The 121,896-nt window shown below is 35.7% G+C and overlaps 2 protein-coding genes and 1 pseudogene across 3 annotated transcripts; 2 read left to right on the forward strand and 1 right to left on the reverse strand.

Annotated features, from left to right (window-relative positions):
* Positions 1 to 37,561: 37,561 nt before the first annotated feature.
* ANGPTL5 (angiopoietin like 5) lies at positions 37,562 to 53,949 on the reverse strand. Its single transcript, XM_033121533.1, has 8 exons — positions 53,763 to 53,949; positions 51,631 to 51,775; positions 49,868 to 49,971; positions 48,862 to 48,955; positions 46,174 to 46,274; positions 44,387 to 44,507; positions 41,403 to 41,588; positions 37,562 to 38,499 (listed from the first exon to the last, which is right to left on the reverse strand). Exons 1-8 carry the CDS (start codon positions 53,856 to 53,858, stop codon positions 38,180 to 38,182), a joined length of 1,167 nt encoding a protein of 388 aa, XP_032977424.1. The 5' UTR covers positions 53,859 to 53,949; the 3' UTR covers positions 37,562 to 38,179.
* A 9,273-nt stretch (positions 53,950 to 63,222) lies between these two features.
* On the forward strand, positions 63,223 to 118,908 carry CEP126 (centrosomal protein 126). Of its 2 annotated transcripts, XM_033121530.1 has the most exons (11): positions 63,223 to 63,599; positions 67,848 to 67,967; positions 74,449 to 74,594; positions 79,316 to 79,427; positions 85,620 to 85,818; positions 89,481 to 91,614; positions 102,977 to 103,089; positions 105,600 to 105,675; positions 107,302 to 107,511; positions 113,634 to 113,698; positions 118,226 to 118,907. In XM_033121530.1, the coding sequence occupies exons 1-11, from the start codon at positions 63,472 to 63,474 to the stop codon at positions 118,286 to 118,288; spliced, it is 3,366 nt and encodes a 1,121-aa protein (XP_032977421.1). In that variant the 5' UTR covers positions 63,223 to 63,471; the 3' UTR covers positions 118,289 to 118,907. The 2 variants fall into 2 exon arrangements, with proteins under 2 accessions (XP_032977421.1, XP_032977422.1); XM_033121531.1 differs by lacking the exons at positions 63,223 to 63,599; positions 67,848 to 67,967 and adding an exon at positions 83,265 to 84,403 and having other exon boundaries at positions 74,559 to 74,594; positions 118,226 to 118,908.
* Positions 68,586 to 68,892, forward strand: LOC117031161 (10 kDa heat shock protein, mitochondrial-like; annotated as a pseudogene).
* Positions 118,909 to 121,896: the final 2,988 nt, after the last annotated feature.

The following is a 121,896-nucleotide window of genomic DNA, read 5'->3' on the forward strand; positions in this document are numbered from 1 at the left end:
AAAATGTCTTCCTTTCAATATTTCCTTTATCTTTGGGTAAAGAAAGACGTCATTGGGAGCCAGATCAGGTGAGTAGGGAGGATGTTCCAAAACAGTTATTTGTTTACTAACTAAAAACTCCCTCAGAGACAGTGCTTTGTGAGCTGGTGCATTGTCATGATGCAAGAGCCATGAATTGTTGGTGAAAAGAAATATGAAGAAAATTAAACCAAGTCACATAATAATCCTGAGAGGGGTGTTTATAGCTTGAAATGCTTGTGTTATAGAGAGGAAAGTTCAAAATCAATAACCTAAGCTTCTACCCTAAGAAGTTAAAACTACCAAACCCAAAGCAAGTAAGAGCAAAAAAACAAAGAGTGAAAGTAAATAAAATAGATACCAGAGAAAATTGATAAAGATAAAAGTTGGTCTTTGGAAAAGATGATATATATATATATATATATATATATATATATATATATATATAGTCATGCAGGGTGTCATGCTGGGTCTCTGGTCCTGCTCCCCACATAAGAACACAGGACATGGTGAGGCCAAAAAGGAACACCCACAGAGCCATAGATAGGGGAGTCATACCACTGTAGTCTCACTGGCGGCTGGATTGGAGACACAGGAAGCAGGAGCCACACTATCCGCAACCCACTGTCCACTTGTCTCTGCCAACCAACCTCACTTGCGAACTGCAATCCGCTCTTGCTAGCTCAGCCACCATCCTCTTGCTAGCCCCCATTTTCCTGCTAGTGTACCCACAGCAGTTATATTAGTGAAATTCCTGGAGAAATTAGGCATCTGCTTCCCAAAGGACCCGATAGATGCAGGGGCTTTCCAGTTTTTCATTAGTGTAATAATGGACACAACTTATACTTTCAAAGTACATGTTTGAATAATTCTGTCTCCTGTTGTTCGCCTCTTTGCATTAGGTATTTTATTACACAGTACGTTTTTCACCGTATATTTGAAATGTGCTTGAGTACCCACCCAAATCATTCTCAAAAATATATTTAAATGTGTCAACAATAAGAACTTAGTATAACAATGCTACAGAGCAGTTATGTTATAAATTTAGTAGTTCAATGTGCCTCCATTCTATGACGTATACAGGTAGTACAGAGAGATGTGTCAAGTGGTTAAAAAATATGCAGTAATTGCAGAGTACATTGTAGAAGCTTTAAATGCAGCTTCAATGTAGTTTGAATATATTTATAAATCTTTGGTTATATGTGCCTAGCATAGTAGGTTTCAATAAATATTTGTTGAATAAATGTGTGAATAAAATAATTGGTATACAAGTTTTGGCCAAATAATTATTTAGAAATGTTAGTGTAGAATTGGATTTAGAAATTATTTTACTGAAATTATGCAGTAATTATAAATTGTTATAAAAAACAAGGCAATTCTCAGCATAAGTCTCTCAGCAGCCCTTTTCACACAAATCTGTCTCTGGTTCCAATTACCTCTTCTCCACACTTTGAGGCCCAGTGGGGGTTATGACTTGATTTTAGATTCAGGGTACTGAATTATCCTTTATTGATTTTCTAATAACCAACCTAACCTTTATAAATAGCCTTTATTTTTTCTTTTCCCCAATTACCAAGTATGAGTGTGCCATTTATTTCCTGCTAATTTGACCTGACTTACTAACTGAATGAAAGCAGAGGAGCCAGAAGTTTCCCCTGTGCATCAGAAAAGATAAAAAGGCGTGCATCAGCTTGGAGGAAGTCCAGCTGCAAGGACTGTTCACGTGCTGCCACGGTAAGGTAGGTGGAATGTATCCAAGGCAAACATTTTAAGGAACACACACAACTCAACAACAAAAATACCAAACAATCCAATTAAAAAATGGGCACAGGACCTGAATAGACATTTGTCCAAAGAAGACATACAAATGGACAATAGACATATGAAAAAATGTTCACATCACTAATTATCAGAGAAATGCAAATAAAAACCACAATGAGATATCACCTCACACCAGTCAGAATCAACAAGACAAATAGTAACAAGTGTTGGAGAGCTGTGGAGAAAAAGGAACCCTCTTACACTGTTGGTGGGAATGCAGACTGGTGCAGCCACTATGGAAGGCAGTGTGGAGGTTCCTCAAAAAATTAAGAATAGAATTACCATATGACCCAACAATCCCTCTCCTGCATATCTATCAAAAAAATCTGAAAATATTTATCCGTAAAGATATATGTGCTCCAACGTTCATTGCAGCTTTATTTATGGTGGCCAAGACATGGAAACAACCAAAGTGTCCTTCGACACTTCAGATAAAAATGTTGTGGTATGTATACACAATGGAATACTATTCGGCAGTAAGAAAAGATGAAATAGGACCATTTGTGACAACATGGATGAATCTTGAGAGTATAATGCTAAGCGAAATAAGTCAGACAGAAAAAGCAGAGAACCGAATGATTTCACTGAGACGTGGTATATAAAACTGAAAACAACAAAAGAACAAGACAAATAAATGAAGAAACAAAAACTCACAGACACAGACAATAGTTTAGTGGTTACCAGAGGATAAGGGGTTGGGGGGTGGGAGATGAGGGTAAGGGGGATCAAATATATGGTGATGCAAGGAGAACTGACTCTGGGTGGTGAACACACAATGTAATATATAGATGATGTATTACAGATTTGTACACCTGAAATCTATGTAACGTTACAAACAATTGTCACCCCAATAAACTTTAATTTTAAAAAAAAAGATTACACAGTCTTTTAATTCTTTTCCTTTCAGGCTTCTGGCCAACCAGCCAGACCATCCACCACTGTCCAAGACTATGTATGTACGTATGCATGCATATATGCATATACACACACATATTCCTATTCACACTTTAGGCCACTTGTTCTACAGAAAGGTAATAATCAGCTTTAATACTGATCAGCTTTTAATACTCAGTTTTCCCTGCCACCATCTTTCAAGTCCACCCTTAAATGTGGCTATAGTGTACCATACCAGCTATTCATCTTTGGATTCCACCAATCCAACTGATCCGTAAACCACAGTTGGGCTCCTTTAATTAGTTGTCAACGACTCCTCACATGGCCATAGGTGCAAGCTGAAGAATGATGCTAACACCAACCTTGAAAGTGACATGGGGTCTGGGCTACTGTTGGTTCACGAACTGCCCCTCCATATATGAAGGGCAAGGAGAGACCAAAGAAAGAGGCACACCACTCCAGATTGGTTGGTGTCAGCTTTTCTAAGCAAGAGAACTTACATATGAGGTTTGCTTGGGTGCCACAAGACAAGTAGATCTCCGCACCCACCTGCCAGAATCTTAAAAGTTTATATAAAAGCCTTTGCTGGGTTTAATCATGTGTTCAATCCAGATGGTCTCAAGGACAACTAATTCCCTCAAGGCTACACCCTTGAATGGCTGCTAGCATGGGAATAGTAGGTGGAAGGTACATTCTAAGGACAGGGGAGGGGAGTATGGAGCCTCCGATTGCCCAGGTTCCTTGTGCGGAAGCATTTCTTGCCTGGGCATTACTCAAATCTGGAAGCCTTCTGAATATGGCCTAGAATACAACTCCTAGATTTGGGATGTGTTGCCCTTGAAGCCCAAAGAGACCTAAGAGATCCTATATGTCTTCTTTGTGGTAGAGGATGCAAGACATAGCAAATTATCTTTCACTTCTTTGGAGTAAATGTTCCAGAATGACACTGACCACTGGACCCCTGAAAGAGTCCCTTGAGTAGGAGGTTACTGATCTTTGAAAGGTTTATTTCCCATGTTCTAGAATGCAAGTTTCTTACCGTGGTCTCCAGCATGCTAGCCACAACTTGTTCATCTGATTTAATCAATGTGTTGGATCAATGGGATGTTCATTCAGATAGTCCAGCTCTCTTCTGGCTCTATTACGACAGAGAGCTCTAGGGCAAAACTGTCATGTATATTTTTGCCCATTCCACACGAATGCAAATAGTTTTTGATACTTTTGTCTGATTGGCATAGAAAAGAACACATTTACTAAATCAATGTCTGCATACCATATGCCCACGACCTTATTACCATGCTACAGCAAGCATGGCAGTTACCACACCCAGCACAGCAGCTGCAACAGGGGCTAATACTTAGTTGAGCTTGTAGCAATATATAATCTCTTTTGAGAATCCATCCAACTTCGGCAGGAGAGACACAGGTGAATTAGACAGATGATGGGGACCACCGCCCTGATTCGTATGATCCTTAAGGGTGGGGCTAATCTCTGCTATCTCTCTCGAAATGTGAGATGTAATCTTGTTTTTTATTTACTATCTTAGCCGAAGGTGGAGAGTGGCAAGGAATAAATGCAGTTTTATAGGTGCTCGGTTGGCCTTCCCCGCTACAGTCCAAGGCTCAGGATGGTAGCTTCTAAAACTGCTATGTATATCAATCCCACTTTCCCGATCCAAGGAATGGTCATCAGACTCCTCAGTCTAGGACTCAGTAAACCCATTGTAAGTTGAAACTTGGTCACTACTCCATTTATTACCCAATAGGGAGCCACAGTAATACTTTTGTTCTCTGGGTATCAATGTCAACTTAAATCCTTTGTCCAATATTCCTCAGAACATCTAGTGCACTGTCACCAAAGTCAATTCCCATAGGTTTCTTTGGGAAAACAATCTGAAGAATCATCACAATGTATATTTATTGTGGTATTGCAGGATCCTTTCTCCAGGGGTAGTGCTGTCAGATTTAGCAAACAAAAACACAGGACACTCAGTTAAATTCAAATTTCATGTCAACAACTAATAATTTCTTAGCATAAGTATTTTCCAATTACTGCATGAGACATACTTATACTAAAACATTATTTGTTGTTTATTTGATATTCACATTTAACTGGTGTCCAGCACTTTAGCTGGCAATCCCACCCTGGCTACCTCTTCAGTTAACAGGTTCGGGGTCTGATAAATGGATTGGGTCAGGTGCTGAGCAAGATATTATGATTTGGGGGTAGGATGACTGACTTCAGTCTCCTGCCCATGTATTCTTGCCTTCGTCTGCTTTTAGCATGTAGGAAAAACCTATTTTGCCCTTGGGGACATCGTGGAGTTTGTTTTGTTTTTTTGTTTTTGTTTTTGCTTTTTATTAGTTTCGTGTGTACAAAACACTGTAATAGTTAGACATTTATCATTCATATCCCTCACAAATTGATAATACCCTTCCCCCAATCTACTACCCCTCTGACATCGCACACAACCATTACATTTCAACTGTCTCTATTCCTTATGGTGTACTATACTTCTTGTGACTATATATATATATATATATATATATATATATATATATATCAAATTATAGTTGACATTCATTATTATTCAGCTTCAGCTTCAGGTGTACCGTGCAGTGATCAGGCATCTACATCATCCTTGAAGTGGTCTCCCTAATAAGACAAGTGTCCATCGGATACCCTACAAAATCTTTACAACATTATTGATTATATTCCCCAAATTGACTTTCGTATCCCCATGGCAATCTTGTGGTTACCGACTGTGCTTTCTAATCTCCTCACCTTCCCCCTTATCCCCACCCGCTCTCCTATCTAGCAACCCTTAGTTTCTCCTCTATGTCTCTAAGACTGTTTCTGGTTAGTTCCTTAATTTATTCTATTCTTTAGATTCCACATATAAGTGAGATCAAATGGTATTTGTCTTTCTCCATCTGACTTATTTCACTTAACATAATGTTCTCTAGGTCCATCCATATCGTTGTAAATGGTAAGATTTCATTCTTCTTTATGGCTACATAATACTCCAGTGTATAAATGTACCACTGTTTCTTAATCCAGTTGTGGGGACAGAACCCCAGAGAGTAGTTTCCAGGCTCTCGGCCTCACATAGGAAGGTGCTGGCTCAGGTAGTAGATGGTCATCAGCTGTGACTAGTTGGCCATCGGTTGTTACCGGTTAGCCATTAGCCACTGATATAACTGCCGCGGCTAAGCTAGCAAGGTGTTGTAGGTGCGGTGTAGTTGTGGCGTGGTGGAGTGTGGATTACGGATTTCAGAGAGGCGGATTGCAGCTAGTAAGTGAGGTTGATTGGCAGAGACAAGTGGACGGCGTGTTGCGGATCATGTGGCTCCTGCTTCCTGTGTCTCCAACCCAGCCGCCAGTGAGACTATAGTGGTATGATTCCCCATCTATGGCTCTGTGGGTGTTCCTTTCTGGCCTCACCATATCCTGCGTTCTTTTGTGGGGAGTGGGACTAGAGACCCTGCACGGCACCCCACGTGACACCAGTCATCTACCAAAGGGCATTTCGGTTGTTTCCATGTCTTGGCTATTGTGAATAGCACTGCAATAAATATAGGGGTGCATAGATTTTTTCGAATTAGCATTTTGGAATTCTCTGGATAGATACCTAAGAGTGGAATTGCTGGGTCATCAGGTAATTCCATTCTCAATTTTTTGAGATACCTCCATACCGTTTTCCATAGTGGCTGCACCAATCTGCAATCCCACAAATAGTGCACAAGGGTTCCCCTCTCTCCACATCCTCACCAGCACTTGTTTGTTGATTTATTGATGATAGCCATTCTGAGCAGAGTGAGGTGGTATCTCATTGTGGTTTTTATTTGCATTTCTCTAATGATTAGTGAGGTTGAGCGTTTTTCCATATGTCTGTTTGCCATCTGTATGTCCTCTTTAGAAAAATGTCTCTTCATTTCCTCTGCCCGTTTTTTAATTGGATTGTTTGTTTTTTTGGTGTTGAGTTAACTGAGTTTTTTATATCATTGACAAATATTTTTATATCATTGACAAATATTTTCTCCCATTCAGTAGGATCCCTTTTTGTTTTAGTGATGGTTTCCTTAGCTGTGCAAAAACATTTTAGTTTGACGTAATCCCATATGTTTATTTTTTCTCTTACTTCCCTTGTCTGAGGGGATATATCAGTAAAAATCTTACTCCGGGTAATGTCTGTAAACTTTTTTCCTATATTTTCTTCTAGGAGTTTTATGGTTTCAGGTCTTACATTTAAGTCTTTAATCCATTTTGAATTTATTCTTGTACATGCTGTAAGGAGGTGGTCCAGCTTCATTTTTTTGCATGTGTCTGTCCAGGTTTCCATTTATTCCAACACCATTTATTGAATTGACTGTCTTTACCCCAACATAAATTCTTGCTTCCATTGTTGTAGATTAAATGACCATATAGGCATGGATTTATTTCTGGGTTCTCTATTCTGTTCCATTGATGTATGTGTCTGTTTTTATGCCATTACCATGCTGTTTTGATTACTATAGCCTTGTGGTATAATTTGATGTCAGGGATCGTGATATCTCCAACTTTGTTATTATTTCTCAAGATTGCTGTGGCTATCCGGGGTCTTTAATAGTTCCATATAAATTTTAGGATTATATGTTCTATTTCTGTGAAAAATGGGACATCATGTTCTTTAACCATCTCCACAATTCCCTCAAGATCAAGCTATTTTGATGATTGCCTTTCCAATCTATCTGACCCTCACAGTAATTGTGGCCACCTGGCTTCCTGAAGCACAACCAACCTCTACTGTTTATGCCCCATCATCTGCATTGCAATTAACAAGCCCACCTCTATGACTACTTTTCCTACTGTCAACCTTGGCAGGGAGAGAAAAGTCATCACTTGTAAGTGATACTGGTTTCCTTTTTACAGGTGTGTTCCTTATGGTGAAGTCATCCCTTGGGCCCTCGAGTGAAATAATATAATTCCATTTTGGGTCCTCCGGCCTCACATAACATATCCATTTCAGCATGCGTCCTTTCCTGCACATTTTAATACTTTCCTGCAGATTGTCAATTACAAAATTTGATATGATGTACTCTACCACAAAATTGTGTGAGCAGATGCGTATATTTGCACTCCAAAGCTACTTAGAGTGTGTTATGAGTGGTTGGCATTGAGTGATGAGATTATAGGAGACTTTTTTTTTTTTTGATTCATGCTTTTACACATTTCTCTAAGATCTTTGTTCAGAATAGGAAAAATAATTTTGAAAAATGAAAGTGATGACAAATTAAGCAAATTGAAAAGGATACACAATTTACTTGAGTAGCATAATGCATTTCCTCCCATTGTTAGTTTCCGTGACTATATAGAGCTTCAGGCACTATACAGACTGAAGCACTTTGATGGGCATAAGTACAATAGATGTGAGAAAAAAATACCATTTGTGGCCTTGTTGTACGGAAGCTAAAAAAATAAAAAGCCCACAAAATTAAAGTAGTATTTCTTAAATTAAAGCCAGACTATAATTCTCAGAAAAGTAAATCAGGTTTCATTTTTATCTGGAATTATACTTGTATCATGCCTTCTCCCACTTTAATAGGACTAAATTGATTTGGACTGTGCAAGTAGAAAGTAGGTAGAGCTTTTTTCAATTTTATGCAATATGAACAATTCCCTATTATTGATTTATCTTTCAAACCGCAGCTCTAATTTTATGATTTGAAAATGTGCTGGTAGGTACAAGTATTGACTAAGTTTTTCTTAAAATGCTGCATTTAATAGGTTTAGAAAAATGGAGGAGTCATGAGCGATGACCATTTTCCACCCCAAATATCAGAAGAAACTCTTTTTTCTAGCCACTCACTTTTATTTTATAATGTGTTCAAGTTACCAGAAAATTGCAGTAAGAAAACCAGAAAAAAAAATGATAGGACCTGGGCCAGAATCATATAAATCCACTAAATTCTCTGTGTTTCTCCAGGGTCGTTTCTCCCAGCAATTTTTAACGAAGTTCTCAAGCAGCCAGACCATATCACATCAGCCTTCACCACATAAAGGCATTTATTATCACAGTTGACACCAAAAGACAAATAATCATGGTGATGCTACAATAATATTATTTGCTTCTGCCTCATCCTGGTTTTCAGAAACCTGAATCAGTAATCCCAGTGAGTCAATTCTCCCCAAAATAAGTGTCTCCAGAACCTGCCATCTTTATTTCCTCACCATCATTACTATTATACTACAGTGTAAGATTTTGGAGTTGGGCAGTCTTGGGTTCAAGTTCTAGTTCTCATGTGCAACTTTTGACAAGTTACGTAACCTCTTTAAGGCTAGATTTTATCATCTATAAAATGACAATACTATGTGGCATATTTATAAAGATAATGTATAGTAAATACTTAGCATTATAAATGTTATAAAGTAGCTGCTCAATAAAATGGTGCTTAACTTATATTTCATACCTTATATTTCAATGGTGGTTAACTTATATTTCATACCTTAATGTGTAATCTAACCTTGATTATATGACATCCTTCTAATGGGACTCTGTGCCCCCTGTCACTTCCCTCTTACGTCCATCCTCCCTGTTTTTGCCAAAGCTCCTGTATTTAAAACAAACAAACAAACAAACAAAAATCCCAAAAAACTAATCACATAATTTCCACTATTGAAAAATTATATCACAATACTTAGAAAATCAACTCTTAAATCCTTATCTCACCATAAAGTGCCTATATGGCTTGACTCATTTCTTTCCACTCTTCTCGTTCATTTAGCCAAAGACAACATTTGAATATCCATTGTATGCCAGGTATAGCAGATATGGTAGTAAGCACGACTCACGTCACCCATATTCATGCAGCATATGTAACAAACAGCAGTCACTATCAAATATTACCTCTTTCCTGCACAGAATGTTTAATTTATCCCATTTCTTTACCTCATTTATGGAAGCATAAATATTCATGTCTTCAAGAATCAAGTAGGGACTGCAGTAGCGACAAAGATGAAGACAGGGATCCAATCTTATTGAGGGAGCTTTCAAAAGAAAGGAGGACAATGCTAAAATAGTATATTTAGCCCCTAGTTTTAGTTTTAACATTAGCAAGGAGGAAAAGGTGCTGTAGGAGCCAGTGGAGGTATGTACAGCTGGAGGGGAATTCAAATCCTTTAGAGGTGATCATCAAAGAGACTTCCTAAACAAACTGTCATTAGTTCAGGGTCTTAAAGGTGGAGAGAATTTCCACAACTAGAAGAGTAGAAGGACATTCCAACCAGTGGGAAGAGGATCAAACCAGGCCAATTTCCTTGCCAACTAAGTTTAAAGTTACTACCAGAGAAACAAATTACTCAAATGGTAATCTTTAGAATTACTCAGCTACAGGAATTCTGATTGTCTTTAAAAAAAAACAGTCTCAAATTTTGGTGTAAGTCAGCATTACCTGAAGAGCTCATAATACATACTGTGTCCCAGGCACATTGATGTTTGAGCCTGTTTTTACCAATATTCCCAAGTAATTCTGATACACACAAAATATTAAGAACCATTGCCTGAAAAGAGATAAGCCAATTGTTTTCAAAGGGTGGTCCAGGACCAGCAGCAACATTGCCTGGGAGCTGGTTACAAACGCAGAAAATTAGATCCCACCCCAGATCTACTGAATGAAAATCTGTGTATTAATAAAATCCTCATGTGATTCATATAGATATTTCACTTTAAGAAAAACTGATTTAAACCAGTGACGCTTAACTCTAGCTTCATATTGGAATCACGTTAGGAACTTTAAATATTACTGGTACTTGCACCTCAACCTCTGATTCTTATTTAATTTGTGTGGGTGTGGCCTGGATGAAGGAGTTTTAAAAGCATTCTAAAAGTGATTTTTAGAGTTTTAAAAGTGATTCTAATAGGCAGTGAAGTTTGTGAGTCACTGCTCTAAGCAATTTCCAGGTCTTCTTGAGTCTTTGTAAGCACAGTAAAGGAATATGGGCTCCTTGAGAATTTTTAATTAGACCCAAAAATGATTTTAAAATCTAACTGAAGAAATTTGAGTTAAATTATAGAATCTTAAAATAATTTTTTTACTAATTTACTTCATTTTACATATATGTGTACATGCTTAGTTTATAATATATATTATGGAAGGAAGCAATACATTTTTACAATGAATCATATATGCAAGCTCTCTAAGTTACAGAAGAGCCCAGATCTAAAATTTAGCAGCTGGTTGCAAAAGTTTCTGCTGCTTAAATGGTTGGGGAAAGCATCTGATTTTAGAAGGATTCCCCTAATCAGTAAGTTCCTGATATTTAAAAGAGGGCATTTACAAGAGGGCATTTGAATCATAGAAATCAATACTTGCATATTGACCATGCCTGAATTATAAATTCAGAAATAGCATATAAAATTTAGTTTGATTTCGTAGTCTAATGATGTATTCTAATGATACTATATATATATTTTTAAAGTCTTAAAATTAATGACTTTTTATATCTTTTAAATAGACATAAAAAGAAAAGGCATTAAAAAGTGTTGGTATAGAAAAATCACGTGGGTGAAACTGTGTTGAGTCCATAGGTTTAATATTCTATTTCCATTTTCTGTAAATCATGTAATCTCCTATTACCAGTAATATTTAAGATTACATTGCCATCTGCTGGTCAATGTTTTAAGATTATCATATAATGATGTGATGCTTATTTTGTTTTAAATTAAACAACTTTTTGTTATTGTTTTCAATTAAAGTATGTTTAAAACTAGAGAAAAAAATTGAACGATCATATAAATCTGAAACATAATTAGGGCATGTTACAAAATATGTTTTGGGAAAATACACAAACTGAGGATTTATGAGTACTAATTTCCAGCATTTGGCCTCCTGTCATCCTCAGTATTAAGATTACAGGATACTTAGCCTTGTCACTAAAGCTAAGTAAGGTTGTCAGCAACCAGGGATAGAGATGTATTCTTTGGCAAAGGTATTTATAGAGAAAAAGCAGACAAGTCCAGGATTCTTGGGAATCATGAAAGTGCAATGTTCACAAAAAAACAACTAGTGGCAGAACAGAAAGAAAGAAACGCACAGAGAAAGAGAAAGTCTCTCTCTCTCTCTCTCTCTCTCTCTCTCTCTAGCTCTCTCTCTCTCTCTCTCTCACACACACACACACACACACACGTTAGGACTTGTATAGAAAATGTAGATCAGTATACTCCCCTGGGTGTGGTTGGACTCCTATTCCTCAGGAAATAATTAAGTGGAGCCCATAGATGAGACCAATACGTATTCCAGCTTTCAAAAAGTGGGACCACTCTCTTAGACCTCTGACAAGGCACTTACAGCATTGCTACTGATACAATGACATTTATACAGACTATATCACATATTGAATGTCACCAGTATAAGTTTATGAATAATTTATTATCCTTAGAAATAAGGCATGGGCAGCTGCTTCTGTTTATGGCCAGTTTTAGGTATATGTTCAATGATGAAGTTCACAAATGTTAATTGATATAAATAGGAGTAGCTAATATTCATAAGTATTGATGTAAGTTAGATGAAGACAAAGCCTAAATAAACTTTGAGCTGAGAATTCTTTTATTCTATATATTATGCGTTAGGATTTGTTTTTATGTTCGTAGCAACCGTTGTTATCCCATGGAGGGAACCTGTATGTGTGATTAGGCTACAGTGGCCAAGCCTGTATATCCTGCCCTATTCAGTCACTGGGTGTGAGTTTCACCAACAAGGGGTGACCTTGGTGACAGCTGAGGCAGACCCTATAGGAGATGGCAGCCAGAAGCAGTCTGTGTCTGTGCACTGCTCTCCCCATGATGCAGTGGGGGCGGGGGAGAGGACCGAGGGGGTGCACATCTCTACATCTACCCCATGGTGGCAGGAGAGGAAGAACTGGGTGGAGATGATAAACGAAAACTCATCTGTCATAACAATTGTAGGAGAGACGGCCAGATGGCTCAGTTGGTTAGAGCGCGAGCTCTGAACAGCAGGGTTGCGGGTTGGATTCCCACATGAGCCAGTGAGCTGTGCCCCCCACAACTAGACTGAAGACAACCAGCTGCCACTGAGGTGCCCGAGGGGTTGTCTTGGAACTGATGGGCCCTGGAGAAACACACTGTTCCCCAATATTCCCCAATAAAATTTAAAAACAAGCAAACAAAAACAATTGCAGGGTATTTCTACCTTAAGTTGGCAAAACACAGGAAACTTGTATGAGATTGCACTAGAAAATGTGAAACTGCTAGACCAAGCAAGTACTAATTTTTATCTCAGGTTTTATATAGTGATATGGGTATTACTACCAGATAATAGATTCAACTATAAAAGCTAAAGCAGCTAGGCATTGCTTTCTTGCTTCTCATCTAATTGATAGAAATTTGAACTCAAAGGTGGCTTCAATATTGTAAATGAGAATTTCTGTCAATTAAGGACTTCACAATATAAAAATCCTGAGTGGATTTATAACATAAGAATTAGACAATAATTATCTACCCTAAATTATATTCTATTAAAAGTTGCAGACATTTCACTCTCTCCATACAGAAGGAACATGCCAACATTTTTAGGTATTAGAGTAATGATTCTCTGTAGATCAGATATGCTGATGGAAGATGCTGAAAATTAAATGCCCTTCAGATCCCATGTTGGAGTAGGAGTTTCCTCCATAGGCCTCTATGCTTGGCCATAGTTTGAGAAACTGCCTCTTTGTAGAGCTTCAGGCCTGGAAAGGATCAGAGCAGCAAGGCATCTGGCAGCTCAAGAAAATGATAACTGACTGTTGACCCACCTGCCCAGGATAAGCCAGTCATCTCCTGAGAACATGAGGCAGACATGACACAGGGTCATAAATGAATTCTCCTTCCAGCCCAAAGGGAGCTGAGGCCAAGGTGTCTTAAACATACAGGAAAAGAGTACTTATATACTCATAGAACCACTGTAATGGAAACTCAGGAAGAATAATAAAGAAGGACGGAAAGGAAGAGGAACCTGAAATGGCCTAGGAATAAGTGGGGATCAGAACTATTTCCTCCACCCCATCCCCACTAGAGTAGCAGAATACTACTTCAATACAATAAAGTGCGGGCTCCAGAGCTCATAAATGTAAAAATGCCTTATTTTTAAAAAAGAATGGATTAAGGGAATGAGACACATGCCATCCATCAGGAAGAAGCAGGCATTCTGACTTCAATTAAATAAGGCTTAGAGGTTCCAGGAAAGGTTTTGAAATCAAGGATTAATGGCTAAGAACAGTTGTTATCAAAAAAAAAAAAAAAAAAAAAAAAAAAAAAAAAAAAAAAAGATAACAAATGCTGGAGAGAATGTGGAGAAAGGGGTACACTTTTGTTGGTGGGAATGTAAATTGGCACAACCACCGTGGAAAATAGTATGGAAGTTCCTCAAAAAATTAAAAATAGAATTATCATATGATCCAGCAAATCTCACTTCTGGGTATAGAACTGAAGGGAATGAAATCACTATCTCAAAGAGATATCTGCACTTCCATGTTCATCGCAGCAACCTAAGTGTTCATCAACAGACGAGTAGATAAAGACAATGTGGTATAAGTATACAATGGAATATTATTTAGCCATAAAATAGAAGAAAATCCTGGCATTTACAACAACATTGATGAATCTTGAGAGCATTATACTGAGTGAAATGAGTCAGAGAAAGACCAATACTGCATGATCTCACTTACATGTGAAATATAAACAAAGGCCAAACTCATAGAAAAAGATTGTAGATTGGTGGTTGTCAGGGGCTGAAAGGTGGGGAAAATGGGGAGATATTGGTCAAAGGGTCCAAACTTGTAATTATAAGAGGAATAAGTTCTGGGGAATATAATATATAGCATGGTGACTACAATTAACAATACTATATTATATACTGGAAACTTGCTAATAGACCTTAAATGTTCTCACCACCATATAAACAAAATAAAAAGGAAATTATGTGAGGTGAAAGATATATTAACTAGCCTTATATTGGTAATTAATTCACAACATATAAATGTATCATCATATTGTACTTTAATTTATACAATGTTATAGGTGAATTTTTTTCTCAATAAAGCCATGGGGAAAAGAATTAATTGTTAGAGTGAAATCAGCAAAATGGTGGAGTAATAAGCCAAAAAATGAGATAAAAATTAATTTAAAAATGGCTCAATTCAAAAAAAGGAGGTAGAAAGAACAAAGAACATATGAGACAAATAGAAACAAAAAGTAAGATAATTAGACTTTAACCAAACTGTGTCAATAATTGCATTAAATGTATATAGTTAAAAATTCCAAATTTAAAGAAGTTTTAAGACTGGATAAGATAATAAAATTAAACTTTACGCTGCCTACAATAAACACAATTTAAATATAAAGACACAAATGCATATGTAAGTATGGTTTATCTTTTCCCATTCCAACACTAGTCATACAAAAGATGAAGTGGCTACTATAATATCTGACAAACTACCCTTCAGAGAAAAGAATATTTTCAAAAATAAAGAAGGTAATTTCCTACATCAGAAACATGGCAGCATGATGAGACACCTTAATCTCTTCCATGAAGTTACAACAAGCTGAACAGATATAATTCAACAAGGATTCCCTGTGCTACACACAACACACAAAGCACATTGAAACACCAGAGGGTGGGCAAGTTGGGGCGAACAGGGGAGGAGGGAAAGGAGAAGAACAGAGACAGGCCACGGATGCAGCCTCGAGCTCATTACTGTGGATGCAGCTCTGAGGACTGCAGTCCTGGGAGAGGGGAGGATACAGTCTGCAAGTATCCACACTGTGGCCTCAAGTATTCCTGCTTGAATGATCAGCATGTAATATGGCTGAACCTAGCAATTGGGACAGAGATGTCGCTGTAGAGACCAAACACAGAAGTATGACAGCTGTGGTCTAGCAACTCTCTCTGCCAGGCAGAAAAAGCCATGGAGCCTGGCCACCTCCCCAAATCCTCCCAGGGCTCACAGTGGACCCCAGAAGAAACTGTAGCAGTGTCAGGTTAAAAAGTGGAATATCTATAGACCTGAGAAGTGGAGAGACAGTTCCTTAGCAGAAGATTCACCCTGAAGCTAATCCCAGTGACAAGGGTGGAGATATAGAGGTGAGAGAGATGTGCTGTAGCAGTCACCATTACTCAAAGGAGAACAAAGCCACAAATACACCAGCGGCCTCTCCCAGCCTTTCATAGCTGATCCCACTGGGGGCACTCAGGGTCGCTAAAGCAGCACAGCTCTGCATCTGGCTGCAGGGGCAGCACTGGAATTTCAGGTTCTCAGAACCCCATCACCCACCACATTCTCCCAAGAGAGTGTTGCCCTGAGACCAAGGTGACCTGATCACAAAAGAGACGCTCTCCTCTCCAGGTAATCTTCCACTGCAAGAAGCCAGAACAGAGCAAGAAGAAATAAAATGTTCCAGATCTATCTACTAGAAAACAAAAGAAAGACGTCTTCATATTAATCTGTGTCAGAATTCATTGCCATAGACACCTAGGAAGAGAAATAATCTGTCAATTACCGTGAACAACCAAGGTAACAGGGCAGCTCAGAAAGAAAATGAAAAATTTCTAGAAAATACACTTAAAGACATGGAAATATATGACTTAAATGACACAGAATTCAAGATTGCTGTTCTGAAAAAAACTCAACAAAATGCAAGAAAACACAGATAGGCAGTTTAATGAACTCAGAAACACAATCAAAGAAAAAAATAATATTTTACCAAAGAGATTGAAACTTTAGAAAAGAACCAAAGAGAAATTCTGGAGCTGAAGAACTAAATAAAAGAAATGAAGAATAAAACAGCAAGCTTAGAAAATAGAACTGACCAGATGCAGGAGAGAACTAATGATATCAAAGATAGAAATTTGGAAATGACACAGATGGAAGAAGAGAGAGACTTGAGAGTTAAAAGAAATGAAGGAACTGCACAAGAACTGTCTGACTCCATCATAAAGAGCAATATAAGAAAAATGGGTATACCAGAGGGAGAAGGGCACAAAGAGCAAATTCAAACTAACATTTGATGAGAACGTCCCAAACCTATGGCCAGAACTGGATCCTCAAATCCAAGAAGCAAACAGAGCACCTAATTATCTAATGCTAAAGGCCTTCTCCAAGGCACATTATATTAAAATTGTAAGAGCATAAAGACTAAGAGAATTCTCAAGGCAGCGAGGGAAAAACAGATGGCAACCTACAAAGGAAAGTCCATTAGATTATCATCAGATTTTTCAGCAGAAATTCTACAAGCCAAGAAGGACAGGAATCAAATATTCAAACTATTGAAAGAAAGAAATTACCAGCCAAGAATAATATACCCAGCAAAGTTATCCTTTAGATATGAAAGAGTAATAAAACCCATTCCAGATACACAGAAGCTAAGGAACTTTTCCACCACAAGACCTACATTACAGGAAATACTGAAGGAGGTTATTCTACCTGAAACAAAAAGACAAAGGTATGCAAAACTATCTTACTAATCTTACTAACACAGAGACAGAAGAAGGAAATGGCAACCCCTACACAGAATAGGGCACTATACACTTAAATATAGCATAAAGTGTAAAGGAGGTAAAAACATAAAAAAAGAAAAGAGAAGAAGTCCATTTGCTACTCCAACTCAGAAATGAACTCACAGCATAAGTAGAGGTAATTTGTGACAAGAAAAACATAAAACAGAAGGGGGTAAAGATCTGAATTTGCAGAGGGGAATGGATATAAGGTGCATGCGAACAAAAAGGACTACTATGTAAATGAAACTTTCTTTTACATAAACTTAATGGTAACCACTAAAAAAAGAAAAGAAAAAAAATCCACAACTGAGACACATAACATAAAAAAGAGGAAACAGAAGGAAAAAATAATGGAATTCCACCAAACTAAAATAACAAACAGAAACACTAAGGCAAAAAAACAATGGAGACATCAAATTACCAAAAGACAAAAGATAAAATGGCTATAGGAAATCCTCACGTATCAATAATCACCCTAAATGTAAATAAACTGACCTCAAGAATAAAGAGACACAAAGTAGCATATTGTATCAAAAAACAAAACCCAACCATAGGCTGCCTTCAAGAGACACATTTCAGTTGCAAGGACAAATAAAGACTCAAAGTGCAAGGGTGGAAATCAGTACTCCAAGCAAATGGAATTCAGAGAAAATCAGGTGTATCCTGATCCATAGTTATATCTGATGAGATAGACTTCAAGATAAAAAAAAGGTAATAAGAGAAAAAGATGGACATTTCATAATGATGAAGGGGCTAATACAATAAGAAAACATAACATTTATCAATATAGTATAGGCTCCTAATCAGGTTGCCCCAAAATATCTAGAGCAACTACTAACAGCACTAAGGAGAGAAATTGACAAAAACAGAATTACAGTAGGGGATCTAAATACTCCATTGACAGCTATGGATAGATCATTCAAACAGAAAATCAATAAAGAAATATCAGCCTTAAATGACCCATTAGATCAAATGGACATACTTGACATTTACAGAACCCTTCATCCCAGAACACCAGACTATACATTCTTTTGTAGTGAACATGGAACATTCTCGAGTATAGACCATATGTTGGGACATAAAACTAGCCTCAGCAAATTTAAGAAGATTGAAATCATACCAAGCATATTTTATGAACACAATGCTTTGAAACTGGAGATCAACTGCAAAAAGAAAGCGGGAAAAAACACAAATACATGGAGATTAAACAACATGCTACTAAAGGATGACTGGGTCAAAGAAGAAATAATAGTAGAGATAAAAAAAATACATAGAAACAAATGAGAATGGAAATACATTGTATCAAAATTATTGCAATACTGCAAAAGTTGTAATAACAGGGAAATTTATATCACTGCAGGCCTATCAAAAAGCAAGAAACAAGAAAAATCCCAAATATACAACTTAACATATCTTAAAGAACTAGAAAAATAGAACAAATGAAACCCAAAGTCAGAAGAAGAAAATAATAAAAATTTTTATTATTAAAATGAAATATTTTATTATTAAAATGAAATAGAGAACAAAAAGACAATAGAAAAAATAATGCAACAAAGAGGTGGTTTTTTGAAAAGATTAATAAAATTAACAAACCCCTGACTAGACTCACTAAAATAAAAAGAGAAAAAACACAAATAAACAAAATCAGAAATGAAAGAGAAGAAGTTGTGATGGATACCACAGAAATACAAAGGATCATTCAAGAATACTATGAAGGATTATATGCCACAAAATTCAATAACCCAAAAGAAATGGACAAGTTCTTAGAAATATTTAACCTTCCTACACTGAATCACGAAGAAATGGGAAAATCTAAACAGATCAATCAATAGTAAGGAAATTGAAACAATCATCCAAAACCTCCCCAAAAGCAAAAGTCCAACACCAGATGATTTCACCAGTGAATTCTACCAAAGATTCAAATATGATTTAATACCTGTCTCCCTTAAACTTTTCCAAAAAATTGAAGAGGCAATACTTCCTAACTCATTTTTTGAGGCCAGCATTATCCTGATACCAAAAACTCATAAGGATAACACACACACACACACAAAAAAAACCCTACGGGAAATCTAAGATTGTGAGTAAATAAACACTGTGCCTTCCATGAACACATTAAAATTACAATTAAGTTATAGAACAATCAACCTGAATAACCATCTGAAGCCTGGCTGAACAGAAGTTTTATAACCAAGGATATAAAACAGAAGCCACATCAAGACTGGTAGAAAGGGTGGAGATGTGAAACAGTTTGGCCCCAAACCTCTGTGTGTTGGTTGAGAACCGGGAGGGATATCTCAGTCATAGAGGTTTCCCCCAAGGAGCGAAAGACCCCAACCCCACACCAATTCCCCACCCCAGAGTACCAGTGCTGGGAAGAGGAGCCCCAACAACACGTGGCTGTAAAAACCTGTAGGGATTCCAACCATCTGGGTGGGATGAAAGGTGATGGGGAAACCAGATGTCCTCTTAAAAGGCCCCTGTCGAAGCTTTCTCACTCACAGTCACTCACGTTGGGCTCTGGTGGAGGGACAGTAATTCAGGGGGCATCAGAGCAAAAGCTGCAGGATGGTCGCCATTTTCTCCATGTGGGGTCCTTCTCCAGTGCAGCTGGCAGGAGGCACAATCTTTCCTATGTTAAGCCCTCCCACACAGGCCAAGTCTAAATCTCATTGGCCTGGTGAGCTCAGCTGCTGCACCCTGCTTGCTCACTGGGACCCTGCAGCACCCAACTCCCCCAATGCTGCAAACATTTTCTCCAAGAGCAGCCAGCCCCACCCACAGTGCAGTCTCTTGAAAAAATATCAGAGTCAGAAGGAACCAGGCAGGTGGCAGCTGGCCTCAGTATGCTCCGATACTTTGGCTGAGTAGCAATATAAGATTTAATGCAATCCCCATCAAAATCCCAATGGCATTTTTTCAAGAAATAGAACGAAAAAATATGAGATTTGTATGCAGCCACAAAAGACCATGAATAGCCTAAACAATCCTGAGGAAAAAAATAAGGCCAAAGGTATCACACTCCCTGACTTCAATTTATACTGCAAAGTGATAATAATCAGTACAGCATGGTATTGGCAGAAAAACAGACACACAGACAATGGAATAGAATTGAGAGCCCAGAAAAAACCCAAATATATATGAGCAGATAATTTTTGACAATGGAGCCAGAAACATACAATGGAGAAAAAAAGCCTCTTCAATAAACGGTGCTGGGATAATTGAAAAACCACGTGCAAAAGAATGAAACTAGACTGGTATCTGTCATCACATACCAAAATTAACTCAAAATGGATCAAAGATCTAAACATAAGACCTGAAACAATAAATTGCATGGAAGAAAGCATAGGCACTAAACTTATAGACCTTGGGTTTAGAGAGGGTTTTATGAACTTGGCCTCAAAGGCAAGGGAAGTAAAAAAGCAAAAATAAGTGAATGGGACTATATCAAACTAAAAAGCTTCTGCACAGCAAAAATAAATAAATAAATAAAAATCAACAAAACAAAGAGGCGACCAGCTAAATGGTAAAAGATATTTGCAAATAACACCACCAGTAAGGGGCTGATATCCAAAATATATAAAGAACTCATACAACTCAACAACAAAAAAACAAACATTCCAATTAAAACATGGGCAGAAGGCCTGAACAGACATATCTCCCAAGAAGGCATACAAATGGGCAACAGATATATGAAAAAAATGCTCAACCTCACTAGCTATTAGGGAAATGCAAATCAAAACCACAATAAGACACCACCTCACACCTGTTAGAATGGCTATTACCAACAAGACAAGTAATAACAAGAGTTGGAGAGGTTGTGGAGAAAAAGAAACCCTCACACACTACTGGTAGGAATGCAAATTGATACAGCCACTCTGGAAAACAGTATAGAGGTTCCTCAAAATTAATAGAATTACCACATAATCCAGCAATTCTTTTTCTGGGTATCTACCAAAAAAATCTGAAAACATTTATCTGTAAAGATATATATACCCCGATGTTCATTTCAGCATTATTCACAGTGAACAAGACATGGAAATAACCAGTGTCCTTTGATAAATGATTGGATAAAGAAGTTGTGGTACATATATACAATGGAATATTACTCAGCCATGAAAAAGATAAAATACTGTCATCTGCAACAACATGGATGAATCTTGAATTCGCATGTTAAGCGACGAAAGTCGACAGACAAAGTCAAGAACAGTATGATTTTACGTGGAATATAAAACTGAAAGCAACCAACAAACAAGATAAACAAACAAGCTAAAACTCATAGACACAGGCAACAGTTTAGTGGTTACCAGAGCGTAAGGGGGGAGGGTGGTGGAAGAGGATAAAGGAAGTCAAATATATGGTGATGGAAGGAAAACTGACTTTGAATGGTGAACACACAATGCAATATATATAGATGATGTATTATAGAAATGTACACTTGAAACTTATATAATTTTACTAACCAATGTCACTCCAATAAATTTAATTTTTAAAAAAATTTTAAAGAAGGTAATTTTCTTATAATAAACTGATTAATTCATCAAAAGGACATAAACCTAAATCTTTGTGTACCTAATAATCTAGTTCATAAAACATCTCAGCAAAATAGGAATAGACAAAATTTTTCAACCTTATAAAGGGCATCCACAAAATCCTATAGCAAACATCATACTTAATTGTGAAAGACTGAATGCTCCCTCTAAGACTGAATGTTCCTATGATCAGGAACAAGATAAGGGTGTCTACCTTCCCCACTTCTATTCAACATCACAGTAGAATTTCTTGCCAGTACAGTAAGGCAAGAAGAAAAAATAAAAGACTCCAAATTGAGAAGGAATAAAACTCTTTATTCATAGACAATGAGATGATTTATGTAGGAAATCTAATCTATTTTAAAAGCTACTGGAACTAATAAGCGAATTTGTCAAAATTACGAGATATAAAATCAGCACGTAAAAAAATCAATTTTAGAATGGTAAAAGAAATGATGATAGATCCAACCATGGAATACTACTCAGCAAGAAATAGTGAGAAACTGATGCAACAATTAGGATGAAACTCAAGGAAAGTATGCTGAGTTATAAAAGACAACCTCAGGGGCCGGCCCGGTGGCTCAGGTGGTTGGAGCTCCGTGCTTCTAACTCCGAAGGCTGCTGGTTCAATTCCCACATGCGCCAGTGGGCTCTCAACCACAAGGTTGCTAGTTCAATTCCTCGAGTCCCACAAGGGATGATGGGCTCCGCCCCCTGCAACTAAGATTGAACACAGCACCTTGAGCTGAGCTGAGCTGCCGCTGAGCTCCCGGATGGCTCCGTTGGTTGGAGCGTGTCCTCTCAACCACAAGGTTGCCGGTTTGACACAAGGTTGCGGGTTTGACTCTGGGAAGGGATGGTGGGCTGCGCCCCCTGCAACTAGCGGTGGCAACTGGACCTGGAGCTGAGCTGCGCCTTCCACATCTAAGACAGAAAGGACAACACCTTGAAGCTGACCTGTACCCTCCAAAACTAAGATTGAAAGGACAACAACTTGACTTGGGGAAAAAAAAAGTCCTGGAAGTACACTGTTCCCCAATAAAGTCCTGTTCCCCTTCTCCAATAAAATCTTTAAAGAAAAAGAAAAAAGACAACCTCAAAAGAATGCAGTACATTATTTAATTTATATAACATTTATTAAATAACATAATTATAGATATGGAGAGCAGACAAGTGGTTGAGAGAAAAGAGAGAAAGGGAGAAAGGGGGAGAGAGAGAGAAAGAAAGATACTGCAGAAAGGAATACAGCCAATAAGCCAACAGCTTTCACTGCCGGTGGATCCCTTGGTGTTTGATTTAACGCTACACTCTTCCTGGGCATCTCCAGCCAGTAACTGATCATGGGGGGTGACAGGGAGGGATAATAGGGCCTGGCCATTTCTTTGCAACATCAGACACCTCTAACGGAGAATCTTTGCTCTGGAGCAATGTGGTGGGCTAGCCAAGTCTTTCTCAAATATGTACCACAATCTGAGGCTCTCCTTATCTAATCCTCCTCCTTTTCCTTTCATGGGTATCAGACTTGTATTCTACTCGTATTTCTATTCCTGCTCTGCGCCCACTCCATTTACCTTTCACAAGTATGGCCCCAATTAACCTATTACAGAGGACCACTTTTGTAGATGACAAGTGGGAACTCTTTCCCATCAAATGGCAAAAAAACAACACAAAACAAAACTTTGTTCACTAACAGAGACACAGATTACTGTATAACTATAAACTTATGTGATGACTTATAGAGAAAAGTGTCCAGATATGATAGATCAGTGGCAAGCCCAATTGTCATTGTATCATGTGCCCTAATGCCCATAGACCATGTTTTTATGCATGCAAGGCAACAACTGAGGTAAAGAATACTAAGCAAACAAATCAACATCACTTGAGGTGACTTGGTTGTCTTAAATACCTACTACTCAGAGCCCATCTACCCAGAGCACCTAGTGAAGCTCTTGGAATACTCAAACTATATTTTGGGTCTCTGCTACCCCTACGGCACTATTCTTGAACTCAACATTTTGGGATCCAAATATATAGTCAAAACTACCCAAGCAATCGCTACTCTATGGCAATAATACATTAGGCAAATAAATCAACATTGGTCAAAATACCCTATGAGAGCCCTGGATGAAAAAGGCAAAGGTCTAGGAGTCCTAGGACAAGCCAAATTTGTTTTTAAAGAATAGAAACATACTGAGAAAAGAAAGCTTTTTGCCCATGTTGGATGCTCAGCAGAGGTGTTATTTGAGCAGGAAGGGAAAGAGTAACAAGCAGCCTGGAGTGAGTGTGCAGCCTTGAAGTGAATAAAAGACTCAAGAGATTGACTACTAAGGGTCACACTGACCTGAGATGGACCAGTAAACATGTTCCTCCAGAACATGTTTAAGGAAATAGTTTTTTAAAAATGGCCTGGGATTTTGGCAGTGGAATTACATGGAATAAACTACATGGAATAAATTTATAGGTTTGTGGTCCCCCTAGCCTATGGAGAATGTAATTTGCATAGACCCTGTCTAACTGCCAAGGCACCATGCAAAAACAAAAACTAGGTATGTCCAATTTTACCGTTCCTGTGAATAGGAAGCCTATTTAACTTGACTAATATTTTAACATTTAGGAAAAGATGACCATTACATAAAGATAAAATCCACTGAGGTCTCATGTCAGTAAAACCATTAGTATGAAGCATAGCCTATGTCTATGCTCACAAGATTTATAATCCAGAATTAAATAAGACTTGGCTCTTGATTTGTTCTCCAGTCCATGACAATATTTATTACATGGGCAAGGGCCTCTTTTAGTAAGAAAATACTAGTGTAATTATCATGAATTAATTTTGTAATTATTTTATTCTAACCATAATGTAACCACTTTCTATTTGATGTAATTAGAAAGATTAATTTGATTTTTAACAAAGCTTATAATACTACTAATATCAGTAATGTACTGAGAGATTCAGTTAAAGACATCTACAAGATGTTATTCCACTTGAACCTGATTCTTCCAAATCAGGTTCATCTCTATAATCCCCCCAAAATCTATGAAAGCGGTGAGAGCACTGACAAGAATTGTCAGAATCTGCTGTTAGAGGGCTCTAGAAATTAACCAAAGGCTTACAACAATTTGGGAATAATGAATTCAAGAAAAACTGCTGATTCTTGGTAAAGAGAGTGAGCTTTGTGGCTTTATAATTTCATTTATTCCTGCCTCTCCTCCCCAGCCATAGCTTTGAAAACTAATAACCTGCAATCTCAGTGAAAATGAGCTGCCTGGAATACACTGAAAAGAGTAGCATGGGGTCAACGCTTCTGCAAAGCACACTCACAGAGAATTGTCATTATTTTATCTGCCTGGTTGTTGCCTGGAAGAGCTCGTTCCATAGCTATCTTCATTATACCTTACTTGGAGCTTTTCCTTGCTAAGAAGCCTTTTCTGGGGGCATTTGTTGGAAACAGTTAGGGCCTTTATGTAACACTGCAGCTTCCTAAAGCAAAGATAAGAGTTGGAACAAAAAATAGACTAACCAAAAAGCTTAAAAGGAATATTTGGCAATTAAGATATTCATAGGGACCTTAAAAAGCTATATAACCTTTAGTATGAAGCATAGGAATATTCCGAGGGTTCTTCTAGATTCCTGGGTATCTAGTAAGCCATTTGCATGTGTAGATCGGGTTGTGCTCAGGGCTATGCACATGCTCAAGAAAGACCTAAGAAGGCCCTAAACTCTCACCCCTGGCTGACCTTGAGGTTCTGCACAAGGAGAAAGTGCAGGCTAAGGCAGAGTTGTCAACAGCCTGGCTGAGTGTTAAAGGCATGTCCCAAACACCTACACGGAGCCACATAACAGAATTTGGAGACTTACTGATTCCAGGCATTTAAGGAAATCTCTATTCTATCATTAACTGACCACTAAGCTAACCAATCAGACACTTCAGTGGCCACACGTGAAAAAGAATAAGGACTTTAAAACTGAAAACTCACTAAACAAGCAACCAACAACAAAAGCAGCAAAACAAGAAGCCCTGAGGAGTGGTGAAAAATCTAAATTCCAGAGTTGCCACATTACAGCATTTTAAATGTTCAATTTTCAACTAAAAATTATGACATTAAAACACACACACACACACACACACACACACACACACACAAGAAAGTATGGCTAATACACAGGACAAGCAACAACAAAAGTCAATAGAAACTGTCCCTGAGGAAGCGCAGATATTGGACTTAGTAGACAAAGACTTTAAGTCCACTGTTTGAATACAGCAAAATACCTAAAGAAAGCTATATCTAAACACTTACAGGAAAGTATGAGAATGATGTCTGTTGTGCAGGGGATCCTGCCGACTACGCCAAGTGTCTCTGGTCCCACTTCCCACATAAGAACGCAGGACATGGTGAGGCCAAAAAGGAACACCCACGGAGCCATAGGTAGGGGAGTCATACCACTGTATTCTCGCTGGCAACTGGGTTGGAGACACAGGAACCAGGAGCAACACAATTCTCAACCCTCACTGTGCCGCTTGCAAACTCAGCCACCATCTTCTTGCTAGCTCCCCCTTTTTTCACTAGCCTAGCCACGGCAGTTATATTAGTAGCTAATGGCTCACTGGTTACAGCTGACGGCCAACTAGCCACAGCTGATGGCCATTTGATCACAGTCGATGTCCATTTACTACCTGAGCCAGCACCTTTCTATGTGAGGCCGAGAGCCTGGAAACTGCTTTTTGGGGCTCTGTCCCCACACTCCACCCCTACAGGGTCTTGCCTCACAATCTACGCGACAAGCGTCTTCCGCGAGGGGCCCTGTGCGAGGAGCCTGGAGGTGAATGCAATATCCTGGACACAGCCAGTCTCTCTGGTCACAGCCAGGGTTTCTCAGGGCACCACCAGTACTTCTGGGCACAGCCAGACTTCCTGGACTTCTTAGGGTACCACTAGTCTCCCTGGGCACAGCCAGGGTTTCTCAGGGCACCACCAGTACTTTTGGGCACAGCCAGACTTCCTGGACTTCTTAGGGTACCACTAGTCTACCCGGGCACACGAGGGCCTCTCAGGGCACTGCCACTCTCTCTGGACACAGCCAGACTTCTCAGGGCACTGCCACTCTCTCTGGACACAGCCAGACTTCCTGGACTCAGCCAGGGCTCTCAGGGCACTGCCACTCTCTCTGGGCTCAGCCAGACTTCCTGGACTCAGCCAGGGCTCTCAGGGCACTGCCACTCTCTCTGGGCACAGCCAGACTTCCTGGACACAGCCAGGGCTCTCAGGGCACTGCCACTCTCTCTGGGCCTCTCAGGGTACCGTGCTGGAACAATAGCGACTCACAGTCAAGGTGCTTACATATTCTCAATGGTGGCCAGTCAAGACACAATAGCAAACATCTGCCAGTTCCACTACATAGTGGTATGTTCCCAAACAAATAGTCAAGCTGTCCATTAAATTAGGGGTGGAAGGCAATTCCCCATAGTCCATAGTCATTCGCCAGGGCTGTCCTGGGGGTGAGGGATGACCTTGACCTCACCCTCAGCTCCCACTCAGCAAGCCTTTCCTCCTGGGACTACAAGTCCTGCATCCGGGCTGCCTCAGCAAGCACTTCCCAGCCCACAGGGCTGCAAGGACCTTCGCTTTCTCCGGCCTCTGCTGGTTGGGGAACCGTCCACGTCTTCCCACCCCTCCATGGGGTTCCAGCTCTCAGGCAGCTGCTCCTCCTGGTCTTCCTGCAACTGAGTGTTCATACGCACAAACTGCTCCACCGTCCTTTGGAGAACTTTGGCCGGCACCGAACCCTGCTCGCTGCGCCATGTGTTGTGCAGGGGATCCTGCCGACTACGCCAAGTGTCATGCGGGGTGCCAGGCAGGGTCTCTGGTCCCACTCCCCACATAAGAACGCAGGACATGGTGAGGCCAAAAAGGAACACCCACGGAGCCATAGGTAGGGGAGTCATACCACTGTATTCTCGCTGGCGGCTGGGTTGGAGACACAGGAATCAGGAGCAACACAATTCTCAACCCTCACTGTGCCGCTTGCAGACTCAGCCACCATCTTCTTGCTAGCTCCCCCTTTTTCTTTTTTTTGCTAGCCTAGCCACGGCAGTTATATTAGTGGCCAATGGCTCACTGGTTACAGCTGACGGCCAACTAGCCACAGCTGATGGACATTTGATCACAGTCGATGGCCATTTACTACCTGAGCCAGCACCTTTCTATGTGAGGCCGAGAGCCTGGAAACTGCTTTTTGGGGCTCTGTCCCCACAATGTCTCATTCAATAGAGAATATAAACAAAGAGATACAAATTATATGAGGTATGACAATTAAGTCCACAAACTTGCCACCATGTACTTACATTGGTAGCACTGTATAAACAGCTCAGTAAGGTTTCATAACCTTGGTATATCAGTGTCTCACAACTGTGTTCCTGTCGACGTGTGGCAGTGACATGCTGAGTGGCATTCATTATTGTTGCTGCGTGTTTTTGTGTGCTGTCATGAGAATGTCTGAGCTTGAATTAGAGCAATGAACAAACATTAAATTTCTTGTTAATCTTGGCAAAAGCAGAATAGACATGAGGAACATATTAGTCCAAGTTTATGGGGATAATGCCATGAAGAAAATGGCAGTATACAAATGGATTAAATATTTTTCTGAGGGGAGAGAATGTGTCACTGATGAAGAGAGGCCAGGGCAGCCAGCAATGAGCAGAACTGATGAAACATTACAAAAATTTGTCGAATTGTGCATCAAAATCATCAGCTGACTATGAGAAACATAGAAGACCAAGTAAATATCGATAGAGAAACAGTTAGGAAAATCTTAACTGAAAATCTTGGCATGAGAAAGGTGTGTGCAAAAATGGTCCCAAAAGAGTTCACCAATGAACAGAAGCAAAGGAGAGTCGAAGTGTGCCACGACCTTTTGGAGAGGTAAGATGATGTTTTGTGCCATGTTATCACCGGTGATGAAACATGGGTGTACAAATATGACCCTGAAACAAAGCATCAAAGTGCACAATGGAAGTCAGTCAGTTCTCCACGACCAAAAAAGTTCCATCAGTCCAAATCAAGAGTCACAACAATGTTGCTAATGTTTTTGATATCAGAGGGATTATTCATTATGAATTTGTACCAACTGGACAAACAGTTAACCCAGTTTACTATCTGGAAGTGCTGAAAAGGCTGCATGAAAAAGTTAGACGAAGATGACCCGAACTTTTCGCCAATAATTCATGGCTCTTGCATCATGACAATGCACCAGCTCACATGGCATTATCTGTGAGGGAGTTTTTAGCCAGTAAACAAATCACTGTATTGGAACACCCTCCAAACTCACCTGATCTGATCCCCAATGACTTCTTTATTGACCCAAAGATAAAGGAAATATTGAAAGGAAGACATTTTGATGACATTCAGGACATCAAGGGTAATATGACGACAGCTCTGATGGCCATTCCAGAAAGAGTTCCAAAATTGCTTTGAAAGGTGGACTAGGTGCTGGCATTGATGCATAGCTTCCCAAGAGGAGTACTTCGAAGATTACAGTAGTGATAGTCAACGCTAAGGTTGCATATTGTTTTTCTAGGATGAGTTTATGAATTTAATTGTCAGACCTCATTAAAAAAGAACCAAATATACATTCTGGAGTTGAAAAGTACAATAACTAAAGTAAAAATTTTACTTCAGGAGCTCAACAGCAGATTTGAGCAGGCAGAAGAATCAGCAAACTTGAATATAGGACAACTGAGATTACTAAGTCTGAGAATAGAAAGAACAAACAATAAAGAAAAATGAATAAAGCCTCAGAGACCTGTGGGACACCAACAACTGAATCAACATGTGCATGATGGGAGTCCAAGAAGGAGAAGAGAGAGAGAAAGGAGTGTTAAAAAAAAATCTGAAGAAATAATGACCAAACACTTCCCAAATTTGATAAAAAATTGTTAACCTACATATCCAAGAAGCTCAAGAAACTCCAAATAAGATACACTCAAAGATGGGATAAAAATATTCTAAAATCAGTTGTGGTGATGGTTGCCCATCTCTGAATATACTAAAGGCCGTTGAATTGTACTCTTTAAGAGTGTGAACTGTATAGTATGTAACTTATATCTCAATAAAGCTGTTTTTTAAAAAGAAGGGAATGAGGTACTGATACATGCTACAGTATGGATGAAACCTGAAGACGTTATGCTAACGGCAAGAAGCCAATCACGAAAAGTAATATATTATACAAGTCTATTCATACGAAATATTCATAATAGGCAATTCCGCAGAGACAGGAAGTAGATTGCGGTTGCAGGGCCTGGAGGGAAAGGTAAACAGGGAATGGCTGTTAATGGGTATGGGATTTCTTTGGGGGCTGAAAATTTTCTGCAATTACATAGTAGTAATGGTAATACAATCTTGTGGCTATACTAAAAATCACTGAACTGTATACTTTTAAAGGTTGGATTTTATGGTTTGTAAATTATATTTCAATTCTTATAAAAGCAATCCCCTCACCCCAACCCCAAATTTTCAGTAGTGGAAGGAGGTAAAACTATTATTAAGCCTGTACATGTTTAAGAGCATGCTTGTACTGGAAATTTGGTAAATTGAAAATTTTAAAACAATACCTATTTAAAACAATACTCAATGTTCTTTTTTTTCTATTCTATAAATAGCCAAAGTTACAGGTGAAAGAATAGTATGCAATATATAGTTTAAAAGATGTGACCAAGTGTCAGAGGGTAGATGGCATAGGATAGTTATCTAACAGATGGACCGGGATAACTGTATGTTTATCTCTGGGAATGTGTGGGATCCTGGCACTGTCTCTTAACCAAGATAAGAGCAGTGAGCTAATGATTTACGACGTGCTGTTTAAAGTTCAAACTCTCCTGATGTCAGCCAGGACCAGTTTGTTAATTGATAGCTTATACCCAGTGTAACTAGCTGGACAGCCTGTATTGGCTACATGACCAAGAGAGACGTAAAAGACCCTGACGAAAACTTTTAAATGCCTCTCCCAAGACAAAGATCTATCATCACACAATTCTTGGCTATTCAATCTGGAGACAAAGTACATCCTTGTGCAAATAAGAAACACACTGGGGAGCTACACTGGGAAGTGTCTTGGGCTTCAAATGCTTGCTTGCACTCTATTTCTCCTGTGCTATATCCTTTGCCCTTATCGACCATGCTCTATGAGGCCTCGTAAGTCTTTTTTTTTTCTTTGTAAGTCTTTTAATTATCCAACCAAAAGCATTCTTTGTACTAGTAATGCGTTCCATACCGCCAACCTTTTCTTATAAAAGGTACAGGAGGAGCAGCCTCAGAAATTCTATTCCAATGAGGCTCTCAAAACCCTGTGAAAAATATAAGCAAAGACAGTCTCACCTCCGGGCAGTGCCAACATATTCAGCAGTAGTACATGAAAATAGATACCGAAGAGAATGTTGCCCTTCCCAAGCCTAGAAACTCAAACCTTGTTGCCCAATTCAAACAACCAAAGTTGGTGCATTCCACAGACAAAGGGTACAAGAGTTGTAGTTGTGGAAAAGAAGCTTATGCTCCTCAAGAACTTTCTCAGTAAGTCCAAGAATTGAGGGTCACGCAACCAACCCCTGTATCTAAGAATCTCCTTTCAAGTACCAGTTCACCTCACATCATCTAGCATCCAGGCCATCGTCTAAGTCAGAGACTTGCATAATCTTCTTTGACACTTCAGCAAATTTATTACAAACATCCTCGGATCATGTCTGGATAGAGAACGGTTTGGGGTTGGAATTTACCAGAACAATCATGGAGCCTGAAATTCCAGTTCAGGAAAATAAGATCCCTCCAAAACCCTTCCCCCACAACTTACAGTCAGGTCCTATAGAACCACCGGAGCCTTCCTCAAATACTCATATAATCTTGTCTCTCTGGGACAGACATTCAAATTTCTCCAACTCCCACCGCTGGTCAGTATCAGGGGCACATGGATCCATATCCTGACAACTCTGGAGCAGGTCTTAGATGCTTCCATCTGTTTATCCTGAGCTCATACTATCAAGAAAGTACCCAGGGAAACGCACGACTTCCTGAATCTAATTACCAAACCCAGTTTTCTGGTTGCTATTTAATCACTTTCATTTATTCTACCATGGCCACCTGACTGCCATCCTTTCCACTCAAAGTGTAACCAGTAGATAGCCTGGCTTGCCATCACCCTAGAGGATTTCAGCAATATCCTCGTCCTTAGGATACTGGTTTGTATTTGTCACTCACTCCCACAGCCACATCCTAGACTTCACTACCTGGCACTGTGTCACTCTAAGATCCACATATGTGAATAGTACCCTGGCCCCAGCTGCCAGATCTTCCCACTTGCTTGCATGACAGAAGGGACAGCATGGCCTTGCTAGAGCCCTAGTGCAGGGATTTCTTCCAGGGAATACTCAAAGCCCGTGCAAACCCCATTTGAGCCAAGGATCACTTTCCCTCTTTAAACTATCTTGAGATATTTCTTTGAAAGCTGACAGCAACGGGGGAGGGAATAGATTCTCTTAACTTCTGTTTTTGTTTATTCATTTTTGGGTGGGAGGGAATCCAGTTGACTTTTCCTTCAGGACTACCTATTTCCTAGGGAAAAAGTGAAAGCTGAGGAACAATTCTCCAAAAACTTTCCCCCAGGAAAAGGTCCTGGTCTTAGTCCAGGTCCCCAGGAGGATGACTCTACCTACCTCAGCAAATAGAAATACAGTGTTTAAAACACACACACACACACACACACACACACACACACACACACACAATAAATACAGCTGACTTTATTCTTCCTCACACCTTCGTTTAGGGCAGAAATAAATCCTTTTTCTAGCCAAACTTCTCCCATTTTAAGTTGTATTGGCTCTGTCAGGCCAGTGCATCTCCACCTAAGCACCTAAGAGGAACAAGCAGTCTAAACTGTAAGGTGTCATCTGGCTACTCTTGGAGATGTCTGTCCCCAGTGCCCAGAACATTTTTGAACACCCAGGGGACACCGGCACCTAGAAGGGACTGGTTGGATTGAGAACATGTGAACTGAGACAAGACAATAGTTTGCATATACAACAATTGCATTGTAAAGAAAGTGTATCTGTTTATATGCATATTCATTTAGAATTAAAGGTTTAATTCAAGCACTGTTGTCCAGATGGTAGAAGACTGAAGAAAGTACTTAATTCTTAGATTATCAGCTGCTTTGATATTTTCAACTTATGTTACTAAATCTGTTTACTTCCTGTATATCTGGCAGGTTTTCAGAGTGTTATTTTGAGATGTTTAAGGAGTTTTACCCAAAACTTACAGCCAAGTGTGAAATTACAGTATTGTTAAAGATGGAAATTAAATGTGTTTCTATTAAATTTGTATAACTTACAAGAAATCAAAAGTTCTCGTTAATAGTATTTGTTTCAGCTTCAGAAGACTAGCCTTGCTGAAATATAAAATGTTTCAGGCATTAGTGGAAAATGAAATACCTCAAGTCTTATTCCCAGATGTTTAATACATTAAATTCTTAAGTGCCAAATAACAAGTATTTGACTTCTTAAACTCTGCTTTTATAGAAAACAAAAAGTACAAATATATTAAATGTATAATACTAGGAACGATGAAATAAAAAATGGCCTTTTATATGCTTCAATATTTTCAATTTTTCTTATTTCTATTTCTCGAAGCTTGTCTATTAATAGTTATGCTTGCTTCTATGAACTAAAAGTACAGGTCCTAAATACTCTGAAATCATTTTTTGGATAGTAAGCAACCACTATGAGTTTGATGGCAATCTTGGTTTGGGCCAATTTCCATAGACAATAAAGTTTCGTTTTTTGTTTTCTCTTACCTCCCTTTGTATCTCCTATTACATCAACATGTGGCTTTCCAAACTCTTTTTTATAACATCACTGAAAAGCTCTTTCAGACTAGCGTAACGATTGACTTGTCCTTACTTATAAGAATATTCACTGCACAAAGGGGACAAGAAGTAGATTGGAGGCAGGCTCCAGTCATACATTAGCCTCCATATGGTACACCACACCAAGCTGTTTCAGCACGTTGGAGAGGTTTTAGGACATCTGTGTTCAAATTTAGTTCACCAACATAGAAGTGATAGAGCTGTGGATATATATTGGATTCAACTGTCTTCACAGTGAAGTAAGAATAATACCTAACTTATAGGATTTTTCTAAGGACTAAATCAGATCCAGGAGTCAATATTAAATGTTAGCTATGATTGAATATTCATAAGTATGTAATTATTGACCGCTTATATGCTGTCCATGTTATTTGTCCATGTTATTCTACAAGGATGTTCTCTTCTTATACTTTAGGATGCATTATATATAAGGGTTAGAATTTGTCATTCGTGAAAATACATTTTCTAATTTTTCACTTGTCTCTAATTTTGCTGATGGTGTTTCAGGTATATAGAAGCTTCAAATACTCAAGTCATCAAATGAAATCTTTCTACTTTTAAAATAAAATAAAATAAAAAAGATTTACTGGTATGTTTGTCTAATACTAAATGATTTGGAGTTTTTTCATGAATTTAATCAATCTGGAATTAATTTTTGTACAATAAGATGTTCCTTTTTATTTTCAAATTGTTAGCCATTATTCCTCATTATCCTTTATCAATCTGTTTCTTCCTCTAATGATATAAAATTACTTTTCTCATATACTACATTGTATATTTTCTTATCATTATAGAATTTCTATTCTACTCACTTTTCTATTTGTCTTTGTAATTGGTTTAATTTTGCCACTTTATTGAGGTAGGCAGAATTCTAAGATGGCCCCCAAAATTCCCAACCTCTTTTACTTTCTCTTTACTTTTCTCTTTTTACTTTCTCCCTGTTATTCAATTAAACACTAATCCATGTACTGCTTTGAAAAGGTTTTTCAGGTGTAATTAAGATCCCCAATCAGTTAACCTTAAGATAGGGATTATTAAGTTGGGCCTGACCTAATCACATGAGCTCTTTAAAAACAGTATGTTTTCTCTGGCTAGTCTGGCTGGCCACAGAGGAGGAAGTTAGACAAATGTGTTTAGATTAGCCTGAAAGAAAGCAAATGTCCATTTTATAAACTGTTCACATAGCAAGGAACAGCAGGCAGGGAATAGGAGCTGAAAGCTGCCCGAGCTCACAGTTAGATAGACAATCCTACAACCACAGGAAGTGAATTCTGCCAACAATAAATGACCTTGGAAGAGGTCCCCAAAACCAGATAAGAGCTCAGCATGGATAACGTATTTTTTTAAAATTTAAGTATAGTTGGTATACAATGTTACAGTCGTTATATTAGTTTCAGGTGTACAATAGTGATTCAACATTTTTATAGTTTGATTTAAGCCTCATAATACCCTATGCAGAAAATCTACTCACACCTTGCCAGACATCTGACCTACAGAACTGTGAGCTATTAAATGAGTATGTTTTAAAACCACTAAGTTTGTGGTAATTTATCACACAGTAATAAAAATTCACAATTATAATACATTTTCATAATCAATACAACAGGGCCCCATCTTGTTTTTTTTCAAACATATTAGCTGTTCTCATTTATCACACTTCCAGAAGCACTTCAATTTGTTTCAAAATTCAAAAAACAAAAAAATCCTATTGACCGTTCATGGTGTCCTTATTTTAAAGTTATGGATTACTTTAGAGGCAAATCTGTGTAGCCTGGAGGCTTTATCTCCTGCCTTTGGGTCACTTACTAAATAGCAGGCTCAGTGGGTCTGCACTGGCTTAATGGAAAGGGAAGGCAGGTACCAGCCACTGACTGAGTTTCAGTGGGCTCCCCCTTTCAAACAAGGCCACTTTCTCAACCCTGAAGCTTATACTCTTACAAAATTGCCCTCCCAGATCACACTGTTCGTTAAGATAAGTAGGCTCTCCTATCTACCAGCCTGCACATTATTTTCTCAATAAAACCTATGTCCTACTGTGTTTCCCTGAAAATAAGACCAGGTTTTATATTAAGTTTTGCTCCAAAAGACACATTAGGGCTTATGTTCAGGGGATGTCATACTGAAAAATCATGTTAGGGCTTATTTTCCGGTTAGGTCTTATTTTCGGGGAAACACGGTATCTACCAGGGAGGCAGTGTCAGTGACCCCTTCGGCACAACCAGTCCTCCTTACACATTGTTCCTGCAACTCAAAATTTTTCTTGGCTCTCCCTTGCACTACTCAACTTCATACATCTGGGGCCCTTTGCATCAAGTCTTCTAATCAAAGATCATGAGTGTGTTGCTATTTAGAGTTGTTTATGTTTCTTAGCAATAATTATTTTTAAATGGATTACTACTTGCTTTTAGACTACTTTTAAGAACCATAGTTCTCAAAGCTATTATGCTAACTTTTCTATTTATAATTCAGCTATGATGGTATAGAGAAAAGTTTTCTGATCTGTATACTTTTTATTTTTAACTGGATACAATTTCAATGTTTACTGAAAATTAAGTTGTAAGTTGAAGAAAGAATAAAGTGTTTGTATTTTTAAATGGGACCATTTATCTAGGGAAGTCCTCAGATCCTGAAAAAATAAATTGAAAATGATGTAATTCAGATCATAGACAACTGACGGAGACCTTTTTTGCCTCCTTCTAAGACATGTGTGCATGCTGTTGAAGTAGTAGATAGCAAAAAGGCACCCGTTATCCTGATTTCTTAACTTCTAAAGGTCAGGTCACTTCATTTTGGGGAGTCTGAGATGCAGGATTATTACCCAAGATACACCTTCTCTTTTGCAATGGAGTTTGAGGCCTCAATACTTTCACAGCTTCTCACAAGGCATCCTGGGGGCTATTGTCCCTTAGCAATTCAAAATCAAACATATCTTCCCGCTCCTAAACCTACAGAAATTAAAATTTCTTGCACTCTCTGGGTCTGTCTTTCCCTTAACATCCTAACACTTATTCCCATTCTGCTTCTACCCTCAAAGTTTCAATTCTTGCCCTAACCTTTATGGTGAGATAAAAATGTGAAGCCCCTAAACCTTGCAATACAATAAAGAGGATTGCCCCTCAGTGCAAACTCAGCGAGAATTTCAAAGTCCAGAATCCACACATTAGATATGGCTTTCTAAGTAGCAAAATGATCTCCCTAATTTGTAGATAAATTTTTCTGGTGTTACCATCACTGTAGGTAAAAAACGCACAGTTCTGTTCTCCTCCAACCTGAACTTCAGCTGTGCTTCTATGAGATGCACAGGAGGCCATGGAGAAGCACGTTCATGTTCCTGCAACCTTATCTCATGAGTGTTCTGTGCATGATTTATTCACTGCATGGAGAGGAGATCAAAGTGAAAGCAATGCTGAATAGTGACCGCGTCATTTTTGCCCATCCCTAACGCAAATCAGATTCTGTGTTTTGATCTATATTAGCCTTATTCTGGGCTCAGATATCTCACCCTGGTATCTTTATCTTCATTTGTATTTTTAACTTTGTCCTCTTTTTCAGCTACTTCTACCCTCCTCTGTACATTGTATAACCTTAACTCTGGACAAAATACTTTTCTGTTTGACACTAATTCTTTGTTGTTTCCTTCATCTTACTTATCAATAACTTACACTTGGCCCAGCTGTATTTTCCCGTGGAATCCTTACAACTCCAGCTCCTTCAAACTTAGTGCAACTAGTGGAGGGGACCTGCTTCCCAGAGCCACCTGTAGTCTTACGCTTCCTCAACCGCCCTTCACTTAAAGTTCATTTCCATTGGCTTAAAAAGAGTTAAGATGTAAATGCATTTTAGAATGCAACTGATCAGGATATAAATGTACAGTACATTTATTACAAACAAGAATAAAATTATTAACTACAATAAAATGTGAAAAGAAGAAAGACTTGTTTTTGCAGCAAACTCTTATTACCTATAAAATACTATGGAATTACCTGGAAATAGTAAGATTTTTAAATCATGCGAAATTTATATACTAAAAGCACAAAGTTAGTCCTTATAATTGTCTTCAATAGAAATTATCTGTAGATTATATAGGTAACCATTTAGAATGAACATATAAATGAACATAATGTTCTCTTCAATTTTCCTAAGAATCTAGTATGGTTTAATGCTTTAAAGAAAAAGGAAAATCCTTTAAAGGGACAACAGACTCCAGGAAAACAAGTTGCAATTCACTTAAAACTAATTTTATTAGCTATTGTTAAAATAGTTAGTAGTAAAAGCATATATTGAGCCTTGTTTCTTTTATAAAACTTTACAACATTAAAGATTTCTAATTATACTTTTAACCCCTTAGATGTCATCCATAGTTAAATGTTGGCTTAAATGTTTGAAATACTCAATAAAAAGAGAAGCTATGTGAAATCTTTCACATATTATCCAAAATAACTGTGGAACATGCATTATAATTTAAAGTGAGATTACTTAAAATATGGATTGTAAGTTCTTCTAATTTTCATTGAAACAGATTTAATCTTGACAGGTGAGCTATTTTTGGTCCATGTGCCCCATTGCATTCCAGTTGCAAGCAATTTTCCAGGGAAGTGATGAATGCCATTCAGATTTGCTAGACCACATTGGTTGAACCACCAGCCAGTGTTGTTATTGAGGTGACTGCAGCTCTTCACTGACTGACCACTCACCAGGCATGCAGGGCGACATCCATCATTATCAACATCTGATGTGCTGAATGGCATTGCATTTTGATTATCGTCTGTTCTGAAGCCCCGGAATGCATCACCTGGGTAAAACAGAATTTTTTTAATGACTAAATTGAAAAACACTTTTTGTAATTTTAATTGACTTTTACCAGCCTATTATGCAAAAGCACTGCATCCAGAAGTAAGACTTAAATTATTTCCTACAGGATACCATAATACAAACTCTCCTCTAGATTGTAATATTCCAAAATCTGATGATGAATCCCTCAACAGAATAGTGTTTTTTAAGTGGACATTTGATATAAAATCACAATCAAAAATGGAAGTTTGTCAGTATAGACATAATCAAATAATATAGACCAAAGATGATGGTGTATAGACCTGTCATTCTTCAGGGAAGAGTAATGTAATGATTGGTAATTTAGGAAATGAAAATAATTTCCACATAATAAATTTTCACACCATTTTGCAACACTTTAGATAGAGAGGTATAAATGAATGTGAAACTTCAACCTTTAAAAAACTTAGTTGGTAACTGCAAAAGTTGTTTGGTTTTATTTATAAGCCAAGTTTATATAAAATGCCTATAATGCCCTCAAGAAAAAATTAGATACACTACTGAGATGTACCTTTTCTTCAAGGCTCTCCACATGATATATGAATTAATTCGACAGAAATTAAAGCAATACAATTTTTAAAGGGTTTCCATTGGACACCATATGTATGATATCCCTCATACTCACAATAATCTTCAAAGATTAAACATCTTGGCTAAAGCAACCCATTTAACTAACTGGCGGGGGCAGGAGTCATGTTTTGTTTTATAAAATTTATATAACTAAGATTCTAATTAGTCCCATTGTACCTAGATTTCACCTATAGGTGAACTTTGCTAATGTGTTTGAACTAAAAGTGAAGCTATGTAAAATCTTTAAAGAATTCAAAGGCCACATTTGTTTTATTATGCTTCCAAATGTTTGGCATCTTTTGAGATATCTTTGAGGAGCGCTTCATTAGCAATGGTGGCTTATCCTATAACTTATACCCAGAGCCTCTGACTTGGTTCTTCATGGGAAACAAAATGTCCACATTGCAAGTATTTGCAGAGAGAATACGGTTTCAATACCCACACAGTACAATACCTTTCAGAAGTTCAGATGAGAGATATACAGTACTTGTGGAGCACTGCCTAAATTATACAATCCCTTCACAGATACACTCCCTGAACAAAGTTCAACTGTCAGAAGGATCATACATCAGGTTGGGTCCTCTCTGGATTATATTTAATAAATTATTGCAAAAATATAATGCCTACGTCTATTATTTAAGAAATATCCAACTAAAACTCACCACCATGCTTTCTGTGAGAGTATAATTGGAGAACATGGCACTTTGTTCTCCTTGAGAACCCAGAAAAATTTATTTAGAGTTTTAGAATCAGGAATATATGTCTTTTTCATGAAACAAATGCATTGCTCGAATGTTCAACTTTCATATTTCAATTTTTTCTCTGAGCTAAAAGTCAAATTTGAGGCCACCTCTACTACACACATGATCACACTTAACCCCTTGTTTTTATCTACGTTTCTATCTTTACATTCTATTGACAACTTCTTTTATTTATTCCGATTATATTATGTGATCAACAATTGAAAGTCACTTAACAACAATATTGGAAAAATGTAGAGTAAGGCATGTCAAAATTTTAGAATTCTGTAATGAAGAAACTTTTTTGCCATTATAAAATTTATTCTCCACTTAGATCCTAATCATATTTTAGAGAAACTCCACATAAACATTTCCTAATATAGTATTTCCATATCTTAATTCTTTATACTTTTAGAGATGAAGTGTTAAAAATTATATATTGTAACTCTTTAAAATTTTCCCCCTGCGTCAATATTTGAAAGATTTCAGACTTTCACCTAATATCACAAGGCTAAACTCCCTCAGATGTCAGAGCTTCCAACCATACCAGACAACTCTTCAGACCCGTTATTTTCCTCCTTCTGTGCCTTGACTCAAGCTGCTCTCTTTGCCAACATTCATTTGCCAAAAGTCTATGCATTAATATAAGGATGCCAACATTGTGGATGCAAATACCTGGGCCCAAATTTACTGAGTGAGATTCTGCAGGACTTTCAAAAGCTTCCCAGGTTGAATCTAATATAAACCCATTGTTGGAAACCAGCTTTCCATGATGATTTTCCATATACAATCAATTGGAATCACTTTTGCCCTCCTTTTAACTTCCAGAGCTCCATCAGTATTCTGTGTTCAGTTTTATTTATCTACCCCATCTATACTGTGATCACTTAAAGATCTAGGAATATATCATTTTTGGATTTCTAACACTAAAAAATAAACAATGAACAAGTACCATGATGAGCAACAAGAGAATTGAATTTAGCGTTTCTTAACTCAAATTTAAAATTTTAGCATCAAAATGTAAATTTAATATCAAGTATTTTGAAGTTCTAACAAGTTAAATTTATTTGGAAATGAGTAGATGCACCAAGGTACTAAGCTAGCTGTTCTATCAACCTGGGTTCTTGCCCTGCTCAGATGTGGTGAGCTGCGAATCTCGGGCAAGTCACATAATCTTTCAGATTTCTTCACCTGTAAAGTGAGAAGAGTGAAGATCAGCTCTAACATTTTATGATTTCTAAATGCCAACATCTCTGAACTTGAAAATATCAATAATACTTTCCCAGCCTAACCCACAAGGACTCTGTCTAAAGAATCAACTGAGATTACCTGTGGCAAATTGTTTCAAAGAGTATAAAGCACTTCAAAATCATGATGCAGTGCCACAATCATAGCACTGTTTCAAAACTCAAAACATGACCAGTTTTCTCATTCCTAATCTTTTCTGTTATCTTTCATGCCATATACCAAGAGAAATGCATTACCTTTATCTTCACCTAATATTGACTCAGTTATATTTAAATCTTCTGGATAATTTTAGGAATAAAAAACTTACCAGCATTTCCTGAATATCGTCCTAAGTGCATTTTAAAAAACCTTGTTTCATCTTCTAGCCAAAAGTTATCATATGATGCATAAGCCAATGTGTCATCTTCAGATTCCAATGCCACGTACAGCATAAAACTGGCATTTTTCTGATTTACTATATAAAAAATCTTTTTGAGTCCTAACCAAAATTCGCCTGTAAAAATAAAATAAGCTTTTTTTAATATATTATAATACAAATGAGAATAACTATTATTGACTGTTTGGTGGTGTTTAATGTTTCATAATTCTGAAATGGCTCACATAAATCATTGGAGGGACTGGATGGCCCTCAGTAAAATTATCAGTTTGCTTAATGTACCAAAAAAAAAAAAAATCTTCCCACTTCTAATTCACTAGACTGGGGATAACTAGACTCTGTTTCATTTTTATTTCCCCCAATTAAATTCAAAAATTCATTTAAAGGTTAATTAAGTAAAAAGTCAAGTTTTACCTTAAAACATATCAACAAAAAGCCAGGTGAAACATTATGACAGGTAAAAAAATGATGGGTATTGGTGAATATGAGGTTTAAACTCCAAATCAGCACCTCCTAAAGACACATTTCCTGATAATACTCAGTTAAAATTACTTTTTCTGTCTTTGAGAAAAATGCGTTGTGAATAAATATTTCTTTGTTATAATGCAGCTTGTGAATTACCTATGAATGGAAACGCAATATAGCAACACTGGATGGAGATTCCCAGGTTTAGGGTCGATATTTCCAAGACTGTAGATCCAATATGAATCATTAAACGCCCCCCCCCCCCCCGGCCCCTAATTCAGGCTGCATACTCCTTGCATGTTCTCGCCAACATCATGGCATAGCCTAAACGTGTATGCTCCCATTCTGACATACAAGATCTGACAATTAAGTTCACAAGCTTGTTGCAACAATGTTGTAAACTTTTTTTGGTATCAGAGGGATTATTCATTATGAATTTGTACCAACTGTACAAACAGTTAACCAAGTTTACTATTTGGAAGTGCTGAAAAGGATGCGTGAAAAAGTTACCAGGAGTGCCCAAACTGCGGCCGCAGGCCAACTGCGGCCCGCAATCCATTTTTAATTGGCCTGCAGCAAATTCCAAAACTATATTTAGTTTACTTAAATAAACCAGGTGAGGCAATACGTACTTCACCTCAAGTAAGTGGCCCGGCTGTTTGTGTATTTTACCACATATGGCCCTTGGTAAAAAACATTGAAAAAAGTTTGGACACCCCTGAGTTAGATGAACTGAACATTTCACCAATTCATGCCTCTTGCCTCACGACAATGCACCACCTTACACTGCACTGTCTGTGAGGGAGTTTTTAGCCAGTAAATAAATAACTGTGTTGAAACACCCTCCATACTCACCTGATCTGGCCCCCAATGAGTTCTTTTTTTACCCAAAGATAAAGGAAATTTTGAAAGGAAGACATTTTGATGACACTCAGGACATCAAGGGTAATACGATGACACCTCTGGTGGCCATTCCAGAAAAAGAGTTCCCAAATTGCTTTGAAGGGTTGTCTAGGCACTAGAGTTGATGCATAGCTTCCCAAGGGGAGTACTTCTGAGGTAACCATTGTGATACTTAGCAATGAGGCATGTAGCACTTTTTCTAGAATGAGTTCACGAACTTAATTGTCCGACCTTATGTATCCCTCTACCTGAAGCATGAAATTACTAAAGGAAGTAACTTCAAAGAGCTGGGGAACAGAGTGACAGCATTGAAACTCTTAAAACTATAGCTAAGATACTAACTGCCTCCGCAGGGCTTACAGGGGTATTTTAGCTACACACTCACTTAGAATTGAAAATTATCCTGAAGAAGTACAGGAAGAAAGAAGTACAGGAAGTAAGACAGATCCCTAGGGGGTCTGTGTAATGTCTTTTATCGTATAACTCTCTATTTAAAAGTCCTTGCCCTCTTTCCCCTCTACCCTACCCCCAAATTTAAGACTTAACAATATATTTAACTTAAACTCAAGTTTTTAAAAAATGTATGCCAGGTACAAAGCAGTGAAGGATAACTGCCTGAAAACCTTTCTGTCAAAAATCTCATCATCTCCCCATAGAAATAAGCATAATGTAAGGAAGATGACAATTCAGAGCCTGAATTCAGGAGGAAGCACTCACTGGACATTTAGAGGTTAATGCTGAGAAAATACAAGTATATTAACTGCACTCCATAGCATGGCAGCTATTTGGCCTTATACATAATATTTTATTACATTTCCTGTCCCTCCTAAAATCATTGGTATTCAGTATTAAATCCTCGGATAACATTATTATGGGATGCTAAAAATTTAAATTATAACAACAGTAACTTCAAATAACAGCATAAAAATGATCTAAATCACCTGCAAACATCCCAACTAATGTAAAATTATACAGTGTTCAGAAATACTGATATTTCTAGTCACCCAGCAAAAGTGATGCTGTTCTGTGGCAATAATGTAAACAGATATTACAATCAATCTGAGGTTTATGTTTTTCAAATTTTGAACATAGTGATTTTAATTGATATTTTTGTTACTTCCAGTTCACATTATTTGAATTTGTACAACCACATACCTAAATTTTTTATTTCACTTGCTTGTGTAGACACAGCACACATCTAAAGAATTTCAAGGTTTAGGACCACCCTGCCCACTCAGTTTTTCATTCTACAAATAGTTGTTGAGCGCCTGCCAGAATTCTGCTGGGTGCATAGTAGATACTAAATAAACACCTAATTTAGAATTTTCAGTCAAATCTATTTTTAGATACATTTCAACAGGTATCTAAAAATAAATATTTCCAACTGAAGATATACTTATTTTAAATAATTTGTCACATTAAGAGAGTGATTTAAGTCATATTTTAGTGTTCGGTTCACTATTTTTACTAAAGGGTTTGATCAAGAGACACAATCTATAGGTGTAATACCAAAAAAAAAGATAAAGGAGAAATAAATAAAATTTGACCTAACAGGTCGCCAAATCCATCCCGATAATCACACCACAACCTTTGGAAATCAATTATCCCATCAATTCTTTTCTGTATCACAGTCCATCCACCTCCTCTGAAATCCATGTCACACATTACCTAAAATAGACCCAGAAAAGATAAAAATAACATACTATTATTTTCATTCTTTGATATAAAACTCATTCTTCACCCTTAAGCTTAAAGAAAGACTTTCACTTAAAAGTTTCAATGTAATTATATGACATTAATATATTCTTATTTTTAATTTCTAAAAATAATTTTATCATGAAACCAAACTTGTACTTAACCTAAGTACAGTCTGTGTATCAGTCATTTTTTTAAATGTACTGGTGTTTGTAGCATTTAAGGTTATTCTGTTACTCCTTAACTCTAAATATTTTTTCAGTTGAATAACAGTACTGATAAGATATGGAAGAGTGATGTATTTCTTTATAAATTAACTTTTCCTTTGAATTAAAAATGCTGATTTAAAAATAAAACAGTGTTAATTTAACTATGGCCATGTGCCTGTCTTTGGTTGTTCTTTTCTCCAAAAGCCTGTGTTTGGACTGGAATTTTCAGATAGAAAGTCATTATCTGTGTCCATGTCAGCAGGCGCTCATAGATGCATGTGGTGGTACCGTGTATTCGGTTGGTGCAAAAGCCATTGCGGTTTTGAAATTATTTTTAATGTTTTAAAACGCAATTACTTTTGCACCAACCTAATAAAATGCCCCTAAGAAGACAACTGTAGGGAATCCATACAAGTGATATAGGGAGGAAACCAGAGTAATCCTCTCCCTTAGAAACTTCCCTTGCACAGAGAAAGGCGGGGGAGAAAGTTAAAGAACCAACACTTGCCCACAAAAGAGGTAATTATGTATCCCACACTTCAAAAATTAGAAGCCTTCCGTTTTCCACATCTCTCCAGGCCCATTTTTGAATCTGTAGGTGAAGTAATTTAAGTAATTTAAAATTACTTCCCAACTAATCCCTAATTTTTTGACACCTTGTGAATAGATGTCAAAAAATAATGTTAGTAACTCTGAGAAACTGGTAGTATCTACTTACAAAAAAAATTATTTTGTTATGCAATAAAAACTATTAATAAGGTGTGATATCAGTACCATAAACTTTCTTAAGCACAAAAAAGTACCCAGAAAATATATATATGTGTGTCCTGTAAATAACACATAATTTCTAGCAGAAATTTCTTCTTTCTAGAAATCCTAGTATAGAACTACTAAGAATAGACATAAGTGATTTCTCATATTCAATTTAAGGATGAATCAGTTTCTCAGTCGGTCTCACACTTTAATGAATGTTTTCTTAAAATTATTAATTTCTTATCCAATCACATAAAATCACTTGTCATCCAAAAAAAATACAACTATATGTAAGAAGAGAAACCAAAGTATTTTTAGTAAGCTCCAAGGCAAAACACACCATTATTTTCTAATACCCATAAGCTAATTAAAGTAAGTGAGTATTTATATTGCACAGTTCTGCCTACTATAAGGATAATATTAAGATCTTGCACCAAATGGATTTACTTTAAAAAGTATAAACCATGAAAACTCAAATAGAAAAGTGAAAGACTCTCTAGTTCTTTTAGATGTTTGTGGTTTGGACAAAGAATTCCAGAAAACCAAAATTTTGAAACTGGAACTTTTACTAATTTGTTTAAAAATTTTCAAGAAAAAAATATTAAAACTAGTAAATTTTAACATTAATTAAGTTGGTTGGATGCTTATGCTATTGATATAATAAGGGAAAACTTTACCTCAAATGGGTAGCTTGATCCTTCTGGATAGATTACATATAAACCACTTGGCGTTTTGGTGACAGAGCCAATGGTGTCTTTAATATCAGTACAATCTAAACCTAAAAAAAGTAAAATTAGTTATTTAGGATATTTTTAAGTGTACATTTAAGGCAACCATTTTAGTGTAGAGAAGTAATAGTGTTGTCTGAAATTATTATAATTTCCATTAATGATATGATGATTTTAACTCTTAGAAATGAAAAATGATCTCAATTTTAGAAATAGGAGAAAATATATGGAAGAACTGGGATTAAAGAATGTACACTGCAGGGGCAGCCAGATGGCTTAGTTGGTTAGAGTGCAAGCTCTGAATAACAGGATTGCCAGTTCGATTCCCTCCACAACTAGATTGAAGACAACAGAGCTGCTGCTGAGCTTCCAGCGGGGTGGCCAAATGGCTCAGTTGGTTAGAGAGCGAAATCTCAACAACAAGGTTGCCGGTTCCCACATGGGATGGTGGGCTGCGCCCCCTGCAACTAAGGATTGAAAACAGCGACTGGACTTGGAGCTGAGCTGCGCCATCCACAACAAGATTGAAGGACAACTACTTGGAGCTGATGGACCCTGGAGAAACACACTGTTCCCCAATATTCCCCAGAAATATATATATATATAATTTAAAAAAAGAACGTATGCTTCAATAAGCATAACATCACTGTTAGCTATTAGTATTCGATACTGTTAATTTCGGATCAACATTTATCTAATATATTTTATAATTATACATCTTCTTGCCCAATAAATAGTGCCCTTTCAGGAATCTATGCTTATCTTGGGGGCATAATGTGTAAAGGTAATCTATATGTACGGAGAGGAGAAAACCCAACGGAGTAAGTAGATTAACTACTATCGACATATCCTTGACTACTCTATTTTCATGTGTTGGGGACCACTATTACCATAGCAAAGGGAGGAGAGGGGAAAAATCATTTTCTTCACGAAGAAGAAATTAATCTGGAAGCTGGAGCCTGCTCTGTTAACAGAACTATAGCAGCCTATAATCACCCTCTCCAAAGCATTCCAGAGAATTGTAAACATAGTGTGTGGATATAGATACTACATTTTATTTTAAGATACTTTACTTTGTATTATCTTTTGTAAATGTCAGAAAATAAATTCAACCCTTACAAGTGTCAATTACCCAGAGAAACAAACATGTGAAACCCTGGGACTCCGGAGCCAGGAGCCTGGGTTAGAGAGCTAGTTCTCCTTCTTACTAGCTGAGAATATTAGCTAAGATGCTTAACCTCTTTTTTTCGTCATGTGGAATATCATAATAATGATCGTGATAATAATGCACCCTTAACTCATCAGCCAATCCACCTGCGCTCCAACTCCAAGTAGTTCCCCAGAAGGGAATGCCCTTCATAGTGTTATTCTGACGATTTACACCATAAGGCATTCTATAAAGCACTTAGCATAGCGTAGCATAGAGTAAGTACTGAGACGATGTCAGTTACAAATGGTAGCTACAAAATTGTTTGCTTTTTCCTTCATTTCCAGGAGACATAGATGTGTTGCCTCTGTTCTGAATTGCTGAGACATTCTATAATAACTTTATGCTTAGAAATATGATAGAAGTTTCACAATGAAAGACTGATCTGGGTTGGAATATCTGCTTTGCCATCACCATTCAAATAAGCATGAACAGATTACTTAGATTATTCTGGGCGGCGTATTCCTCATCTGACGATGACCACCATCACAGCAAACCCTTGTATTGTCTTACTACGCATCAGGTGATATTTTAGGGACCTTTCATGTATTTATGCATATAATCCTCAGAACAACCTTATGAGGTAGGCACTATCGGTTTACAGATAAGAAAACAGTGGATAAGGAAACAGTGGATGAGGGATTTGAAGAAATAAGTCTGACATCAGACTCCATGCTCTTCACTACCATGTTATACTACCTACCTAGGGGTGGTTATGGAAAACAAGTGAGATACATTAAAATAATAAAAAATAACAAAATAACATGTGAAAATGTCTGTCTATGCCTGACACAGAGGAGAGTTACAGTAACTGTTTATTCTCTTCCCTTTGCAAGGAAAAAACAAGAGATGATACACTACTAGGTCCTCAATAATATTCATCTGCTTGGAACTTTTTAATAATATTGATTCATATTTGTAAAATGTGTGGGGCATTTTTCTTAGAAACCCAAACCTCTGGGAATTATTATAGTGTATTTTAGTACCAAAAAGTGTTAAATTCCACTTTATTTCCGCTTTATTTCCTTTTCTTTTCAAATTTTAAGCCCCAATTTGACGTGTTTCAAAGATGTCAAAAGTATTTTTTACAGGTGGGAGGGACTCTGAAAGTTCTTTTCTTCTAACTGAAGATTAATTATTTATAAAATGTAAAGGGGAGCCCAGAATTTAATTACATAAACTATGCTATTTTCAACAGATTCAGGATATCTGTATACAGCCATGGCTTTTAAACAGAAAAGTTTCCCAGTTTAGGAAAGTACACACAGTGTGGGTTGAAGTTTGCTTAATGGCAGCTATTATTCCTCCAGTCTGTTAGATAATAGTGAGCTGTGTTTTTTAAACAAAACTACTAAATGCACCAACCTGTCCAGGAAAATTTTAAGCAATAAAAGACAAGTATGAAAAGGCTGAAATACCAAAGTTCTCACCATGTGACTGAACTGGTCTGTGAGGAAAAGGATCCAGTTGTTTTCTAAAAACTTCAGTAGTCAAAAGAAGAACTCGATTCATGAGCTCATTAACCTAAACACACATGCACATATTTAAGCAAATTTATATTTGAACAAATCTCCTTTATCTGAGCTTTATAACTGGTATCTCTAAGCTTCTTATAAATCCAGCTCTGCAATGTATATAATGTCCATTTTCTACATTGAATCCCTGTTTTAACAAAGCAGGAAAGATATAGCTAAATAGCAATTATTAAGTTCATTACCATTTACCTCCTGCACGTTGCTTTTATCTGCTCATTTCTTCATTTGACGGCTCTTACAGATCTGTTCTCTAGAGTATCTTGCCTGAACCGTTGCTGTAGTTTCTTACCTGGTTTCCCTGCCTCCTGCCTCTGCTCACCCTCAAGCTGCCAATTTAACTATTTCATGCTCCCAACCAGCTGCCAATTTAACTATTTCATTTCCCTGCTCAGACACTATGGTGACTCTTAGCGTGGTATGATTTAGTTCTTATTTCTTTAAGTCAATTTTCCTTAGGCACCCTTAACTCCTCAGCCACTCCACCCCTGCACCAATTCCAAGCAGTTCCCCACAATGAAATGTCCTATGTTCTTACCTAACCTTTGTGACATTTGAAGCATTTGTTCATCTTTCACATCTCAGCTCATGAGCTCTATCATCTGAAAAGGTTTCTCGAATCTCAGATCTTGCATATCTTTTTTTTTTTTTTTGTCATTCTAACAGCATTCACAACATTTGCAACACATTTTTCTGCTCTCCTAGACTGTACAACCCTTAAGTGAAGGTCCATTTTTTTGTTACTGCTTTCTGTTTCTCTGAGGCTTACTGTGGTGCCTCTAACATAGTACGCACTAATTAGATGTCTGGACATAAATGCATTACAAAGTTAAATAATTGGACTTCTAGATAATTATATCAATGCATACATACGATAACCACACAATACTAAAAAAATTCATACCTGATTAGATAAGTAATCCAAGGAAGCTTGTTGCTCATCCATTATAGTTCTTAGTAGTTTTTTGGTACTTCGTGTGTAAGAAATAATAGAATTTTGCAAATTTCCTTGAATCATAATAAAAAGTGTTTGCTAAATATTACATTATTATAGAAACTAATTACAATGAAAAATAACGGCTTTCACATGATTTTGAATAAATATGTAAACAATATGTCTAAAAACTGAGAATTGTATATTCCAGTTAGTATATATGTTTTTTAACTCAGGATTAACCAAAACACAACTGTTTTAACAATTCTTAATAAAACTATGCTTCCTAATAATTTTGATTACCTTCAGATAATTTAATCTGATATAATTGAGAGACAAAATCCTGAATATCAATTCTCACTTTATAAGATGAGAGGTGTAGAAGCAGAAAGTCCAAGACTCATCCATTCTTACTATATAAGAAAGTAAAAGGTAACAATCCCCCTTCATGCAATTTAATTTTTAAAATAAATCTCTTTTAATTTTTTCTATTAATGCTGTATTTTTATATAAACAAATTGCAAACGTATACATATACACACATAATAAATCTTAGTCAAAAGTTTTGGTTGGTTGGTTTCTGATTGAATTTTCACTGTATTTTTGTGAATTTTCACTAGTCTTTTTTAATTTTAAAACAATCTTACTTATAAAACATTTGTAAGAATAGTACAAAAAACTTTTTCCTAAATCATTTTAGAGTATGCTGCCGTGATGTCCCTGGATATTTCAGTGTGTATTTCTTACACCAAAGACATTCTTTACAACACAACCATCAAAACCAGAAAATAAACATTGACTATTATGTATTTCTCAGAACACATACAAGTTTCTCTACTTATACTGATGATGTCCTTTATAACAAAAGGAACTGCACCTTGTTGCATACATCATTCTTTAAAAAAAAATTATTTTCTTTCTATGTTCTTAACTTTCCCTCTAGCAATAGAATCACATGAATAATTCTTGATATTTTGCAGTCTACTTCACTCTGCTTCATCTCTCTTTTTCACTTCAGTCTCTCACTTTCTGTTATATTCTTCCTGATTTTAGACAGCTGTTAGTGGACCTAAATCTGTACTCCCTGGTTTGAGAAGCCTGAGACACTTGTGTGACACATACAATATTAAGCACATTGAAATGAGCTTTTTATACTTTCTGACCTAGGAATTAAAGTCCTGTAAGAGCTGCATCAGGTCATCATCACCTTCTCCATTTCCGATTCCCCTTCTTCATCCCATCCCACTATATACATACAACACACCATGAAAATAACTACATTGTTACCATAGAGTTTTAAACAAAAATTGAGATTTTAAAACTTTTTGCTGTTACGCTTTGTTGCGTAAATTGCTGTGAACTTATACCAATTGCTGCAATTATTCAGTACTGAATTCCCCCCCTCAAAACTAAGGTGAAATTTCCTAGTGTTTCAAATGGAAGCAAAAAAAATAGCCCTAGATGAATTGATACAATACTACTCTCAGTGCCCACTGGCTTGCCCCTTCCTTCTGTGGTCTATTGATGCCACAGAGCTACATAAAACAAGGATTTATTCATTTACCAAATATTTACTAGACATGTACTATGTGCCAAGCACAAAACGTCTGGCCTAGGATGATCAGGATATGTATAGAATGACACAAACAAAAGCAAAGGTATATTTCGTCTATGTCTACCCTAGAAATAATAAATCATATATCTTTATAATTGTTGTTACTTTTAATACTTACTACACATGAAATGCTTTTCTTCTCGTGGAATTTTAGTTTTAACATCACATGATTCCTCACAATCTTCCTTATAAACAGCATTATTACTTTTACTTTCATTGTTTGCATTAGGTATATCTTCTACGATGTTAACTACTGGAGAATCCTTTACATTAAAAAATAGAAATAAGAAAAAGTATATGAAGTATGTTATATGGGCTAATCCACAATAAATAGAAAAGGTATAGGGAAAAGATGACATTTCATGACACAATAAGGATGATCATTAGAAAAGAAAATGTAATGAATTGGTTAGTTCAAACTTCCACAAATAACCTCTATGCGTAGATTCTGGGGTATGAATAAGTATATGTTAATTCAATATTTTTGCTCTTCTTTTTTCTTCTCAAATTCCAAAAGGATTTATAGTCATCCCTTGGTATCCATGGAGTATTGGTTCCAGGACCCCTGTAGTAACAAAATCCACTAATGCTCAAGTCCCTTACATAAAATGGCATAGAATTTGCATATAACTTACGCGCATCTTCCTGTACTTTAAATCATATCTAAATTATTTATAATACCTAATAAAATGTAAATGCTCTGTAAATAGTTGTTATACTATATTGTTTAGGAAATAATGACAAAAAAAATGTCTGTATCTGTTCAGTGTATATGCAATCATTGTAGGCCTAACTACATGGTAAATGTCAGCAACAACGTAACTTTTTTTCAAAATATTTTCAATTCACAGCTTGTTGAATATGTTAGCCTTCTGTACCCCATGGATACAGAGAGCCAACTACATTTAGGGTCTACTTCCTATAACTATGTCTCTATGACCTTGACCTTTAACTTTTGCACATTTCTATGTGTGATGCAGTGCTGAGCCATCCGTCTTCCAGGAATCTTGCAATTTGGAGTTCCTTGAACATGGACTAAGAAGATTCACTGAGATATCTACATTTCTAAGCCAAATAGGTTTTCTGCCACCAATTAATAGGAATCATGTTGGGAGGTGGGGAAGAAGGGTAGGAGGAATGTGTAGGAAAATTGTCTCTTTTGTACAAGCTAAAGTATTTAGAGATTTGAAAAGTAATATCAGGTTTTAAAGGTATCACTGATAATAGGAAAAAGGCATGGAATTTTGCTTTGCAAAATCAACAACAAATGTCATTTTTAAAAGTCTGTCATTCCAAAGATATCTATTCTTGTTGGTATTATTGGTGTCTTCAATGTTAAAATATTCTTTGGTAGAACTTATATAGATTTAGATAACCCTGTTATTATAAGAAAATAATAACAAGCTTTGTCTTCCTTCAACCTGGATATTGAGAGAAATGTAAAGAGCTAACCATATTATAAAAGGTATCTGCCCCCAAAATATATTCACATTTTGTTACATAAATCTATTTTTAACCTTTTGCTCTTTCTCTTCTACTCTTATAATAACTGACATACTAGATGTTTAAAAAAAAAAAAAAAAAACCTAGGTTACAGCTATATTTTTTCAGATCTAAATAAGATTCTTAAATATTTAGTATTTTAGAGAATTAGATTATTAATATTTCTGTAGCTTTCCTAGAATTTATTCTTTCTTCAACCTTGGAACTTTGAAATTTGCTATTCATACAGTGGTCGATACATTTCATTACATTTAAAAATAATAAACCAACATTTAAATATGTAGAATTCAAATCCCCATCTACTCATAGTATTGTTCCTACTATATTACCTACTATTCTGACATTGTTTTGAATAAAATTTTCTAATTTCCTAGGTAATCACTCATAATACTTTATTTGAAATATAAAATTTTATAGAATAGTTTTTAAGTGAATTTTTAAATGACCTACCGAATATTTCATTATCAAAGTTAATCAGACATTTGCTAGCTAATATTTTAACCAAGGCCTGCAATTTTAAAAAAAATATTTTCACAAGATACATGGTAAGACTCAATTCTCAGTTTATGGTTTCCTAAGTTTAAATATAACATAATTTAAGCAAAGTCTCAGCATTTCTAAATAAACACTAATTTTTCCATAAATTATACTGGGTAGTACAATTAATCTTTTCAAACATCTAATATGTATTTTTTAAACCATATAATCATGCTTTCCCAGCTAAAATAATATTGCTGAAGCTCTTACCATAGATTGATGTACACAGTTACCTTGCATAGCTTCTCCACAAATAAAAATAAATATATTTAAGAACAAAAGTGAGGCTTGGGAAAGAGACATCATCTTTTTCTTCGAGAAATAAAAAACTTCTTCAAATATCAGTCAGCTCTCTGTGGAAAGAACTACAGTGCATAGAGTCTTCAGTCAAAACCTTCTGGAAAGTGTACAAAAAAAACAGAAGGCAATACTTACTATTAGTTTCCATGCCCTCGTTTGAAACAACGCCCTTCATATAAAAAACAAGGTAACCTCTAGAAAGCCTGTCATTTGAAGTTATAAAAACCCTTTTTTATCACTACATGCCTGCATTATAAATCCATGCTTTTGGAATATAGGCAATAGATCGATAGATAGATGACAGATAGATAGACAAATGAATTTATAAATTCATCTAGTTTTTATCAGTCAGTTTGCTTGTTTTTTTGCCTTAGGAAATAATGCCTTTGATAAGATATACCTCAATAATTGTGAACTGGTTTGCATAAAAATAATGAGAAAGTAGAAATCAGTGATGAAGTGGGAATAGTATTACCTTGGAACTGTTTCTATTGTGGACACTGAGAAAAAAAAGATACATACCATGTTTCCCCAAAAATAAGCCCTACTCCAAAAATAAGCCCCAGTTAAGACTGTCAGCCAGACGGACACATTTAGTATGTTATGACGATGTTCCAGAAGATGACATGACTGTATTTGAATAAATGTAGATTGTTGTACATGAATAAATAATACATCCCCTGAAAATATGCCTTAATGAGTCTTCTGGAGCAAAAAATAATATAAGACCCAGTCTTATTTTCGGGGAAACATGGTAGTAAGAAGGGTTCCTGGTGGCTAACTGGGCTCGAATTTTAAAAAAACAGAGCCTACCTAGCAGCCAATTCTACACAGGGGCCTGTCATGCAAACTGCACTTCAGGAAGAAGCCTGCACTAAGCTGCCTGCCTCCTGCGCTGAACGCCTGACTGCACTGTTTTCCTGCCATCTGAGCCAGCCCTTCCTAAGGAGTTACTGGAATAGTATTTCAACCAATAGGACTGGGGCTTTCTCATTCAATTGGAACAGTGCAGCTACATATTCCCATTTGCATCTGTTTTTAAAGATTTTTTTTTAATATAGCTAACATACAACATTACATCAGTTTCAGGTGTACATCACAATTATTCAACAGTTATATACATAAACAAGTGATCATCATGATAAAAGTCCAGCAACTTCTGACACCGTACTATGCTAACACAATATTATTGACTATACTCCCTATGCTGTACATTACATCCCCATGACTTATTTCTTTTATACCTGGAAATTTGAACTTCTTATTCTCTTTCACCTTTTCCCGCCTTTTTAATTTTTCAATTACAGTTGACATTCAATATTATTTTGTATTAATTTCAGTTATACAGCATAGTGGTTAGGTATTTATATAATTTCGGAAGTGATCCCCTTGATTAGTCTAATACACACCTGGCACTATACAGTTATTACCGTATTATTGACTACATTCCCTATGCTTTACATCCCTATGACTATTTTGTAACTACCAATTTGTATTCATTAATCCCTTCCCCTTTTTCACCTACATCCAACACCACCCCTCCCATTTGGCAACCATCAAATGTTCTCTGTATCTATGAGTTTGTTTCTAATTTGTTTGTTTTTTTATTTTGTTCTTGAGATTCCACATACAAGCAATCACATTGCATCTGTTTTTCTCCACCTGACATACTCCACTCAGCACAACACCCTCCATGATGCTGCAGAAGGCAAGAACCCATTCCCTTCCCTGGCCAAGCAGTATTCCATTGTATATATGTACCACCTCCTCTTTATCCATTCATCCTTCGACAGACACCCAAGCTGCCTCCACATCTTGGCCATTGTAAATAATTCTGCAATAAACATATGAATGCTCACATCCCCTCAAAGTAGCATTTGGGTTTCTTCAGATAAATATCCAGAAGTGGGATTACTGGGTCCTTCTTTGTCTCTTGCGATAACCTTTGTCATAAAGTCTACTTTGTCTGGAATAAGTACTGCTACTCCAGCTATTTTTAAATTTCCATTTTCATGAAATATCTTTTTCCCATTTCTTTACTTTCAGTCTGTGTCTGTCTTTAGATCTGAAGTCAGTCTCTTATAGGCAGCATATGTAAGGGTCTTGTTTTCTTATCCATTCAGCCACCCTATCTTTTGATTGAAGCATTTAATCCATTCACATTTAAAGTAATTGTTGATAAATATGTAGTTATTGCCATTTTATTATTCATATTTTTATGGGCTCGGGGCCTTTTTCATCTTAAAAAAGTACCTCTAAGATTCCTTGTAATACTGGTTTGGTGGTTATAAACTTCTTTGGTTTTTTCTTGTCTGAGAACCTCTTTATCCTTCCTTCAATTCTAAATGATAGCTTTGCTGGGTAGAGTAATCTTGGTTGTAGGTCCTTGCTTTTCATTGCTTTTAATATTTCCTGCAATCCCTCATGCCTGTAAATTTTCTGTTCACATATCAGCTGATAGTCTTATGGGAACTCCCCTGTAGGCAAAAAACTGCTTTTTTTTTTTCTTTTCCTGCTTTTAAGATTCTTTCCTTGTCTTTAACCTTTGGTATTTTAATTATGATATGTCTTGGTGTGGGCCTCTTCGGTTTCATCTTGTTTGGGGCTCTCTGCACTTCCTGGGCTTGTATATCTATTTCCTTCACCAGGTTAAAGAAGTTTTCTGTCATTAGTTTTTCAAATAGGTTTTCAATTCCTTGCTCTTTCTCTTCTTCTTGGTGTGCCCCTATGATGTAAATGTTGGTACACTTGATGTTGTCCAGGAGGTCCCTTAAACTGTCCTCATTTTGGGGGGGGGTATTATTTTTTGTTTTTGATGTTCTGATTGGGTGTTTTCTGTTGTCTTCTAAATCACTGTTTCAGTCTTCTGCTTCATTTAATAAACTTTTCATTCATTCTAATGAATTCTTCATTTCAGTTATTGTTTTCTTTATTTCTGACTGCTTCTTTTTATGGTTTCTACCTCCATTTTTATGTTTCCTATCTCTTTGTTGAAGTTCTCCCTGAGATCATTGAGCATCCTTATAACCAGTGTTTGGAACTCTATATCTGGTAGATTGCTTGCCTCTGTTTTGTTTAGTTCTTTTTTCTGGAGCTTTGTTCTGTTCTTTTATTTGAAACATGTTTCTTTTTATCCCCATTTTGACTGCCTCCCTGTGTTTGTTTCTAGGTATTTGGTAGGGGTCCTATGTCTCCCAGTCATAGTAGAGTGGTCTTATGTAGTTAAGTGTCCTGTGGGGCCCAGTGGCACATTCTCTCTAGTCACCAGAGCTGGGTGCTCCAGGAGTGTCCCTTTTGGATGTTTTGTGTGACTTCCTGCCGTAGTTGAGCCTTGGTTGCTGTTTGCACATCAATGGAAGGGACAGACCCTCAGTCTCATTGGTTGTGAGGATTGGCTGTGATTATAGTGGAGGAGCTGTGGTGCAAGGGCTGACCCTACAGAGCAGGATTCCCTTTTGCAGGGCTGTGCTGCCTGCTCAGTCTGCCCTTTGGATGTTTCATCTGCCAAAGCAGCTGGGTGATGCTGTGGCTTGGTCTGAAGCTGGCCACCAGGTGTGCCGGCCCTGAGGCCTCCTGACGGGGTCTCCATTGCAGGCCAAGTTCAGCCACAATCTGTGCCTTGCCTGGGTCCACCTGACATGAGACACAAAGCAATCTGCAGTTGGCTGCCACACACACTGGGCTTTGAGGTGCCTGAGACAGGCTAAGCTGTGAACTGAAGCCAACTGCTACTAGTGTCAGGCTTGGGGCTGCTTAGAAAGAAGAACAGGGCATGCCAAGGCCAGATGACCCTTGTTTGAGTTCTGTGAACCTTTGAGAGATTTTAGTGAAATCTGCAGCATGAGTCAAGACAGGCTGTTGGTACAGAAAAGCCACCACAAGCAATTTAGGTGGGCACCGAAATTGGGTGGGGCCGAGTCTCAGAGAACCACTGGGGGGAGGGAATTGTGTTAGGCAGGTTGATGGAGACACAGATGTGGTGGCTGCCTGCATCTGCACATCCGGAGGGGGGAGGACTCAACAAAGAAACAATGGCTCCTGCCAGCTCCTCCATCTGGGAGAAAGCTGTCCCTCCAGCCCTCATCCTAAAACCAGATTTCTCCGTTTCTCCCCATTTGTCCTTGGTGTCTTTCGAGCTGCTGCCCCAAGCTAGAGCTCAGAGCGAGTGAGTTCGTCAGCTAGTAAGTTCATGTGCAGGCCCTTTAAGAGCAACAACTAGGACTGCAGCTACCCTCTGTCTCACTCAAACACAATCTCCATTGGCTTTCACTGCCAGAAGTTATGGGGACTTCTCTCCCCAGCACTGGAATCCTGGGCTGGGGAGCCTGGTGTGGAAATAGGATCCTTCACTCCTCAGGGGGTACCTCTGCAGCCGAGATATCTCTCCCAACTTTCAATGGTCACATGCGCCTGTGGGCCCAACCCATTCTGCATCTTTGCCCCTCCTACCAGTCTCAAGGTGGCTTCTTCTGTATGTCCTTAGTTATAGGACTTTGGTTCAGCTAGACTTCAGGTGATTCTCAACGATGCTTGTTCTGTAGTTTAGTTGTAATTTTGATGTGGTCATGAAAGGAGGTGAGCACAGCATTTACCTACTCCACCATCTTGATGAATCATTTCTGTGTAGCCTCCCCATCAGCATCTTCATCAACCAGTCAGAGTGGCTCCATTCTGAGCAATCAGAACAGTGCCTTTTGGACCAATCAAACTGTCCTCATTAGCATGAGGATGGACCAATCAGGTACCAGGGGCAGGGACTTTTGTCTATATAAGTTATCTCCCCTCTGGCTCAAGAAGCATACTTTCCGTTTTCACTGCAGACTGTTTCCATGGCTGCAGCTGAAACAAATGAAGATGAAACACCAAAGTTGTCTTCCTACAGGAGAGTGGAGCAGATTAGCATAGGGCAGAGTGGAGCAAATCTTACCGCAGCAGGTGGAGCAGACCAGACCAGAGCACAGCACAGCACAGCACAGCAGAGCTGTCTAGCAGAGAGGGCCTGACCCCAAGGCAACCTGGCCCCAGAGCCACCTTGCCTCACACTCATGCTGCTTCATAATTGATCTGTAACACTACTGTTCCACAGCCATGCTGTATCACAATTGAGCTGTTTGCACTGAATAAAGTTTCCTTGATCACCACACCCCAAATTAGGGATTCTTGTTGGTGTTGAATTGATGCCAACAACCATCAGTTGATATTCTAAAATGCTAAGTAGAAATTTAGTCAATGTGGATATTCAAAGCAGATAGATAATTCAGACTTAAAATATGCTTCTAACTGAATTTAGCTATCAATGATGGTCATGTTAACTGCATAAATGCCAAATTTCTAGGACTCTGATTTGTGTATTTTGTATCTATATTGTTAAAAAAATTAATTCCTGAATATAAGGGAACTATTGTTATTGAAAATTGCCACTCTCTGAAATTGATAGATCAATGTCTCTGACAAGTCTTCAAATTCTCCCATGGCTCCTTCTCTTCATTATGTAAACATGCCTAAGTCTTCACTATCCTAAATTTAAGAGACAAAGAAAAACTTTCCTGAGTCTTGCTTCCTGTTCAAGGTATTATTTTCTCAATTTCCTTTCCTTGCCTGAGAACCGGCGGGGCAGAGACTGCAGTTTTTATAGTACTAGCATAGTGATTGGTATACAATAGGCACTCAAATATAAATTAATGAAGTAATATCCTAAACTAATTATCTATTCCCTGGCTTTACTTCCTCACCACCTACTATTTAAACCCAAACAACTCTTATCTCTTATCCTAGGGAAACTTTCTTGGAGTTCCTCCAGTCAGGCAGTATGGTGTAGTTGGGAGTGCTGGCTCCAGGACCAGACTGCCTGGGTTTGAATCTTGATTCCACTACTCCCTTGCTCTCTCTCCTTTGTAGAATGGGGACTGTTCTGTGGATTCAGTTATTTAATATATGTAAGTACTTAGCACAGTACATGAAGAACAATAAGCAGTCAAATATTAGGTAGTTATTATTATTATTGTTATCATTATTATTTTTATCGTTATTATTAGACTTTACCTATAATACAACTCTAACATCACTGACAATATCGATGCCCTTTAAAATCTATATTAGGAGTAAAGGAGTATATATGTTTAATCTTAAATTTGTAGTTGAAGTCTTATGAAATTGAAATGAAGATGGCAGAACTTGAGCAATTTTTCATCAGCCAGACATTAAAATTCTTTGTTCTTTCATAGCTTGCCCAGAGACAAAGTTAGGAAATTCTTACTTGAGCAAAAAAATACTTCAACAGAAGAGGGAAAAAATAGCCTCAGCCAAGATTAAAGTGAAACTTCAATAAATTGTTCATCACAGGCTGCTTCATATAACTCACAAAGTTATAACAGCATTCAAACTACATATGTGAATATGCATCATAACTATAACATGATTATTATTAGTATCTTTCGTAAATAAAACATATTTAATAATTTTGAGACGATGTTAACAAAGTTGGGTGTCTAATAAGCATCTCACATTTATCATGTTAGAAGACTAAATCTTATTTCTTCTCCTGCCCTCAACCTATTCCTCCCTATCTTAGTAAATAGTGATACCTTTTATCCAGTTGTTCCAGTCCCAAATCTGAGTCACATTTGACTCTTTTCTTTTTCACACTCACTTGCCACAACCATTTATTAATATATCTTATTGGCTTAAGGTTAAAATTTTGAACACTTCTTGCCACCCCCATTACTATCATGATAGTCCAAGTTTCCATAACCTCTCACCTAACCTACTATAATAATATTCATACTAGCCTCTTTGTGTCTAGTCTTACCAATTATAGTTAATTTCCCTACAGTAGCTAGAGTGATCCTTTTTAAAGATTAAATTAGATCATGGTAGTCTCCTACTCAAAATTCTCCAATGGCATTCCCTCCATTGGAAGTTGGATTTTATATTAATTCCTTGCATACTGTATAAGTCCCCACTGATTCTTAAGCACATCCCCAAAGCACTTCTCCAATCTGAAGTCCTAGCACACTTCGTCTACCCCACTTTGTTCGACACAGCGGTCTTGTTACCGTTCTTTAAACGTATCAAAAATAACACTGCCTTCAAAGCCTTTTGCACTTACAGCACCCTCTGCACATAATATTCTTCAGCCAGATATTTGAATTCCAACCTTTCTCCATTCAAGCCTCTGCCCTAATTTCTCTTCCTAAGAGGACTTCCTTGAGCACCCTACCTAAAATAGAACTGACATCCACCTCTATCCCCCTACAGTACTCCATTTTTCCTCATAGTACTTTTCACTACATGATATATTCTTCTGGGGAAGAAAAATATAAATACAAGCTTCATGAGCATAGGGACTTTGAAGTTTTATTCACCACTGTATCCCCAGTACCTAGAAAGTGCTTAGTACGTGCTCAATATATATTCACTTAATAAAAAAATGATTTTATGGTTTTGAAATGTGAAAGAATTAAGCATTATATTTAATATGGATGTCACTTCTGACAAAATATAGAGGTTTTAGTATATTCTTTTTTGTTGCTTAAATCATATGTGCCTTTCCTCTCAAGGGATAAAGTTTATAAATGCCTCAAAGTATCTTTCTATTTTCCAAATATCTAATCATGAAAAGCTTTTTTAGAATCTAGGACTATCTAACTTAAAATGCTTAATATTTTGAAGAAAGAAATAATTTAAATGTCAAAAAATAGTTTCTATGGTTTTAAAAAAAAAGCTGGCAACACTGTGTTTAAATTTTTCTTCTTCTTGGTTATCATTATAAAGCAACATTTGAATGGAAAATGTGAGCAAACATTTGTAGGCAACCAAGTCATGCTTCTTAATGCTAATATACCATGCAACAAAGCAGTAAGGAGCCTAGGAGTTATGAGATACTAAACTATATATAATAATATAGCAAAAGCTAGACTTTCAGGAAGTCTAAACATGACTAAATACTCCAAACATCAACCACAATCTTCTCTTTTATTTGCACTTTGCACTGTCCTACTTTGCGCTCTCTCTCTCTCTCTCTCTCTCTCTCTCTCTCTCTCTCTCTCTCTCTCTCTCTCTCTCTCTCTCTCTCTCTCTCATTTGCCCTAGAGAAACAGACTTGTGATGATAGCAGTGGGAATAGAATCAAGGTCAATGCCAGTGGCTAGGCCAGTTAAAAACTTTCCAAGATAGTTAATCCTCCAAGTACACACATGTAGCCTTTCTTTGCCAAAATTGTATATTATATCCTCTTGGCATTGTCCTGAAGGGGGCTTATGTGTTTTGTGTTTTAAATCGAAACTAGATTTGCTGTGGCACTTTAAAATCTCAGTCACTAGAGCACATTCCAATTTGTCGTTGCATCCACCTTTGCAAAACCTCTGTTCTAAATCGCATCTGCAGGAAGTTTATTATTTGAACTCTAAAAATGAACAAATTGATTCACAAAGGCAGAAACATTTCAATGGTGGGTGAATGGTCTTTATTTGGTTTGTACATTCTGTTTCCAACCTGGAAGTTTAAAAAAAAAAAACTGGCTGAAATAAAATATAGTTGGAATTTATATGTACTTTTATAATGGGCTCCAACAAAAAGTTTCAGCTTGTTTTTCAAATTTTCAGTTGCATAGCCATTAAACTGATGGCTAGAAAATCCATTCAATTTTCCATACCTCCTGAAACAATTTCAATATGATCTCTTTTGACATATCTTCCCAGGAGATTACTGGGTAAATCTGGACTTCTTTCCAGGCCACCGATGCTATGATGGTCTATTTCCAGAATCTGGCAGCAAGGCAGCCACCATTTGGAGCCTTTGAAGGGTAGACCTTTTAAGCAGGGAAAATGGCGAGGAACACGACTGCAGAGGGAATAGCAGAAATGTCATGAAGTGAACGAGAGAACGCAGAGAAAGGAAATTTCCACTTTAAAAGCTTTTTAAAAGAGATGGTGTTTGGGAATAGTAATGCCCCAGAAAGACACAACTTAAACTTCACAACAGGATTCGGTAGTTAAACTACAAATCCAACCCTGAATTACCCCCGATGCCATCATTTCAGAATCCTCACAGTGGCATTTGAATATATCGGGGGATTTTACATGTCACTGTCTTGCATCACTCTCAATATCCCCACGGAAGCATCCTCCTAAAAAAGCAACGTAGAACTGAGTCAGGCTCTAACGCACAGTTCAACTCTCAACCCCTGCAGTGTCGGGACCCCGGCGATGCCAGGGCTCCCACCCGCCGCCAGCTGGGCAGTTTGGACAGGACCGGAGCCGCCAGAGCCTCCTATTGGCTGCCTCGGTAACCCCGCCCGCCCCGCCCCGCCACCCTGGTTTCTGTCGCGAAGGACGCCGCGTCTGTTGGTTGTCAAGATGGCCGCGGCGGCGGCGGCGGCGGGGTCGCTGCCCTCACTTCTCCCATTGCCTGGCCAGTTCGTTACCGCAGCTACCGTCGCCACCACAGCTACCAGCGCGGGTGCACGGGAAACACAGCTCCCTCGGTCAACCGTTCCGCGCCCGTGACTCGGAGCCTGAGAGACCGAGTGTAGGGAGGGGCGGAGGAGCAGAAGGAGGAAGCGGGAACTGCCATGAGGGAGGCGCTAGGGGCGAAACCCGAGGCGGCGTTGAGGTGAAGGATGCTGGCCCGGAGGCCCGGAGCAGGGAGTGCAGTCGCGGGACTAGACACTGAATCTTCGGACACCCGTGGCAGAGCCCCCCTCAGCCCTCGGCTGAGCGGCGGGCGTCACCGACCTGGCGCTTATCTGTATCCTTCCTTCCCAGCCGTGGTTGCCGGGGTAGCTTGTTGGAAGCGGGGCCCATCTTTTTTTCTCATTAGATTCCCATTACCCCTGACGCAAGGTGATAGAAACTTGCCAGTCATCTTATTGCAGATATTTGCTTTAATACTGTCGTTGCTTCCTTTAGACCGGAAATTATACCATTTTATCCTATTGTAAGACGACTTCCCCCCGACCTTGGTATCCTACCCCATTCTTCAGCATTGGTGTAAAATTTTGGCGAATTTAAAAATACATCGACTGTGTGTATTATGGGGATTACTTTCTTGCTTTCTAGGATTATGCCGTAATGTTCTTTTCTTCATATTATCCACCTCCTAAATAATCGTGCTACTTGGAGAGAAGAATTCCACAAATAAGTAATTTGCTATCTTGAACAAGTCCCTTTTAACGGTCAATCTAACATACACCTAATACATTTACCAGAGCTGCTAAAGCCTAGCACAGTTGGGTAATTTTCTATCCTCTGCCCAGTCTGTTGTGAGAGAGACAGTAGAGAGAAAATGAGAAGCAAAAGACCTGGATGCTTCATGCTTGATTATCTCTGACCTTTCCCTAAGAATTGATCGAGCCCACCTTTGATGTTGGTGTTGGTTGCGTTGTGGAAAATTAAAAGTTTTATTTTCAAAATACGTTAACTATGTATATTTCTTTAGAGAATGTTATGATAATTAGCATTTAACTTTTGTACTCTCAAAGGACTTGGTTGGCAGTGACGGTGATAATCATCTTTATTCTTAGAGAATGGAGTGTCTTCTCTTTCCAAGTTAACCCCGTTTTTTTTCATCCGCGTTGTCTTCTACTTCTGGGATGTTGCAATTTTAACAGCAAGTTGACGAACAATTTTAATGTAGTGCTTGCTCTTTGACAGACACTGTTCTAGGTGCTAGGGATAAACATCTAGTGAGGAAGACCGAGACATACACAGCTAGCTTATATCTGTTAAAATATCCGTTCTCTGAATACTTTCCTCAAACTTCTATCCCTTCTGTCTTTTCTTTTTTTGGCTAAGTTCTCAAAATGGTAGCCTGCAATAGCACCTTCTAGTTCCTCTTATCTACTCATTGTTAACCCCATTCATTTCGGCTTTTGCTTTTGCTACTCCCCAAAACTGTCCTCTCAGAGATGTATTCTGAAATAACAGTATTGTATTCAGTATGGATTTGATCCTATCCCCTTGACTTGTTTTCTTTTTCTTTCTTTCTTTCTTTTTTTTTTTTGGACACTAAACTCCTATTACACTGACGCTGATTGCTCTCTAAATCAGAAAATAGGGAAGCATTGTAAATGGTTCATTGGCAAAGTGTATCTTTCCATCATTTTCATTAATGAAATAGTCATAAACTTAATTCTTTTAATTTTATGTGCTATGAATGTTGATAAAATCATCAAAAGAAATTCAGCAGTACCTTAAATGAACAAAACCAAAAAGACTTAATTCCAAAATTGTAATGATGGCTTTCCGTAAAGATATATATTACTAAAAATATACTTAAATACTAAATATATGGTTAAAATTATTTTTAATTATAAATGATCATTTTAATAGATATCCAAGAGGCTTTGATAAAATCCAACAAATTTTGCTAATGTATAAATATGTATCTACATATATTTTTGCTAGCTTATATGTATTTTTGCTAGTATATATAAATATATATATGAATTCTTTTTGACACTAAATCAAGAATATCATGTTACTAACACTTAAACACCCAAGCACCTCTTATAAATATTAATTTGGATGTTCTTAGTGTCTGTAATGCTTCCCATTGAATACCTAGTACAAAGTAGGTGCTCAAATTTATTAAATGAATGACTAAATGAGGAAAAAATGTAAGAACTGTAGTCTTAAAATAATAAAGTGGTTTGGTAAAATTTCTACATGTGATTTCCAAATGTGAATTCAGTATTCAGAGACCATCCAGCTAAGAGTCAAAATTTCCGGATTCTAAAGGCTGTAAAAGAACAAAACTTTACAAAGTTCACCTACTTAATATTAGCTAAAGTGTTATCATTTCAATCTCTTATAAGAATTCAAATAGAAATAAAATAGTGTTTTGGGGTTTTTTAAGTTAAAGTTCTCTCACGTCCCCTTCACACTATGCCTCTTTTTATTCTCATGAATGTCTCCAGTCTTTTCCCTTCCATTTTATCCTAACACCCACTTTGTCTCTCTTTCTTCCCTACCTAGTTTATATGCTATTCTTGATTATCTGCACATATTCTGTCACCAGTATTCTTGGTTCTTGCACCTTGACAGGATGAGTAGAGTTAGCCAAGCATGTGCATAAAGATAATGGCATGATACATCATCATGGCAAGTTCAGTTTATGTAAGTATCTCAGTGTGGCTGGGCATAGGATTCATGTAGGGAAATGTTGAGAAAGAAAGTTGAAAAACAAACCAGATTATAGAAAGCATTATATTTCAAGAAATTTGGAATTTATCATGAAGATGATAAAGAGCTTTTGAAGAACAACAAAGAATAAGAAAACCAATCAGATTTGCCTTTAGCTTGCTATGTGGAGTTTCAAAGGAAGGATGACAAGTTTAGAAGTAAAGAGATGAGTTAGAAGACTACTGCAAGAGATTTAGAATGCCTGACCCAAGCCCGTGGAAGAAGAAAAAGAATCAGGATTACTCTAATAAATTTGGCAGAAATATAGGTTGTGTGACACATAGTTATTTTTTATAGCAACATATTTAAAACACCTAAATGACACCTGAAACTAAAATAAATAAATAAATAAATAAATAAATAAATAAATAAATAAATAAATAAAATAAAACAACCTAAATGAGCTCCATTTGGAGAAGGACTAAATTGGAAGAGGGAAAGATGAGGATGAGGTGGGGTAGATTAGACTATGCTTTAAGTTATAATCGTGTTACCCAGTCCTACAACCCATAGTATTCTTCGGTTCATTTTCTGTTAAGTATATAAAAATTACCTTCCTTTGAACTAGTATTTAACAGTGATTCTAATGGAAATATCTTACTTATATGGTACAGCTTATATGAAAAACAAAAATGTAACCAACCATCTAATATTTTTTAAACTTGAAAATCATACTTTGAAAAGATGCAAAGACAGCAGCATTCTTTATAACTCAGCAGGCAAAAGTTTTATATACATAATACATATATTTATATATAAACATTTATGTATGTATATATGGAGACAGTCATTTGATTAAACTTAAGAATATATAGTCAGAACATTACACACATTACATTTGTGATTTTCTTTATGTTCTCATGATGAGATTTCAAACATGTGGAACAGAGAACAGAATTGACTCCATCTGCATGCTTCTCCCCCTGCTTCCCCCACAATGTTGTTCTTGTGTACCCTGAAAGGAACTAGCACGTTCCTCCACTGTCATGTTGTGACTTTTAGTAGCCAGCAGTCTTATTGAATTCTGATTCCTTTTAATAAAGTACTCTATTAGAGAAGAACAAGATAAATCTTTAGCTGTTTCTGTGCTAGCAAAGAACAAGATTTCCTTCCCTTTTATTTCATTTTAATAAATCCTTCCAAAGAAACTTTAAGTGAAAATATGTATACGAATGTGTGTAGGTATATGTGTATATTGAAGTGGTGCAAAATTTTATAATAAAATGAAAATAAAATGAATTATAGCCAATGATACCATTGGTGGTTAAATAGCAACGTAATTGGAAATGAATAAGTTCTCAATAGCAAACTTTCAAACTTGCAGAAGTTCAAATAAACATGATTGTTTCGAAATACACAATAAAGGTTTTTTGTAATATTGATGCAGAAAGGATCCTGAAATCTACTGAAAAGTGTGATTCATCTGCATGTATTTTCTATTAGTGAAATATAACCACCTTCATTTTCCCATATATGTGCCTAAGATAGTAACTTGTTAATCAATACTCAAATATCTGTGTAATGAATGAAATGATATGCAGTCTCCTTATCTGAGCTCATGATGTCTAAAAGTAATTTATTTTTTTTCCTGGGAAAATAACATATATCTTCAGTTCTAATACCAAGTGAGAATCTTTTTTACATAAAATATTTACTGGTTATATACTAACACTAATGTGTACACATACTAATTGTTCCACAGAAATGACTATGTCATTAATATGAGGCTGTAATTGTATTTATCAGATGGCACTGACACTCATCCAACTACTAAAGACATAAACTGTTGTCTTTAACTTTATGCTATCATTAGAGATATGAAAATCCATCTAGAGAAAAATTTAGAAGAAGAGCGCCAAATATTACTGCAGCAACAAAAAGAATGTCGAAATCGAGCACGTAAATATTTTGTGGAGTCAAATCGGAGAAAAAAGTAAGTAACTATATTTTATTCAGAGTATAGAAATTCAAAGTCATTATAAATTAATAGTTTCTCTACTTAGCATTTTTAAGTAAGTTGTTTAAAGCATTTTATGACAGTGCTTTAATTGTAGAACACTGATCAAGATTTATGTGGCTTTGCACATTTTATTAATGTTTTTCTGCCTAAAACACAAGGATACTGGTGTATTATGTAGATTATTGATGGGTGATCATAGCCATCTTTTCTTGTCATAGAACTTACACTTCTTAAAATGACTATAACATGTATTATCTTCTTTATTTTTGGATCATATCATGATAAATTAAAAGATTACTGATTAGTATTTAGTCTCTAATAGAAAGTTTGATTTTAATTTATTATTCACTTATATATAATTTTTCTGTATGTGCTATCCTCATTCATCCAATCAGAAAAAATGGGGGAAATATGAATAATGGTGGAAATGTGATCAAATAATTTTATAAATCATTGCCATAAACAAATTTTCCTCGCGCGCGTGGGAAGAGGTGGGTGGCTGGGGCGAGCGCGCTTGCGCGCAAGGACCCCACTGCAGGTCTTTCCTTGCGGATGTAGCTCGAGAGCAGAGAATGAGCTGCTGCCTAAGTCATGCCAGGACAGGCATTGAGAAAGTTTCTCCCCCTCTTTGACCGAGTATTAGTTGAAAGGAGTGCGGCGAAAACTGTAACAAAGAGAGGCATTATGCTTCCAGAAAAATCTCAAGTTAAAGTATTGCAAGCAACAGTAGTAGCTGATGGATCGGGCTTTAAAAGAAAAGGTTGGAGAGATTCAACCAGTTAGCGTAAAAGGTGGAGATAAAGTTCTTCCAGACTATGGAGGCACCAGAGTAATCCTAGACGACAAGGATTATTTCTTATTTAGAGATGGTGACTTTCTTGGAAAGTATGTGGACTGAAATCATTATTGACATGGCATCACCTAAGGCTGCCCGCCCATTCCACTGAAATTGTGGTCTCATCATGTAAATAATTTCCATGTCTCTCTTTTGTAATAAACTAATGATATCCAAAGTAATGACATCCAGTATCTCTTAAAATTTAGTTCCACTGTATTGATATAAACATCCAAATAAAAATATATAAATAAAAACAGAAAACAGTTTTCTAGTATAAGCTGGAAACTAAAGTAAAAATGCAAACCATCCAATCATCACTTAACATTTATCAAGATTTGTTTGAACTATTAGATTTTTTTTAAGACAGAGTGGTTTTGCCATTTTTTCATTGTTGTTTTTGCTACCTTGTCCTTATTCCTATAATATGCAACTGGCAGAAAAGCCCTATAGTTTATGAACTACATCATTGGGCATATGTTGCAAATCCCATTGGAGGAATACAAAATTGTTTGCCTGTGGCTTTTTTCTGGCATTATCTTTCTCTTTAGATTAACTCTTTCATTGTCTGGTGTACTTTAAATTATTTAATGAAACTTGGTTTTGTTTTATATTTGTGTGCTTCTGTTTTTCTCCTACCTTTTGGCTCCTGAAACCTATAAAAGGCACATGATAAGTGTTCAATAAAGATAAATAATCATGCTGAAAGGGTCATGGGCTTTGGAGTCAGATCAGAGATCTAGGTTTAAGTCTTAGCTTCATGATTTAGAGCAAGTTATGTAATCTTTTTGAGCCTCAGTTTCTCATTTATGATTTGAATTAATACATCGATTTAAAGGGATTGCTATGCAAAAATGGTAATGTTAGAGAGGAATAGTTGAGAACACATGTAAAAGTAATTATTGTGTCTGGCACATAGTGCTTCTTCCCAATTAAGCTTATTTTGTTGATTAATAAATTAATATTTGCCGGTTGTGTTTTCTAATAATTGACTTGCTCTGTGAAATAGCAGCCTTTATATATGGAATTTGATTCATAAGCTCCCTACTTGTCTTCTCTCGTCAAACACATATATGAATTCTGATGTAGGAAATATAGAGGAGAAGTTTGGATTTAAAATACTAAGAGGCAGAATATTTTCTAATACAATTTCATTATGTTTAATTTTTCTGTTATCCTACAATACTATGTAAAGACATACAAAATTTTCTTTTTTATACACTAATCATTTGTCCCTATATTTCACCTTTTATAAAGGGGGCCAAATTATTTATACACTTCTGAATTTCAGAATACTATCATTATGGTCTTTTTGGCCTTACTGTTATTTATCCACTGAGGCTTTACATCATCTGTTTATACTGTCCACTCACATTATGATTACAGAGTGTTGGGTTTTTTAAAGTATTTTTTCCTACAAGTAGAGACAATCTCCTTCCACTATTTGTTGGTTGTACTTTGACTTTGTCAGTATTGTCCCTAGTAGTACTCAAAGGAAAATGCTCATAGCACCAAGTGTTCTTTATTTCTATTAATTACTTAAAATCACACACATTTTTATTTTCTTTTTTACTTCTTTTTGCTTTTCTATTTGCCATTATTTTTCTTATATGTTTTCATCACATACTCAAATTTCCATTCTTTCATTCAGTATTCCATACAATGTAGTCCCCTTTGTTTCCCTCCAAGATCTCTTTCCTTCATCAAAAGGTACTGCTCCAATAGGTACTGGTTATCTTTTAGGCCTAGTCCATAATTGGCATCTGGGCCTTCCCTTTATTGCTCTTAGGAGTTGGAGCCACAGTTTCTCGCTTATGGGAGCATAGCATCACTTTTTTGTTTTGTCCTATGCCGTCAGTTTGCCAGAGCATATCCTCAAGTAACTTTCTAATATACTGCTTTGTAGACCAATTAATTTTAAGATACACACACACAAAGGAAATAAACTAACTCATTTTCTACATTGTTTTTAATTTTCAATTTTAGAACTATCTTTTGGTAAATAAGTGGGCAGGCATTTATTTCTGTAACAAGCATAGTTGATTGAGTACCAATGATTAAACATTATATCAGGAGAAAAAAATTATTTTGTTTATTTTACCATTAAATTTTAGAAATGGCAGTAATCTTATTAAATGTGACTTCATGAAGGAAAGAAATTGAAATAAATTTTAAGAAGTAAACAGCCCAAAAGGAGCCTTCAGATAGTTTTAAAACAATATAATGTATGTATATACATATGATCAGACAATGTAACTAACAGAATAAGAGAGAAAAGGACAGAATAGGGAAAATCACCTAAGTAAAGAGAAGAGGAAACACGACCAAGTAACAGATGAGGGACAAGCACTTTGGAAGAGTCACTAAGATCTATAATAAAAAAGATTCCTTTAAATATCCTAAAGGCAGAAAAAAATACCTCAAGAATCATGGAATGAATTGTTGTTGAACTTGAAATATAGGGTAGCTGCATTACCTATTAATGAGAATGACAGAGTTTGGAGTTAATCCCTGAAGCAAGAAAAATGTACCCTTAGACCAAATAAGACGGAAGTATACTTTAAGCAATAAGTCATATTCATCAAACCTCCATATATGGAGATATGGCATAAGCTAAAAAATATAAATAGATTCAGATAAGTTTCAATATCAGTAGATTTAAATGTCTATGAGTATATTATCTATAATATATTAAAGGAAAATTAAAGAAATTTAGGATATTTGGAAGTTATCTTTTACCATTAAAATAATGTCATAGAGGACAGCCATTTATTCACTCAGGTTTTACTGGGTTTAATATACTGGAGGATAAAAATAAAATGCATGATTACTGTCCTCAAATTACTAACAGTGAAGTAATATAGGATGGCAATGCCATGCAAAAAATACTATGATAGAGTCACCTACAAGATACTATCGTAGCACATTTCATATACCACAAGACAAAGAAGAGTTCTGGGAAGAGTGAAGTCTTATTAGATAACCAAAAGTTAGCCAGGGAGCGTTTTAAGCAAAGAGGAACAATATGTGAAAAAAATTAATGTTCTGAAATATAAAAGTTTTTGTGTGATTTAGGCACAGAAAAATGTAAAAGACAACAGGAGATGAAGCTACAGAGTTGGTAGAAGACATTTCTGCGAATCTAAAGAAATTAAACTCTTTCCTTAGGACTCTGAGTTGCTGTTGAAAGAGTAAAATCAGAGACGTGTCATGATCAGATTTATATTTTAGCTCATTGTAGCAAAGGGGTAGAGGATGTATTGAAGTACAATTGGAGGCAAAGAGAATGGGTAAAAAGCTGTTACACTGATCTGAGCAAAAGAATGAGTATGGAGGTAGAGTTGGGATTGTGTAGATAGGGTCAACAGGAGTCAAAAATCAACTATGGGTGGTGCATGAAAAGCATTGTCAGAAATGGAATACTTACAGATTATGTGAACTTTATTTTAACACTTTAATATAAATCTAAATTACAATGTACATTTCTATAGTTTTTTATACAGATTGTGATAAATCTGGCTTGATATTTTCTTCATGCCCTGGACTCATTATTGTGAGCATCTAATATGTTGTTCTTTTTCAATAATGTTGTGGTTATTTGGGGTCCCTTGAGATTCCATATGAATTTTAGGATGGGTTTTTCTGTTCCTGCAAAAAGAAGTCATTGGGATTTTGATAAGGATTTTCATTTTGGGTAGTATTGACATCTTAACAACATTAAGTCTACCAATCCATGAATATGGGATGTCTTTCCATTTATTGGTGTTTTTCTTAATTTCTTTCAGCAATGTTTTGTAGTTTCAGTGTATAAGTCTTTCACCTCCTTGGTTAGGTTTCTTCCTAAATATTTTATTCTTTTTGGTAAATGGAATTTTTTAAAACTTTCCTTTACAGATTGTTCATTGTGCGTATATAGAAACACAACTGATTTTTTTGTGTTGATTTTGTGTCCTGCTGAATTTGTTTATTAGTTCTAACAGTGTTTTTGTGGAATCTCCTAGTACTATGCTGAGTCAGATGGTGAAAACATACTTCCTTGTCTTAACCTTGGGGGCAGGGGAGGGGATTATTTAGGAAGGTAAAAATCTTCTCTCCTACCTGTGGCACTACACCACTACTTCCTAACCTACCACAGAGGTTAGACCACTTGAAGATCTATAGCCCTACTGCCTAGAAGTATAGTTCTATAACAGGGAGGAATACTTTGCTTCTCTCCCATCTGACTCTTACCATGAAGAGTCTGTATTTCTTCCAGGGCCTTCAGGTAAATAACTGCTATTGTAGATAAGCTAATTGACCAGAGGAATTCTGCAAAAACAGCCTCCTAAATAGATGGGGGAAAGATATGCAAAGCCATGAATGTTTATCAAAGATTTACAGAAGTCTTGGGACCATACTCCTGTAAATCAGTGGCGGGGGGGTGGGGGGGGTCAAGAATGTCAAGAATGGCTGGGAATACAGAGATTTGGAGGACGCCCCCCACTCTCTTCCTTGGATCCTACCTCTTGCCCCACCCATTCTCCCTTCTCTTGACATAAAAGAAACATGAGTTCTGGGCCCTCTTAAAATGGACTTGAAACGCCATTAGGTTTCCCATTTTCTGAGTTGGCACCTTCTTGACCAAAAAACTTATTATTCCAAACTCAGATATTTTGAGTTTGGGCTTTTTGAAGCGTTAGGCACCAGTAACAGTTCCCTAAATGTGGGTTATTTAGAATGGAATAATGCTCCAACTATTGGATATCGTGGATATCTTTAGAAGGATGAGTAATAGTAACCTATGATGTTAACCAACCCCCAACACCATGCACTCTAAAGAGATCAGTAGGAAATTTCTCTAGTAGTGAATTTCAGGCTTGCTTTTTCATTTTTCTCATTGCCCAGTAGATAATTATTGAAACACGCACAAACATTTTCCACAGATAAAATTAATTAATTGAAACAGTTTAAACTACAATTTAAACAAGAAAACACAATCTCAAGTGCCTCGGGGTGATCAGAAATAAATGAAATGGGAAAGTTAAGAAAAATAGGAAATGGGTAAGGATTACAGGCAGGTGTTCATAGCCATGTGTGAATAAGAGTCCAGGGTTGCTAAAGCTTCGTTTTTAAGAGAAGTTGGACATCAAAATTTGTAAGTGAATTGTCTGGATTTTTAGCACAGTTCAGACTTAACATGACAACCAATTTAAAATGTTTGGTCAAAAGGAAAAGGAGAACTATACAGCATTTTCCCGACTGTCCCAGAATTTTCAAGCCTGCTATTTTCACCAACAAATTAGTTCTTTACGTTACAGAAAATAATGTAGCTTTTTAGAAAACAATTTTTCTACAGCAGAGCTTGGAAGGTGAAAAATTAGAAAGAACCTCATTGCAGAGACTTCTCTTTGTTGCAAAAGACCTCGATAAAGTTCTGAAATTACCACTTTCAAAGATACCTAAAATCTTAGCTGAGGGCTTTCTTTTTTTTTTTTTTAATTTAAAATGTGTTGTTTTTAAGTAAACTTTTTAAATATGAAAACACAATTATATAATAAATGCAGTTTTGAAACATTTCTGTGTTGAGATTTTTATAACTTATTGCCTAATTCTGTTATCTTCTTTATGTTTTAAATATAGAGCTTTTGAAGAGAAACGAAAAGAACAAGAAGAAAGAGAGCACCAAATCAGAGAACAAATACTTCAACAAAGAAAACAGAAGTTTGAAGAAGTCACTGAAAGATTTCAGCGTGCCCATATTCCTCTTTCTCAGCGGAGGAGAACAGGTATCTTAATTTCTCGAATATGAGAAGTTATAATCACATTTGAGTTGAGTAGACAATAAAATAATAAATTAAGAAACAAAGTGGGAATTCAAACTAAAAAGACTAGTATGCCTTTTTAAGTAATAGGACTTTAATCAAATGATAAATTGCAATTTGATTCAGGTTTTATTAGGAGAACATTTTGTCTTCTCTAGTAGTAAATTTTGAATGTTCACAAGTTTGATTTTACATCATCAGTCTTGCTTATAATATTTTGTCTTTTTAAATGATCTAGTAAGTAGCTTAATAAAAGGAAAATCTAACATTTAATTTCAGTGAATTAGTGTCACATTCATTCTGGCATTTATTCACACTTTGGTTCAAATTCATATTTAAGAGACTGGCAAAATAAAAAGAAAACCTACAGAGTGATATAATCCAACAATCTAAGACCTGGAACCAATTAAGAATTTAAATATGATTATGGTTGATTCTTTGATATCCATCGACATTTTTTGTACCTTAAATAATAACACAGAATTAGCAACAAAATGTCAAAGGTTCAAAAAAGAAGGGACAAGGAGCACCTTTATGTATTCAACAAATATATGTTGTACTTAGCCTTGGGCTAAGTGGAGATACAAATAAATCTAATTGTACTCTAACAACTTATTGTGGAGATGAGAGTAATATATACAGTGTCAATAAATATAATGATAATTGCTCTGGTAGCAGAATGTGTAAAGTATTATGAGAACACAGAGGAAAGAACACTAAACGTGTATAGGGACATCATCCCTGGAAAAATAACTTAATTTCAATCTTGAAGAATGAGCATTTTGCCAGGCAAAGAGAAAGTAAAAATCTTTCCACACAGAAGGACCAATTTTTGCAAATAAATTATATATTTCAGTATATCTGAAGCATAGGAAGGGACAAGAGAAGAAAAATGGATATGAGGCTAGAAAAGTAAATGGGAACCACTTCTCAAAGAGCTTTGCGTGCCAGGCCAGGAATTTCATCTTTATCTAAAATGCAATCAACTTAAAGTTTTTTAAGTGGAAACAAGCCATTAGAGATCTTACTGTAAGTAAGGGCAGCTTGTAGTGCTGCTAAAAATAATAATGATAGCTTAAGTATGATAGGGTTTTTTTCTCTCAGATAATATGTAATCCTGAGGTAGGCAATCAAAAGCTGGTTTGTTTGTTATACAGTGTCACTTAGAACCAGACTCCTTCTGTCTCTCAGCTCAACCATCCTTAATATGTGGTTTAATATCTTTACCCTCATGGTCACATGGTAGCTGCTAGAGCTCCAGCCATCGTATCAGTGTTGTAAGCATGAAGAAGGAAGAAATGTAAAAAACAAAAGAGTGTACCTCCGAGTTACTTTTAAATTTTTTTATATCTATCTGTTTATATCTAATTGGCAATTCCATGTGTAAGGGAGACTGAAAAACAATTTTTTTAATGTGGCTATATTGCCACCCCTATCAATACAGGGTCTGTTGCTAAGGAAAAATAAGAAAATTGATATTAGGTAGGAAACTAGGGGTCTCTGCTATAATTAGTTTTGTTTGTTAGATAATTACAGATACAACATGGAAGATGGATCGAAGTAGAGACATACTAAAGTAGATAGAGTAGTAGGAGATTATTTTAGTATTTGTGGCAAGAGGTGTTAAGCTCCTAAATTAAAGCACTGCCTGCACTAGATATGATGATAAGAGGTAATGTACTCAGGAGACATAATCAAGAGGATTCAGTCCTAATTGACAGAGCAGTTGAAGAAAGACTAGGAGAACAGTGCCCTTAGTACTTAGCACAGAGCCTCACATATTTTTAGCACTCAATAAATACTTCTTTAGTGAATTAATTATTTTGGTGGATGATAAGAATATTAATTAGGTTTATAAATTAAGGAAGAGAATCGGGTTAGAGGTGTGAAAGATTATTTATTAAGTTTTAAATGGATTGAATTTGAGGCTTCCATGGCTTATTCAAATGGGGAAATTAAATTAGCAACTAGAAATATGGGTCTGAAGTTTAAGAAAAAGATATGAAATAGAAATGTGTATTTCAGTCACTAATGAGTAATATCTAGTTGATAAATGAAGCCATAGGAAAGATAAGCTAAATAACAGAGAGGACCACAGATTGAGGATGGGTCCTAAAATAGAAACTTTATGCACACTAGTATTTACTATGGGTAGAGCAAGAGAAACTAAAACTGGATTTTGAGAAGTAGTTATCAAGAAAGCAGATGGGAAACAAAAGCAAACAAAGAAAATAACGGATAAGAAGGCAAAAGAGAAGGTAGTTTTAAGAAAGAGGAGAAGTGGTCAATTGTGTTAAATGCCTCAAAGTAGTAGTCACCACGCATGAGTATTATTTGCCCCCAAATATGGTGCTATCAAAGGGCCTAGGTACAAAAAGTTAGGAGTTTTAGCAAAAACAAATGACATACACATCCACACAATGGAATGTTATGCAACTGAAAAAAATAATGGGGAAATTCTTTATGGATTGATATGGAAATACTTCCAACATAGGTAGATTTACTATGAAGCTATGAGGTTTAAGTTTCAGGAGCCCTCACTCTCATGGCCCCTATATCTAATTTTATATTAGTAATTTTGCATTATTTTTTCTAAAAGAGGGCCCCCAAATTGTATAAACCGTATACTGTCATAAAACCTGGATCTAGTCCTCATTTCCAGGATATATTGTTAAGTGTAAAAACAAGGTCCAGGTCAATATGCATAATATTCTGCCTTCTGTCTGAGAAAAGGGGAAAATTAGAATATATATTTATATTTGATTGTATTTACATAAAGAAACAGTGAAGGGATACATAAATGACCAATGAGAGCAAGACTTCCAAATGTGTCATATATATTTTATTTCTGAATATGAATATATTACCCATACAGAATGTTAAATTCATAATTTAAGAAAATTTAGTGCTATCAATGAAGAACAAAGCTATGTAAGACAACTATTTATTTGTCTATTAGTTTAGTTTATTCCCAAATTATGAGTGTTAAAGTTTCACTACATACAAGTATGCATGATAGCTAACAAAGAAGGGCAACAGATTGAGGGCTTCAGTGAGGTTAGAAAATTGTTAGAGTGAGAATGTTAGAGTAAAAGAATGGGAAGGATTGGAACTAGTGGATTAAATGATATGATAAAGCCCTATTACACAGTGAGTAAAAAATGTAGGCTGAAATTATCATCAGTGAATGAAAGGTAGTGACTGGGGAGGTCATTAGTTAACAGCAACAAGAAGTAGTAATGGTGGTTGTAATTTGACTTAAATTAGTTTTAAAGTCAGTTTTTAAGTTCTCTTTAATAGATAAGAGGAAGTTAAGAAAAGCAAGACTATAATCTAGCCTGACTAGACATTAATTAGCAAAGCATAACAAAACAACTCATACAACTAGTTCAGTAAGCTCAATAAAGTCCCAGTTCTCTGTCCTTTTAGGTGCTCTGACTACACTTTAAATGAAAAGTATACACTCAGGCATATACAACCACATTCCAGAGACAGAATTCTATGCCCTCTGGCATTGGACAGTTGGAAATGTTCCTATAGTAACGTCTAGACACAAGACTGATTAGAAATCAAGCCTCAGGTGCCATCCACGAGGGTAAAGGGGATAGACCTCCCTCAATTCTTATTCTCTGTTCACACATTGGTTGGGAGTAATTAAAATATGTTTCGGAAAATCCACTTGTTTTAAATACCTTTAATTTCAGCAAAGAAAGCCTATATTTAATACTCATCAGGCTACTCAACAGGCTATTATTTTCACCAGTGAAAACTGATATTGGACATTAAATATGCTAATTAGAAGATACTCAAAATCTATAGCTTGATATAATCTGGTCCTTTATTATTAGAATATCCAGCAAACCATCCCATAACTGTGTATTCTTCGCTAGTATATTATGCTATTACCCCTTGATTAGGGAAATGGACCACCTGTAAAGTTCAATTTTGAGTTAACCCATATATAATAATACACTTGTTTTGCTTCAACATTTTAGAATAAATAACAAACAATGTAATAGTGGGAAAGTCTGATGACATGGGTTTTTTAAAGGAGAAAGAAGGAAAGACAGTTTGGAGGTATCAATGAAGAGCAGAAAGTCACCTACCCTACCTCTAGGCCTTCGGTTACATGCAGTATGTAATCATAGAAAAATAATATTTCCACTTAAGAGGGCTTCAGGAGAAGCAATATCCTTAAAAAACAGCTGTGTTTCAACTCAAACAAGAAGTGAATTAGAGGTTGTGCAAAGTAGTATGTGAGTGTGTATATAATGTATGACTTTGAACAAGTCATTTATCTTCTCTATGCTTCGGTTTCCTCAGTTGCAAAATGAAGATTCAAATAACATCTGCCTGATAGGGTGGTGAGGATTAAATTAGATAATACTTACAAAGAGTTTAAATATAATGTCTATAACAGTAAGTGCTCAATACATGTTAGTTGGTGTTTTTAAAGCTTCCTGATATATATGCTTAAAATTGGTGATGGGAATTCTGAGGTAACAGTTTCTCTTTGGGGAATTAGATGTCTAAATTTAAACTATTTAGACTATTCCAAAAAATATTTTCTTTTTACCAACGTTTTGAAGTAGTATTTTATCATTGATCAATTAAATTATATATAAAGAGATCATTGAATATGAAGTGATTCTGTACTATTTGATCTTTCTTTATTATCCCCTTAGTTTTTCAAAAACCAGCTCCTCCATTAGAAGAGGCTCTCAAACAAATTCAAGAATCCAACTTAAAATCAACGGTGAACTTTCCCTCTTCCCACAGACCAACAATAAACTGGAGGTAAATAATTTATGATTATTATGTGTAATTATTAATACATAATAATTTAATAGCTTTCTAGTTGCTGTGTTTGTAGGCCTTTTCATCAGTTACTCCTCACATCTCTTTCAGTTACTATTTTATTTTCACAGATATAAATTAAGGTAGAGTGGAATAAATCGTTTAAGAATAAGGAAGAATTTTAATTTCTTGTCTTTGGTATTACAATTCTGCTTATGTTGAATAATTTTCTATGGAAACTATCCTCAAAACCGTTTTAAAATATTGACATTGGTTATTCATCTTTACTGAGATGAAAAAATTGTGTTGAATTGTAGTGATATAAATTTAGGTAAAAGGAATAACTCTATGGTAGAAATGGGTTTTTCCTCACTGAAAATCTTTCCTAGATGTCTTCAGAAAGGCACAGTGTCTCCTGCTTCCTGTCCAGATTAGCTTAAATGAGTCATCTACAAGCAATAGGATGGACCAACCAACTACTGAGCACCCTCTGACATCCTATATTTTCCATTTATTTATTATAAGTGTTTATTGAAGCTACTGCATGCATAACACTAGAGCAAGCACTGTAAGGGCACATTTAAAGGGGTGACTGAAAAGAGGCTAAGAAAAGGGGACTGGGAAGCTAACAAAGGATGCTCAAGCACCCCCCAGAACTGACAACAAAGTCAGTATTACCACCACAGACCTGAAATGAGAAGAGCTGTAGCTATAGGAAAGGGGTACCAAGCAGGATCTGTGGTCCTAAGTGGGGGAACATTGCCACTGCTAATCTAAGCCCAGCAGAGAGGAAGCCAAAAGAATAATTATCAAAAATCTCTTTCTTCTGTCACCCTCCCATTTCTTGCTAGTGCCTTCCATTGGCCAAACTCAGCCAGAAATCAAAAAGCCAGGGATCATTCAGTCTCTGCTAAGCAGAGACAAGTAGAGAAGTGGGTCTGGAAGATCAATGAGAAATATCCAGCCTAGAAGCAATGTGTCACTATATCCCACAACAAAAAAGTCAAACTGCCCACTTTTGTCAGAGCAGTTTTATTGGAAGTAGGGGGACAGAAAAGAGATCGCAATGAGTTGTAGAGAAATAGCAAGTAAGGATAACAAGTGTAGTTTGGCTGTGAAGAGAAAAGAGTGATAGAACAATAGCCAGACAGAATAAAAATGTGAATGACATATGGTCCTCTGCCAAGAAAGTATTGCAGTTACATTACATTGTAATGATAGTTACACTATAATACACGTGTGTTACCACGTAATAGGGGCAATTACAGAAATATTAGCAAAGTGATAAAGAAGTACAAAGTTTAAAATTGGAAAGAAGACTTAAAGGATGAGTATAAATTGTCTAATAAAGAAACATAAGTTGGATTTAGGAATGTTTATGTCTGCAGTGTCATAAAAAACACTGACCCCTAAAGGAATAGAACTTGTTCAAGGTGGCAGGACTGTAGGATGTGTTGCTGGTAGGACACGAGATGATCTAGAAATGCAGATTGAGATCAGATGTGAAACGCTTGTGTGTCTATCTAGGAAGTTTGAACTTTATCCTATAACTAGCAGAAAACCAGTGGAGAGTTTTAAGCAGGGAATGATACAATCCTCTTTATTATTTTAGAAAGATTATTGGTGTGAATGTTGGAAAGCGAAAAGGATGAAGAATCAGAGGGCCCTCTAGCAAGCAAACATATATTAGTTATCATTATACCAAATCTGTGCTAGGACTAAATAACATACATCATCTTTGTTTTACGAGAAATTATCTTCATTCTAAATTAGAATACATAGTTTTCATGTTATTATTGTAACACACTACATTTTGTAATATATTATTAGATCGCTGCGAAAGTAATTTCAGTTTAAAAGGTTAAAAATAATTGCAAAAGCCGCAATTACTTTTGCACCAACCGAATATTATGACTGACTTCATGATATCTATATCTACCTGTATATACACCTACAGAGACATAAATGTTATGTATTTGGAAAACAACAAATGTATACAATTTATAGAGAGAACAATTTATAGAGAGAACATTTATTTATTAAAAAATTGAACTTTTCTCCACATATAACTAACAATATTAAATAAAGTGTGTGAAAATGTTTCATAAACTATAAAATGCTGTACAAATATGAGATGTTGGAATATTAAGGATCAGTTGTTAGGTTAAGAGAAATATTTATATATACTATTTATCACAAATATAATTAAGCTGCAAATATTGATAAACTACAGTTACCTTAAAAATATGTTTTCTGTGAAATATAAACCTAAAATGTGTTGAGGAACAAAGTACTGTCATGTACCATTTAACGACGGGGATAAGTTCTGAGAAATATGTTAATTATGTGTAGTTAGGCGATTTCATCATTGTGCAAACATCATAGAGTGTTTTATACCTAGATGGTATAACCCACTACACCCCTAGGCTATATTGTCTAGCCTGTTTCTCCTAGGCTACAAGCCTGTATAGAATGTTACTATGCACTGCACACTGTTTTACAGCAAATTATTTTTATAAGTACGAAGAATATACTCTAAAATAATTATAAAAAGTATAGTATCATAAATATGTAAGCCAGTAGCCTAGTTGTTTATTATCATGAAGGATATGCACTGTACCTAATTCTATCTGCTGTACTTTTATTCGACTGGCAGTGCAGTGGGTTTGTTTACACCAGCATCACCACAAACACGTGAGGAATGTGCTAGGCTAAGATGACGCAATGGCTAGGACATCACTAGATGATAGGAATTTTTCAGTTTCATAATAATCTTATAGGACTGCAGTTATATATGTGGTCTATCATTGACCCAAACATCTCATGACTATAGTGCAAGAAACAGGGAGCTTCCTAAGAAATGGAGGTGTATCAGTACACATAAACAATTTTTCTTATATGGACAATATTAACGGTAGTTAAAATAGTTTAAGATGTTAATAATTTGGTAATCTAAAGGAGAAAAAAATTATATGAAGAAATGGAAAGCATTTGAAGGTTAAGCCTCAAGAAAAACAGAGAATATGTTTGAAAATATGAAAATTTTTTGATTTTCATATGAAAATCAAAGCTGCCTCAGGAAATAATGAGATATAAGAATTTTAATAAGGGATTAACATTAAAAATATAAGTAGTTATGGGGAGGCCAGTTAGCTCAGTTCGTTAGAACATGGTGCTAATAACACAAAGGTTGCCTGTTTGATTCCCCACATGGGCCACTGTGAGCTGCGTCCTCCTTAAAAAAACAAAAACAAAAACAAAACAAAACAAAAATATATATATAGTCAGCCTTCCATCGCATCCAATTCCTTACCACAAATATAATATATTTGACTCTTCTGGTAGATGTAGGGTAAAAGAAGCTATGCTTTTCCCCATATTAAAATATTATACTTTACAATGATGTTGTTAGATATCTATCTCCAATATCCATATATTTGTGGTGAGACCATCGATTCTAAACACATGCTACCCTGAGAAATCTGGCCAGAGCTGAGCAGTGGTCTATTTGACCCATATTTGCCCTTTGTATTAGTCCTTGAACCGGATTGTCTAGCCTGTATTCATGATCTGTATGACTATCAGACTTCTGGAGGTGAAAATACTCTAAAAGCAAGGAATGAGAAAAGGGGAACATGAATAAGCTATGTATATTTCTCAACCCATGTGAGAGCACGCTGGTTGATCAGAAGTAGATCATGCATTGACCCTAAGGACAAAAAATAATATGAATCAAAAGCCTAGAGGCAACCCAATAAACAAACAAACAAACAACAAAAAAATCTTAATAAGGCTGCCTTTCTACCTGCCTACCCAAATGCTTTTCCACCTGTGCAGATCCATTCCTGCCTGTCCAGCTGTCTCCAAACCTGATCCCTACTTACCTGATCAGCTATCTCCTTCACGGGCCCCATTGCTATCCCACCATTCCCAAATTCTTCCTAGCTATCCAACTGTTTCTCCCACCCGCCAGCCCCTGCCTATCCGTCCATCTGTTCCCTCTACTCTTCCTAAGACCTTTTTACCAGCCCCATTATGGTCCTCCCCAATCAAGTATCTTCCTCACCCTCCAGCCCCAGCTACTCCCAGCTTTTCTAGCAGTTTCCCTTTTCTACCAGCCCCGATTCCTTCTGGGCCACCTGATCGTCTACCCCACCCACCCCAGAGTTCTCCAACCATTCCTGATTCTGACTCACAGAGCAAATTATTTTACAAAACTTTCAGACCCAAACATTTCCTTACAGCACAACGTTGCGCCCCAGCCACTCTAATACCTGCCCTTGTTCATCGTTCCCTTCCAGCTCAACTGGTTGCTTCCCCAACCCCTTTGGAAGCTCTCCCCATTTTGAAGCCTTCCAGTTTCTCCAGTCATCCCCCTCATCAAACAGTCCCCACTCTTTCTTATACCACTCCATTGCCTAAATATCCTGCTAGCGTAGATCTTTTTCAGTCAGTTCAACAGTCTGTTCCACAAACCACATTGTCAAATCTGCCCCAGGCCTTGGTAGACCATCTGCCTGCCTCAGTTCTCTCCCATCCACCTCCCTGTCACTCTCCATCCTCTTCTTTGTCTTCATCTACTATTTCTACATCCTCTTCACCCTCTCTACAGTTTTCTTCCTCTTCATCCATTCTTGCCTCTCCTCCACCTTCCTCTTCTACCTCTCCATCCTTACCTCTTTCATCTGTTCCTCTTTTTTCCTCACCTTTGCATTCATCTCCCTCTCCACGTTTGCTTCCAACTTATTTAGATTTTCCCTCTCCAGTTCCTCCTGTTTCTTCTTCCGTTATGATTTCTTCTTCCTTTCCCCCCATGCTTCACTCTCCCTCTCTTTCTACCTCCCCATCTTCTTTTATTCCTATCCATCCCTTCAATCCTCCTCACTGGGGGAAGAAAGTAGAGAAGAGAAGAGAAGCAAGTGGAGTAGCGAAGAAAGAAATAGAGAAGAAAAAGTTGAGAGACTACAACTTTAAAGGTAAATAAATTGAGTTTGATGTTTTGTAGATTTAGCAATATTTTGTTTGGGAATATTGCTGATTAAAGGGGAATATTGTGATTAAAGGGGAAAGGATATGTAAGAGTAGAAAAGCCTAAAAGGAGGAGAGAGAAACATACTTTCAGTGTACAGAAACCTGTGTTAAATAACTTCTTGCTCTCCCTGATCTCCCTGTGGTCACAAAAGGATAGTAAGTAATCTAGTATTCATTGACCCTGACTATTCCAGTTTGTCCAAATAAAGATATATATGGGTATTGGAGATAGGTATATGTCACATTTGTCACCTTCCTAACATTTTTATTTTCATTGACTTGGCTAATTGAATTCAAATGAGTTAAGAATAAATGCCCTTGGGAACTAATGGCCCTAGTGCAGTAGCAGTCAGCTTTTTTATATACCTCATCCCCATCCCATGCCACCCTCAAATCTTCCTTTGTTCTTTGCTTTTCACTTTGTACATATGCTGAAATATAACATGCTGTCAGCTTCCAGAAGATGCAGATTTCTAATAGAAGACGGTGTCATCCCCTGATAATTTTGGGGTGGCATTTTGGCACACTAAAAGTAGACTCTACATTAAAGGTACCTCTTCTGTTGCATGAAAAACCATGCTTATATATGTGATACAACTGAAAACAAATGTGTGCACTCTCCTCCATGGAATAAGATCCAAGCACCCAAACCTAGTAAATTAGAATGGAAATTCCTGCCTACTCTGACAAATAATTTTCATCTTTTCTATCTGCCTGAATCTTCAACCAACTCTTTTGTGGTTATAGGAATACCTACCAGCCATGACATCAATTCAGAACTAAGAGTAATGCAGATTATTATTATCCAGATGGAATGCTCTTAAAGAACTAAGTACTAACTCTACACATCTACAGGAATTCCTTCTATATCTGTCCTAAACAATAGAAGAATAAAATTTAACAATCAATCCATGAATAATTGGACATTCCTCCATGAAGGTGGAGTGCTTTATTTGAAATATAATTCCACAACCATTTTTATTCTACTATTGACTACCTTAAATTCCCATTCTAATATGTCTACATATTTCTCCAATATCCTTATATGTGATTATCTGGACACACACACACACTCACTACATGAATGTGTCATTTATATGTACGTAAAAAGAAGTGTAACTTTATTTAAATGTACTAAACATTTTTATGTATGGTTCACAGAGCTATAGATAACGCCTTGTCTTCATCACTGTCAAAAAATGATCAGAAGCATCAGAAACATCTCTTATCCAAAATCAATTGTAATAAAGAAATGAAGGAAAACAGCAGGACAAACTTGGCTACTAACAAAGATGTGTTCCAGCTTAAATTGGTGGAAACTCAGAAACTCCTAGAAGATCAGCATCTAAGCAGTTTGCAAGTATGAAACTATTAATGTATTATTAATATTTTAATATCTAATAATAATTTTGTCCCATTTTTCAGTGTCCTTCACTAAAGAAATGTAGGCCATTAGCCAAGGATAATCCACAAAAGAGAATGTGGATGAATCAGCACAAGTTCATCATAGATACTAGAAAAATAATTTTTTAGTTCTTTCTTTACCTTGTATTCATTTTTCTCTCTACTTCCTCTATTATTCTTTTCCCATCTCATATTTAGAAAAATATTCTTTATGAATATTATCTTCTGACACACATGGAAACTATTTGAAAGTACAGTGTAATATAAGTATCATTGTCAGAGATTGGATTATAAAAAGCAACCTGAAAATAATAACACATATGGACATTAGGTTCTCAATGAAAATAGGACAAAATTAGCTAGAAATAGATATTCTATTCCATCTGTTAAGGCATTTACTTTGTTATTTTCCACCAGTGAATGGGATTTCAGCTGATTTTCCTGAAATGTTCATGCTCTTTATTTTTCATGAGTAATTACACAAATTTATGAGATTTTTAGTAGGCTGATATCAAGATTAAATTCATAACATTGGCCTGATTCATTCAACAATTAAGCAATAGTGGCAAGGCTGAAAAAGCAAAGGACTTTTTTTGGCTATGACAGAGTCTCCCTGCCATAAACAAGTATAATTCTTAATAAAATATATGAAAGAGATGTTTTTAGACATTAGACAATAGGCAGTAGAGAATATGATCTTGAGGGAAAAAAAGGAAAGCAAATGAGGTAAGCCCTGTGATCACTAGGCGTTTTTACCTGGACATATTCTCTTGATAAGCCTAAAAAAAAAAAAAAAACACAGGTTACCAAACTGCCAGTTTAAAAAAAAAAACAAAGTACTTAATACTCTCTTACAGAAGACTGAAATCTAGACACACAACATAATGCTTACAATGTCCAACATTCAGCCACAACTTACTAGACATATGAAAGAGCAGGAAAATATGGCCCATAACTCGGAGAAGAATTGTTCAGTAAAATTAGATGCAGAAATAACAGAGGTGATGGAATTGAACATGCAGGAATTTTAAATTAATTTTATAAAGATTTTCAAGGAATTAAAGTAAAAATGAACATAATGGAAAAGGATATTTTAAAAGAACCAAATAGACCTTCTCAATCTGAAAAGCATAATACCTGAAATGAACATTTCACTGGATGGGCTTAACAGTGTAGGCATTACAGACAAGAAGTCCAATGGACTTCAAGACATGTCAATAAAAATCATCCAACTGAATCACTGAGAGAAAAAAGACTGGGGGAAAAATGAACAGAACATTAGTGACCTGTGAGACAATATCAAGCAATACAATATACATTTAATTAAAGTCCCACAAAGGGGACAGGGAATATTTAAAGAAACAGTGGCTGAAAATGTTTCAAATTTGATGAAACTATAAATCCACAGATTCAAGAAGCTCAACAAATTCCAAGAAGGATGAGCATGCACAGCTGCGTGCACACACACACACACACACACACACACACACACCCTACAAAGACACAACAAAATTAAAGTAAGCCAGAGGAAGAAAAGATACATTACATGCACGTGAACAAAGATAAAATGGACTACTAACTTCAAGCCAAGAGACATAAGATTTTTAAAGTTCTAAGAAAAAAATCACCAGCATAGAATTCTGTATCCAACTAAAATATCCTTCTGAAATGAAAGCAAAATAGGCATTTTCAAATAAACAACTGAACACCCCTGCACTACACTAGTATCTGCACTACAAGAAATGCTACAAGAACTTTTTCAGGCAGAAGGAAAATCAGATGAGATGAAAAACTCAGCTCTATAGTGATAGCAAGCAGATTAGTGATTGTTATGGTAGGTAGGGATTGAGTACAAAGAAGCATGAGGGAAATTTTGGCAGATGGGAAGGTTCTATATGTTGTTTGGTATGGTGGTTATGGGTGAATAATTTGTCAAAACCCAATGAGCTAAACACTTAAAATAGATGTATTTTATTGTAGATAAGTACACCTCAATAAAGTTGATTTTAAAACTAAAACATGCACAAAAAACTTACAAAGCATGTTAAGGCTAGTACAGTTGATACCAGTAACTTAGAAGCAAAACTTAAAGCTGATCATAATGTTTCATTGTTCAGTGGTAAGAAAAATTATGGGGGGGCGGGGTCGGAATGTATAGTAGAGTGAAATCAGAAGTTGCTGAACGTCTTTTGAAGTACTTTAGGAGATGAAGCCATTACTGACCTACGCAAACAAATCTTAGAGTGGGCATGACACTTAAATCCAGAAGGATTTTCTAACCCAGATTTTTATATCTCATTACATGCAGTCTCAGAGAAAGTCCCCTAGGTCTGGTTTCCTTATCATTATCAATTAAAATAACTCAGTTTCAAAAACAGGCATTGGAGGAGCTGTGCTTTGTTTTGTTCTCCTAATTAGGTTGAAGTGACCATCACTTATAAAAAAGATCACAGTACTTACTGAAGGATATGATAAGCAGGGGGCAAATGCTGGTAATATGAAACTCTTGTGAATCATTTTCAAAACTTATTTTACAGTAATATATCAATCAGTAAACATTAACTATGCAAACTAAAAATAGTTCTATCTTATAATTGATTTCCTTGGTTTCTTATTTTCTGGGCTAGAAGAATGTATTTTTGGTTAATATCAGAATATTTACATTTTCTAAAATTTGTGAAAAATCTTAAGGGACACTACTTTTCTTTTTCTGAGTTCATTTAACTATTTGACTACATTTACAATTTAAAATCTTGAGTTTATTTCTATTTATGTGATACAGATTAATGCATTCTATATATATGTGAGAAATTAGACATATTTTATAACATTTACCATACTTTGAAGACTGATAAATTCCATGAATTTTAGTGAAATAGTGATGAGAATGCCTATGGAATTTATAGAAATTATTACTCTGTTAAATCTCCAAGAAATAGCCATTAAAAATCAATAGTTCTCAATCCTAAATCCACATTAGAATTACCAGGGGAATTTTAAAATAATAATAATACCAGTATATGGACCGATCCAAGTATTAAATCATCAGGACTTAGGCATAGATATTTTTACAAAGCTCATTATGTAATCCTAATATACAGCCAGAGTTGAGAACTCTGCTGTACAGCCCACGACATTAACTACTATATAAAAAGATGTAGCCCTTCCAACAGGAAATTCACATTAGCATCATAGAGATTTTAGGAGCTTCATTCAAGTACAGTGAAGGTTTCAGGAAAAAAATACCATTTATAAATAGGTATTTTTCAGAATTTCACATGCTATTATGAAACTTTCAAGAACCTCTATACTCTGAATGGAATAGCAATAGCAACATTATTTTCTATGCTATGACTGTGAGTAGAATAATTCGGTAGTTACTTTAGTCATAGAAATTAAGACAAACACACTTTACTATAAGTCTTTGTTAGTTCCCTCATTTTCACTCTGAAAACTGCTCCAGGGATATAGATTATTTATATATCTACACTATTTATAGTCATTTTACTGTATTTTATATGCAAAGGAGAATTGGGCTTAGTAATAATGGTGTATTGAATCATTAATTTTGGCATTTAAAAATGTCTAAGCTAAACAATGTGGTTTTTTTTCTTTCAGAAATTTTGTGATGAAGTTAATCAGATAACAAATTCTGAAACCCTCTCAAGTATAGACAGTCTTGAGGCTGGAGAGCATGAAGAAATATATTTAACACTTATTAATAAGGAGCCTTCCACATCAATCCAGCAGAATTCTATTTGCCTCAAATCAGCAAATCTACAGTCAACTAATCTAAACTGCTTTGATGAAGATAAGCTGTCATTCTCTAAAACTCAACATATAAATAACTGGCTAATAAATTTAGATGATCCAGATACTCAAACTGTCACACATTTTTCAGATATTTTAAGTAAACCTAATGCTCTACCTTCATGTGAATGTTTTACTAGTAAAGGAGAAAATCCATCTGCTCTAAGTAGAACTGTGGAAAGAACCACAAAGACTGCTAACAATTCAGGAGCCCTCATATATAATGCACCCATACTTGTACACAATGAAAAAAGTGAAAAGACCTCTGAAACTGGCACTATGAGGACAGCTGACTCCTCTTCTGGGGTGTTTAAAAGAGAGAGACCATTAGTTACTGAAAGCCCAACATTTAAATTCAGCAGAGCATGGAACATTTCAGATTCTGTAACCCAGGAAATGGCTACAGTTTCAGATCAAGAGAAATATTCTGAATTAACTCAAGAAAATAGAACTACTTCAATTCCTATTTCATATGTACCTGTGGCAACACCTTTAGTTTTGCCATCTAATACACAATCAGCTAGACCTTTACCAAAGAACAGTATACATATAAGAGAAATTGACCCAGTACAGTGTTCTGATAAGTTAGGGGAATTGGAAAATGTTAAAGATGAAAACATAAAATATTTTAATTGTAATAAGGAAGAGTTGCCTTTATTTTCAGACAATTTTCAAGCTGCCAATATAGCTCATAACTCTGATTCAAAAGATAAAACACAGAAAATAACTAAAACATTAGAACCATTCTCTAATGTAATTTCTAATTGTGACTTAGTTGGTCAGCACAAAAAAATGAAACACAACATTCATGAGAGAAGAGGTGTGAGGTTTCTTAAAAGTATTTTGAAGAAAGAATCTAAATATGAGCATGATTATTTTAAGGCACTAGTTATAAGTCAAGGCTTTAAGTTAGGAAATCAAAAGGCAGAAGCTATCAGAGATAGTATTGAATTAACAAAAGAAAAAGGAAAAAGTGCAGCAATTCCAAAGAATATTAAAAAACTGAGGTGGTTTGATGAAACTGGAGATAATCATTTCCTGAACAATAGAATAGGAATATCTCAACAGTGGTCTCCACCACTCCACATTCAACCTAGAAGTGCTGCTGCCAGCAACATAATTAGTGTTCCTGCTTGTACTGTAAATTCTGCTGATAGAAAAAAGCCTAAAGATGATTCTGTCTCTGAAAATGTTGCTGCTTTAGGAGGATCTGAAACAGTCCATGTGTCTTTGAACTGTTTTAAACCTTCAGATTATAACATTGCTAAACAAGCCTGGCCAGTCTCAGAAAAAGAAGAATGTAAATCTCCTGTACATAGTGGTGATTCTAAAACTCAGAAAGCTAATCCACAAAGCGGTGGAGCAAAAGCAATTAGAGCAGTATCTGCTAAAGTCCAATCAGGTTTTCAATATCAAAACAGAAAAGGCACTGTTATTCGACCACAGTCTGCAAGCAAAGCCAACACATTTTTACAAACTCAGGGTAAATTAAACATACCTCATCCTCCTGCTAAATGTCCATCGAATATTAGGAGTGATAAAAATATACAAGTGTCTCAGTGTCAATCAGTAATGCCTGAAAATTCTCAAAACATTATTACAAATAACTATTTTAATTCAAAACATGTGCTTCCAACAGAATACAAGTTGAATCACTGGAATCAAGAAAGTAGTCTTCCATTCTCTCATGTTTGTTCTGACGTAGTCACTGTGATGCCATCTCTACCATATCGTTCTTCTGAGTGCCAAACTTTAGCAAAAATAAATCGTTCAAAAGGCACTCAAATGGTTGCCCAGCAAGATGGGACATTGTATTGCACCCAAAGATATCCTGTTTTGGAAGAAAGTTATCACTCTGTGACTTTTCAACCTACTGAAGAAGAATCTGTTCTCTCGTGGAAAAGACAGCATAATATTCTGCGTCAAAATGAAAAGGCTGCTGGTAAGAATAAATTTATGTATTTTTATAGATAAAATGTGCGACTTTTAAAATTCATGTGAAATTTTTCTTATTAAGGTATAGCAGTATATCGCTTATAGTTGTTACTGTTAAATAATAAGGTAGCTTTATAGAAACAACTTATCCCCGTTAATATTGTGCCCTTGTCTATCTAGTAGCTGAAGTTTTCAAGAGAATAACCCAAACTTTGGTCAACCAAAATTTGAAACTTTTGCTAGCTTCCATTTTTTCCATGGCTTGTCTTGTTAGTTTAAAAGGGAGAGGACAAAGAATAGGATCTGTTTCTTATCCCATACCATTCTGTCATCATCGCAATGTTGTAGTCAAAACGTCTATCAAAATAATCACAGTAAAAAATATTGTTTAAATTATTCTAAACAGGTGAATAGATGTTATAGTACTTTATTTTTCTTTAAAATATTTGCTAAATCGAATTGTTACAAGCTAATAATAGATGTGCCAAGCCTATTTGGAAATCCCCTTTCCAAAAGAGTGGCAGCTCTACCGTTATCAGTTGTAGATGTCAGTTTTCATATAGAGGAAAAATGATAGCGTTCCTTTAAACATTTTTGAAAATTAATTCTCTACGGAATGCCATTGCCCTTTGTAGCTTATTGACGCCATGTGAAGCTACTTTCCTCTGAGGGAATGGACTAGAAGTCCATTCATTAATTTTCCTACCCATAGGAATTGAGAAATAGGATTTGGGGAGAAAATCAGAAAAGCAATGCTTTCCTTTCCCCAAAGGTATGAATAAATATTAAAAATATATAAAGAGGGGGGCCGGCCCGGTGGCTCAGGTGGTTGGAGCTCCACGCTCCTGACTCTGAAGGCTGCCGTTTCGATTCTCATGTGGGCCAGTGGGCTCTCAACCCCAAGGTTGCCGGTTCAATTCCTCGAGTCCAGCAAGGGATGGTGGGCTGCGCCCCCTGCAACTAGGATTGAACACGGCACCCTGAGCTGAGCTGCTGCTCAGCTCCCAAATGGCTCAGTTGGTTGGAGCGCATCCTCTCAACCACAAGGTTGCCAGTTTGATTCCTCGAGTCCCGCAAGGGATGGTGGGCTACGCCCCTTGCAACTAGCGGAGGCAACTGGACCTGGAGCTGAGCTGCGCCCTCCACAACTAAGACTGAAAAGGACAGCAACTTGAAGCTGAACGGCACCCACCACAACTAAGATTGAAAGGACAACAACTTGACTTGGAAAAAAAAATGTCCTTGAAGTACACACTGTTCCCCTAAAGTCCTAAAAAAAAAAAAGAAAAAGAAAAAGAAAAAAGAAACTGATACTTAAAAAAAAAAAAGTAACAAAAAAAAAAACATATGTATATAAAGAGGGAGTTAGTTTAAAATGGAATATTCAAAGTCTCCTTCAATTAGACCATGAGATTTTTAAGGATAAGGGACTTTTTTGGTAATTCATCACTGTATCCCCACTTTGTAACTGCCCAGCACTTTATAGACATCCAAACTTTTCTTGAATTGAATGGATACAAGCCATATTAGCAGGTGGGAAGCTAAATGCAAAGACAATAATCTAAAAATCTTCAGCCGTTATCGACAAAAACCTAGATTTAAAAAATATTATTTCTCTCACTGAAGGTTTTATTCTCTTTTTATCCAGCCATTTCACAATGTAACTTTAGTTTTCACACTACTTCCAAAAAATGAAAGCATCATACAGATTTGATATTCTAAAGCAAATAATAATAAATTATGATGCTTACCTTTTTTGAGTGCTTAGTCTGTGCCAGTTACAGTGTTATGTGCTTTATACTAATTGTCTCATTTGAAACTCACAATAGCCCTGAGAATAAATATTTTTTTAAAGCTGCATTTTGCACATAAGGAAATAGAATTGCCCAAGGTCAAGAGCTAGTAAATAGCAAAACTTGTATTTTTATCCAAATATCAATGACTCCAAGTCCCATGCTTTTTCTACTAAAACTATATAATAAATATAATTATTGAGCAATTATTATATATCAGAGTCTGAGCTGATCAGGAAAAATATTAGGAAATATAGTTTCCCAATGTCTTGAACATAAAAGGGTAGCATATTAAAATTATGTTCTCATTCTCTGATAAAAGAATATAATATATACGTTCACCTGGAGAAACCAATATTTTCCTAACATTTGTTCAAAGGAGGTAGTTCTTAGGGGACTTTGTAAAAGGGACACTGGAAAATGTATTGAATTTTCAGCCATGTTTTTAAAGAGAGAAACAGTCAAACTATTATATATGTCTATACTTATTAACACAGTGATTATACTTAATAAATCTTATACTAACAATACTAAATACTTTGTTCAGTCATCCAAACCTTTTTTCAAAACTATTTAGATACTAAACATTTCAATTATACCTTTTGCTAATACTGGATTATAGTTCAATGAGAATCTATTCATTTTTCCCCCTACTTTCCTATTTACCAAGTCATTTTTATTCTCACACTCAGTGTACCCAGGGTTGAAAATTGTGGCTCTCCATTAACATTTTCAGAACTCTCTAGCAAAACTCTCCAGTAAAAACTATATTCCCAAGAGGCCCAAGCCATTCAACTACCAACTATACAATTACCTTTCAAGTCATTTCTCCCCTCAGAGAGGACTTTGACTTTGACATCTGGTTCACAGTCTTCCTTTCCATGCAAAGTCTTTGCCAAAATACTGGTGATTCAGCATTCACATGAATGAACAATTCAATACCCTGATCTCTCTCAATTCTTTCTTTCTCGAATGATTTTTTGTACCATTCTGCCTCAGATACACATTCCCTTTGTCATACTGTGGATCTCGTCGACACGTATAACTCCTCTACTTTAAAATCAGTAATTCAATTTACATCCTGCTCTCTGACTATAATATGGTATTTGCACAAAGATACTTAGACCAATGGAATAGGATAGAGTCTAGAAACAGACCCACATATTGTAGACCCACATGTTTGGTTTTTGGCAAAGATGGTACTACATAGCAGGGAGGAAAGACTTGTCTTTTTATTAAATAGTGCTCAGTCAATTGGATGACCATATGGAATTATAAATGACCCTTACCTCATGGCATACACAAAAATCAGTTCCAAGTGAACTGTAGATATAAATATGGACAGTGAAAAAGAAATGCTTCTGGAGATAACATAAGGAATATGTTTATGATTTTAGGATGGGCAGAGATTTCTTACCTAGACATAAAAAGCACTAATCATGAAGGAGAAGATTGATAAATGGTATATTAAAATTAGAAACTTTTTTCACTCCAAAACACCATTAAGATATTAAAAAGACAAACCACAGTGAGAGAAGATATTTATAATGCATAATACTGACAAAGAGTTCATATCCAGAATATATGAAGAACTCTTACAATTAATAAGAAAAAGACTGTATTACAGAATTGTACACCTGAAATCTATGTACCGTGTTTCCCCAAAAATAAGACCTAGCTGGACAATCAGCTCTAATGTGTCTTTTGGAGCAAAAATTAATATAAGACCCGGTCTTATATTTGTTAGATAAGACCGGGTCTTATAGTATAATAATACCAAATCTTATATTAATTTTTGCTCCAAAAGATGCATTAAAATTGACTGGCTAGGTCTTATTTTCGGGGAAACACGGTAACGTTACTAACAGTTGTCACCCCGATAAACTTCAATTTAAAAAAAAAGAAAAAACAACCCAATTATATGAGTTGGGGTTCAACAAGAGAAGCAGAACCAGTTTAAGATATACTGAGTTATTGCAAGGGATTGGCTTATGTGAAAATGGGGGCTGTCTAGGCATGTCTGAAATTTTTAGGGCAGGACATGAGGAAGGGCAGGCCAGAACTCACAGGGATAGAGTAAAATTGCTGTCCACAGGCAGAAATTTTTATTATCTCAAGGAAGCCTCAGTCCTGCTTATAAGGCCTTTGAACTGATTGAATCAGGTACACCGATTATCTAAGGTAATCTCCCTTACTTAAAGCAAATTGATTATGGACTTTAATAACATCTACAAAATACCTTTACAGCAACACCTTCATTAGTGTTTGAGTAACTGCAGACTGTAGATTAGGTAACACATCAAAAAGACCATCATACCAATTTTCTTTTAAAGCCAAAATATTTGAATAAGCTTTTCATAAAGGAGGCTAGCCAAATCAATAAACATATCAAAAGATCTTAGCTTCAGTCCTCAGGAAAATGCACATTAAAATAATTAGATACAGCTGCACACATTAGAATGGCTAAAGTTAAAAAGATGCAATATTAAGTGTTGGTAAAGATGTAACACCTGGAAACTTTCATATCTACTAAAGTTGAACATATGCATATCCTATGGCCCAGCAAGTTCAGTCCAGATTGTGTGTGTGTGTGTCAGAAATTCATTCATATGTTAACCAAAAGACAGGTACAGCAGCTTTATAGCCAGAACCTAGAGTTACCCCAAATGTCTTTCAACACTACGATATATAAATAATGTGAAATTCCATCATTCATTCCATGAAATACCATAATGAAAATGAATCAGCCACTGCTAAGAAATGGTAACATGGATGAATCGCACACCATAATGTAGAGCAAAAAAATCTATATTTCATTTCTATCAGGTTCAAGAACAGTTGAAACTATGGTGGGAGTTATATGGAAATGGGTAATGAGGAAAGATTTTTCAGTGCTGGTAATGTTCTATTTTTTGATTTGGGTGGCTGTGCAATCTGGGTGTGTGTGTGTAATTGTATAATTATTTGTGCATATTTCTATAGGTGGTTATTCTTCAGTTTTTTAAAAAAACAAATGATGAAATATTCAGTACTAAATCTAAAATTAAAAAGAATGCATTGTTTTCCTTTTCCAGGAAGTATTAAGAATACCTTCAAGGAATCAAAAATTTGATTACTAGAAAGGACCAAAGATACAATTGCGTTTAACTCCCATATTTTATGGTCGAGGAACTTGGCCCACATAATACTAAAATTATATAGCCCAAGATGACAGAGCTAGTTTAAAGCAGAGCCTGATTTTGTATTGTAGCTCCAGTGTTTATACCTTAGTATAATCCTAGTTTTCATGAGATCAGAAATTTAATCAGACACTGAAGAAAATTATTCTAGGTTAAAATGATAATGGCATTTACTATGTGCCAATCACTATTCTAAGCACTTTACAGATGAAAACAAATTTAATTCTCCCAATAACTCTGTGAGGTAAATAACATTATTCCCATTTTATAAATGAGGAAAATGAGGCACACAGAAGATTAATAACCTGTGTAAGTCACATAGCTAGTATAACTGGCATAGCAAGGATTAAAATGCAGGCATGCTGTCTCTAGCATCTGTGCCCTTAACCACTTCGCTATTATGCTTGTTTTTAAAAAACACTCTCTGTGTGAGGGGAATGGAGGTGTTAATGTATATAACATACAAAAACAAGTTAAAGACTAATAAAAGAAGAACCCTGTACTCACTGCCAATTTTAGAAATAGAAAATCACTAGTATTGTTGAATCTCATACGCCCCTCCCCAATTGCATCCTCTTTCTGTCATATAGAAATGACACCATAGAGAATTATGTTAATGATTCAGTGCTTTTAAAAAATTAATTTTACCACATATAAGTATATCTCAAACAATATATTATTTAGTTTTGCTTAGTTTTGTAATTTATATATATGAAACCATTTCATCTATATTCTTTTTTTTATGATTTGCATTCCATATTTTCTTTTTCATTTTTTTCAATTACAATTGACATTCAATATTAGTTTATATTAGTTTCAGGTGTACAGCATAGTGTTTAGATATTTGTATAATTTATTAAGTGATACCCCCTATAAATCTAGTACCCACCTGGTACCATACAATATTGTTGACGATATTCTCCATGCCCTACTTTACATTCCAGTGACTATTCTGTAACTACCAATTGGACTTCTTATTCCCTTCACTTTTTTCACCCAGCTGTCTACCTCCCCTCACATCTGGCAGCCATCAGTTTGTTCTCTGTTTCTAAGAGTCTGTTTCTGTTTTGTTTATTCATTTATATTATTCTTTAGATTCCACATATAAGTGAAATTATATGGTATTTGTCTTTCTCTGTCTGACTTATTTCACTTAGCATAGTAACCTCTAGGTCCATTCATTTTGTCACAAATGATTTCATTCTTTTTTATGGCCAAGCAATATTCCATTGTATATATGTTCCACATCTTCTTTATCCAATAGTCTATCTATAGACACTTGAGTTGCTTCCATATCTTGACTACTGTAAATAGTGCTACAATGAACATAGGGATACATATATCTTTTTGAATTAGTGTTTTGAGGAATTTCCATACTGTTTTCCATAGTGGCTGCACCAATTGACAAACTCACCAGCAGTGCCTGAGGGTTCCCTTTTCTCCACATTCTTGCCAATACTCGTTTTTGTTGATTTATTGATGATAGCCATTCTAACACGTATGAGGTGATATCGTGGTTTTAATTTGCATTTCTCTGATGATCAGTAATGTTAAGCATCTTTTCATATGTCTGTTGGCCATCTATATGTCCTCTTGGGAGAAACATCTATTCAGGTCCTCTGCCCATTTTTTAATTGGACATTGTAATGATTTTAATTAATTATTCCTATCCATGAGCATGGTATATGTTTCCATTTACTTGTATCTCCTTCATTTCTTTCTTCATTGTGTTATAATTTTCCTAGTACAGGTCTTTTACCTCCTTGGTTAAATTTATTCCTAGGTACTTTTTTCAATGCAACTGTAAATAGGATTGTTTTCTTAATTTCTCTTTCTGATAGTTCATTATTGGTGTATAAAAATGCAACCGATTTTTTAATATTAATTTTGTATCCTGCTACTTTACTGAATTCATTTATCAGTTCTAGTAGTTTCTTGGTGGACTTTTTAGGGTATATTCTTCTATAATTTGCTTTTTTCAATCAATTTTATTTTTTTGATTCACTGATTAGTTTAGCTATACTTCATTCATATTCATTACTTTATTATATTTTGTATATTATATGATTATGTGAAAAAAAATTTATTCTATCATTAAATATTTGGGTTGCTTGCAATTTCTTTTATGAATAATGCTTTTAGGAACAGTTTTTTACATCTACTGATACACATGTTGCTGGGTCATAGGATTTGTGTATTTTTAACTTCACTAGGTAATGCCAAATTATTTTCCAGCGCAATATATGAAAGTTCCCTTTCTACCTGCTCACCAAAACTCTGATAGTCAGGCTTTTTAAAGTTTTCAATCTTATGGGTGAGAAATGCTGTCATTTCAATCTTATGGGTGAGAAATTTGCATTGACCTCATTACTAATGAATTGAACATTTTTCATGTTTTTACACTATTCTCATTTCTTAGTCTGTGAAATGTCTGCTCTTGGTTTTCTTTTTTCCTTTATTGATAGGAGTTCTAGGATTCTGTCCAGTTATATGTGTTGCACATTTTTTTCTACCAATTTGCGATTTGTAGTTTCACTTCTCTTGATGAATATAAGTTTATTTTAATGGGGTCTTTTTCTTTGCAGCTGCTTGTATGTCTTTAGTTTGTTTGTTTGTTTGTTTGTTTTTCTTGTTTTAATTTTGCAGTTCTGAGAAGAAAGATATCCATCTTGACAACTGTTCTTTAAAAAGAAAAATTCACACAAAATTAAACCAAAATTAAAAAAGAGAGAGGAGTTTGTCATAGCTGTTTAAAACAACATAATTTCAGGCAATAATGATCAGATCTTTGGAAGTACTTCTGTACTCTACATTATTTTAGACTATATATTTTAAGGGCTATATAAACAAACTGTGGTGACCCAAGACTGTGGAAGGAAGGTTGGGTTTGAAAACCAGCTCATGCCTAAGAGATGTGATACAAATACATGAAGGTTTATTGTGTGAAAGAAGGAGAAAACAGAACTGAATGAGGGGATAAAAATTGCAAGGATGTTTTCAGTCCAGCCTAAGAAGGGTCTGAGCTAATATCACCAACAATGGAGTAGTGGCTCCCATCACTAGCCATTAGAATGTCACTAGAACTCCCATCACTAGCACAGGTAGAATGTCCACGTCTGAGTGGCTAAGATCTATAAGTAAGAGGTTGAACTAGTTTATTTCTAAGATCTCTTCCAAAGCTATAATTCTCCAGAATTTCCCTTGTTCATAATTAAGAATATGACAAATTTAAAAATACGTAATACTTTACTAAAGATTGGTAGTTACTTTGAGTTTGGGTAGTAAAACTATCATATCTAGAATTTTTGCATGAGATTAGAAATTTAGCCAGATATGCCAGTAAAAACTATATTATTTTTGCAAAAATACCAAGGTTCTCTCAGCTATTATATTAATTAGTAGATAGTATTTAAGTGCATGTATGTGAATGGAACAATACATAAACAGTTTTAAGCATATGCTGTATCTGTTTCTGGGATCAATAATCTACAGTCCATAAAACAGAACATCTACACCAAGAACAATAAAGCACAAAAACAAATAATTATGCTACAAATCAAGAAAGTACAAAAGTGTTGGTAGATCTTGCCCCCAGACAATTTGTGAACAGGCTGAAAGAAGGGAAAAATTCTTGATGAAGCAGTTATATGGCCAAGTGAATTTTCATTTATGGTATTTTTAAAGCTTTTCAAAAATTGAAAGATAGGGACCTTACAAGATTTAGGTGAAGACAATTCCAAGTATAGAAAACAATACAGAAACTTTATTGCTGCCCAAATGAACTCACTAGAAACTATAATATTTAATATACCTAGGATTTAGCTTATTTAGCATTTAGCATACTTGTGTGGGTGGGAATAAACATAATATAGAGCTTTTTAAACTACAGGTCAAGACTCATTAGTGAATTATGAAACCAAATTAATGTGTGGTAACCAGAATTTTTTTAATGAAATATAATTTTAGAATCAGAATGTTCTAGAATAGAAACTGCCAGAGGGCATCATGTATTGTAAGGGTAAATATGTTTCACAAAGTATAATATATGCATCCTGGGTCACAATGCAAAATATATTTCTTTCTGAGAGACAGTCAAATAAGAATGAATGGTATGAGCTAGAATTTTAGATTTTAGAGACTTAAGTGCTTGGAGCTAAATCCCAGCTTTGCCCTTTACTGGCTTTGTGATCTTAGGCAAGTACCTTTTCCTCTCCTGTGCCTTCATCTTTAAAAATCATGATGATAATAGTGCCTATAGCTTTAGAACAATGCCTGGGCAATTATAAATGCTCAATAAATATTAACTACAATTATGTTGTTATTTGTTACTCTAAAAGGTCAGATGTTCAATAACTAGCCAACTTTCTTAAAAAGTTGAAAGCTTTGTGTCTTTGTTGTTATATAGATTTAGATTGATTATATATAGTTATAGTTTTATATGTATAGTTATAATGTATGTATATATAACTGTACATAGAGCTATATATATAGCTACATATAGAAAGTACACATATATATTAGTTATAATAACATAAATTAGATTCAGTATTCAAACTCAGGGTCTCCAGTACATAATTTCAGGGCTAAAATATTTTCATTTTTTCACCTACCTGAACTTTTATCACAAAAGCGCGCGCACACACACACACACACACACACCAATGTACTTCCCAAGATGTTTGTATGGTTACACACATACTCATCTTCTATGCCCCAGACCAGTTGAATGTTCTACCTTTCAGCCCCAAGAAATTTCTTAACTTCTTCAGCATTGTTGTTTTGTGCCTTTGCACATAATGTTCTTTTTGACATACAGTCCTTTTACTTGGGAACCTACTCCTCCGGTAAGAGCAAGCTCGGGCATAACCTTCTCTGTGAAACCTTTCTTTTTAGTCTTCCATTCTAGCCTCTGTGCTTTCACTTAATTCTGTTTATAGCTGTACATACAATCTACATGTATTCATTTTACTGTAATAATCCATTAATATTCTTCTCAACTAATGGACTTCAAAGTTTTTATTGTACCACTATTAATAAAAATTTTGAGCACATATCACATACATATATTTGCCATACACATGTATTACTGTACTAATATACATTAAGCATCTTAACCAAAATTGAAATTTTCAAAGAATGAAAAGTGAAGTACAGACTTTTAAAATAATTTTTAAATTTTGTATTTTATAAATAATACTTTTAATAGTTATGAAAATAGTTTTGTTTATTGTGTATGAAATACTTTTCTATCATATATTATTAATAATCCTCTGAATGCTTAGTTTCAAATGTCTTATCAATTATGATGACTTCATTTCATGTACCATCATTAGCTAATATCTCCAGTCACAATATGCATTTAGGGTGAAGTTTATTATTATAGCTTTTTGGATAATCTTTAAATTTGTGATCCTAACTTTGCTACAAGCATAATTATTCTTCATTGTCATCATGTGGCAGAGTTTGTAGTCAGTGTAAGAGCTGCATCATCTCTGCCTTTCTTATTCACCTGTGCTTGCATTATTAGTATTATCTTTAATCTATTATTTTGCAAGAATATTTTAATTAGTTATACAAAAAGTATAGAAAAATAATATAATAAATATTCATGTACCCACCACTCACCTTAAATAATGAAACATTATACATACAATGGAAGCCCTACAAAAGTCTTTCTTAGCCTCTGTCTCATTTTGTGAGGACTCATTCAGATGCTATGAGTATTTAGATACAAACATAACTTCCATAAACCCACTTACTAGAGCACACAAAATTTAGTACATTGAAGTGAAAATGCACTAATGAATAACACTGCCAACCTCACACACTTAGAATCTCTACTCTTCCTCCAAGATAACTTTGTTCACTGTGTGCAATATATGACCATTTACCTTGCAAACTGACAAGGGTGCCAGTGTCAACTATATATGTATTTTCCATCCAGTAACGGAAATCCAGGTATGCCAAGGGGCGATTTAAATTATATGGGATTTTCAACTGCATGGGTGGTCATCACCATTAACCACCCAAGGGTTATCCAAGGGTCAACTGTTATAGTAAAGTTTAATTTCTAATTTTTAGATGATAAATATAAAGTGGAATTCTAATTTGTTCTTCCTGCACAGCAGTGATTTATTTGCATGGCCTCCTGGTGGTGCACCACACTTTAAAGGTCAATGCTCTAAACTATAAAACCCCGAAAAGCAGAGATTTTGTTTAATTCATATTGCAGCTGCGCCATGCATAGTACATGTAAGAGAAGCTCAATAAAAGTTTGCTGACTGAATGAAACTTAGAGTTTTCTGTGATGTTTGAAGGTAGTTTAGAAGTTTGTGGTGGATATATACTACCTACTCAACTTGTGTAAATTTTGACATTGTGCTGGCATTTGTTTAAGATTCTACTGTTATGAGAAGAAAACGAATTGTTGAAAATAAGCAGAGAAATCTTTTAGAGCAGAAAAAACAAAACCCTGGATCTGTAGGACAGAAGTACAGTAAGAATGTGAATGTAAGTACATTATTAGTAAAAATCTCTATTCATTGATGGAAAATTTCTTGGAAAACAGAATGTTCTTAAAGGACTGTGCTCCTGCTGTAAGCTGTGCACCACAACATAAATATAAGTATAGCCAAAGCCTTGTGAAGCAGTCTTGGGATCGCTATGCTAGGAACTTATTGTACTATAATTATTTGGTATATAGTCAACTCTGGAAAAAAGAAAACTGAGGTTATTCACAACAAAGTTATTCAAACATACATTTAAAAAGAAAAGTAAGTTAGAGGCATAGATAGAGGAAGTATGCTAATCATAAAGACAAATAAAATTCATGTGTTTAAATATCCTATTTGGGTCTGAGCTTCCTGGGAGACATAGCAAAAGGAAAATATTATGTTGTATAGTTTTCAGGGGATATTGACAATGATTTTGTTTGAGGTAAACTATATTAAAAGACATTTCCCATTGAGGATCTTCGATAGGGAACCTTGAAGTTCATAATAGATATATCCCTATTAACAGTCAACAACAAATGAATAAGGAGTTTCTTATACTTGTTTGAAAAGAGGCCTTTAATAAAAGTCAAAAGCATGATACTATTAATTTAAAAATTAGTGGAGGTACTTCTGAGAGTTAAGTATATGTGACCTAAAGATGACATTTTCTAGAGGTCTAACTTAATCCAAGAATTGAATTTAAAATATTAAAAATTCTAGATGGATGAGTGAAACTTCCAATTCTCTTGGAGTTTCAACTATAAATGTCACTTCTAATTTTTTAATAGAACTGGAATAGTGCCTTATGAAGAATTTATATTTCAAGTTATAGGTTGAGAGTCCTATTATTTATATATTGTAGGAACTATGGATTTTTATATAGATAAGATTGCTAATACGGAGAACAATCAACCATGATATATGTTATCAGCAAAACAAAAGTCACTTAGTTATTTATGTAAATTAAGATGTCCATTACCAATATATTCTTACTGATTAATACCAAATACAGTACTTAGATGCAAACATAACTTCCTGGTTACAAATGTTATAATGACTAATAAGTTCTTTTTTTTAATATCTGTGGTGTTCACATCAAACATCTCAAAATCTATAAACTGAACAAATTTTATCTTTATTTTTATTAATATATTTATATTTAAAAGTAATATGCATTACTTTTTTGTATGACTTTTTTTGCATAACTATTTTTGTATAACTATTACTTTTTGTAATAGTTATAACCAAAAAATGAACAAACTAAATTTTAAATGCCTATTATTATTGCCCTCTCTAAATTCATCTTTATTTTTCTGGCTCTTATTCTGTTCTTCTCTCTTGCTCCTTTGCATTCTATCTTACTGTCTTTAGAATCCATTTTTGTCCTTCTTTTTAGAAGCCTCACTTCCACATACACATCTTTCACTCACACACCCATTTACACATATTCCAAAGGCTTGTTGTCTTTAGAATATGTCAGTATACCTAAATCAGAATTAAGTTGTGAAGTTTAATTTTTCATCCCTATTGTTTTGCTTTGATTTAGGATTTGGGGCTTTGTTGTCTTTTCACTCAAGATCCTAAACAAGGGTTTGGTTACTATAGCACTGGCTCCCATGACCTTGTATTAGAAAATGTACTGTATCATACCAGATTTTTTGCAGCCCACTACTTCTATGTGGAGAGAATCTGAAAGAAATCAATAAAAGATAGAAAAAGCACAATTACTACTTAGCGCCAGGGTCTCTGGCTAAGGTGTCTCAAGTCTATAGTGGCGATGAGACAAGGCTACAAGAGCTATTGAAGGAGGGCTGTTGTAGAAACCTGCATCAGTTACTCTTTAGATCAGACGGAACAAATGTGAGCGATAGTCATAGACAGGCAATTTTATCTGAGAGAAACAGTCATTTTTTAAGTGGAACAGAATGGGAGTAAAGAAGCAAAGTAGACCATATCCAGGGAGAAGAGTTGGTATCCCTCCGAGAGTGTTGAATGGGAGTGCTAATTGCCAGTGCTCTAAGATTTCCCATTTCCCAGTTGTATGCAGCACTGAGACAGCTATTTCTGATTTAAGTTTTGTCATCTAAGATACTTCTCCTTGGCATTAATCATAATCAGAGGCTTTTGGCTAGTAGTTGTGATTCACCCTTACAATAAATCAACTAGATTATAAACCTTAAGGGAATTTTTTAACTTTCTTTTAATTAGCACTTTTGATTGCCACCCAACTTAGTTCCCTCTTCCAATTATCCAAGACAACACTGCAACCTGAAAATTTTCCAAAATTGACAAAAAATATTTTTAAAAATATTTAGGTACCATAGAAAAACTTATTTCAATAATTCCTGATTTCTACTCAAAAATAAAGAAAAGAAAATATACAAGTTACATGAACAGTGGTAGCTGAAAATATATACAGCAAATAAAAGTATTTTATAATACTTCTAAAAAGTATTTTATAAGAATACTCTTGTATTCATGAATTTTAAGTATGAAATGTTCTGATTTAATATTCTATCTTTATAGAATTTTGGACAAAGTGTCCCACTAAGTTCAAGTGAGCCAAAACAAACTACAAGGGGTACTTCTAATATTGAAAAAGGTACGTTTTAGTTTAAACATTTTCCTCTGAGCTTTGTTCCCCCTGATTGTTTTTTCTTATATGTATTTTCCCAAATACTTACATATTATGTGACTGTTAAACCACCATTTGGGACCTGAATTCTCCTCACTCTGCACATTTAGGTTGTTGCCAGTTTTTTTTTTTAATTTTTATTCTAAATAGTAGTGTACTGAACATCTTTCTCCATCAAGCTTTTTCCTGACTTTTCAATTATTTCCATAAGGTAGATTCCCTGAATTAAAATCACAGTAAATGGCATGTAATTGGCTCCTAATAAATATTTGTTGAATGAAACTCTGTATTAAATGAATTCAGTATCAAAGAATATAAGCATTGTTACAGCATGTCACAAGTATTCCTAAAGTATTTTCCTGGGTGTATTATTATAAATTCTTCTGGCATGTGTGCTAACTTGAGGTAGAATCACTTCTATTATTTGCTTATGTCACAGGCAAAGAAATGGGGTTTGGTTGGTTTTGATTTGTACATGTTTCGTTAATAATATTTTACTAACAATATGCTTAATTGTTTTTGTATGTATACTTATTTTTGGTGAATTGTTTCATCATATTTTACACTGTAGATGTTGAAGTTTTGGTATTTTCTTACTTATTTCTGTAAATTCTTTAAATATCAAGGATTCTAATCCTTATATTAGTTGTAAATACGTTTACTACTTTATTATTTGCATCTCATTCCACATATGTTGTTATTTTTACATATAGAAGTCTTATTTTTTTTTATTTTGTCATTCAGTAAATTAATATTGAGAGCTAAGTTCCTACCTATAACTAAATATTGGATATATAACAATAAACAAAATATACCAAAGTCTCGCCCTTCAGAAATTTAAAATCTATTAGGGAAGACCAGCCTTAAATAAATCATTTTTTGGTCTTTTCTTAGTGATTTCTCCATTACTTTTAAGCTCAAAGGACCTTCCCAATACAGAAACTTAGAGATGTTTCTTTTTCCTCTCTAGTGCTTTCATAGTTTGATTCATTAAATTTAATTCTTTAATTTCTTTGGAATTTGTTTAAATGGATAGTGTGAAATGAAACTCCAAATTGATTCTTTCATGAACAACAAACAAATTTATCAAGTCATCTTTCCTTTCTCTCAACTCTTTGATCACATTTTAAGTTCTTATGTCTAATTTGATCTATTTCTAAGCTGTCAGTTCTGTTTAGCTGATCATCTAATTTTTTCATCTTAAGTTTCTTCTCTCTTATTCTTTTATTTATTACTCACCTTAATTGCTATTATAAAGACAATCTAATTTATCTTCTTTTTGTACTACCAATGAATAATTTAAAACAACACAAAAAGAAATAATCTAAATAGAATGTGTTTTTACTTTCATTCAGGTAACACTCTAGGAATTGTTATTACCTCACTGCCATCATTTTGAATATTTTTTAATTAGGGATAGGAAAATCCTAAATATAAAGGATCCTGATAAATATAATGCAAAGTAACAAAAGATTCACTTGGTTTCTGTTATGTGAAATGAATACATACAGACATGTCAGTTAAGTATGTACAAGGGCTGATCCCAAAGACATAAAAGGTTCAAAAAGAATAGTTACTATAAACTTTCTGTAGTTTCAGACAGTACTTCTGAGTTTTTGATGACTGAAAACCTAGTGAAAGCTTCAATGCCTGAGGATGAAATTCTAAGTGTCATGAGTAGCAAGCAGCTACAGAAATCAAATCTGGGTTTAAATAAGGTCCACGAATTCAACATCTGTGCACTATCAGCTGAAGAACAGAAAATCCTACAGTCCCTTAATAGTCTCAATAAAAGGTTATACTGTAAGTATGGAAGAACACCTTTTGTAAGAAGTACTATATTTTGTATTTAGACTATTTTAATTAAATTTAACTTAAAAATTGAAAATAAAAATTCGAAATGTATTCAGATTATCGCCTCTTAGATCAAATACATAACAGTTAAAAATATATTTGGATATGCCAAACTATGTCAAGTGTACCATACTTGTGTCATTTATGATGATGCCGATGTGTTTGGGAGGCTTAGCGGTGTTTTAGGAATGTATGAAAACACTTCCACTTCAGCGCTGTGACAGGCTAGGTATCTGTCCTGACCATGCATCAAAAACCACCATAAATTCTGGATTAAGTACTTTAAAAATCTGAAAAATAGCAATGAGCTGGTAAGAATATAAAAAGTTCTTAAGACCAGAAACTTTAGATAAGGACCCAGAAAGATATAGAGAGTGCTGCAGCTAGCTTTTGCCTTGAGATCATTTAACCCACAGAGTGAAATTCAGCTCTGCTTTTCATGGCCTCCCAGAGAAAAAGGTAAGAGGAGTTTACCAGGGCCTACTCAACATGAGTAGTCTAATAGAAGATTATCCCATGTTAAGCGAGGTCTCCCAAAGAGCTACATCCTATAGAAACGTATGCACACTGAGAGATAGAGAAATGAAGAAAAGCTTGCATATTTTGAACTTCAGTATTGAGCAGACGAGAGGGGAAGACATGCAAGCTTTTGTCACCTTTCTCTGTCTCTGTGTGCATATATGTCTGTGTGGGATGTAGTTCTTTCTCTAAAAGATTTTGTTAACAGCAGACTCCTAAAGGAAATTCTAAAGCATCCACTTCAGCAGACTGAAAATAATCTCAGATTGACAGTTGGAGAGGGTAAATTTGAATAAGCATTGTATAAAACAAATGTAACAAAGTAGTATGTGTTTCAAAGAGAAAAAAGTTAGAATTTAAATACCTATCAAAATAATACATAAGTTGGAAGAACACAAATGGTCTTAAAGTGTACTAATATTCTTGTATTATTAAGGAATTGGGTAAAGATACAGATTAACTTTAGATGTTGACAACTAAAGTATGCCTGTGGTAATTACTAGGGTCACAACTAACGGACTAGAAATAGAGTATGTGTTATACAAACTGGTAGAGAAGGAAAGTGGCATACAAAAAATATATAATAAATTCCAAGTAAGGTAAGGAGAGAAAAATAAACTTAAAATATATAGGATAAATAGAAATCCTACACTATAGGATGGTACATACAACTGTATTTACAATAAATGTAAGTAGATTAAATGCTACATTTAAAGACAATGCTGTTAGTTGAAACTTTATAACACAATTATATTCTATTTATAAACAATATACTTAAAATATAAGGATATGAAAAAGCTGAAAGTAAAAAAGATGGAAAATATACACCAAGCAAATTCTAACCAAAGGAAAACTGGTTTAGATGTATTATTATCAGACAAAATTGACTATAAAGTAGAAAGCATTAATGGACACAAAAAAGATCACTTCGTGATAATCAAAGTTTTAATTCTCGAGAAATATATAAAATATTTTCATTTTGTATGCATTTAAGAACATAGCCTCAAAAATGTATAGAATATTTTTTAGCCATGGTGAGAGATTTTTTTTTTATATTGTCAGTAATTGATAGAATTGACAAAAAAAAAATCAAATAGATGCATAAGAATTAAACATGATTAACAAACTTAATCAAAGGGGGCATGTTCTTTGCAAGCACCCATAGAATATTTTTTAAAAAGGACCATATATTATGTCATGAAACAAGCCTTGGCACATTTCAAAGAATTGGAGTCATACATACCCTCTGACCACAATGCACTTTAACTAAACATGAATAACAAAATGATAACCATTAAGAAACACACTTCTAAATAAGCCATAGTTCTAAAAAAATACCATAATGGAAATTACAAAATATTTGATGAACAATACTAAAAATATTTTATGTATGTATGTATTTATCATGGTCTCTCAACCTTGGCACTACTGACATTTTGGGCAAGATCATTCTTTGTTGTGAAAGGCTATCCTGTGCATTGCAAGTTGTTTACAGCATCTCTGGCCTCTACCCACTGAATGACAGTAGTCTCCTGACACTGCCAAATGTCTGCTGGGTGGCAAAAATCACCTATGGTTGAGAACCAGTGAAAAAAAAAGTAATGCGTACACATACATTCTATATAATGCATGTATATAAATATATGTGTATGTATGGTGTGTGTGTGTGTATTCCACTTCTGCTTACAATGTAGAAAGCTGGAATGCGTTGATCCCACCCTAAGACTAAGAAAAAGCAGGTAAAAGAAATATAGCTTTTCCTGAATGCATTAGAGAGCTGAAGTCATAGCACAACCAAGTAGCCTGACACTCAAGGAAAGACAGGAACTTCCTAGGAGAGACAGGACGTGTCTATTGGCTCACCTGTGGCAGAGTATAGGAGAAAGAAATGCCAGGTTTCAGACAAACTGGTATTAGGAATTCTGCTTAGATTTTTAACAAATTGCTAAAGGATAAGTGTGAACTATTGTGAGACTGTAAAACCGCTGGGAGCCACAAAGACAAGAAGAGTTCACACCCACTCACAGATTCTTTTCCATGAACCTACATGGTGGGTTCATGAGAAAAATAGGGGCAGTGCAGAAAACTAGAAAAATCCTTCCACAATGGTGCAGACTGGAGGAGGAAAGCAACCATTGCTGTAGGAAAGGCATGAAGCTCCATGCAGAACCTTCTGTCCTACAGAATAAAAGCCATAAGGTACCGGAATAGATGCAGCGAACTTTGTTGATTGCCTCCAGGCACAAGTAAAGACTCACAGGGATAGGGGTAAGGTAAAAGAAAAAAGAGCCTCTTTCTGTGGGGGAGGGACAAGAAACAGGCACAGGCAGATCGTTAAAGCTACCCTGCTGTGGGAGGAGGGGCACAAAACTCTCTTGTACAAAACCTGCCCAAGATACAAGACACAGTTGACTGCCATTGGAAGAAGGAGCAGGATGACTAAAAGGTACAGAGAACATGCCTAAGATTGAGCCTGGACCAGGACAACAGAAAAACTCCCCTGCTCCCTGCACCACAAGGTCAGCAAGTGCCAAGCAAGTAACAAGACAAAGAAATCTGCTGGAAGAGAGGCAAAAGCATAGAGAGAGCCTCCTTCTGTTGTGCAACCACAGAAAGGCCAAAAGCTGCGAGTAGAAAAGGAACATTGAAGAAGAAACACCTCCATGACCCTTGGAGACGTGCAAAATAACACCGGAAGAATTTGAAGAATGATGTACTGAAGGTAACCATAGCAACAACAAAACCCAAACCCAGCTCAATTCCAGACTACTACGTTGATTAAATACACACACTCACACACACACACACACACACACACACACACACACAATTGCCTCACAAAAGAGGCATGCTCATTTCCAGGCTCAAATACTATTTACCTAACTATCCTCTAAACTATCCACCTAACTATTCTAAACATGAAGTCCAACATTAAATCAAAAATTATGAGACACACCAAAAAAGCAAGAGAAAAACCTTACTTTCAAAGGGACAAAGCAATCAACAAATTGAGACACAGAGATGACCCAGATGTTGGAACTATCAGGTAATTTTAAATAATTAGGACTACTGTGTTAAAGGTTAAAGTAGAAAAGGTGGAGAACATGGGACAGACAACATGCATAAACACATGAAGAATTTCAGCAGAGTAATGATAAACTATAAGAAAGTCAAATAGAAAAATGAGAAATAAAACATTGTAATGAAATGAAAAATGTTTTCTATGGGCTCATCAGTAGACTCAACACAGCTGAGAAAAGAATCAATGAATTTGAAGATAGTAATAGAAAACTTCCAAACTTAAACACCAAGAGAGAAAACAAAAAGGTAGGGGATAAAAAACCAGAACAGATGATTTAAGAGCTGTGGAACCGTATAAACCAGTCTAATAAACATGAAATTGGAATTCCCAATGTGAAAAATTACAGCTTCTTTATTTTTTATTTTTTTGCTAGGAAGAGGAGCTAATGATCTCATAGGAAGTTGAGTTTAAGAACAGCCCTTCTCACATGGGGTGAAAACCTGTTCTTGAATCCCAGATGGCAGACTGACAGAAAAGCTATAAAGAAATTCTGGAGTCATTTTGAGACAAGCTGTTTGTCACTCCATATTGGAATAATTGGATACCAAGTAGAAAGAAATAAATTGAACTCCCACCATATACCATACATAAAAATAAATTCCAATGTGATTAAAGATTAAATATAAAAGAAAATATGTAACACTTTTAGGAGATAATATAAGAAAATATTTTTTAGCCTCAAGGTAAGAAAGGATTTCTTAAGCAGAGCAAAAGGAACTTAATCCGTAGGGAAAATTAATGAATTTGACTATATTAAAATTACAAACTTCTCTTCATATCATTAAAAGAATGAAAAGAGGCCACAAATGAGAGAAATTATTTATAATACATATAATGAAGGACTCATTCAAAATATGTAAAGAACTCCCATAAATCAATAACAAAAAAAGACAACTCAAAAAAGTAGGGGGAATAGAATAATATTGAATGTCAACTATAATGAAATATATGTATAATTTTTTTAAATGGGGGGAAGGGCTTGAACAGGAATTTCACAACAAATGAAATGAAAATAACAGTAAACATAGACATTCAATTTCATTAGAAATAGGGAAATGCAAATTAAAACAACGAGATATATTCTCATCAGAAAGACATGTTTCAAAGCCTGGCAATGCTAAGTGTTGGTAAAGACCTCAGCGATTGGAGCTCTCATATAATGTTGGTGGGAGTATTAACTGGGGCAACCTCTTTAGGAAATGTTTTGCCACCACCTAATAAATTAAACATGAATATACCCTACAACCCAGCAACTTCTAGATGCATATCCAAGATAAAACCCTGCATACGTACATAAGGTGACGTGTATATGTATAAGTACATAGAGATCATCGTTTAAAAACCAAACTTTGAAAACATCTAAATGTGCTGGAAAACTATTCAGCCAGGAAAATGAACAAACTACAACTACACACATCATCATAGATGAATCTAAATAATATATAATTTTGAGAAAAATAAGGAAAATCACAGGAGAATAAAGACTACAATTTCATTTACGTGAAGTTCAGAAACAGGCAAAACTGAACAATATTTCTTGGGGGATGTATACACGTGTTAAAACTATAAAAAAACAAAGTCGGTATAGTGGGTTACCTCTGTGAGCAAGGGTCGGGAGTGAAATCCATAGGGCATTGTGGAGGTGGGAGCTCCAGGAAGCTTCTAGAAAAGTGATAATGTTCAAATTTCATAATCTAGATGGTTTACACAGACATTAGCTTTATTATTATTAATTAAAATATGTGTATGTGTTTTATATACTCTGTTAATTCTAAAATTTAAATTTAAAAATAACATGTTAATAAAAGACAAGGTCCTACAACCACAAAAGCAATATAAAACTAAAGCTATCAGTTTAAGAAACAAACAAAAGACACATAAGTTTAAAACACATCATGCAGGTAAAGAGTCAGTTTTTCAGAAAGGGTTTTTTTTTTTTTTTTTTCTGTTAGGTACTTCCAGATATTTAAATGCTTCATGTAAAACATTCTGCCTGAATTTGTTTTTCTTTTGCCCAGACCCTTGTTATTATATAGACAAAAGCCTAAAAGTTGAAAAGGCAAGAGTTGACCAAATTACTCAATTCTTTTGTGCCTTCATAGCTAAATAAATATCTCCTCTTTCCTGCAATAGTCCAAGAATGAAAGTCATTTCTTGTTTAAAAAAAAAAAAAGAAGACAAATAAAAAAGGTTAGAAAACCTAGCATTTGAATAAAGATTGTTATAGAATAGTCCATACTATTCTATACATAGAATAGTACTAGTAATTCCTTTTTATCAATATTTCTTATGTAATTGTTTTTAATCAAATTACTTCTATTGCCTAACCTAAGTATAAAGACTGCTTCTGGGGACAGTAAAAAAGGTCTCTTACTCAATTTTGAATATTTTGACACATCAAAATTTAATCATTCTTCTCTTTCAATATATATAACTAAATTGTTTTTGTATCGTGATATAATTATTTCAGATGTGCAAGAAACCATTTGCAAAAATCCATCCATGAAAAATACCTTACAAATAATACCACTTCTGGTAAGTATTTTAAGAAGCTCTTTTTTTTCTTATGAAACTTCATGATTTTGTGTATAAGAATCCTGTATTGGTACTAATTTTTCTTGAGATTGGCTTTTAGGGAATTTTCCTCTACAACTTTCAATTTTAAGATGTTTTGTTAGAATCAAGCAAATATCCTCTCATTAAAAAAATACTGTAATATAAAGATTTTTACATGCAGAGTTATTTCATCAATAATGAGAACAGAAACAGGTATCAGTACACTACTGTTCAATAATTTTGGGGTATGTAGCCTAATTGGGAAATTGTTAAGAAGTTTTACATTGGTAATGATCCCATCCTTGCCCATATCCCTTCCATGTCTTCAGAGTTCAAAACTAAATATTAGTGCTTTGAATTTTTAATTTTTTTGCCTTGGAACTAGATTCTGGTAAAGATACACATATAAAAGACAAACAGTCATTGCATTCAGGAATTTTCACTCTAAAAGGAAAAAAGACACACATGGATATATATACAAATAACTCTAATACGAGGTAAGCTTAAGACTGTGATGCACAGTCTTAGGAAATCACAAAAGGAAAAAATCATGTGTGCCTAGAGGTGATCAGGAGATATTCAGGTCTATAGAAAGAGCATCCCCAAACTAAGACACTACCTGTACTCTCATAATCCTCAGTTTAGGTGTTCAACACAGAAATGTTTTGTTAGAAAATTGATTGCATGTTTGCTCAGTTGTTTTCAATCATGTGCCCTCAGTTCTGAAATCTTGACAGGAAAAAGAAAGAGTACGCAAATATACTTCCTTTCTTATTATTTGATTTTACATAAATAAGTGATACATTTCTTACCCATTTTCAGATTTTTGCTATATCCTGGGTACAATGGTGAATAATAGTGAGTGAGAAAAAGGCTGTCCCTGCCCTCATGAAACTCATTGTTTACCTCTGGGAACATGTTTCTTAAAAATGGCATTTTTGGTGTGGCGTTTTTGATGCTGTGATTTTTAGACACAACTTTTTTGGCATTGGTCACTTTGATTCCCAATATATTTTTTCACGGTTACTTTTTACATGCTAGCTTGAGTTTTCACTCAAATTTTCCTCTCCACCAAGTCAGCAATTTAAATGACTTTTGCAGCGATATTTTTTCTGTGTCTGAATTTTGACTGTGACAGTTTTCTGTCACTTATGACATTTATGATTCTTACTTCACTTTAGTGAGATAAAACCTGCAATGACAGATCACTCTTCTATACACCTCAACTCAACTTGAAAATGGTGTGCTAACCACAGACAACTAAATGAGCATGAATTGTAAATACTACACAACAGGAAGAGCAAATTACCTAATCATCAAATTACTCTGTTGTGCACATTGGTTCACCGTGTCATTAGATTGCTAGAGTATTTGACAAATAACTGGAAAGTTAAGGGTGTGAATTAAGGCTCACTGGTAGACTTGAAATCATTTTTCTCTTACATCTTTTTCATTCTGTATAACAGGTGGTGACCATTAGCTTTATTTGGTTTCTTTATCTCCAAATATGTTATTCTTCCTTATTTTAACATCACTAACACAGGTCAGAAACCTTCCATTTATTATCAGGGAAAATGGTATAAAAATCACAGAATTATTAACTGCATGTTTAAAGAGCTGACATCAAAATTACCCTGTCCCCCTTCCTCATCGAAACTCATTTGCCATATTCTGCATGAGAATTTGAACATTTTATTCTTATTTGCTCTTTTTTCCTGCTATTTTTATTTTATGTCATTATACTCTTCACTTGGATTCACCAGCTGTTGACATTTTGCCACATTTGCTTTATCTGATAGATTGATGGATAGATATGGATAGATGGAAGAGTAGAATGAATAGAATAGAATAGAATAAATTGAATAAAATAGAATAGGAGATACATACATACACACAAAAACACACATTTTAATGAACTGTTTATAAGTAAATTACAGACATAATGATAGGAAGTATCATTTAGATGGGTCCCTCTAAATAATCAGAATACCACTATCATCACACCCAAGAAATTTAAGTTGATACAGTATCATCTGATACACACTCCATATTCAAAGTTCCTTAGTTGTCTGGAAAAAAAAAATGTCTTTTGTGGCTATTTTATTTCTCTGATACAGGATCCAACCCAGGATTGTACATTGCATTTAGTTGTCATGTCTCTTAACCTAGAAAAGTCTCTTCACTCTTTTCAATCTTTCATGCACATTGACACCTTTGTAGAGTCCACAGCAGTTGTCTTGTTGAATATGCGCTCGTATCCCATGATCTGGGTTTGTCTGATTGTTTTCTCATTATTAGATTCAGGTTAACATTTATGGTAGATGCAAAATTTCAAAGGTTGTAATTTTGTAGCCTGTTTGTTTTCTTTTTATCACCTGGGATTATTTCTACCTGCATCTTGCTTTCAAGTGTTCTCCTGAGCTGCTTGTAATTTATTTTGAGTCCAGAAAACAGATGTCCAAGCTTTTCGAGTTTAAAGCAAGAATAAATAGGTACTTAGTGCTTCCTCTGGGAATAAAGTACATGGGCTTTAGATATAGCTTGGTCTTTTAAAAGCTTTCAAAACTTGTTCCTAAATCTCCATTGCATTTCAAATAAGTAAAATTATATTAAATATCTAAGTTCTGGAGAGGCAATATGACCCTAACTATAAACTTTCCGTATGTGTAACACAAAAGACCACCAAAACTGTATTGTATTTACCACAAGACAATTGTAGTATAGCCTAGTTCTTCAGTAAGGACTTTTCTAAAATAAAAGATTTCCATGTTTCCATACAATAGCAGAAATATTTTTTTGGCATTATCTGTTTTTTTTGTAGATGTTGCAGGTAAGCTTTTTATGAATGTTTTTATTTTATTTTTACCTTTCAGCTCCAGTGTTTTCATACCCACACGAACTTACAAGAATTTTGTTTTGAAATTATAACGTGTGTCATATATGTCTAGCTTTACAATTTACATGTATTCTGTAGTTAATTCAGGAACTGAATTTCTCAGCCTAGCAACATTATACCTACTGGGTTCCTACCGTTGAAAAGTACTCTGCCAAATGGTTTCACACGTATTCTCTTGTTTAATCTTCTAAGCTAGGGACATCAAGTAATTTTCTCAAGTCTTAGAACTGTTCCGTGGCAGAGCCAGGATTTACACTTTCCATTTTCCCCCCAAATCTGTTGTACTTTTATAATCTTATTTCAATTAATGACACCATCATCCGTCAAATTTCCCAGACAAAGATTTGTGTCACCCAGGCTTCTCATTCTCGCATACCCCTAGATAATAAATGCTCCCAATAATACTTACCAAATGCATCTCAAATTAATCCACTCCTCTCCATTCCTACTGATAGTGTCTTAGTTTAAGAATTCATTATGTCTCATCTGGACAATTTCAAGAGCCTCCAGGTTTGCTCTCTCCAGTGCATCTTTCACACAGTTACCACCACAGTAATTTTTTTTTAAAGCACTAATATGAACATATATCACTCTCTTGCTTAAAACATAACCTCAGTGGTTACCTATCACCTAGAAGATACAATTAAAACTCCAGAGAACTGCATCCAAGACCTTTCCACCCTCCCTCCATTTGTTCCCCAGCTCATAACTTACACACTGTTGAGTACAGGCAGATTTCCCTGGAACTCCTTGCATGCTTCCAGGGCCCATGCTGCCCCTACTGCCTCATAGAAGTTGCTCTCTTAAACGCCTTCTCCCACTTATTCTTTAAGAATTGAATTCAGTGTCATCCCCGCTAGAAAAGCTTGTTCAGCCCAAGCTTTGTCCTGTTCAAAATTGAGCATGTCCTTCTTTTGGCAACCACAGCAGCCTGATTTTTTTCTTTTTGTAGAAGTTCTCACATTGGTCTCTTCTTGAACAGATATTGCCTGAGTCTTACCACGTGTCAGGTACTCTGGTAGGGCTGGGACTAGAAAGAGAAAAACATTTTTGTTTCCTCAAGTAGCTTGCATTGTAGTAGCAACAGTATGCAAACAATATAGTATAACAGGGTTGCTGCACGGCATCCTCAAGACACCTGCCATGATTTGGCAATGTAGAAACTGTGAATCTTAGAAGTAGAAGTTTCATTTGGAATACTTTATTTACTTTTTCAAATAAAATGAATTTAATGAATTTCAAACAATTACCTTTCGAAGCAACTTACTCGTTTAGCCCAATATATATTGCTAAACTACTTCAATGGTATTATATGGCTCCAAGTGCTTCCTGTAGAAAATAAAATTATTAAATTTTGACCATTTACATATCATACTATGATTAAAAGCGCCTCTAATGCACATCTTACCAATAGCAAAGAGTGAACACTATTAATTATTATAATTAGTCTGATACCTTACTTAAAGTGGTACTCATTGAGATTGATGTATATGTAGCATTTGATAATTCAAATTATGAGTTTAGTTTTATTAAAATCTATAATCTATAAGGAGATCTACTTTAAAGTATGTGAATACTACGGTAAAATAAATTCTGAAATTATGTTACAGAACAGCCAGCCACAGACCAGTCTGTCTCCTGATGTTGGATCCAGATTGCAGAGAAAATACTGAAGTATAACAGTAACTATTAAATGGAATCATTATTTTTGAGAATCTCCTGTAAATATGTATTTCAGCATTTGTTAATAATTAAAACACTATAACCATACAGTAAATGTAAATTATAATATGGGCAATGGAGACAAATTGATTGGTTTATATTTATGCTACAAATTATACTTTATTATGTATTTTATTGATAAATACATTTTTAGTGAATGGAAATACTTGATTATTTTTAATGAGCATGCTACTGGAAATACATTCATTATATTTAAAAAAGAAAACAGGATATTTTGTTATTCAAATTATGTATTAGCTATATAGTTGTAAAGCTTTGTTTTTCTGAAATTCCTAATAAATTCTATTACATTTTCGTATAGTGGTATAAAAGTTTATGATTAATAATATCCCTCATAAATAGTAAAGCTATTTGTTCAAGACTTTGAAGGATCTCTGTTCTTCAGAGATGTTACCAAGGGTTTTTGTTCTCAATTCTGCATGTTTGGAAATTAAAGTTATAACTTTATGCTGGGTGTTTGGTCTCTAAAGAACTGACTGTACTAGCAAAGCTTACAAGGTAAATGGTAAATATAAAAAATAAACTGCAACCTCAACTGGATTATTTGAATTGCCTGGTCAGTATGTTCTTTTCCCAAGAGGAACATCTACTGGAGACCAGGTTTATATCAGAAGGTTGTTTTATAAAAGTATAGAAACAAACTCAAAAATTGTATGATTAAAAACTTTTGTTCATGCAATTATGATAGTCTCAACATTCTTTTATTTTTCCCTCAACTATTTCTACTTGAGGCTCTTACCACCACTCATCTGGACTATTTCAAGCTGAATGTCTTACCTTTGGCACCAATGAGGCTGCTAGAATGGCATTTCTCAAGTGTGAGTAAAATGGCCAGAGTAAAAATCGATCTTATCAATCTCATCTTAGAATTTTTCAGAGCTTCCTCTTTGGCGATTGGAGAAATTTTGCGCTCCTCAACATGCCATATAAGGCTCTTCATATTCTGAGTCCTCCCTGCTTACATAGCTAGCAACATCTTTACCACCTTTTATGCCATATCATTTAGTCCAATATACCAAACTCTTTTTTTTTAATTTATCGGGTGACAATTGTTAGTAAAGTTACATAGATTTCAGGTGTACAATTCTGTAATACATCATATATGTATCACATTGTGTGTTCACCACCCAGAGTCAGTTCTCCTTCCATCACCATATATTTGATCCCCTTTACGCACATCTATCACGTCCCACCCCCCTTAGCCTCTGGTAACCACTAAACTATTGTCTGTGTCTATGAGTTTTTGTTTGTTTGTTTGTCTTGTTCCTTTGTTTTCCGTTTTATGTACTACGTATCAGTGAAATCATATGGTTCTCGACTTTTTCTGTCTAATTTATTTCTCTTAGCATTATTATCTCAAGATCCATTCATGTTGTCGCAAATGGTACTACTTCATCTTTTCTTATGGCCAAATAGTATTCCATTGTGTATATATACTATTAAGATCTTTATCCATTCATCTATCAAAGGACACTTTGGTTGTTTCCATGTCTTGGCCACCATAAATAAAGCTGCAAAGGGGCACATATGTCTTTATGGATAAATGTTTTCAGATTTTTTGGGTAGATACCCAGGAGAGGGATTGCTGGGTCATATGGTAATTCTATTGGTAATTTTTTGAGGAACCTCCACACTGCCTTCCATAACGGCTGCACCAGACTGCATTCCCACCAACGGTGTATGAGGATTCCTTTTTCTCCACAGCCTCTCCAACACTTGTTGCTATTTGTCTTGTTGATGTTAGCCATTCTGACTGGGGTGAGGTGATATCTCATTGTGGTTTTTATTTGCATGTCTCTGATGATTAGTGATGTTGAGCATTTTTTCATATGTCTATTTGCCATTTGTATGTCCTCTTTGGAGAAATGTCTCTTCGTCCTCTGCCCATTTTTCAATTGGGTTGTTTGTTTTTTTTCTTGTTGAGTTGCATGAGTTCCTTGTATATTTTGGATATTAACCCCTTATCGGAGCCACTGTTTGCAAAAATCTTCTCCCATTCAGTTGGTTGCCTCTTTATTTTGTCGATGGTTTCTTTTGCTGTGCAGAAGCTTTTAAGTTTCATATAGTCCCATTCATTTATTTTAGCTTTTACTTCCATTGCCTTTATGTAGTCAAATTCATAAAATGCCTTTGAACCCAAGGTCCATAAGTTTAGTACCTATGTTTTCTTCTATGCAGTTTATTGTGTCAGGTCTTATGCTTAAGTCTTTGATCCATTTTGAATTAATTTTGGTACATGGTGACAGATAGCAGTCCAGTTTCATTCTTTTTCACGTGGCTATCCAATTCTCCCAGCACCATTTATTGAAGAGGCTGTCTTTCCTCCATTGTGTGTTTTTAGCTTCTTTGTCAAAAATTATCTGTCCATATTTATCTGGTTTTATTTCTGGGTTCCCAATTCTATTCCATTGGTCTACATGTCTGTTTTTCTGCCAATACCATGCTGTTTTGATTATTGTAGCCCTGTAGTACAAGCTAAAGTCAGGGAGTGTGATACCTCCAGAATTGTTCTTTTTTCTTAAGATTGCTTTGGCTATTCGGGGTCTTTTGTGGTTCCAAACAAATTTGATGATTTTTTGTTCTATTTCTTTTAAAAATGCCATTGGGATTTTGACGGGGATTGCATTAAATCTGTATATTGCTTTGGGTAGTATGGCCATTTTAACTATGTTGATTCTTCCAATCCATGAGCACGGGATGTCTTTCCATTTCTTTGTGTCTTCTTCAATTTCTTTCAAAAATGTCTTATAGTTTTCAGCATATAGGGCCTTCACATCCTTGGTTAAGTTTATTCCTAGGTATTTTATTCTTTTTGCTGCAATTGCAAAAGGAATTGTTTTTTATATTTCTTTTTCTGAGATTTCATTGTCAGTATATAAGAATGCAATGGACTTTTGTACGTTGATTTTGTAGCCAGCAACTTTACTGTATTCGTTGATTGTTTCTAATCGCTTTTTGGTGGAGTCTTTAGGGTTTTCTATATATAGCATCATGTCATCTGCAAAGAGTGATAATTTAACTTCTTGACTCCCAATTTGGATGCCTTTTATTTCTTTCTCTTGCCTGATTGCTCTGGCAAGGACTTCCAACACTATGTTGAAAAGCAAAGGTGATAGGGGACAGCCCTGTCGTGTTCCTGAACGTAGAGCAAAGGGCTTCAGTTTTTCACCATTAATTATGAGAATAGCGGAGGGCTTGTCATATATGGCCTTTATTAAGGTATTTTCCTTCCATACCTATTTTATTAAGTGTTTTCATCATAAATGGATGTTGTATCTTATCAAATGCTTTTTCTGCATCAATTGACATAATCGTATGATTTTTGTCCTTTATTTTGTTTATGTGATGTATCACATTGATGGATTTGCAGATGTTGAACCATCCTGTGGCCGGGGATGAACCCCACTTGGTCGTGATGAATAATCTTTTTAATACATTGTTGTATTTGATTTGCTAGAATTTTGTTTAGGATTTTTGCATCTGTATTCATCAGAGATATTGGTCTGTAGTTTTCTTTTTTTGTGTTATCCTTACCTGG

This window comes from Rhinolophus ferrumequinum, chromosome 11, assembly GCF_004115265.2.
Source record: "Rhinolophus ferrumequinum isolate MPI-CBG mRhiFer1 chromosome 11, mRhiFer1_v1.p, whole genome shotgun sequence".
NCBI lineage: Eukaryota > Metazoa > Chordata > Mammalia > Chiroptera > Rhinolophidae > Rhinolophus > Rhinolophus ferrumequinum.

Coding starts and splice junctions, on each gene's coding strand:
- ANGPTL5 (XM_033121533.1), bottom strand. CDS start 53,858: ATGATGTCTCTTTCCCAAGCCTCACTTTTGTTCTTAAATATATTTATT. Junction 51,776..53,762: donor ACTGTGTACATCAATCTATG/GTAAGAGCTTCA, acceptor TTTAATGTAAAG/GATTCTCCAGTAGTTAACAT. Junction 38,500..41,402: donor ACGATATTCAGGAAATGCTG/GTAAGTTTTTTA, acceptor TGTTTTACCCAG/GTGATGCATTCCGGGGCTTC.
- CEP126 (XM_033121530.1), top strand. CDS start 63,472: ATGCTGGCCCGGAGGCCCGGAGCAGGGAGTGCAGTCGCGGGACTAGAC. Junction 85,819..89,480: donor AGCATCTAAGCAGTTTGCAA/GTATGAAACTAT, acceptor TTTTTCTTTCAG/AAATTTTGTGATGAAGTTAA. Junction 107,512..113,633: donor TCTCAATAAAAGGTTATACT/GTAAGTATGGAA, acceptor TAATTATTTCAG/ATGTGCAAGAAACCATTTGC.